The sequence below is a fragment of the Canis lupus genome, chromosome 36, assembly GCF_011100685.1.
Source record: "Canis lupus familiaris isolate Mischka breed German Shepherd chromosome 36, alternate assembly UU_Cfam_GSD_1.0, whole genome shotgun sequence".
NCBI lineage: Eukaryota > Metazoa > Chordata > Mammalia > Carnivora > Canidae > Canis > Canis lupus.
The window spans coordinates 28,003,460-28,147,638 of NC_049257.1; the positions used below are offsets into that span (position 1 = coordinate 28,003,460).

General features: G+C 35.1%; 3 long non-coding RNA genes and 1 other non-coding gene across 8 annotated transcripts; 3 read left to right on the forward strand and 1 right to left on the reverse strand.

Annotated features, from left to right (window-relative positions):
- Nucleotides 1-1,464: 1,464 nt before the first annotated feature.
- On the forward strand, nt 1,465-23,212 carry LOC111094309. 2 transcript variants are annotated; one of them, XR_005384520.1, is made up of 4 exons: nt 1,465-1,562; nt 8,977-9,264; nt 11,275-11,617; nt 14,024-14,254. It is a non-coding gene; the product is annotated as an uncharacterized LOC111094309 (long non-coding RNA). The 2 variants fall into 2 exon arrangements; XR_005384519.1 differs by lacking the exons at nt 11,275-11,617; nt 14,024-14,254 and adding an exon at nt 23,085-23,212.
- Nucleotides 23,213-33,461: 10,249 nt separating this feature from the next.
- Nucleotides 33,462-33,568, forward strand: LOC119867878. The gene has a single exon (XR_005384927.1). It is a non-coding gene; the product is annotated as a U6 spliceosomal RNA (small nuclear RNA).
- Nucleotides 33,569-42,761: 9,193 nt separating this feature from the next.
- LOC111094292 lies at nt 42,762-45,227 on the reverse strand. Of its 2 annotated transcripts, none has more exons than XR_005384868.1 (4): nt 45,038-45,227; nt 44,858-44,933; nt 43,085-43,236; nt 42,762-42,975 (listed from the first exon to the last, which is right to left on the reverse strand). It is a non-coding gene; the product is annotated as an uncharacterized LOC111094292 (long non-coding RNA). The 2 variants fall into 2 exon arrangements; XR_005384869.1 differs by having other exon boundaries at nt 43,085-43,285.
- Nucleotides 45,054-95,250, forward strand: LOC111094291. 3 transcript variants are annotated; one of them, XR_005384867.1, is made up of 5 exons: nt 45,054-45,386; nt 57,034-57,155; nt 66,209-66,388; nt 79,886-80,117; nt 80,876-81,252. It is a non-coding gene; the product is annotated as an uncharacterized LOC111094291 (long non-coding RNA). The 3 variants fall into 3 exon arrangements; XR_005384866.1 differs by lacking the exons at nt 57,034-57,155; nt 80,876-81,252 and adding an exon at nt 95,127-95,250; XR_005384865.1 differs by lacking the exon at nt 57,034-57,155.
- The last annotated feature ends 48,929 nt before the right edge of the window (nt 95,251-144,179 follow it).

Sequence of the window (144,179 nt, forward strand, 5' to 3'; positions counted from 1 at the left end):
TTACAGGTATGTACAAAGAGCTGTGAAAGAGGCTAAAGAGCTAACCAACTGCCTCAAGGGTGAGGGTTCTGATCATGTGTACTTGTTTATTCTTGAAGGATAGATAAATGGTAATCAAATATTAGGGAAAGATAATCCATACATGGTAATTTACACATTCTAAGTTGCTGAGATACGAAATGCCATACGAATATGGCATGTACTAAGGAACTATAGTCATATGCATTTGCTAAAAGATAAAGCACAACTACAGGGTAAATAAAGATGACGCACAGAGGTAGGAATGGTTTAGCTAAGGCAGAAAATTATAATTTTGGAGAAGCGTTAGTATCCCTACCAAATATTTAAGCAATTACCTGTGTGCCATGGTCAGAATTATAGTTAGATCTTTGATGGTAGTATAGTGGAGCATTGGTTTTAAGGTGGTCAAGGAGGGAGACCAGTTAGGAGAGGTTATTATTTTTTTCTGAAGTATAGAGTGGAATGGAATGGCATAGCATGGCATGAATGGAAAGCCCTCGTTTTGGATTCTGCACCCTGTTCTGAAGTGTGGAGGGGAGTTTCTTCTGTACCACCAAGCAAGCAATGCCCTGGATGTCAGCTAGGTATCCTATAATTCAATTCTGACACTATTTACCAGGAGATAGCACATATTCCACAGACTGAGGGCTCAACGACAAGACAGATTTCCACTTCAGATGCCAACCTCAAGCCAGGTTGTGACCTGTGCTTCTGACTAACTAGCTATAAATCAGAGGTTCCCAATGACCAACCTCCTTACCTGGATTGGATTAATTTTCTAGAATGGCTCACAGAACTCACTAGGTTACCAATTTATTACAAAGGATAGTAAAGGATACAAATCAATGGCCGGATGAAGAGAGAAAATATCTCTCTGAATCCCACCTTTTGGGATTTTATGATGGCTTTATTACATGGGCCAATTAAGTCATTGACCATTGATGATTGATTCAATCTGCAGCCCCTGTGTCCCCTCCCTATCCTGGGGTCAGAGGGTGGTAGCCCCCCAACCTTAGGGGGCTCATTAACACAAAAGTCACCACTTTAACATAACAAAAGATACATTTATAGCTCTCATCACTTAGGAAATTCCAAAGATTTTTGTAGGTTTGTGCTAGAAACGTGGATGAAAACCAAATACATGTTTATTATAAACCACAATAATATAATCCTAATTAAGGGATGTTCAGCAATCAGGCTACTGACAATTTTTGATTGTCATAAATCATGTCAATAATGTCAATAAATGGTGTGAAAAAGGGAAAAATATATCTTCTATTTAAGCACTTCCGGGAATGACCTTTCTAACCTCACAGATAGGGAATATCCTATATAATCTAGAGACAAGAAAATTCTGGATAAAAAAAGTATAGAATGTGGAGGGGGGTAAGGCTTCCAGAATGGTAGAATGAGGAGTTTGTTTAATCATAATCCTATTTCCCCAAAGCAGTGATGGGACTGAATAAAGTTGTCAGAACAACCACTTGAAGATTTAACAAGTGGGGAAGCACTATTTATTCAAGAAAACCCACTAAATCTTGGTGAGAATTAGGAGTCTGTAGCATTTCAGCTAGGGACTGTATTCCATTCCCCCAATGTATAGGGCAAGCCTTAAACAGCAGAGGTCTTGCTGCACTGCCAGATGGGCAAATTTTACTTGGAGTGGAGTGGGGAAAAATATATGCCCAGGGCACTGTCAAAAACAATAGAGATCTCAGTGGCAAATAATTAGAGAAGGCTAATATGGGCTAGCTTGCGGTCATGGTACCAGTTGGGGCAAGCATCACAAAGGCAGACCAACCAGGAATTAACAGATCCAGCGGCAGGGCAGAGACCGCCAGAGGCCTTGCTGAAACCCTACTTATCTCTGGTGGTGTGGAAGACTATGCACAGGCATAAGGCTAAGCTTGCTCCGGAAACATCAGAAACACCCCCGGTGAATTATTCATACCTGGTTGAACACAGAAAGTAAAAAACAGGGCCGAATGGCAAATTCCTTAAACTTAAATAAAAGTAACCATTGGAGAAATAGAGACCGTTAACTAAAAGGCCCTAAATTTCCCTCAGCATGACTGAACACTAGACAGGGTCTCTCCTCCCACTGGCCCCCCACCTCTCTCTCAGCCAGTCCTGAAGATTGGAGAAAGCTTACTCTTCTTCTGGATCAGGCCAATTAATGAACACAGCCTGTGATCCCACCCACTCAAGCCTTAAATATCTTGAGCTCACAGGTGGTAAATCTTCCAATAATTTCTGTAAATCTTATCTGCTGGTCGGCCAGCTATCTCCTATTTACTCCTCCTCTCTCCTTAGCTACTGCTCTATAGGGACTGCATCATCTGGCTCCTCCTCCTTTGGCTTATGGTTGATTTCTTTTTTAAAAAGAATTTTTTAGGGATCCCTGGGTGGCGCAGCGGTTTAGCGCCTGCCTTTGGCCCAGGGCGTGATCCTGGAGACCCGGGATCGAATCCCATATCAGGCTCCCGGTGCATGGAGCCTGCTTCTCCCTCTGCCTGTGTCTCTGCCTCTCTCTCTCTCTCTGTGACTATCATACATAAATAAATAAATATTAAAAAAAAAATTTTAAAAAAAATAAAAAAAAAAAAAGAATTTTTTATTTATTTATTTATTTATTTATTTATTTATTTATTTATGGCAGAGATTCAGAGGAAATGGTGGTGGGGGGAGTCTGAGAGAGAAGTAGACTCCTTGCTAGCAGGGAGCCCACGGTGGGGCTCCATCCCAGGACCCTGGGATCATGACCTGAACTGAAGGGAGTTGTTTAACTGACTGGGCCACCCGGGCGCCATTTGTGGTTGATTTCTTCAATACATAGTAGCCCCAGAATGAGATTGAAAGGAGAGATCAGAATAAAATCAGGATACCTAATCCCATGAATTTCTTCCTGGCTGTTAATGACTGGCCATGTAATTTATAAATGGGTGATCCTCTTTGGTTTCTGATAACCCCTTTCCCTCTAATATCCTCAGTTTTCAAATGTTAACTTGTGGTTCTCATAGACCCTCTCCACCATTTTCGAAATAGCTTCTTTTTTAAAGTTTCCTTGAATTATTCTAGTTTGAGAGTGCCATCTTTCCTATAGAGACAATGACAGATCAAAGTACTGAAAGCAAACTATGATAAAGACCCTGGGGGCGCCTGGTTGGCTCATTCAGTGGAGCACCTGACTGGATCCCAGGGTTGTGAGTTTGAGCCCCATCTCAATGCAGAGATTACTCAAAAATAAGATCTTAAAAATTAATAAAATAAAAAAGAACCTGGAGTACAGCAGGGAGTATAGAGCATGAGGTGGTAGGAAGACATTGAAGATTAGTCTTATAATAGCTTTTCATATTATTTAATAAAATTTAAGAGTACCAAATCTAGAAATATTTTATTTTAGTTATACCCTGAAATCGTGTAGGTGTTATTTTTTTGGTGCCATAAAATGAACTCTGTTAATGTAATTTAATGTATTACAATAAATGAAAGATAAAATGTGATTATTTAAATAAATATCAAAAGTCATTTCATTTAATTAATTTAAGTTCATAAAACAAAATCTCTTCATAAAGTAAGAATGGCATTAAAAATAGCTTCAGTTATGTGGTAATAATAAGTTAGGCTTTTTTAATACTCAGTTAAGTGTAATAGAATATTTTTTGCACTCTTTGTGTTTCTTAATATTTTTCCTAAGTTTAATACTATCAAAATTAAATATTGACTAGGAGTCTGAATTGAGTCAAAGTTACAATCATGACAAAAAAGAAATACACACATATACACACACAAATAAAGTTTTAGCTTTAGTTCACCCCAAATTGAAAGAAGTGCATAAAGTTCACATAAAATTTTATTTAATATCGAATTGAAATCCCTGACTTCATACTTTTCTTAAAATTTGTTAGAAATCATCAAATGGTTAACCACTGTTATGTTTGTAGTAAATTTTCAGTTTGGGGGCAAGAGTGTGGGCGTTTTTGTGTTTCACTATTGTTTATGAATAAAAAAGCACATAACAAATCCATGAATTTGTTTTTATATCATTGTTTACAAAATTACTTTTGATTTACCTAAGCATGAAAATCTATACTTGAAAAATGCAAAGATATGGAATTCAAATATATTTATTGTCATAATCGAGTTATAACTTTTTCACATATCTGTCCTATAAAATACATATCTGTCCCTGTAAATGTGGAGTGTGTATGTGTAGACATATAGATTTATATATATATATCAATATTGCACACTTAGTCACGTAAATAAATAGACACTGTGTTCTTACCATGATTTATAATCTCTTAAACAGTAACTTTGGGTAAGTTCTTCCTACTTTTTCTCTTTAAAAGTTCAAATTTTTAGAAAAGTTTAAAAAATAATATATCACTTGTTAAAATAATTTATAATTATCATTAAAAAACCAGTTTACTACCAAAAGGGAAGAGTCACTTTATTTTGCCTACATTGTTAAAATGAATAAATTATAGCTCCCAACCTCCATTAGCCCTCTACTCTCTCTAAGAGAAAGGAGGCACTTATTGTCCTGCTTGGTTTTTACTTAAATCCAGTGGGATAAAGATCTTTTAATGAGGATTTCAATTCAGAAAAGCTAGGTTAAGCTTGACTCATTTGTAAATCTTTCAAGCATATAATTTGTTTTACATGGCTTGATTAGTGTTTTTGCTAGTCATGATTAATTTGGTTATAATCATGTAATGATATTGAAAAATTGGTTTATTATTTTTTAAGTTTGGCAATTTGAATGAGCTTGTCTATGTTGTTGTGTTAACCATTCAACTTTAAAACCATAGCAATCCTTGGATGTTCAGTTTCTCTTACTGTAAATATATAGATTAATAATTACTTCCTTTATCCTATTTTATTTTTGAGGAAAGTATGAATGTATATAAGGGCTACTTTAACATGCATTATGCTCATATTTTTCACTTACATGTTCATGTGGAATGATATAACTTCCTATGAATCTACTATATTAAGGCATTTTAAATATTTTACAGTAGCAAATGGCTTGATGTCCTGGGCCACATTTCTTCAGTCCACATAATTTAAGCATGGTTTGTATGGTAGACAGACTTTTAAGGTGGGCCACAGTAATATTCACACCCTGTGTAATTCCTTCTGCTTGAGTGTGAGTTGCACCTATTAAAGTTGCACTTCTATTTTTTATTTTATTTTTAAGTAGGTTCCATACCCAGCTAGGAGCCCAATGCAGAACTTGAACTCAAGACCCTGAGATCAAGATCTGAGCTTAACCGTCTAAGCCACCAAAGTGTCCCAAGCAACTCCCTTTTAAATAGAAAACAGCAAAAGTGGTAGGATGTCACTCCTGTGATTAGGTCACAGAAGCCATTGGTTTCCATTATGTTTGGAGACTGTTTTCACTACCTTGTGGACTTGAATGCTTTGATGAAGCAGACTGCCATATTGGAGAAGCTATTATGGCAAAAAAACAAAACAAAACAAGGAAGTCTGTAGCCATCAATCAGAAGGGAGCTGAGAACTTTAGTTAATAACTCACAAGGCATTGAATTCTACCGACAACCATGTGAGTTAGCTGGGAAGTGAATCCTTCTTTGTAAAGACCTTGAGATGACTGACACTTTGGCTGACATCTTGATTACAGCTTCTGAGAGACCCTTGAAGAAGACCCAGATAAGCAGTATCACACTGAAAATTGTTAGAGTAGAAGGTATACCTTCTAGCCGAGAGCCAGCTCACTTCAAAAAAGTCTGTTGGAAAGGGATCCTAATGATAAAAGTGGTCAAAATATTTGTCAACTAAGATATTGAGAAGAATAAAAAAAAAACGTGAGGCTGTTTGTCCAGGGAAACAAAATACTTAAGTTCTATGAAGAGACCAGAATCTTGACCTAGGGGAAAGATTTTAAATAACTTTGTTAGCTGAGATTTTTTAAACATTAGAATGTGTAATATGAACTTGTGTTAGTTATGGAAAGGCTAACATTATCACCGAGCTCTAAAACATACTTAAAAATCATCAACTTTAAGTGGTTTTCTCTGAATTGCTGTTTATAATGATAGTTCAAATTCATATTTATACCCTCCTTTATGATTTTAAGATGCCATAAAATCAGCTTTGTAAGGAAGGAACTGTAAAGGAAGACTCAAAATAAATTATTTCAGCATGTGAAGAGAACAGCCAATTGCCCAATGGACATCTGTTGCCTGTCTTTTCCCAGGTTTTTTTCTGGGAAGATGGCAGTTTACCTATCAATAGCATGCCTAAGCCTTGCTCATGGCAAGCTTTGCCCATGTGACCGAGTTCTGGCCAAAGGCCTATGACAGGAAATGACCCCACATTTCTTTACAATCTCTGGAAGAAAGCTATTACATACTTTTTTTTTCCCCTCATTTCCTACATATTGTGAGGTGTCCTAGAACTGCTTAAAACACAGTGAGGAGCACTACATGCTAAAGGCGGTAGGGCCATGTCTGAATTTCTCTCCTCTGGATTTTATGCAAGCAAAAAATCTTTATTTAAGTCACATTTAAGATCTCTTTGTTACAATTGTGTTGCCTTCATGTAACACTAAATCTAGTATTGGAGGTACTGACATTGGAGGTAAAATCTGCATCTTATAAATCAGACTTCTTACACTGTGATGTAAATATCGAAGTTGGAAATCTGATGACACCTGTTATGCGATGGCACACATGATAAATTTCTTATCTTCAATAGATTGGAAGGCAGATCATATGCTTACAAGAACCTGGACATCTAACAAAAGAGACTAGGACAAGTCAGAGCACATGTTTGTTTATCACAAAGGGGACAGAGAACAAAGAAGAATCTTAGGAAGGAATTAATCAATTTGAGATTAGAGAGGTGGAATGCGGCGGTGCTAACAGGGGCATTCTCTGGGTATGGCCTGCAATCAAAATTGACTGGGGGGGTTGGAGGGGGTGGGCAGCCTGGGTGGCTCAGTGGTTTAGCACCTGCCTTGGGTCCAGGGCATGATCCTGGGGACCTGGGATCAAGTCCCGCATCGGGCTCCCTGCATGGAGCCTGCTTCTCCCTCTGCCTGTGTCTCTACCTCTCTCTCTCTCTCTCTCTCTCTCATGAATAAATAAATAAAATCTCTAAAAAATAATTGACTAGGGGCCCAGTACTTTGGAGATATGCAGGGTTAGAAAAGCCCACTATTTCCAAGTTCCAGACATCAAAAACGTGAGTGCCATTCTAAGTCTTTTTCATGATCTCCTCATTAACTACATTTTGTCTGGGAATTTTTAGCCTATGTTGAAATGTGTAATTTGTGATTCAATGACTCCTTAAAGTTAGGAGGAGGCAAATGTTCATGCCTCAGACAGAGACAAAAAATTACATGGCTTCCATTTTCCTAATCTAATTTCTGAGAAAGAGAAAGGAAACTTAATTGACAGAAACAAGATATCAATTTTATTATTTATGAAAAATTACTTTTAGGGAAAATCCTAATCAAGTGAATGCATTGTTTAACAGTATTTCCACCTGAATTAAAATAAACTTGATCTCCATTTGTGGGAAAAATAAAATAAAAGCTCTCCTCTTCTCTTCCGTGGCTACTTCTGGAACTGCTATTTGGCAATATGAATTTTGCATTCAAATGATATCACCACCAATCAGTGAAGACATAAATTAACTCCAAAGTTATTTTATACTGAAGTCTGTTTCATTTCTTGTCCCAAGTTTGGTTCAAGCATATAAGTAGAATAAAATTCATCATAAGGGTTGGGATGAGATTGAAGGGCATTAGAATACACCAAGTTTTAAAAGCGCTGTCTCCCATTAGGAAGCTCCTAAGGAAATAATAAAGATGAAATAATTCCTTTGAAAGTTAAATTCCAAAATAAAGACCTAGGGGATTCTTGTCAAAAGTAATTATCTTATGTGTTAATCACCCATGGCATAACCAGTTCAAATTCTTTCTCCCCAGTTTTTTATTCTGCTTAGCCACAGCCAGAGAGAAGTCAGGCTGATGACTGACGTAGGTGAGGGCCCTAAAAGAGGATCCTGGCATCATTTCTTTGGTTGTGGTTACTTCAGAACCTAAAAACTTAAGGTAGTCTCTCATGTATGATGGGGCTAAAGGGGTTATATAAGTTAGATTAATAAAATAGTGGCTGAGAACATAGTATATTTTTAAAATTTAAATTTAAATTTTAAAAATACTTAATTCACAAACTTTATTTTGCATACTTGAATGTGAAAATACAGTCAACAGAAAATCTTTGCTATTGAATTTTATCTATTGTATACCTGCACTAAAAATTGAAAACTAATTTTTGCTGAGAGCCTCATTTTTTTTTCCATATCCATGTGTGCTTAGGGAAGAAATGTGCTTATCAAATTTAGTATCAACTGCAGCATCCAACATACTAACAACCCACAAAGCTGATATTCTTGTACCAAAATAGTCACTTGATTTTGCATAAAACTTCTGTAATTTACAGTGACCTGAGCAATGTCACAATTCCATGCAGCATAAGCTTCCTAAGCCTGAGTCGCAATCCATCCTCCACGTTTTATTTCTGTAATTCCATTCACTATTTTTAAAGTATTCATAGCCAGTACATCAGATGCTGTGATTGGCAAGGACTAATAAATAATAATCCTTTTTTTCTTCCCTGAGTCCAAACTATTATTACTGCCTTACAACGATGCACTCGTGCTAGTATCCAAACGGAATGTTGTGTGTTCATACCTGATGAGTCTGGTGATGCATCATCTGTAGTAAATTACACGAGGGCACAAGTGGATGTCCGGAGTGATCTGACCCCAAGCCTAGAGGAATTTAATAAATCAATAATTGGGTTCATGGGGCTGTTGGTGGAAAGAGTTGTCACTGACCCTGGGAATTGTCATCTAACCTGTGTTTTCTTTTGCATGTGCCCATGTTGTTACTGTGGGTTCTGCCTCCAACGCTACCAGATTGCTGCCAAACGAGCTACCTCCATGCTAATGAAGCACCTTGCTGTCTGCTGAGTGCGCATTAAGGAAGAGGGGCATACGTGATTGTAGAGCCCATAACTGGTGAAATACTGGAGGTGGTAAAGAAGACGTGACCACCCTCTGATCTGCAAGCTAGAATTGGATAATCCCTACCCCCCTTGCCAGTTCTCGGAATGTTGGTTTCAACAGAAGCTGCTCCAAGGACACAGCCTTGAGACACAGATATGGTGTGGAAGCTATCTGGACCGGGTATATGACAAAAGCCAGGTAAGGCCTCTAGATAGAAACTTCTAAGATTCCAGGAGGTGGGTACAGAAATCTACTCATTTTCCTGCTGCCCAAGACAAGCTTCTCAAGGCAGTTCCCTTGCATATCAAACCTGCCACCACCCATCTTCCCTCCATGTGTGCGAGGGCCAGTTTCAATAATACCTGGGAAGTTCCCAGAGAGATTGTGAACCAACAGGTGCATATAATGGAACAACATGCAGCCATTGTGAATATTGAAAATCTAATGGCAGAAAGATCCTTATATATGGAGAAAATAAAGCAAGGTGTAAATTATACAGTGTCGCCTTATGTGTAGAAGCATATAGATTTCCATTTCCGTGCTCATCTATTAATTTGTGTGTTGGATTTCATCCATTAACTGCCATAAAGGAAAACATTAAAACATACATACTACCAGTCTCCGTGTGGTAAGATTATAAGTGGTTGTAATTTTATGTTTTCTTCTCTGCATTTTTTTCTAATTGGTACATTTGTCTTTTTTGTTTAAATCAGCAATCAATATATAAGATTAATGATCATATGTAGCAAATCTAGGTATATAGACTTGGTTAGGTGATATCATTTTAAACAGACTCCTTTCACTTTGAGTTTGCTAAATATCACACACCATAGATTTCATTTATCTTCTGAAGCTTTAATTTAAAATAAAGTATTTTGTTGTACACAAAACTTTCAAAAACATGTAGAGAGGAGCACATGCATAGTTGTATCTGCTCTTGTCCCGAAATACTTCAAAGTAGCAAGGTTGCTTTGGGTCATAGATTTTTAGTAGATTGAACATAAAGAACTCTGGGTGCTAAGGCTGTGGGTGATCATGAATGTTCAGAGAAGCCAGCTGTTATGGAAGAATCAGTCGTTTGCACATAGTATGAAATTCCACTGGTCAGTGGAAGAAATGACTGCAGTCAGCCAGTCACCTGAAATGCACAGTGCATAGCACTTAAAACCAGTGGATTTTGCTCCACAGCCATTATCCAATCCAGTGCAGCGTCAATGACTATAAAATTATTATGCAAAAAGGAGAATTAAGGCAACATAAAAATTTCCAGCAATCTGGATCTTCTTAAAAATAAGAGGGCAGCTAGAGTATTATGCTAAGTGTTATGCTAAGAGAAATAAGCCAGTCAGAGAAAGATAAATGCCATATGACTTCACTAATATGTGAAATATAAGAAACAAAACAGATGAACACAGGGGAAAGAAAAAAAAGAGAGGCAAACCATGAAAGAGACTCTTAACTATAGAGAACAAACTGAGGGTTGGTGGAGGGAGGTGAGAAGGGAATGGGTTAAATGGTGGTGAGGATTAAGGAGGGCACTTGTGGTGAGCACTGGGTGTTGAGGGTAAGTGATGAATCACTAAATTCTACTCCTGAAACTAATATGATGCTATATGCTAATTAGAATTTAAATAAAAACTTGAAACACAGAAAAAAAAAAACACACATAACCTAAAAGACCAAAATAGTACTTTTTCCAAAGCCAACTGGCTCCAGTGCAGGTTACAGGATTTTAACAATACTCCTGAGGAGATTAACTACAAGTTTAGCATCAGAAATTCAACAGCAAATCAGCCTCTTCTGACTGCAAACTCATTGACACACAAGGCTGAGCACATCAGGGGAAAAAATTTAAAGTAGAATAATTTTAAATGTGAGATCTTCAAAGTATTTTTCTTCTCTTTTAAACTGAAGTCTTATTTCATTGCGGCCATAAGTATAAGAATAAAGTAATGTCAGCCAGCAAGGTAATTTTCATCACTTAAATATCAAAAAAAGGAAATCAACAGATTTAAAAGGTAATTATATCAGGTGATCCATAAAGGCAGATTCTACAAAGCCACCCCTGATGTTTAATATGGTGTGTTTCACACTTGTATATTAAGTTTACTGACACCTACCGTTTTTGAAGAGTTTTCTATTATCTTAATGGAATACCAAGAGGAAATTTTAATGAAAACTACACCAAGGGAAACTTTTCAATTTCAGGAAGTTTTAACTTGACTTATTGCCAGCTCCTTCCTGGCTCCCTGTAAGCCTTCAACGAGCAGCTTCACAACTTTGGTGGCTGTGGAAACCTGTGGCCACACGGAACCTGGAGGAGACAGGGTGAGTTTGGGGTTCCACACCAGCCCTGCCCCAAGAGAATTAAAAGTTGACTATTATGAACAACCATAGGCCAACCAATCAGACAACTCAGATGAAAAGGACACATTCTTAGAAAGACATAAACTACTGAAAATGACTGAAGAAGAAACAATCTATGTATAGACCTCTACGGGAATGGCCTCAGTACATTTAAATCTTCTCATAAGGAAAAGCCCAAGCCCAGGTAACTACACTGTAAATTATACCAAACATGTAAAGAAAAATTAATCTAATTCCTTAGAAAATCTTCCAAAAAGCAGAGAATACCTCCTAACTCATTCCATGCAGCCAGTATTATCCCGATGCCAAAATCGAGGTCATCTCAATCAGATAATATCATAGGCTAATATCCCTTATAAATAGACATAAAAATCTTTATCAAAATAATAGAAGGGGCTCCTTGGTGGCTCAGTCAGTTAAGTGCTGAAGTGTCTGACTCTCAGTTTTGGTTCAGTTCATGATATTGAGGTCGTGGGACAGAGCCCTGCTTGAGAGTCTCTTCCTCTGCACCTCCCCCTACTCTCTCTCTCTAAATAAATAAAATCCTTTAAAAAATAATAACAAATTGAATGTAAAAAGCACTATGCACCCTGATTGAGTGGCCTTTACCCCAGGTCTAGAAGGTTTGTTCAATAGCTAAAAATAATTCATTTTGATGCAAGATATTAATAGATTAAGGAAAACATAATCATTTTTTTAAAGATTTCATGTATTCTCTTAGAGAGGAGTACAAACATGAATGAGGATGCGTGGGGTAGAGGCAGAGGCAGAGGGAGAAGCAGACTCCCCACTGAACAGGAAGCCAGACACGGGGCCCCATCCCAGGACCCAGAGATCATGACCTGAGCTGAAGACAGATGCTTAACTATCTCAGCCACTCAGGTGCCCAAGAATAAAATCTTTTTAATAGAGGCAGAAAAAGTGATACCCAATCAGGATAAAAATACTCAAATACTAGAAATAGGAGGTAACTTTTCGACCTGATGAAAGGCATCTAAGAAACAGATGAGTAGATCAACAAACTATGATAGGGTCAGACAATGGAACAGTATTTGGTAATAAAAAGGAATGGAGGGTTCATACGTGGCTACACCATGAGTGAACCTTCAAAATATTATGCTAAGTAAAATAAGTGAGTCCCAATTTAGCACATATTATATGATTTCATTATATGAAATTTCCAGAATAGGAAAATCTTTAGAGACAGAAAGTGGATTAATGGTTGACAGGAACTGAGGGAAAGGGCCTAAGGGGTTTCTTTAGGGAATGAATAAAATATTCTAAAATTAGATAGTGGCAAGAGTTCCTTAACTATGTGAATATCTTAAAGTGACTAATGTACACTTTAATAGGACAAATTGTATAGCATGCAGATTAAATTTAATAAAGCTGTTATTTTTTGAAAGAAGAAAAAAGGACAATTAGAATTTACACATTGAAAAGTTATTTAAAAAGTTGTGGTGCTAGATTAGAATCCTTTGGAGTGTAAATACAGGGAAATCATGTCAATAAATTTAATATGATGTTATCTTAAGTGTATCACAATGAAAAATGTTACATACAATTAATAAAACATCAATTTTACTTATAATTAATAGAAATTATTTTGTCTGTGGGAATCTTTGATTAACTCAGTGGGGAATGACAGATAGAATGACTGGGTCAGTTCCCCAAATTTCCCACTCTCCATTTCACAGATAGTAACTCAGGAGATCTTCTGGGGAATTTTACAACTTTAGCACGTGATATACCTGACATTGTTTACCTTTGACTAACTCCAGATCATATTTGCAAAATTGTTATGAATTTCTGGGAAATTCATAGGTCTTTACCTTGACACACAACCTACCTTTTGTGCTTTTTTCAAGTTAAACTTAGACCACAGATTTGAGTCAGAATAATGTGGATAAGGAATCTAATTAAAAACTTAATTCCAAGACAGTGAGAAGAATCTGTAGACTTGGTTTAATGGCACACAGCTACAAATACTAATGTTGTCGACGAGTGTAGCACAAGGAGTACTTTTTCTGGCAGTTAGGTCCCTGGGAGATCTGGGTTCAAATCCTAGCTCTGCAATTCATTTACTCTCCTGAGTCCGTCAACAGCAAGTGCTCTTGCTCTCCTGCAGTCCATCAGGCTATAAAACGAGGGGAATTAACTACATAATTACTAAGCCTACTTCTGGCACTAAATTTTTATTTTCCACATCTTCAATTTGGAATTTTTGTTGGTATTGTGTTCAATACCACTGAACTCCAAACACATCCATCAAAAAAAAAAAAAAAAATGATGTTATCTAAAAAACCTCCCAGAGCACATTTGAATAAGAAATCTGATTACTTTTGAAATTAAATAAAAAATAGTACTTCACCATATTCACTTAAGAAGGAAACTAAATGTTTGTAACCAGGCCAATTTAAGACAAGGCTGGAAGATGTGTATCAATGCATAGATTTTGTAAATGCATTCTAATATTTATACTTTAAACGTGTTTGTGTGCTATATTAATCATTTTAGAGGTTATAGTCTCTTTCTAATGCATGTATACTGTATTTCTTATTTAGATTTTTGTGCAATTTCTTCATTTCAGCTTTCTTCCATGGCAAATGACTCAAGAACATTTAAGTATATTTTTATGTGGATTACACAAATTTATAAACCTCTTCAATAGAGCCAGAGCTAACTTCAGGAGGATATAATGTAAATAGTAGGTAGGAGGACTACTTAAATGAAAGACTATACGCATATTTAGTAAAAAATTTCAAGACTTCATAGAAATGTAAATTTAAATTGTTTCACCATGGCTGTGAATAGAAGAGAATTAGACAGTTTACTCCTGCCAAATTAGATATATAACAGCTTTGTAAATTGGAAATAAAACAGCTTTGAAAGAAAGAGAAGAGCATAAAGTGTCCTTGATACTAAATATGGATCATGCAAAATACGAAAAATCTCCAGTGTAAACAATATAATTAGAACAATAAATTTTAATTCTGTATGCCAGTTATTTAGTTGAGGATGAAACAATCCCCGATTCACACTTTGCATATCTGTGTCTTTGAAATTCCACTGTTATATACCCCCTGGACAATGTTGCTGTGGCTGTGAAGGGTATTTCCAGCTCTTCACTTTGTTGCATTAATGGTGAAGAAAAATCACACTTGTCAAACTTTTGTTAAAATAAGTTATAACCAATTTCTGACAATGCAAGTGAGCTCAAAGCATCCATAAAAACAGCTTTTGGAAAAATAGCCAGCAGCAACATAACCCATGGGATCACCCTGTTATAACACAATACAAGTCAGATAATGGTGCTTCAGAATTTAATTAAGTCTGAAGGATTAAGTAATGTAAAGAATTGATTTAAAACTATTTTTATGGTAAAAAGAAAAGGATTAGAACAAGACACTAGTCAGCAACCGATTTCCAATGCAGATTTAAAGTAATAATGATGGTAGGGACAAGGTTTGACAATGGTTAGTGAAAATGTAGCTTGTAGTTAAAGTTAAATGCTAATCATGATAAGACTTTGTTTTTGCTGTTTCTAAAACCCCTTCAGTTTTTTTTTTTTTCTAAAGCTGTGCTTTTACAGCACCAAAAATTATTTGCATGTCAGAATTCAATCTAGACATTATTCTACATACAAATCAACATTTTCAGTAGTTAATAAAAGGTATGAGTCATAGCTTTTAACATCTGTGTTCCGACATAATTGTTATTTATGAGTACTACTGAAATACAAAAAAAGAAATTCAGCCAAAAACCAAAATTTGAAATTTTTATGCCTTGAACAAGATTTGATTTAAATTGAGGTATAATTCTTTTCTGTTTATTGAATCAAGTTTTTAATGATGTTTTTCATTTTTACTTTTGTTTTTATCTTTGTTTTTAATTAATTTGAAAGTATTCATCAAATAACTGAACACTATTTAAATATACCATTTATATTAAGTTCACTGTGTGCTAAAATCTAAATAAACAAATTTTCTTCCATAATGAATATCAACATTTATTAATTAAGAGACATTTCGGTAAAAAAGAATGAAATGCATGAAATGTAGAATATTTTATTTTCTAGTATAATACAAAATATATCAAAATATCATTGACTTATGATTCTTAATTATTATTTTTGTAATAACAGTTTTGTTTTAAACTGGCCCTTATTATATGATCATACACAAGATGGTAGAGAAAGTCTCCTTCAAGGTGACTGTGAAAGATAACTAGAATTGGGAACAGATCAGTTAAATATATATTTTATATCTTTTTTTCCTATAAATACATCAATTTCCTAATAATTTTGGCAAGGCGAACAGAAAGAAACTACATCATGAACCATTTTTATTATATCACATCAGGGATGCCTCACTATCCAAAAGTGATGAGTGCTGATCATTAAAGCCACATGTAATCTGAAATGTTTTATAAACTTTGTAGATATAACTTGTTTGAATATCAATTTAATCCTAGTTTATATCTAGAATTTTCATTTTTTTAATGTAAAGCAGAAATTATCCAGATAGCATAAGAAGTACTTTTTGTTTTCTGAACATAAGCCTAGGCTTAGCATCAATAGTTAAATATATCAAACAATTGAAACATCTTCACATTTTTTCTCTATTCTGAATAAATAATGATGGTTGGCATAACAAACTATGCCAAGATAATGTTTATAGAGCAAATGATCTTGTTTAGATGTTAAACAAATAACCAATGAAAAACATAAATATCAGTCTTGTCTATATGTTCAAGTGGATTGAATTGAGTGTTTGGAAAGCAACTTTTGTTTATTTTGTGAAGTTATTGGTCTTTGGTAATAAATAACTAGTGAATTCAAGACAAAGAGCTTTTCTTACATTATCCAATAAGAACAAACTATTCAGTTTTTATCTTATAACAGAAGTTAATATTTTGTGTGTTTTGCTCCTCAGGTTTCTATAAGCAATCTGTTTTTAATAAGCAATTTTAAATTTAATTTACCCAAAGGAAATTTAAACAAGTGAACCCAAAGAACAAGCAAATTTCAGATTTGTCTTCTTTAAGATGTATCAATATCTAGTGAATTCTTAAGTTTAAAAAAAAAGATTAGAAGTTGAACTGTTTTCTTTATCATATATGTGTGTGTACATAATATACAAAGAAAACTTAAAATTCACAAAAAGCACAAAATCCAATTAAAAATGGGCAAAGGTGTGAGAAGATCCTTCATCAAAGAGGTTACATAGATGGTAAAAAAACATATGAAATTTTGCTCAACATCATGTGTCATTAAAGAATTACAAATTAAAACAAGATACCACTATACGCCGATTAGAATGGATGCAAATTAAAGCAAAACGAACAAAACAAAAACAAAAACCGATAATATCAGCTGCCAGCAAGGATACTCTCATTGATCGCCGGTGGGATTGAAAAATGACACAGGATAGTTTGACTTCTAAACACAGAAGATAGTTTGAAACCCAACATACTCTTACCATATCCTCCAGCAGTTACACATGCTTGGTATTTACTCAACTCAGGTCAAAACTTACATTTGCAGAGAAATCTTTATGTACAATCCCCCCCCCAAAATGGAAGCATCCACTATGTCCTTTAATAGGTCAATGGGTAAGCACCGTGTTACATTTGTACATTGGAATACTCTTCAGGATTAAGAAGAAACAAGGTCTCAAGCCATGGAAAGACATGGACAAACCTTAAATTCATATTGTTGGTGAAAGAAGCCAGTCTGAAAAAGCTACATAGCCTGTGATTTCAATTATATGACATTCTGGAAAAGGCAACACTTTTTTTTTTTTCTTTTACATTTGTTTTTATTTAAGTTCGATTTGCCAACATAGAGTATAACATTCAGTGCTCATCCCTTTAAAGACAATAACCAAAAAAACAAACAAACAAACAAAAAACAAAAAAAAACAAAAAACAAACAAACAAAAAAAAGACAATAACCAAATCAGTGGTTCCCAAGTGCTCAGCGATAGAGAAGAGGTGAAGAAAGAGATTTTTTTGGAGGGGGCGTAAGACTACTCCGTACAACACTGAAATTATGGATACATAACACTGCATTTATCAACACACGGTGGGATGCATAGTGCAAACTGTAAAGCCTAACCTGTGTAAAAAAAAAAATTATATATATATCTCAGAAGGTCAGAGTATCTCAGGATGGAATGCAAGTTGTGGCAACAGAATTAAAACATATTTCAAGTATATGAAGCAACTTTACCGAAGATAGTGAGGGTGTAAAGTATTAGCCTGAGAAACTTTGGAGATAAGTGGCAATAAAGGCAAAAGCAACTGAACATAAACCCTGCACCCTAACTGACAATGTGTCCCCTTAACCCATCTTCCCAGAAGAGTAGAGGCTAAAATTCTGAAATCACTGTGTCTGTACAATGGAATTAAACTATTAACTAAACGGGAGCAAGTGTTAGCAGACAAGTCTGTCACTGCTGGAACAGGGAGCTTATGAATAAGCAAGGAGAACCTACAACAATTCATGTGAACATGGATCAGAACTGGAGTCATCAGTATGCACTCGTGTGTAATTTAATATAGATACAGGTGGTTACAAATAGAGATATTTATAGACATTTTCAGATTAGAGTAAGTTTACAATCATACTCTCTTTGGGAAAAAAAATGGCTACGCCTGGGACTAGAACAGGAAACACACAAGATGAGCCTGGAAAACTTGAAATGCCAGAAAATAAGACGGTGTTCACAAAAATAAGTCAGTAAATAAGGAAAGAAAGGGAGAAAGAAAGATCATATCAAAGTGATATAGGAACCCTGAAAATCTCCCCAATGACCAAATAGGGGGAACAATTTGAACCACAACACTTCCGTAGGATCGGGTTATATCTCAATGCACAAGATAAATGTCCATGACTCTGTACTGATATAAATCAACGATAGCATAATAAACAAATGAGGGAGGAAAATGAGTCTCCTGTGCAGAAGAATCCCAAATATTTTTTTGATACTCTGCACTTGGAGAAGGTAAATCATAACTCCCTGCTTTTTAAGTGTGGGGCTGCAGATAGGGGCTTTCTTCCCCAAAGTACAGGATGGGAAGGAGAAATAAGAAGAGTAACTTCATAGTAAAGAAACCTGACAAAGACTGTCTTAAACCAGGTGATTTAAGTTAACATCACAGTGATAAGTCAGATCGATAGAATATAGACCTAAATAGGATGTGATAAAATGCGCTGTACAACTATAGTCTTTCTCCCCAAATACCCGGGTCTAATCATGAGAAAAACATCATAGAAATCCCAATTGAGAGACGTTCCATAAAACATCTGACTAGGAAAGCTCAAAACTGTCAAGGTCATCAAAAGCAAGGAAAGTCTGAAAAACTCTCACAATATAAAAGAGTGAGAAGGCAAGACTGCTGAACGTACTGTGGTGCTTTAAATGGGATCTGAGAACAGAAAAAAAATAAATTCGAAGAAAGAACTGAGGAAATTACAATAAAGTATGAGCTGTTGTTAATAATAATGACTCATTAATTGTGGAAAATGTACCTTATTTATGTAAGTTATTGATAATCGGGAAACTGAATCTGGACCGTACGGAAAATCTTTATTCTACACATCCAGAATGATCCTAAAGTTTAAAACGTTTAAGTTTCCATATTATAACTGCTTTCCAAACACTATCGTGTGGCTGGTGGTTCTGTTATTATTCTGTAATCAGTTTGTACTATTCTTATTTGTCTCAAAATTCTGGCTCTTGCTGCTGGTATGCTCCGTTGTGTACATCACATAAGGTGCCACAACATGGGGACGGCGGAAAGAGTTTCTTAGCAACTGTACAAGTCTCATTCCACGACCCCGATCCCTCCAAAATGGAAAATCAGATGTAGGATCTGCAGAGGAGTGAGCAGAGTATTCTAATGAGCACACTTTTCTTTAGAAAGCAAGGGCAGATAGCAGGGAAATGAGTAATCCAAAAAACTTTAATTTCATAAAGAGATAAACTTTATTATTTTATTTATGGACAGAGTGCTTTTTTTTTTTTTTTTTGATCCCATACCAATTTTGAAAATCAGAATTTACCTCAGGTTTGGTTATAGTTCTTTTTCACAGCCTTATAAATTCTACTTCTCACCACCAACACCTACTTTTTTTTCTTTTTTTCCTGTACTTTGGTTGCTGTAGTTGGAGATGTGGGTTTAAAGGATGGGCAGAGGCAAGCAGGCTGTTTATTATCTTTTAATGATAATCTTAAAGCTGGCTGTTTATGAGATTCTTGACAATGAGTTTCTTTGGGGCTGTCCTGGCAAGAAGCATTCCTCCTTAAGTCCTGGCTGATTTTGTGTACAGCTTTTTTTTCTTTTTTTTTTTTATCCTTTTTTGATTTCCAATCATGTGTTATCTGTTTGCTGTTTTCCAGAGTTTCCTTAGATGTTTTCTTCTATCAGTGGCATATTTTCTTATTTTATTTTTTGGTACTGTCGTATTATTATTATTTTTTTTAATTTTCTGTCTCCATTCAAATAGAATTCTTAGAGGGAAGTCAGGTATACATGATAGTTCTGGGCAAGTTTCAAATAAGAAATCTCCATGAGAGTCACTTGTGAAACGGCTTGAAAGACCATTTCCTTCTGTCTATCATGATGTAATCTCTATACAAAGTTTCAGTAACTTTGATTTAGAATGAGTTCTGGCAATCTGATGTCCTGAGAAATGGAATCTGTTTCTAGAACAGATTGGTAGAGCTTGCAACAAAACAAAACAAAAGCAAATATTTTTATCTTGACCTCAGCATTACAACTTGAAATTATGTGACTAGAAGAATAATGCCATCAGTAAATGTATCTCAATGAAATGCAAGTATGAAGGCCATGGTGCTGTTTTATTTCTTGAGACAGTTGGGTTACCTTTCTCCAGTTACTTGTGATCTAGCAAAGCTTGAATATGCAGAGAAACTTTTCACAAAGCTGAAAACTTTTGGGTAAAAATGAGGTAGGAATGCCCACTCATGATGATTTCAACAAATATGCATATTTGTAATATCAAGGGGGAGAATCAGGTCAAAAAACATCCTCTTTTCTGGCATTTGTTAGTCTATTTTATTTTATTTTTCCTGTAAAATGCTCAATGGAAAAAAATCAAGTTTATAGGTCACTCACTAAACTGTTCCATGCTGACATTTAGGTAAGCTACCTTCTCTGAAGAATGTGCACAACAGACTTTAAAGGGAGAGAAGTATTTTATTACTTATCAAGGATTACTTTAAATTATTTTCATTCTAATATTTCTTAATTATGTAGAAATCTATAACTATGATGACTCTACTTAGTATTAACACATGAAATAATAAACCAAAAAATCAGATTAATACAAATATGACTGAGGATGTTTTGCAGCTATAATTACATTTCTTTGTACAGTATATAAGGCACTGAGGCCTACAGTCCAAATTCTTTTGAATTTTCTCTATGTATACTACTTGCTACTGAATGATGATTTCAGTTTTCCACTACTTTTCTTTACTCAAAGCATTTCAGAATCAAAATGTTGGTTTAGGAAAGCATGTCTTCTTTTTGACTCTAAATAAAAAAGAACACACCGACACACATTGCTTTGTAGCACTTGATTTAAATTGTTCATATGAAAAAATAAAAAGAAAAAAATAAATTGCTCATATGAACGATTCAGAAAAATGTTCATGTGAATTTTTTGTATAATTATCTAAACTAAAACTACATATTTCACACCCCCACATATATTCAGATATTGTATGTACATATATATCATATATGTTTTTTCAAATCTATATTTTCCAAATATAACCTGTGAATCTTGGCAAAACTTTTCACTTCTTCTCTAAATCTTTGGAGAATTGAAAAAATGGGTAATCCAAGACACCTTCCCACTGCCATATCCTGTGTAATTAGCAAAGCATAACATTTTAGAATTTTTCTGAAACAGAAAGAGAATCCTTATTAGCAGTTAAATCTGTGGGCATGTAGCAAAAAGAATCATGAAATAACAATCTGTAAAACACACTTATGAAGACTGTAGAGGTCACTATCATAGTTTCATATGTTGATAACTGAAATATGGTTCACACTGAAAAGAAACCATCAGAATTACTTCTTTTGCTGTAAAGATGTCAGCTATCACATTAGAATTGTCAAAGACCATTCATTCTATCTTTAGCTGAATGTTATCAATTAAATGTGCCTCACCAGCATAAGATCTTGATTGGTTTGCGTTTCAGAAGTGTACTGGGACGGCATTAATTTTATGTCATCCAGAGCTATCTATAGTGATAGAATTAGGGGCAATTTCATTTTCTTAATGAGATTCCTCCTAAGAGAGTTGGACTGAATGAGAGACATGGTAGGAGATTTAACATGGTTACATTAAGGGAAAAAAAAAATCCTGGGGGAAATATTATTCCCTCCAAGGTGGAAAATAAAAAAATAAACAGCAACATTTAACTTACAAACTATTTCTTCTCTGAAATTAATGCCTAAAATATTAAAGGATGGGCCTCCAATCTAGGGCACTTTGGTATAAGGATTATTTTGAGCTAAAGGCATTTGAAGAACAGCAGGTACAAGAATGGCATGCTGACCGCCCCTTTTCTTCTGGAAAGTAGGAGATAAAACTCCCTATTTCAGGAGGGAAGAGTTGTTCTTACCACCAGAGAGGGGGAGTAGAGACCAAAAGAGCCATACTAACAGGTCTTGTTAAAATTGCTTTTATTTTCCTTTGTTCTCTCCATACGTGTTAGTAACTTTAACAGTTGCCAGTCTTTGTTCAACCAAGTGGAAAGGTTAGGCAAAGCCACTTCTATGGGTCATTGTGTTTTTACGGGAGGGTGGGGGGGGGGTGGGGGGGTGTCCATATACATGTAAAAATCTGTATGCTTTTTTTTCCCCTTTTAATGGATCGTTTGTTCATTTAATGGATCTTTTGTCTCAGGCCCAGCCACGGACCCTAAGAGGGCAGAGGTAGAGCTTTGCCTCTGCTACAACATTAAGAGGATTTTAAAGAATAGGTCAATTTAAATGATGGGGCTGATTTTCCTTTCATTATTGGGCACGGCACCTGAGCTGAGATGACCCTTACACATTTTTATTTCATATTAACCAATATAGTGACTGGCTTAAAACTATTTATATGTGTTCGCGTATTGTACATATTGCTTAAATCCACATTATCTGTTAACATTTTATTTGTACTGGTCGAGCTTTGAACTCTTGGTGTCATTTGAAAATTGCAGTAAAACACAGTGATAGCAATAAATCACAGGATACTCAAAAACATAACGAAAATATTAGGCCAAAGCTATCAAAACACTTCTTATTTATTTGTGACCAAATGGACTTAGGGGATTTTTCATGTTGACTTTTAAAAACAATTTAGTACCTTGAATTTTATATATATAATTACATTAGAGATGATAGACGACTGGTAAGTAGATAGGTAGGTAGATATTAAATAAAATCATAAGTACTTCAATGATTACAAGTCATGCTGAAGTTTCCAACCAAAGAGGAGTGATTTTTCTTCTAATTCTCTTGAATTTTTTCCACAATCTTTGCAGTATTATTTTCTTCTTTTTAGTGATTATAGAATTGTTCTTAGCCATTTTATTATAAATTGTTTTTTCCTTCTGCTCTAGCTTTCCTGCTTTTCAGAGATGATACCATCCATTCCGTTGGCTTCAATGATGTCCTCACCAGGTTTCTCTTCTGAACTTCCGTCCTGACTCTCTACACAGTCAATTCCACCAGCGTGTTTCACAGGAACCTCAAATTTATTTTATTTTATTTTTTGGAACCTCATATTTAAATGGAAAACGATTGACTTTTAACTTCCCTTCCAATCTTGATCATTCTCCTAGTGTATAGTATCAATGAGATAATCCACTGCACCAGCCAGAAACCAGGGTGCTGTGCACACAGTCCTCTTCTCCTTCATGGGTGGTCCCACAAATCTAATCCATCGTCAAGCCCCACAGTGTTTACCTTTTAAATCTTTTTCAAATTCCCCTACCTCTCTCCTACACTGACATTGGTGCTACAGTGAAGCCACTGGGGGAAATTTTACATTGCAGCAGCTTCTAATTAGCTTAACAGCCTCTAGTCTTTCTTCCCTGGAATTTGTGTGTGTGTGTGTGTGTGTGTGTGTGTGAATAGAGAAAACATTTTGCAAAATTTTGACCTTATCAGAAGCTTAAAATCTTTTAGTAACATTTACTTAGATTAGTATCTAAACTCTTGAACTTAGTTTACAAGTCTCTACTCCTGCTTCCTCTTCTGTTGACTTCTTCCCACTGCCTCTGAACTTCATTCTATAGTCCATGACAGGACTTTAATCACTCTTATCCCAAGCATTCGTCCATCTATTTCTTGTTCCCTGAAATATGGCCTCTCTTTTCCCTACTCCAAATTCATTTGGCCAACTTGTACTTACTCTCTGCCCTTAATCTAATCCTCACTTCATCCAGGAGGAACTCCTAGATCCCTAAATTCTAGAGCAGTGTTCCCCCTACAGCCTTGAAGTGTTACAGGACTATGCTGTGCAAACATTATTCTCATTTCTGAAATGAGAAGATTGCCCCAGAGCAGGTTAATAACATTGTAAAGCAAAAAATCAGAGATAGGTTTTAAGCCCAATGTATTAATCTAAAGTCTCCTTACTTTAAATATACTGGCTCACTATAATACAGGTATGTACAAAATAGGATCCATCCACAGAGCTAAATTACGACTTGCATTTAATTTTTTCCCTTTAAAAAATCTTATTTTATTTAAACTCAAGTAATTAACATGTAGTATAATATTATTAGTTTCAGAGGTAGAGGTCAGGGATTCATCAGTTGCATATAAACACCCATTGCTTATTATATCTGGTGTCCTCCTTAATGACCGTCATCCAGTTACCCCTTACCCTCATCCACTTCCCCTTTGCAACCCTCAGTTTGTTTCCTATAGTTAGTTAAGTCTCTTATGGTTTGCCTCCCTCTCTGATTTGGTCTTATTTTATTTTTCCTTCCCTTTCCCTACGACCCTCTGTTTTGTTTCTTAAATTCCACATATGCATGAGATCATATGATAATGATCTTTCTCTAATTGACTTATTTCTCTAAACATAATACCTTGCAGTTCAATCCACATCATTTCAAATGGTAAAATTTCATTTTTTTTGATGGTGGAGTAATATTCCATTTTATATATATCTACCACACTTCTTTATCCATTCATCTGTCAGTGAACATGTGTTCTTCCAATCCATGAGCATGGGACGTTTTCCATTTCTCTGTCATAATTGCTTTCACAAGTGTTCTGTAGTTTTCAGGGCACATATCCTTTATTTCTTTGCTTGGGTTTATTCCTAGGCCTCTTACAATTTTTGGTGCAATTGTAAATGAGATTGATTCCTATATTTCTCTTTCTTCTGTCTCATTGTCAATGTATAGAAATGCAACTGTTTTCTGTGCATTGATTTTATGTTCTGCCACTTTGCTAAATTCCTTTATGAGTTCTAGCAATTTGGGGTGGAGTCCTTTGTGTTTTCCATGTAGAGTATCATGTCATCTACAAAGAGTGAGATTTATCAAAAAGGAAGAGAAAGGACCCAAATAAATAAAATCATGAACAAAAGAGGAGAAATCACAACCAATACCAAGGAAATACAAACGATTTTAAAACTGTATTACAAGCAATTATATGCCAACAAATTAGGCAATCTAGAAGAAATGGATGCATTCCTAGACACGTGTAAACTACCAAAACTGAAATAGGAAGAAATAGAAAACCTGAACAGACCCATAACCAGAAAAGAAATTGAAGTAGTAATCAAAAATCTCCCAACAAACAAGAATCCAAGACTAGATGGCTTCCCAGGGGAATTCTAACAAAACAGTAAAAGAGTTAATATCCAATTCCTCTGAAGGTTTTTCAAAAAATAGAAATGGAAGGAAAACTTCCAAACTCATTCAATGAGGCCAGCATACCTTTGTCCCCAAAACAAACAAAGACCACACCAAAAGGAAGAATTAGAGACCAATATCCGTGATGAACATGGATGCCAAAATTCTCACCAACATACTAGCCAACAGGATCCAACAGTACATTAAAAGGATTATTCTCCATTACTAAGAAGAACTTATTCTTGGGCTGCAAGGCTGGTTCAACATCAATCAATGCAAATCAATCAATGTGATAAACGACATTAATAAAAGAAAGGACAAGAACCACATGATCTTCTCAACTGATGCAGAAAAAGCGATTGACAAAACACATCATTCTTTCTTGGTTAAAAGTTTCCTCAGTGTAGGGATAGAGGGAACATACCTTAATATCATTAAAAGCCATATATGAAGAGGCCACACTGAATACCCTTCTCAATGGGGAAAAATTGAGAACTTTCCCCCTAAGAGCAGGAAGACAACTTGCATTTAATTTAATTTTCAAGAAGACAAATGTAAGAAACTCATTGGGGTATTTATGAAAATATAGGTGATGGTCATCTAGAATAAATTAAGCATTTCTGAAGAAAAAAAAAAACTTAAATTGACATGTGTTAAAATTCATTTCACTCACAAATATATTTAGCATTATTATCCCTGCCCATCTACCTGTCTATCTATCTATCCATCTATCTATCTATCTATCTATCTATCTATCCATCTATCCATCTATCATCATCATCATCTACCTCAGCTACTATCCTGCAAAACAATGGCAAAATCCAAAAACACATATCAAATTCTCAAAAATAGTCTAGACTTAGTAAACTCTACTATCATGACACATAACATTAAAATACCAGCAACATAGACTGACCAATGTCACATATCAACTAAAGGTTACCATGGATCAACTGTGGGTCTTCTTGTGTCTTTTATCTAAAATCTAGGAACTCCTAATTTCCATGTTTTATTTTTAGTCCTGAAGAAAAATAGTAAAAAAAAAAATTAATTAATTAATTAATTTAAAAAAATAAATAAATAAATAAATAAAGAAAAATAGTAAGAGAACTGGTGGAAACACACAATGACTCCTCAAACATCTCTTCAGAGGTGGTCTATGTTATATCTGCTCTCAGGCATGGATAGATCCAATGTCATTGGGATGGAACTTCACATCACACAGCAGTGGGTTGGATTTGCCTAATCCCACTTATTTTTGCACTATTAATTGAGTAGAGGAAATATTAGTGAAAATGTTATAGAGTATGCAGCAGATAGATACATGCTGTATTGCACTTCATTACAATATGGAACCTTAAAGATGATTCTATAGGGGAATTTTATTTCATTTTCTATATGCTTGTATTACTGTTACTTCCTCAAGTTTTCTTTCTTTCTTTTTTTTTTTTTTCAGTTTGTCAGTGAGAATTATTTTTACAGCAAGTTTCTATCCATTATCTCCTTGATGATTTATCTTCAGACTCCTTGGAGGCTCTGCTCTCTTCGACTTTTTTTTTTTTTTTCCCCTGAAGTCCTGGAAAAAAAGGAACTGAAACTTTCATATATTTCCTATTTTTATGCCCCCTTTCCAAGGAAAGACTCTTTTTTCTTAATAGAGGATCCATTTGCTTCTGATCAGATTTTAATTTTTCCCTAATCATTTTACTTTGATGTTAGGAAGTACTGATGAAATAAGCCAATTGATTCTATTTCAGAGTTGTCTCCACTTAAAAGTACATGGCATGAGTGTGCATGGGGGAGGTAGTTCCCCAGGAGAAATTGCCAATTTGTTTCTTAAGAAAGAGAATAAATAAAAATAGAGAAATACTATCAATCATAAATCACTAGTTTTTCCCTTTGGCAATATTATTTGTTAATATAACATTACATTTCATAAAAAAAAAAACAGGAATGTGGATGAGAAATAAGATAGATAATAGATAGATAGATAGATAGATAGATAGATAGATAGATAGATGATAGGTAGATAGATGATAGATAGATGATAATAGTTGATAGACACTTAGAGGTGTACCACAGAAATGTGTATAAATAAGATCTAATGATGTAATCATTGTTTCCTTATATGTGTAAGAAATCAAAGTGGAGAGAATTAATGGAAAAATTTCAAATTTGAATTTTTATTCTTAAAATATTAGTTATGTTCAGTTTTGTTGAAATATGTTTCAAATAATCACATATTGGCTTGTATATGTAATTTCAATTAGAAATCAGATTGTATATTATAAATATAAATATATTAGTTATTGTTTACATTGTCTTTAAGAATCGTCAGCACTAAAAAAAAATAAAAAAATAAAAATAAAAAAAAAAAAAGAATCGTCAGCACTAAGAACACCAATAATTTGTGGATGTAATCCTCACATTACTTATTGCCATTGTTACATTTATAATGAATAACTCATAAAATCTTCTCAGAAGTCTCAAAACATATATCCAATAGGTTAATAGTTTATGATTCAGTGAGTTTTTTAAAGATTTTATTTATTTATTCATGAGACACAGAGAGAGAGAGAGGCAAAGTCACAGGCAGAGGGAGAAGCAGGCTCCTCACAGGGAGCCAGATGAGGGACTTGATGCCAGGACCCTGGGATCACGACCTGAGCTGAAGGCAGATGTTCAACCATTGAACCACCCAGGTGCCCCTGATTCAGTGTTTTAAGTATTTCCTTCAAGCACATAATAATCTTTATTGATCTTGTTTGGATTTTTAAATTATTTTTAATATATTATTTTACACAATCTCTCATCTTAGTTAAAGACTCTTTGAAACTAATGTTACAAACCCATATGTCTTCTGACTGCGCATGACTACAATGGTAACATCTTCATTCTAATAACATTAAGGCATTGCCAAAAGATGAATAATTCTTTTCCTATGACGCTAGCAAAAGTGAAGCAATTTCTGCATGTGCTCTTACAATTACTATACATGCATATTCAGCCATTTGCCTAATCAAATATTATTTATTGCCTACCATATGCCAAGCTCTATTTTATCACTGGAGATATGGTAATGTAGAAAGCAGATAATGTCCTTGCCATTTTAGATCTTATCTTCTAGCAGAAGGATTCAACAAAATATGTAAATAAAATCAAATACATCAACACACTAACTTCAGAGTAAATAAGTGCTATGAAGGAATTTAATAATGTAACAGAGTGACTTGGTGGGTGAAATTCTATGGAATGTGGCCAGAGAAGGCCTCTCCAAATATATTATATGTAAGCCCAAAAATACAAGGTCATAAGAAAGCTCAAACTTACTCAGTGGCTAACTAATTGAAATCGTGCAGCTCATAAAAAGTTGTTCATATTTTTCTCTACTTGCTACCTTTTTTTTTCCCCAGAGAAGTAACAAAATAAAGTTTTATATAGTCATTCTTAAAACCATGTGAAGATCTAATTGCAGAAGTACAGAAAGAACAGCAGGAAAAAAAAAAAAAAAAAAAGAACAGCAGAGAATCCAGTTAGGTGGCTATTGCAGTAATCCATGTGACAAGGACCAAGAAAGTGGCAGTGGGAATGGAAAAAAAGATAGGTTTTATTTTTCGATAGAACTGAAAGGATTTGTGTTTGGAGTGGATGTGACAGTGTAGTGAAAGAGAGGAATCAAGACCTCATAAGTTTTTGCTTCAGCATCTGTATCAATGGTAGAGTCATTTGTTGAGATAAAAAGAATTTGGGAGAAGCAGGTCTGAGGGAAGGCAATCAAGTTTTAGATACAATGCCTGTTAATATAAAAAAAAATACCATAGGAGATCTTAAGAAAGTGGTTAGAAAAGCTGTTTTGTGACATATAGTGGAAGGCCTATATGCAGGTACATATCTTGAGGACACACAAATCTAGATGAATCTAAAAACTTTAGGGGAAGGCAGGGCTCAAAATATGTTTTGGGAAATCCCAACATTTAGATTTAGTTAGAAGATAGAGGGTCCAGCAAAAAGGATGAAGTGAGTAAAAAATTAAAAAAGAAAAAAATACTCTCATGTCAGCATATTATGTCAAAAAAGAAATGTATTTTTAGAAAGATAAAGTTCTAAAAAAAGGAAAATGATGCTAAGAATAAGAACTATGCCAAGAGAAAAATACAGGATGGATGAAGTGAGTGCTATGAAAAAAATACTCTCATGTCAGCATATTATGTCAAAAAAGAAATGTATTTTTAGAAAGATAAAGTTCTAAAAAAAAAAAAAAAAAGGAAAATGATGCTAAGAATAGGAACTATGCCAAGAGAAAAATACAGGATTTCACATTATGGAAGCTGTTGAATCTGATAAGGTCAGTGCCATTGAAGCGGTTGATGGGGAAGTCTATTGAGGCCAGATTAATACCAAAGAAGAGTTGAGGAATAGGCAACAGGAGTTTCATCAGCCCTTCAAAACATGTAACTTGTGGAAAATTAGTTTTATAAATGGAGAAGTGATAGTTGTACTTGCAGGAGAAGGAAATTATTAAAGATTCAGTCATAAAAATAAAATAATTTCAAGAGTGAAGTTCTTGAGGAAGTAAGGGCAGATTTGAGCCAAAGCATGAGTGTGGGTTTGGAGTTGTATGTTTGGCCCATTATAGAAGCAGAAAAGTTCATCCACGGTGGCATCAGAGAAAGATTATACTAGTAAGTAGGGAAGAAGTTTTGTTGATTTGGCCTGATGTAACAGAGGGAGTGTCTGCATGATGGCTTCCATTTCATTAAAAGACTTAATGTATTAAAGCTCGTAGAATAGTGTCTGGTCCCGAGTAAGTATGAGTGTTAGCTACTAATATCCCCCCGCCCCATGTATAAAGGATCTTATTAGGTGACCTTGGCCTTTCTTGGTACTTTACTCATTCTGCCCCAAATAAGTAGAAAACCATATGTTATTGATAGATCTTGAAATAATAACACTGAAAATGTATAGTGTGGTCTCATTGAAGTTTCCTCCTGGCAGTAACCTCTTTGAGGTGAACAAATGCCTTTGCTCCTCCTTGCCATGACATTAATGTATTTGGGTGAAATCTTCAAAGCTGAGATCTGACCTGGTCCATTGCTTCTCTACAGTGGAGTTTATTATGAGTAGATCTACTTACCTATAAACATAAGCCATGTCTTTCAATTTAGACTTCTTTCGTTAACAAAAATGATAATGTATTTTCTATCTATGACCCCCTTGTCTTTTGGTCACTTGGTCTAGAACAAAAGCAAGGAACAAAGGAGGTATTTAACTGGTCTCATTAGAGACTACTGCTATCTTCCTAGAGATTACTGGTTGTGTAAAATTGGGCACATAATTAATATATCTTTAAATCAATTTCCACATCAATTAAATATGGATAATAAGAGAGCTGATCTCGTGGGGTAGTTTTGAACATTTACGATAATGATTAAAAGTATGCTTGCAGGTTAGTCATGCTTTACAATGTGAACTCTTTGTTTCAATATGTCTATATCAATAATAGTAGTTAACTGAGTGAAACCAAAGATCAAGGGTAGACAAACAATAGCACAGGAAATCAGGAAATGATTGGAAAAAGAAGAAAGGAGTATATTTAGAAAGAGGAAGAGAGTACATATTTAGAAAATCTCCATTAGTATATGGGATTCTTAGGTCAACTGAGAGAAAATTCTTGAAATGGTATGTTGAAAATCAAAAGCTATTGTCTACTTCATTTCCCAAGCCATTTACTGGGAAAGTGACAAGTTAAACGGGGAAGGACTGTAAGTAGATGTTCAATCCAAATTGACAACTTGATACCATGAAAACGACAAGATTGTCTGCTGGAATCCAAATTCGATTCTATTGTGTCACTTTTTTAAGTTTAGCGCTAAATATTCACCAATGTAAACATTCATCCAACAGTATTATTGATAGACATTATTGATTTGTTTGCTAAGGGATAAAGATTTAATTACGATAATGCCTTGGATCGTGAGAGGGTGATCACCAAACCTACATGAAGTGAAATTGTTTTGGTTTTGAGGTCTGTCTTCTACTCCTACATCTCTTAAAAAAAAAAAAAAAATCAAAACAAAACAAAACAAAAAACAGAAGTTGAGATGAGAAGATAGTATTTCAGGCAAGGGGAAAATCATGCAAAGATATGGAGATAAGTGAAAAGTATTTAGGAAATAGAATCTAACCTATGTAGCTGTGTCAACAGGTAAAAATAAGCAAACAAGCTGGAGATTTATTGTCCACAGAAAGTTTGAATCTTATTTTTAAGATGATGGAAACCAGCCGAAAAATGTTAAATAAGGGAGTAAGGGAGTAGTATGAAAGGATACGTTCTTTAGAAATATATAGATATATATATTTTAACAAAAAATATATATAATGTCATAATATATATAATATATATAATACATATAATATATAGATATATATTTTAACAAAAATATATAACATCATTATATATAATATATAATATAAATGTAATGTATTATATATATGTTATATATAATATAAATCTATATATAATATAAATGTATATATATATAACATATATATTATGACATTATATATACATAAGTATATTTTGTCAGAATAGAATGAAGGCCTGAAAAAACTCATCATTTGTACCATAAACCCGCTGAGACCTGAATGGAGCCCGACCGTGGTAGGTCGTCTTATTCTGTGCTCCAGCCCTAGTCCTCCTGTGACTTTCAGTGACTCCCTGGAGGTAAGCTCTAGTTCCCTGGCCCGCTGGCTGGCCTGGCCAAGTGATTCGCACCCAAGAGCTGTGAGTGAAGAACCAGAATGACAGGTCCAGGGAAATGCTCTAAGAGTCCACAGTCATGTCTTCATTTCACTGACTCATTTCCTTCTGCAGTAATTACAGCATGTCCCAGAGAAGGGGTGCTCCTTCAGCCCGGGGGGCAGATGGTGAGCATGCATGCGCTGACCTGTGGCGGGCTACCAGCAATGGCTGTCCTCTACCATGAGAGGAAAGGGAATGTTTCCTGCTGAAGGCCACGGGGATTTTGAGTTTCTTGTTAGGTCCATAGTATACTAAGTTATACTTAGAACCGAATAGGTAAGAGTGAAGAAAGGGTAGACTCATGAGCAGGATGATGAAAGTAAGGAATGGCCAAGAAAAATCAAAGGTGATTTTCCTGAGTGGATAACTGGTCACTATCAAAATGCAGGCATTGGGCTCCTTTTATCCTCAAAACCAATGCTAGCAAGTGACCCTTGTTTTCCCTTTGACAGATAAAGTAACTTATACCCTCAAAGTCTGTCCCAGATCAGATCAGAGGTTAGTAGGGAAACCAGGATGGTAACATCATGCTCCATTATTAATGGGGAAGGAGGAAGAAGTTTGTGGATCACTATGAGTGATGAAGATAGGAATTTCTCAGTTGTGAGAGGCAGACCTCACCATAAACATAATCAATTGATCCGTGTCTCTGATATTTTCAAAGACTTAATCAGATGACAGTCACTGCCAGAACCAGTATCTCTGTCGCTGTTTCTCCTTCTACATATCTTGGATCTGATTTATTTGCATAGCTTAATTCCCAAACACTTCCCATAACGGGTGACAATACGGCTGCCTATAATTTGGAGGCAGTGATCACAGAGGAAGAAAAGCCAAATTAAAAAAAAAAAAAAAAAAAAAAAGCCTATCGAAAAGGATGTTATTGGGTCTCTTTGGGCCAGGTGTCTGTCTCCAGGACTAATTACCACGGTCTGAGCAATGACTGACTAGGTCTATGACTTGAGGTGTGCAAGATAATGAGACAGAAGGTCCCTCGAGAACTAGTTAAAGTTCTTAAAGGTTATTATGAAGAGTAAGCAGGGGCTAAGTGTGATAAAATATGAAAGATGTCACTGCATACGGTAGCTTCTTACAAATTTATTTTGAGCCTTACATGGTATATCCAGTGGCAGGGGAGATACATTGTTGGAACTCAGAAGAAAGCTCTGCAGTGAAGTTACTGAGCTTTAAATAACTGACAGATAGATGTTAATTCAGGTCTTAGGTTTCTGTTCTATTTCTATGATGTTTTCAGTGAATTTTACATTCATTTATTTTTCCGACTTTTATCTAAGTATCCTTCATAATTTAAAAATTGATTTGAATAGCTTCGGCAACACATATACTAGAATTGGAACGGTGTAGAGGAGATTAGCCTGGCCCCTGTGCAAGGAGGACATGCACAAATTAATTTATTATTTATTTTATTTTTATTTATTTATTTATTTGCACAAATTAATTTAAATGATCATTTATTAATACATTATAAACTCATATGCATGTGCACACACACACAAAGCATGCTTGCCTTGATGGAAGCATATTATTTAAATGATTCCTTTTTAAAAATTTTTACCACATTGTATTTCTTAAAGTATCAAGCCATATCTTCACAATGACACAGCAGGATCAGCCTCATCTGTGTAACCAGAGATGTGAAGAAAGAATGAAATAATTTCAAGCAATCACATTTAGACTGATTGTATCTAGATCTTTGCTCAACTGCTCTTTTAAGCGACTATAAAGAGAAAACTCAAGAACAACCACCTACCTATTATGGAATTGAGACATTTAATATTCATTATTTTTAAAAAAAAGATCTTAAAAACTCACGTTTTACACCCAAACAATTTGACAAGTATTCATTCTTACACCAAGGTCTGGTACAGTAAATGGTTTTTGTCTTTGGAACCTAAACGGCAAGAGTTCCTTGGTATAAGCGTATGCTGTTTTAAAGGACAGTGATAGGGAGGCCTGGGTGGCTCAGTGGGTTAAGCGTCTGCCTTCAGCCCAGGTCATGGTCCCAAGGTCCTGGGGTCGAGTCCCTGCTCAGTGGGGAGTCGGCTTCTCCCTTTCCCTCTGCTGCTCCCCCTGCTTGCACTCTCTCTCTGTCAAATAAATAAAAAAAAACTTTAAAGGAAAGTTACATAGTCTTGAAACATTCAAACACAACTAGGATTAAGACAAACTAAGTTTATTAAATCAGGTCGGTGAATGGCAAATAGAAAGAATAGGATAGTGTAAATGCACTAAACAAAATAAGTGTTCTAGAAAAGACTTCTTAAAAGACAAAATATAGTACCGGTCAAGTTAGCCACTATTCTAAACAGTCTGGATTAATGCTAGTGAAAAATTCATTTTCCAAGTATCCTGTGAAAAATAAGAATATAAATATTAATTCCAAGTTGATGTAAGACTTTTTTTTTTTCCAAAAGCCCTTTCAACACAAAACTTCCCATTCAGTGTAGCAAAGCATAAATGTGCAAAGCTGTGGCTTCTCTACTGACGATAAATGTTCCCTTTATCCCTGCACTTATATATCTAGGTTTTTTTACATTTATATTTTTCTTTTGATTTACATTTGTTTCTAGCTGTTGCCCTGGGCCATTCTGTATATGACAATCAATTTAAAACAACTAAAAAGAGAGAAATGATAAAAACATCAACATAAACAACCATATTCTTTTATATTGAGGCCCATGGCTGTTATTTACAGACTCTTCAGTAACAAGTACCATAAGCATTTACAAAACCAATGATTTTTATAGGGTAGAGTTTTTATTACTATTTTCCTTGCGAGTTTGTGAGAATTACACTGTTCTAACTGAAATTTTTCCTTGTTGTTGCATTTGCCTTTTTTGGTTTCTTTTGCTGTTAAAGATTCAAGGAGAGACTGAAGAAAGCATTTGAGATAGCTACAATATTCACCAGTAAGAAAACTTCAAATAAAAGGATTGCTTTATAAAACTCAGTGGTATGGTGTTCAATTAAAAAACTGAAATACTTTGAAAAAAAAATAAAGCACTTTGTAATATGGTATCCCATCGTGGAGAAAAATAAGCAGCTTAGAATGAGTTCTTTCCGTACTGAGATGTAAGCAGGCTAACAAATGTTAAGTGTGGAAAATAAATATTGAAATGTCATTGTTCAAACTAATGTATTTCACATACACCATCGCCAGCAATTTTTATGATTTATGTTTAAGGAATTTGAAGTTTTTTTCTTTACCTTCAGAATCTTCTTTATCATTTTCTGGTGAATTACATGCTATGCTATTTCTACCAGAATTCTTATAACTGAGACAATAGCAAAACCTCCTTTTTTGTAAATATCACTAACCTCCCTTTTCACTAGTTATAATTCAAATTCGAGCAGAATATTATATCATGATGATAATGAGGTTGTTAAAACAAATTTGATGCCGATTGTATTATAAACCGATGATGTTTTATAACGCTATCAAGAAAAGCTGCAGTAAATAACACAAGCATTGAAAACTATTCAGAAACAATAATTACCAGTTTGGTGCATTACAACTCATTGATAAAGAAATCTATCTATGCTTCGGCTCTATTTGACGTTGACATACTCTAATATTTTCCCCTTCAAATATATATGTAGATAGAGAATAAAAGTTGAATCAGTATATCCAACAGTACAGTTTTGATTGCCAAACTGATTTATTGGTCCAAGAAAATTGATGTGACTGCAAATGTGATATCTCCCAGGAGAGGACTCATGCCAGAAAATAAGGACTTAGGTCCTATGAGTAAATCAGTCATTTAGCAATACAGTTGTGGAAAGAGCATGTAAATCTTTTAAAAATATTTTTAAAGAACACAAAATTATAAACCCTTAGCCACAAAGAACATCATATTGGGACTGCCAAAGATGAAGAACGAAAAGGAAAGATGCCTTCTCTTATTTCCCTGACGCCGCACAAGCTGGATACCACGATGCTACTGTCATCAATGAGCAGTGATAGCGCTATAGAGACAGACCAATGGGAGCCTTAATTATTTATCAAGAGATAGCAGTGGAGTTTCTATTCCTGAGGGAAGAATATAATAACAAGAGGGCAAGAGAGAGGGAAAAGAGGAAGAGGGTGGAGGAAGGGAGGAAGAAGAGAGAGAGGAGGAAGGCAAGCATAATCTTCTAGAAAAGAGTAGCCCTGGGTCTTATAATATGTTGGCAAATTGAATTTAATAAAATAATTAATTAATAAGTAAAAAGACTAGTGGTGTTATTATAAAGGGGCTGTTGCACCTGTCCTGTGGAACAGCACCTATGGGGAGAGCCACGTGCTGGGTGGGACACAACGAAAGAGCAGAAGCCCTCAGTAGTGCATTAGAGTTAGAGGGAAGCAGCAGAAATGCTCAATAGAAAATACATTTTTACATGGGAGCCTGAGTTCACCCGAGCATTCCTAGATTTGATTTGATTTTCTTTTGGCTGTGATGGGTGATGGTGGACGTTGTAGAGGCTGTATATTTTACATACATGTTTGGGCTAAAGACAGAGAACTTCAAGTTAGTGGAATACTCATTCCCAGGGTATGCATAGGAGATAAAGTTTGTGAGAAGCATTCACCATATCTAGTTCCTAAAGATGAACAACATTGGTTTTCTATCACTGAATATGGAATTGGGGCCCAATAAAGTAAGAGAATCCCTAAATAGTAGATCACCATAATCTATTTGTAAAAGCTCCAAAATGATTATCTTAAGAAGCAGTCACGATTACTGTTTCAGCTTAACTGATCGCACTAATAGTTTGCCTACAGGCAGCTGTCAGCAGAGACTCAAAATAGCATTTTTTCTAATGTGCAATGGACAAAGTGCATCTATAAAACTGTGGTCACGATAGTTTCTTGAACTATTCCATTTCCATATTTATATATATGACCCAGAAGGCCTCATTTGCAAAGATTGCCATATTTTCAACATGGAAAGTATATATAAGATTTTCACAAGATACCTTGAAAGCCTTCCAAGTTGTTTCTGGGGAAAAAAAAAAGTGCTCCAAATTATAAATTCTTCTCTCATGTATTTCAAGTTAAAATTACGCAAAATATATGTTAAAAAAAAAAAAACATATGGTGGGTAAAATGAGTTTCTCTCACAACTAAGAGAAACTGCTTTGCTTCATTCTCAAGGCATCAGTGAGACTCTAAGATAAATACAAGCAAATGCATGTCTTTTCTCCACTCTGCTGCTCTAAGTGCCTCGCCCGGTAACTTCCATGAAGTCAAGTTTACCTAAATGTGAGGACAGTTATTGCTGTCATTGATTTTATAGATATAGATATGATATAGATTGATATCAATAGGCACCTTTTAGAAACTTCTGTACTCTTCTTGAAACTATATTAGTTCCACAAATCTGAGCTTTACTATAAAGGGGAATTTGGGTGTGAATTTGATTGAGTGCATTTCCAAGCATTCTATAAAGACCTTATACCATAAGTAAGAATCAGGAAATGTCATCAAATATAATTCAGGAATGATATTGGAGGAAGGGAAAGAAAAAAGAAAAAACATAAATAAGACAAAGGCCAGAGAGTTGTGGCCTATGAATTATATATAACCAAACTGATTTTGTTTAAAAAGGCCATACTAAATAGAATATTCTAAAATACTAAGGACGGAGACTTGAACTACTAATGATTGTAATGCCACGGGTCTCTGTTACAGGTTTTAACTTCTCTTCACAAGCCATTCATCTATAATTTGGTTGATAGAGCAAATGCTACATTGTTAGAGAAAGAAATGATAAAAAATAACCCTATGATGGTGGTTTATGTTGCAATCAATAATTCCCAAGGAGCTCCCCAATGAATCCTAAAGAATCTAGAGCTAACCCAAGAGAATAGGGATCACTTATCTCCAGAGTCATCGTAAATCAAACTATGTGGGCCAAGCCACTCATTTAATTGGAATTATGCCTTTTAATTGGAATCCTGCTAAAAAGTGTACTTTGGGGAGATTTAGCATCTTAAAGATACGCAGTCTTTATATTCACGACCAAAAATGTTCTGGTTTCAGTGACTACTATTTATTTGAGCTCATATATTTTTATATACTTTGAATATATATTTTTGGACGTAGCATATTTAATGTAATTTAAAACATGTTATACGCTTCAGTTAGCATGCCTAGCATATTTGACACTTAACACAAAGTCGTTTTTTTTAGCAGTACCTTTCATGTTAGAGAAATGGGTAATAGATTTAGGAGTTTGCTATCTTACATTTATTACATGTTTTTCACATTTAAAGAAAAATATTTCAAATGAGGATAGAATTTATGACGTTAAATCTAAATTTGAAGTTTTAAAATATGGGAGAGATAAATTTGAGGAATCATTTAAGAATCCTTTTCCAAAAACCTAGTAAAGACACTATAAGCACTTGAGTTACCTATTTAATTGACAATATGCATCTGTTTTTCATAGGCATCTTTTGCCTTAAACCTCCTTAGACAACTATAAATTAGATTTTTATGCAAACTTTGCTTTTAAGTATTCTGGTTCGGAATTACCAATCAATTTCCCCACTCAGTTCTATCATCTAATAGTTACCGAGTGGACACTTAACTTGAGGAACTGGAGCTGTCATTGGTTTCTTTACCTGAGTGGGAATAATTGAGTTGATAGACACATGTTGAAACAAAAGAGAATTTTCCTAAGTAGATTTGTCTTAAAAAAGTCCTGGGGAAGGAAATGTATCAGGCCAAATTCTGTGAAAAAGATATACATAGTTCCCAGTGTCACTCACAGGTTTGTCACGGGATGAGGCAGTTACGGGTCCAGAGGAAAGGAATAGTGTTACTGTACTAACCATAGAGGGCACGACAAGGTGGGGACGGCATCGAAGGAGATGACCAAAATGGCAGACATAGGCCGAGAAGCCTGTTTATACCTGACCAAACTAAGTCTCTGGCTAGAAACAAAACGTATTTATGAATTTTCAAGTCACCTGCATTTATTTCAAAGGAATGCTTCTGGGAATATCTGTAGTCTTTTCTTTAAAGGCTATCTTTCAAAATTCTTCAGTCATTTAAAAATATTTTCAGAAGTTCTCACTTCCCAAAGAATACATGCCTATGACTTGGGATGACGGTGAAGCCAAAGGAGAAAGACCACTTGTTTTCCTGCACTGCCAATTCAACTCCAAGATTATTATGTAAGCATGATTTAAAACAATCTAACCAGTAACTTATTTAAAATATTTTATAGACTTTTAATTGCTTTATAACATAAACATAAAACGGTTGAAACGGTTTCAGCATAAATTTTCTTTACGACCACAAAGTAAACACAACAGTATATCACTAATAGACTTCATAAATAGAATAATATCAGAAAACCACTTTATTCCTCTATCCCAACCTTCCTTCCCAAAGGCAACTGATATTCCTACTTATAAAATCATTGCTTAGTTTTGCCTGCTTTAAAGCTTTCTATATATAGATTGAAGAACTACGTATAATTTTGTGCCTATCATTCCACAATCAACATTTTGAGTTTTTATCCACTAGGTAGCAGTCCTTTTTTTTTTTTTTTTTTTTTTAATTATACTGTAGAGTTCCATTGTGGAAATAACCCACATCATTCTACTGTTGGTGGATCTAGTTTTCTTGAAAATTTTGGTTGCTTGTAAGTTTCTTTTTTTTTTTTTTTTTTTTGCTATTAGGTAGGTATGTAATAGGTAGGTAGGTAGATAGATGATAGATAGATAGATAGATAGATAGATAGATAGATAGATAGATATAGATAGATGATAGAGGTAGAGATTTAGGAATATTTTGGATACATGCCTAAGACTGAAATCTCTGGATCATAGGTTATATATATTTCCTTTTAATAGATACCACCAAAATGTTTTCCAAAATGGATATACTAATTTATATTCCACTTGCAGTGGCTGAGAATTTGAGCTACTTCGAATCTTTGCTAACACTTTGTATTATTGATTTTAAAACATTTACCCATTTATGTGGAAATAAAAGGATCATATTGTGGTTTTAATTTGCAACTCTATGGTGAATAGTGTTTGAACATATTTCCTTATTTCTGGACATTATGATACACTCTTTTTTGATGTGCCTATTAAAATCGGTTTACACATTTGTCTTTCATATGCTGCATTTTTTACTATTAATGTTCAGAAGTTCTTAATAAATTCTAGATGTAAGCTTTTTATCAGTACTTTGTTAAATATCTTCCCCCAATTTATGACTTTATTTTTCACTCTCTAAATGGTATGCAATATTTCCTAATCTTGGTATAATTTAATTCAACAATCTTTTCCTTTCTTGTTTGTGAGTTTTGTGCCTTGCTTGCAAAAAGAAAAAATATGTTCTTACCCTGAGGTTATGGAGACATATTCTTATTTTTTTTCTCCCTGAAAGCTTTACTATTTTATCTTTTCAATTCACCATCATCATTCATTTATTTTACTTAATTTTGTGTATGCCACAAGGTTAGGGACAGTTGTAGATAACCAATAGTTTGACCAAAGCTTTTGTCCCTATTATGTTTCACTGTCATTTTTCTGGCACATTAAGTGACCTTATATGTGTAGAACTATTTCCAGATTTCCGTTATGTTTTATGGATTTCCTTGTCTATCTTTGAACGAATCTACACAGGTTTATAGCAAAGCACTTTCAGTTCATCTTTATATCTGGTAGCATATATCCTCCAAGTTTATTTTAAAATGTTCCTTTGGATATTTCCTCCTTTGCTTTTCTGCATTTTGTACCAATGCTTTTAGGGAGCTCCTGACAGGCTGGAGCCTCTTCGGGTTCTAGAGAGGCTTCTAGATTTGTAGAGAAGATGGTGGCAGTTGGAACAACCCAGTTTTGGAACCATCAGAACCGTGTGGACTCTTGATGAAGCTACAGGCCAGGAAGCAGGTCAAGTCATCGCAGACTTGGGCGTGAAATGTGGAGCGATACCTAAACAAATCTCTAGTAGAGTCTCAGGGATTCTGTACCTGATAATGAAGAAGATATAAGAAGAAGATAATCTTACTTCTTCCCCAAGAAGCGAGATGCGAGTCTCATTAATTTTTAAAGATTGGAGTTAGTACTTGAAAATCTAGTGTCGTCCTCTGTGCTGTGGTTCCCATGTGGGATCACACAATAAAATACTTGAATTCAAATTAAATAAATCCTCCTTAAGAAAAACTTTGGGGGACATTGGGCAAATTTTAGCACAGATGTAAACATTTCATGAACGGTGTAAAGTATGATGATGGTATGTTGATTATTTTATTTTAAATAAAGCTTTATGTGTTAGAGATGCATTCTGAAGTATTTATGGTCAAATGGTTGTTTTGGGGTGTTGCTTTGCAATACTCCAGTGAATGGCAAGCACAAAAACAAATATATAGGGAAAAGATACATGAAAGAAAATTGACAAAAATACTGATATTTTGAGGTTGGGTAATAGGTATCTGGGCATTCATTGTGCCATTCTTTTTACTTTGGTGTATTTTTGAAAATTTCCATAACAGAATAAAAATACATGCACATGCTATTCCATTTGAAAGAAGAATATTTATGGTAATGAACACAGAAAATCCTTAGATTTACCCCTTAAATATAAACATATAAAAAAACCTTTTTAGATGTGTGAGAGTCATCTATATGGACTGCTGAGTTTTCCAGCAATAGGAAAATCTGTTAGCAGGTACAGCTATTGGGCACCTGGGTGGCTCAGTCAGTTAGGCACCCACTCGGTTTCTGCTCAAGTCATGATCTCAGGGTCCTGGGGTCAAAACCCTCAATAAACTCCCCAGAGAGCCCTGTATCAGGCTCCACGTGGAGTGTGCTTATCCCTCTCCCTCCCCTTCTACCTCTTCCCCTCTGTCCCTCCCCCATCAAGTGTGCTCTCTCTCTCTCTCTCTTTCTTCCTCTCTTTCTCTAAAATACATAAATTTAAAAATCTTAAAAAAATGTGTAACTGCTAACCAATTACCACCCACTATAAAAAGAAACACAATCTCCAAAACACCTAAAACTGAAGTTATTCTATTAGCAACCCTAGGCAAATAGACTTATGGAAGGTCATAAAACACATACTTAAAAAAAGATTTTTATTAAAACAAATACATTTGAAATATTTTTGTTTAAATTTTTTCTTTCTGTTGTAACTCATACATGGTATATTAAAATTTGAAATATTTAATGTGTATTCTGATGTTGTTATCATAGGAAAACTCTCTCAAAATCATTTCTTATCCCTTAGAATTACTTCTCAGTTATTTATTTCATGATAAGTTGATGATGATGATGATGGTGATGATGATGATGATGATGATGATTGCAATGCACCCCTGGCTTAATTTGTTGAAGATGAAAACACTTCATACTTATTTTCTTTTTTTAAGCATAGAAGTGATTTTATTCTATTTCCTTTTTTATTATAGTATTAGTGATAATTTCTTGAGTCTAAAGAGGAAACATGTTCCCTCATAAATAATTTGCAATCATGAAAGTTGGGTTTGAGGGTGGATTGGGTACTAATATCTTACTGCTCTGCTCTCTTCACTTCTGAAGTTTAGAAATACAGTGTAAACATAGGGGACACACACACAAAAAAAGGAAAGAAGTGCTGCTTTATTAATGGCTGGGTAGCCCTCTAATAGATTTTGATGGAATTCATAGCTCAGTCCAAAATGCATAACCGGAACCAGAGGTTTGCGATTAAATTGGCCAACTCTGTAGAACAGGCTGTGACTTGAAGAAACCACAAATTCTCACTTAGAGTTGCTAGGAGAGAGTGATAGGCTGTCTGAACCTTCCTCAGAGTGTGGCAGGTCTTGCACGTGTCTGTCGCAGGAGGAAGTACAATCAAGCATATTCCAGACACATAGAAAGTAGCATGAAAGGCTAGAGCATGGACCTATACCTTTAAGACACAGTTAACCCAGCCACTTACTGAAATGTGCAGCTGATGAAATGACTTAGCTCCAAAAACGCTGTATTCGCTTCCTAGTTGATAACTGCACTTGAATCCACCTCTCAATTTCTTCCCTCAGGATATAGATAGACAGGTGGATATGAAAGCGCTGCAAATGACGAGCATCCAGCCTCCGTGGTAATAAAATTCATAAATCATTGACATTAGTTTAGTCTTTCACTGATTAAAAAAAAAAAAAATCTGGTGACTCCATGCTTAGTTCAGCCCAGTAACTCCACACTAAAATATATGCGTCTCGAGGATGGATCTGTTTTCCTTACCCATTTTATCCCAGCACCTAACATGGTAATCATCATTGAGTAAATGCTCGATAAAGATGTGTTCAAGGAGTATTAAATAACACATTGCTAATAATCTTAATTTCCTGACTACCTAATAAGAAATACACCATCAGTCTAATATCCAGATGGATATAGATACAGATCACAATTCTATGAATTATATGTTTTGGCGGCATCTGTAAGATTGTAAAATTCAGATTAACCTCTTGAAAATGACCCCCAAATCATGAAATTAAAAAGGGTTAGGTATAGATTGAAACCAAGAACTCTGAATCCTGTATCTTTTCTCTCCTCTTTCTGTTATCCTCTAAAACCTAAATTCTTTCCTTTTCAAGGAAATGCATGGGGCTGTATTTATGCCAAAATTAGTAGAAAATTGAGCATCCATATCCAAAATAGTATCTCACAATATTGTCGGCGCTTGATTCTATGTTGAGGCACTGGCTTCTTAACTGTGTTCAAAATTTAAAATGTGTGAGTTCTCTGGATCTGCCAAAAGATGCGTGTCACCAAACCACCCAGAATCTCCTGTAAATAATCAAGTTATCATCAAGCTATGTTGATGGCCACAGGTACACACCTATCGCTGACACTGCCAACCTAAGGACAGGCTTCTAAAAATGATGTATTTCATTGCTTTCGGAACTGTTTCGGCTCCCTTGGTGCCAAAGCTTACCGAGAGCTGCTAGATCCTGACATCCATCCTATTGCGTCTTTCTAAAATATACACTCCAACCTATCCGTCTTTTTCCCTTTAGGAGATCTCTATGCTTCTCTTTATAAACGAGTGTAGTTTCAAACATTAAAATTGGAAGTTTCTTTTTAAAGCATTTTGTTTATCTTTTCTAAAATGCTAATAATGGAGCAGTTGTTCCTTGTAGCTTGATACGTCCTTATCATTGATGCTACGGTATCTTTTTTTCTATTAAAAAATAAAGACATTTAAACCTCCTACCTTACAGGCTACTTTTATTAGATTTGCAGCTCAACCATTACCTTATCTTTTCTTGCTTTTTACTTCATTAAGCTGTTGGATCACTTTAACCTTTCTGTCATTATTAACTCTAAAGTCACTGACATTATAAATGAACCATAGTTTGTTATTATTATCACTTTTTACATTGACCTCATTTAAATATCACAGTCCTGAGTGTTTTAACACGTATGAAGTCTCACAAGTCATATATAATTTTGTAAAGATATTTTGGGTATCTTGATTAAAATCGAGAGCATTCTAAAGCCTTTGTTCTCATTATGTGTTTCAGCAGATGCCCTTTAATAAAAGTATTCTTTTTGGGGGTGTTCTGAAGAAGTTACCCAAGACCATGTAGATTCAAGGGTCCTAAGATGTGTTGGCCTTCCATATCAAAGGCTTGAAGTGATTTGTAAGTCTTCAGATTTGGATGAAAACTGATTTAGCTTCCAATATTCTTCAGGTGTTCCAACATACCTCATTCACGTGTAAATGCCTTGCCTTGGTGTCAGAGCCCCTGAACTGGATACGTCCACATATTTTTAGCGGTGACCTAAGGCAGAATAAGACAAGAGGGGCTGTGAATCAGAAAACAGTGCTGTACTGTGGATGACGTGGAGGGGATGCTCAGTTTCCATCTGTGACGGTCACAGTCACCTGCAGTTAACCTGCCTGTGCCACAGGTGACTGCGAGCCTTGTTGAAAAACACATGTTGGTGATAACGCCTTCTTACTTCCCGGCCCATGTTGGGCATTATAATGTGCAACGCAACCGTTAGGCAGGGTCCAACTAGCCTAAGTAGCTATTTGTAACAAGGCCAAGAATTTAAAGCCAACTTCAGCAATTCTCGAGAGATGCTTAATTACTCACAGGTGATGTTGCTAGGCAACCACTTCACCTTCTGATTCTGCTGCTTCACCTAAGTGTGGTCCTCAGTTTGCTTTATCGTTACTGAATGTTAAAAGACGTGGAGAAGTACAGTCGAAACGATCTATTTAAAACCAGGTGAGAATAGAAAGTTAGGGAAATTCTCATTGTAGACCGTGTCTATAATTCGTATTCTTAATGCAGGACTTGGTGCAGGTAGATTTTTCGTTGAAGAAAGAGTGGGGGGGGGGGGGGTGGTCAGAGCTCACATTCTAGACAACAGCTTTGGATGAATAGAAAAAAATGAACTACCCTTTGCATTATGGTGCATCATTTAAAGGTCCGGAAATGGATAGATACCATTGGCGGCGGCAGCAGCAGCAGCAGCAGCAACAGCAGCAAGCACATCTACAAATTGAAATGTATGTTTACCAAAAATCACGATCCATTTTGATTCACAGCCTGTTTATACCTATTGCATTTTGTGTCAAAATTACATAATAGGGTAAAATGTACTTGAGAATATAAAGGCAAAAAAAAAAACCTGTTATTTTTTCCTATGGAAAAAATATGATTTATGATATATCATGACAAAAAAAAATCCAAGAAGGAAATGTGTCCTTTTTCATGTTTAATTTTATTTATATCTCAGCATTCCTCATAACCTTTGACCACAGTTTTTGATTTTACCTAGAAACAAATACCCCGAGAACTAACCACTGTGAACTACAGCTCTAGAAATGCTGAACCACAAATGTCTTTTGTATGCATCACAGGGTTCATGCACCTCACCATGGATCACACACGCAGCCTGTAAATGAGAATATGTTATTGAAGTGATGATTTGAAAAGGGCCATACACTCTTCAGAACCCTCTTTACAAAATGAGAATCTCAAAACATCCAAGAGTTCTTTGAGTAAGTCCACACACTGAACAAGTAGAGCCTGGAGAACATATTTTCTTAAAGCCTAATTTAAAGTAGCGGCTCTTCTACTCCTCAGTTTTTTGGTTTAATATCATGTGATCTCACTCCCACATGGAATTTAAGAAGCAAAGCAAAACGAGCAAGGGGAAAAGAGAGAGAGAGAGGCAAACCAAGAATCAGACTCAAATGTAGAGAACAAATGGATGGTTACCAGAGGGGAGGTGTGTGAGGCGATGCAACAGGTGATGGGGATTAAGGAGGGCCCTTGTGATGAGCACTGGGCACTGTATGGAAGTGTTGCGTCACTGTATTGTACACCTGGAACTAGTGTTACACTGTATGTTCATTATTTGGAATTTAAATAAAAACTAGAATAAAAAGGAAAGGAAAGAAAAAAATGGTAAAATGGTAAAGTCTCCCCAAAAAAAGGTAAAAATAGTGGTAAAAATAGAGAGGGGCACCTGGGTGGAACAGTCAACTAAGCACTGGACTCTTGGTTTGGGCTCGGTCATGATCTTAGGGTCTTGAGGTCCAGCCCTGAGTTGGGCTCCATCTCAGCATGGAGTCTGCTTGAGATTCCCTTTCTCTCTCCCTCTGCCCTTCCCACTTGTGCTCGCTCTCTCTCTCTCCCAAATAAATAAATAAATCCTAAAAAACCCCAAAAGAATAGAGAAGATACATACACCTTGTATTAGTATTATAAAGGTTAAATCTGGGAAGAATTTATTATAAACAGGGTGAAGATGAGGGTTTTTTCTTCAATAATTCAAGACGCCTTGGATAGGATTTAGGACGTTAGTAAATGCAGATGAGTCTTTACTGTATAAAGCAATAAGACAAGTATGTGGAGCAGTGTGTTCAGACAGGGACCCACCATGTTCATCAATCTTTCCACCCTTGCATGCATGCAAATGTAATTAATAAATGTAACGTGCGCCAGAATAAAGCCTTGCCTCTCACACTATAAATATTACATTATCAGTATTCAGCAAAGATAATATAAATATGCCTACTCTTATGTCAGCCAGATCCAGGTTGATGTAAAGCACTTGCCCGAATAAGCATCCTCTTGAACATAACTACAGCTGCTGTCACATAATTCATATTCTTAATGCGAGACTTGGCGCAGGTAGATTTTTCGTTGAAGGAAGAGGGGGGTCAGGGCTTACATTCTAGACAACAGCTCTTTGATGAATAGTGTAAAATGAACTACCCTTTGCATTACGGTGCATAAAAAATAAATTTATTAAAAAAATTTCAAAAAAAGAAAAGTCCAGATATGGGTAGGTACCATCATTGGCGTATATCACATTGCAGGTATCTTTTAATTGATTTGGCAACAAGGCCAAATAGTAGGGGAAGGTACTTAATATGCACATTTCAGATTAAAGTGGGTTTTATGGATGCACGTGTGTATGTACGAGGGTGCCTGCGTGCGCATACATACACGCGTGCACATCCACACATATTTACATGAGGGACACCTTTGGCTTCACAGTTGAGGTCAGGGTTTGGGTAGAAATGTCACAAACACGATTCTCGGTGGTTTTACCCTAAGCCCCCAGCACTGCTGGACTTAATGAACATTAACACAGGAAAAGCAATGTATATTAAAAACAAAAACAAAGACAAAACAAAACAAAACAAAAACAAAACAAAAAATCCCACCAAGGTACAAGAAGCCGGGAAAGGTCGATGGACCTCAGAGCGTCAAGAACAGAAGAGGTGACCTGAGCATAAAGCATTTTAGAGGTTTTGGCAGAATGAGGCCACAGATCTAAGTGTTAGTTTTCCATCCCTTGTGTCCATGATTTATTTGCTCTACCGGTGTCCTTCTCTTTTGATCTTCCAAGCAGGTAATTTATTCTCTCCTCTTCTATTTCTTCTCATTTCTCATAGGTGCTGATTATTTCACTCTTGGTTTCTATGGTTCCGTAACTTCTGTTGCCACACGGTGGTATCCTCTAAGCTCATGCGAGTTTTCAGGTTCCACGTCTGCTCATGCCCCATTAACTTTGTATTTCTCAGTTCATCTTCCTGTGTTCTTTTTTGCCTTTTTTCGTATTTGTTTAAAAATTTTAATATATACATATAGCAATCCATTTTCAGTCATATAGAGTTTATACTTATTGTCAATAACTCCTTCCCATCTGTGATTTGACTTTTCAAACCTTACACAGATTTTTTTAATATAACTTCTTAATTTTATTGAATTAAAATTATAAATCTTTCCTTTTGTGATCAGTTTCTTTCTTAAGATATGTTTTTCCATCTCTAGCTCATGAAGATATTGTCCCATATTACATATTTAAGTATTTTACTTTTAAAATGTGAAAGTTAGGTATTTAATTTACATGAAATTAATTTTTTTATGTTTCTATAAGGGAGTCTAGTTCCCTTTCTTTTGCTTGTTGATTACTAAAGTCTAAAGCAACAAGTTTGATCCGATTTTTATGTTCTTAGTTTTTATTCTATCAATTACTGTATATTATTAAAATGTTAAAATCCCTCTTGATGTTGATGGGTGCATCTATTTTTATTTGTATTTTTTTTAAAGAAAACAAATTAATTAACTCAACAGCCAAGAAATCTGAGTTGATCAAGCTTTTATGCACAGCTGGATTCAAAGACTCTATTAAAAACATTAACTCTTGATCTTCCTGCATCTCTCACGTCTGCTTTACCCTATTTCACCTTCTTTCTCAGATGATGCTACTTAGTGGTTTCTAAGAGCTACTCCCTCTTTCTAAAGGTTCCAGTAGGTATCTGAGGTTCAGGCTTATTGGCCCAAATAGGATCACGTGCCCATTTCTGGTCAAAGCTAGAAAGCAAGAGCAACTGACTGACTTAGGAGGGGCCATGTTCCCATCTCGGGAACTGACTGAGTTGAACCTTCCTCAAAGTAAAAGGGAAAAAAATGTGTCAGCAGGATTCACTTCTAACATCATAAACCATAGGTGTGTGTATGTGTATGTGTGTGTGTGTGTGTGTGTGTGTGTTTTCTTTTGAAAGAAAGTGCATGCAGAGGGGCAGAGGGAGAGGGAGAGAGAGAGAATCTTAAGCAGGCTCCATGCATAGAGCCCATAGAGCCTATAGAGCCCATAGAGCTCTATGCATTGAGCCCCAGGGCTCAATCTCACCACCTTAAGGTCATGTCCTGAGTTGAAATTAAGAGTCTGACCCTTAACCACCTGAGCCATCCAGATGCTCCCATAAGCCATGTTTTTAATAAACTTGATATAAATTGAATCATATAGTACGAACACTTTGTGTCTATTATGTGAATTGTATTGACAGTGTTGTAAGTAGTAGTAGTTCACTTATTATCCCTTCTATCATATTACACCGTGTGAGTATATGACACATAATCCATTCTAATGTTGAAAGACATTTATCTAGTTTTAAATTGGGGGCAATTCAGAATAATGTACCTATGAACATCCTTGCACATATCTTTGGGAAGTTTGTGTGTAGATGAGTGCATGTGTTTTTTTTCTGTTGCGTGTCCTCCTCACATTAGTAATGCTGGGTTATAAGGTGTGCATATGTTCAGCTTTATTAAATGTTCCTTTTTTAAAAAAAATTCATTTATTTATCCATGAGAGACGCAGAGAGAGGCAGGGACACAGGCAGAGGGAGAAGGAGGCTCCATGCAGGGAGCCGGACGTGGGACTCGATCCTGGGTTTCCAGGATCACGCCCTGGCTGAAGGTGGCGCTAAACCGCTGAGCCACCCGGGCTGCCCTAAATATTCCTAAACAATATCCCAACAGTGGGAGTTCTTCAAATCCTTGCCAACTCACTCATCTTTCTTTTGCGTTATGGTTTTAAACTGCATTTTCCTGATGTTTGGTAAACATCATTCATATGCTTAATGGTATTTGAATATCTTCTTTTATCTAGCACCTGCTAAAGTGTTTTCCTATTTTTCTGTTGGGTTGGGTTGTCTTTTTTTTTTTCTCACTGATTTGTAAAAGTTCTGTTTGAAATTGTCACTCATCTCACTAACACCATGTTTATTTCATTTTTACTCTTTATTCTCTCTTTTATGTTGGGCAGTTTCTATGGCGTGTTTCCAAATTCAGTAATCTTTCTTTTGCAATAACAAATCTGCCACTAATCCTATGAAGTAAATTTTTCATCTCCTACAGTTCAATCTTCCTTCCTAAATCTTTGATTTAGATCTTTCTATATCATCTATGTTTCCACTTACTTTTTGAACATATGGAATAGAGTTATAATAACTGCGTTCATGGTTTTCTCTGTAAATTCTAACATCTGTGTCAGTTTGGGGGGTGGTTCAAGATTGATTGATATTTATCCTAATTATGAGTCACATTTTCCCGCTTCTTCGTGTGCTGGATAATTTTTTTTATTGGATGCCAGACATTGTGAGGTTTACCTCATTTGGCCCAGATATTTTTGTATTCCTATAAATATCTATATCTCTGTTCTTGTCCACAGTTAACTTGTTACTTATAAATAGTTTAATCACATCGGGTAGTATTTTTTCCTTTCTTTTCCTCTTAGTGCGGCCTAAGTCTAAGGCCAATCCTTCCCCACTCCTCCAGTAAGAACCTCTGGCTACCATACTCAACTCAGTGATCCAAGAATCCTGAATATCTCTGGTTTGTTGGGACAGGAACTATCTCTGGCCCTGTGTGAGTATTTGGTACTATTACAACTAATTCTTCTGTGGGGCCTTTTTTCTCCAGCTTCAATTAATTTCCGGTCATATGTGTGCTTATAAGAACTCAGCTGAAAACTCCAAGAACCTTCAAATTGCTCTGGTGCTCTTCTCTCTACTCTGAAACTCCGTCCTGTGAATCTACTCATCTTGGTCCTTCTGTTTCATCAGCTTAACTCAGGAGTTCGCTGGACTCCATCAGAGTTACCCTCTCCTGTACTTTCCTAGAAATGACGTCAAAGCTGTATGCTCAAACAACTGTAGCGTTCACATAACTTTCGTGTTTGCTTCTGGTCCTTCAGGATTACTTTCCTTAGTTGTCTGTTATGGAGTGAATGGTGTCTGCCCCCCCCCCCCCAAAGAAAGATGTGGGAGTCCTAACCCCTAGGACCTGTGAATGTGACCTTATTTGACAATAGTGTCACTGCAAATGATTAAGTTAAGATGAGGTCATTGAGAGCGATCCTAATCCAATATGACCGGGATCCATATTAAAAGAAGATATTTGGGCCTAGACAGACATGTACAGAGGGAAGACATGAAGACACAGTGAGAATTCCATCTTTAGGCCAAGGAATAGCTGATGCTATGAAAAGGAGAAAGAGAGGCAACATGTCTTTCCCTCAAAGCCCTCGAAAGAAACCCCTCGATGACATCTTGATCTTTCCACTGTTCAAACTTTCATTTTGTTATTTTTTTTAAAGATTTGATTTGATTTATTTATTTATTTATTTATTTATTTATTTATTTATTTATTTATTTATGAGAGACACACAATTGATCTACTCCTTACTTGCCTTTAGGCTTCTTTATTGTGGGGCTAGAGTAGCCTTTACCTTAGAATATGTTCTTTATTTTTAAGGCACGGCCTGCCTCTCAGCAGAAGTCCTATGGTATCAATGACAGTGCTCTATTCTGGTGATTTGTAACTCCAAATTCTCTCAGTCTTATAAAACCAGCAGAATCTTTGTTTACATACAGATTTTTTCTGCCTGGCCCTGCAGATTCTCTCATGCACATACACAGTTTAGTATTTGATCAAAGATTCTCCTTGACTTCTTGCATATTTCTCTGGCTTCTTCTCTACCTGGCAACCTGCCCACTGTTGACTTGCCTCACGAGTTAAACTCCTTTTAGGCTGTTATGTCTTCCCCCTCACCTACCAAGGCCACTTCTTTATATTTGAGTTCAAATACTCTGTGCTATAGTTTGGAGAATGCCTTTACAAAGAACATGTGTGTGAATATGGAACCTACTTCATGTGCACATCTTTCTTCAGGGATCACAGCTCTATTTTGCCAATTGTCTAACTTCAAAAAAATGATTGCTTTACATAATTTGTCAACTTCTCAATTGTTTATAATGAGGATAATTGGATAATTCCAATATCTAACATTTTTTTGTGCCCCAAAGAGAGAAATACCATTTATAACTTTAAGATAAAAGTCTTCCTTGAGAATTACAATTTTAAAATATCTCAAAACTAAAGCGAAATTCCTCATTTCCAATTTCTGTTGTAAGTATAGCTGTAACTATACGTTTAATCTGTGAAATGAGTATCTTTTTAGATCCTGGGCTTTTTGACTGTAAAGCAGAAGGATTTGTAATTTTGAGTTATTAAAAGTGTGATAGCTAACTCTCTCTCCAGCCTTTAATACATCTTGGATTTTATGCATTAATTAATATATACATTTCAATCATACAATAAATGTTTTTTGGAATATACTGTGTGCATAAATTGTTTTTTTTAAGATTTTATTTTATTTATTCATGAGAGACACAGAGAGAGAGGCAGACACAGAGGCAGAGGGAGAAGCAGGCTCCCCGCAGGGAGCCCATTGTGGGGCTCAATCCAGGACTCCAGGTCACACCCTGAGCTGGAGGCAGATGCTCAACCACTGAGCCACCCAGGTGCCCTGTGTACATAAATTGTATCATGTACCAGGAATTCAATAAAAAAAAATCGATATTCTTTTTCCTTGTATAGCTTATATTTCATCAAAAGAAAGACAATAATTGAACAGATATTTATGGAGAGAATTATGAAAGTACATGATACTAGTATATAATTTTAAATACTATTTTAAGTTAAAATATGGTCAATCTTTTATTTATTTTCCCTCATGCTTAGCACAATATTAGATAATATAGTAGTATTTTTACATTATTTGCCTTGACTAGATTGATTTCACATCTGTCCACTTGCTTTCTGCCACAAAGGGTTTAGGTATATTTATGGACAATTGCCTTCAGGGAATATGTGAGAATTTTTGTATTTTGAAGGTTTGGGGTTGATTCATAAGTAATTTTCTTAATAAATATTAGTTATTTTCACATATATTATAAATTGAAATTTCTGTAAAGCAGATGAGACTTTTGGGGAATATATTCTACTATGCTTCAAATTTCTTCCATCCCATTAATCTTAGAAAAGAAGATAAAATGGAGTTCCATTTATCCTGCTACCATTTCACCTACATTTCCTTTTGCTACCTTGCTCCCATAGGAGGTTAATCTTCCCCAATCTCAATCTTCTTTCATAGAAAGTAGAATACAAATGATAGATAAATAGAATAAGAAATTAAGTATTTTTTGTTTATCATCATCATCACACTATCATCATCATCTAGTTTATTTTATGTCATCTAGTACACATTCAGATTTTACCCATTTTTCCTTTTTCACACTTTACCATGACAAGAACAGTAAAGACTATTAATTATACATATACATTAGGTTACATTTACTGATGAATTATGACGTTCTAAGAGAACTTTTCTAAGAATTTTCTTTATATATATTCTGTAATTTCATCTTCTGAGCTCTCACATGTATATAAAGTAACTGAGATAGGAAGATATTAATTAACCTGCCAAGGACACAGAGGTAATGAGAAGTGAAACTAGGATGTGAAACCAGGCAGTATGATCCAGGAAACACTTTTATCTACTTTCATTTTCTGCATTAATTTTTTAACACATGACCACTCCTAAGTATTTAGAAGTGCTTGATGTTGGTTTACTGTTGTCATGCCATCTTATATAGACCTATTCTTGAGGATATAAGTAGCTATGGAGTTATAGTAGTGTTTATTCTGTGTTTAACACCAGAATATGAAATATTTGTCATTTAGGTAGAAGATGAGGAAAATGAATCTGGGAAATATTTTTTTAAACCACTGTATGTCTCATTCAAAATTGTTAATTAAAAAAAAAAAGTTTACTACAGTTTGCTAACCCAGTGTCTAATTTTTTACTAGGGGAAAAGTATTCATAAAGGTAGAAAATACAATAAAATCACACACATATAAGAAATTATGGGCCTTATGATACAAGTTGTTACCAAATAAAGCTGAATAAACAAGCACAACTGAGTATATTTCTCTCCCACTCTCAATTTTATGGAAAGAAAAAAAAACATGAAAAGAATCCATTGGTGACTTCAGTTGGTGTTATAGCTATCTAGTGTATAACCATCTTCTATTTTCCCCAAATACTTAAATTTTACCTTAATAGAGTATTCTTCCTTTTCCCTACTCATTCTACATTATACCCCATTTCAGTAGGAACCTGAAATATGCTATCTTTTCCAATACCTACCTAAATAATTACTGTATTAATTTTTATTATTTTTCCAAAATCATTCTCAAATCATTAGATAGAACCCTCCTCACATTTTTTAAGCTTCAAAAAAAAAACCAATTAGTAATATTGCATGTTTATGTATTAATTAATATCATGTTTATTTGCAAAGGTATATTGATATAGTTTTAAAATTCAATCCATATTAAAGTCATGAATATGTAAGTTAAATATTCGGTAATAAAATAAATATGTTTACCCTGTTTATATTATAACATTGGTCCATTCAAGAGAACACTAAACAATCGTCACTATTACTATGACCCGGATTTCTCTTACCTATCAGCCAAAACGTTGCAATCATATTTATCCTTGAAGTTGTAAGAATGGCACAAAAGTCAGCAATCTATTTTTAAAACTTTCAGTTAAAAGTTGTTTTCCTTCTGTGATGCCAAGCCACTCACTGTTTTGACTATTTTTTTAATGAAAAATGATTACATCTTTCTATACAGTTACTTATGCACATAGCTGCATCTTCTAGTAGACACTGCTTGATATGAATGTATTTTATGTATATTGGTATAAAAATTATGCACAGGGTCTAAAAATTCTGAATGAAAGTCATTGAATATCATTCAGCATTGAGGTAAGATATATGTTACAGCTCTAAATTATATATAGATATGATTTCCTTAGAAAATAGGTCAGAAAGAGTTTATGGAACTTTTCCATGAAGCCAGTATTCAAAATAAATCACTCACAGTAGCTACAAAGTAGATCACAAAAAAACATGATTTTAGAAGATGAAAAGTGAGACAGGCAAGACTTTCAAAACATATGTAATACAAGTTTGGGGATAGGGAGAATGAATATATATATTTATATTATTTTAAATGCATACATTTAAAATAATATATATATTTCAAGGTATTTATATACTTATAAAATATATTCAGTATAATGCATTTAATATAATTTAATAAGTTATTGAATTATAAATTTACTTTAAATAATAAATCTGATAAATTTATATATTTTTAATATTTAAATAAATATTTAATATTTTTGTTTATTAGGTAATAGTGTGATTTTCTTCTCTTAGGTTTTCACTGCCAAATAAAAAAAAAATAATAAAACCAACAGACAAAATAGGCATACTTTTTTCCTTCAGTCATTTTTATTGTTGATATGTTTAATTGATATTTAATAAATAAAATGATGCCATTAGACATTTTTAAATTTAGCAAAATAATACATTCCATGTGTTTTGTACATATAAATTCACCATAGATTCCTCAATGATTTGTAGTAATATGTTGAAGAAAACAATTGATATATATATAACAATTTTTAAAAATTATTTTAGGTTAATAAAAATACTATAAATCATAGAAAATTCTGTTTTAAAAATAGCTAAAAAAATATGCAAAATCTGAAAATATTACCGATAAAATTTAACATCTATCTTTTGTCCTTTTATCCAGATAAAGAATTAGAAGTCTTAGGTCTGCCCTTCATTATCTATATTATCATCCTGTTCCTCATATCTTAATCTTAAAATAATAACATAAATAAATAAAAATTTAAAATATAGAGATAAATAAAAGGTAAAAACTCCCTCTCTTCCTAACTGCCTAATATGGATTTTAACAAAATACAGCATCTGAGAGTGACTTACTCTATGAATAAAATGTACACATAAATTTTAATTTTTTTTATGATTTTATTTATTTATTTATTCATGATAGACACAGAGAGAGAGAAAGACAGAGACACAGGCAGAGGGAGAAGCAGGCTCCATGTAGGGAGTCTGACGTGGGACTCAATCCCCGGACTTCAGCATCATGCCCTGGGCCGAAGGCAGGTGATAAACCACTGAGCCACCCAGGGATCCCCCAAATTTTATTTTTTTTTAAAGATTTTATTTATATATTTATTTGAGACAGAGATAGATTGTGAGTGAAAGAGAGAGAGAGAGCAGGAGGAGGGGCAGTGAGAGAGAGAGAGAAGCAAGCTCCCTGTAGGGCCTCCATCCTTGGTTCTGGGGTCATGACCTGAGCCCAAGACTTAACCAATTGAGCCACCAACGGGTCCTAAATCTCCATTTTTTACTGTATTAAATGAAGATATATACATAAAACCACTCTTTATTTGTTGCCCTTGTTCATTGTTCCAATTTTTCTTCCATACTTTTTCTACTTTTTATTGTCTTAATGGACTATTTTATGATTCTAGTTTGTCTCCTTTTTTAGAATATCTCTCATATTTATTTATTAAACCTTTTTAGTGTTTGCCTTAGCATTTATAACCTACAGTTATATGGGTGATGCAAGATCTTATAATGACAAAATACTCCTAATTCTTCCTTCCTGTCACCAAGATCATTGCTGTCATTCATTTTACTTACCTAAGTGTACATACGTATTTGAATACATTGATATTATCATATCATAAACACATTATTTATCTGTTAGATCAGCTAAAAAAAGAAAAGTAAGTTTTCCTTTCACCCTCACGTAATCCTTTTCTGATACTCTTCCTTTCTTTACATAGATTCAACTTTCTGACCTATAGCATCTGTCTTCTTTCTAGGAATTCCTTACAAAAGGCAGAATTACTGGTATCAAATTCCTTCAATTTCTATTTTCTGAGAAAGTCTTCATTTTTTCCTCACTTATGAAGGGTAAATCTACAGAGATGCAGAATTTCAGGTGGTGAGTATTTTTTTTCCTCTCTCGGTTCTTTAAAACCTTCATTTCATTCTCTTGCTTACATGATTTCTAAAGAGAAGTCAAAAATAATTCCTATCTTTGGTCATCAGTGGTAGATGTTTTTCTTCCATGTTAAAGATATTCTTCTTTGTCTTTAATTTTATGAAGTGCAAATATGACATATCTAGGTATAATTGTGTGTGCGTGTGTGCATGTGCATTTATTTATCTAGCTTAGTGTTCTTTGAGCGTTCTTGGATTTGAGGTTTGGTGTCTGACATTAATTTGGAGGAATTCACTGTCATTGTTTTATTTATTTATTTTTTAAGATTTTATTTATTTGAGAGAGAGTACAGAGAGAGCGAGTGAGAGAGAGAGAACATAAGTGAGGAGAGGAGCATAGGGAGAGGGAGAAGCAGACTCCTTTCTGAGCAGGGGGCCAGAGAAGGGGCTCCATCCCAGGACCCCAGGATCATGACCTGAGCCAAAGGCAGATGCTTAACCAACTGAGCCACCTGGATGCGCCATGTCATTACTGTTTTAAATATTGTTTCTGTTCCTTTCTCTCTTTCCCCCTTTCAGTATCCCCACTACATATATGTCACACTTTTTAAAAAGTTATTTTTTAATTTTATATTTTTATTTATATTAGGCCATTATACAATCTTCAAAGTTAACACCAGACACTTTTTGTTGTTGTCTCATAGTTCTTGAATATTCTGTATTTTCAGTCTTTTTTTTTTTTTTCTTTCTTTTTTCTGTTCAGGTTTGGAAGTTTCTATTGTTATATGCTCAATTCAGGGTTTCCTTCCTCAGCCACATTCAGTTTACTAATGATCCATCAAGGACATTTTTCAATTATGTTTCAGTGTTTTTGATCTCCAGTATTTTTCAAGTCTTTTCTTAGGATTTTTATCTCTCTGCTTGCATGTTGTATGCTTTTTTTCAATTAAAGCCCTTAACATATTATTCATTGTTTTTTTTTTGTTTGTTTTAATTCTTGGTCTGATCATTCCAACATCCCTATGATATTCAATTTCATTGGTTTTGGTACTTTAGTCTCTTTATACTGTGTTTCTTGCTTTTTCATCTGCCCTGGCATATGCTTGCTGAAAAGTAGACACAATGTACTGAATAAGAGGAATTGTAAATAGGCCTTTAGTTATGTAGTTGTAAAGTGTGGGGTGAAGGACTCATTCTCCAGTGGTAAGATTAAGACTCAATCTTTTGGCGAACCTGTGCCCCATGATTTAGTTTTTGATGAGGACTCTCTTCATGGCATGTGGATGCCCACCTGGTCCTTACATGCTTGCAGACACAGGCCTCTCTGGAATATATATATATATATATATTTTATTTTTAATAAGTACTCTAATATATATATATATTAGAATATATATATATATATTCTATATATATATAGAATATATATATATATATTTTTTTAATAAGTACTCTAATCCTATAAGATGATGATATCACCATTATGACTTGTTTTAACCTTAATTACATTTTTTGAGGCCTCATTTCCAATTATAGCCACACTGGGGATTAGGGCCTCAACTATGAATTGTGGGGACACACAAATATTCAGTCATAACATAAGGAATCCACAAATCTAATGGGGCACCCATAATATCAAACACAAATATCACAGCCTCCATCTCTTCCAGACATGTTAGTCCTTGTTCTTTTCATAAAATTAGTAGACTATGTAGCTCTATTTCTACATCTTAGCAAGAAATATCTAGTTTCATAAAATTCTGTCCAAAATTAATGGCATATATTTACCCTAACTTAAAGTGACTTAGATAAATCTTTGGAATTTCAGGCAAAATTTTGTCCTGTAGGAAAAAAAAAATATTTTGGGAAGATTTGTCTTTAAGCCACACTGGTAAGGAGCTTATTCCTCCTCTGTATGGGCCTAGAAAAAGATACATATAAATTACTCCAACTATTATTTTGGTTCTGTCTTGTTTTTTTGTACAACACAGTGTTTACATCTTACCAAGAGATAGTTAAAATACTAGTATCATAATAATGCAATCACAAAACAGAAAAAAATGACCAGAATAAAACTGAAAGAGCTATAGCCCTAATGATTTTTAAATATATTTTTGAGGCCAATTTTACTTTGTTTTTATTTGTACTTGTATGCTAAATATGTGGAATTAGTTATGCACTACATCAAATTTTATAGATTTCCTTTATACAACTTCACTATGATATAATTACCAGTAGCAGAGTAAGGACTATAGAAGTATAACAAAGGGAAGGATTTCATAAGGTAACAAATTTCTTCCAAGACTCTGTAAATTAATTATGATTTCTCATGTACCATTTATTTTTCATTTTTGGGGGTATACAATACTGATAAAGTATTTTATGTCTGTAAATAAATGTTTTTTGTATCCCTCTAGGTTTATATTGATCCACGCTAGTGACAAATTACAATTGTTACTATGACCTGGCTAAATTTCATTGCATTTACATTTGATTTACATAAACCCACAAAAGTTCAGCATTGAGTAGACAATTCAAAATTAGTTAAACATAATATTGATTAATATATATTTTATTACCCAAAATTTAAAAAAAAAAAGAATTCTTTCTAGGAAGATAAAGTGAATGGTAATCTATTTAAAGCTTATGACTCATGTATACTATATTCTGTTCTTTTAAAGATTTGATTTATTTATTCATAGAAACGGTGGGGGGGTTGCGCAGAAGCACAGGCAGGGGGAGAAGCAGGCTCCATGCAAGGAGCCTGACGTGGGACTCCATCCAGGGTCCCCAGGATCACACCCCAGGCTCCAGGTGGTGCTAAACTACTGTGCCACCGGGGCTGCCTTGTCTACTATATTCTTGACAAATATATAACATTTCTGTATTCAATATTTAGCAAAGTCCTTAGATGATTCCAATGCACCTAACTGTTGCAACCACTGGCATTTCATCTCAATTATTCCTATTGAAAATTCTGTAGCTTTTTGAAGAAAATAAATACTGGTAACAGACCATAATAAATTTAGCTTTTAAAAGATTAAAATTCAATGGTTAAGATCTTGATGTAAAAATCGTTTATTTAATGTTTTTTTTCTTTCTCTCTACTTTTAAAAAAATTTGTTTATACCAAAGCAAAACTAATACATTATTGTGAACTATATTATCAAAGAACAATTTGGCCATCTGGTTTTCTAGCAGATGGTAAATATTTAATAAGGGAATGCCCCATACAGTCTCTAGTTATTAAATATAAGCCATTAAATTTTTTCAACATCCTCCCTGCTTATTCTCAGTGTTAGTGTCTAGGCAGTGTGCTGTGACACAGACAAAAAAAATTTAATACTATTATTTGGATGTAAAAATCAGAAAGATATATTCCAGAGTCAGATAATTTCATTAGCTAAACAAGATGTAAAAATGCACAGTGACTTGACTTGGGAATTAGATTATTTTTCTTTGTATGTCAAAAACTTGTTCAAATATGACCCATTAGTTAAAATGAACATGGCTAAATTCCAAATTATCTTTTTTTCTCTTCTGTCAGCTAATCTGGAACATGCTGACAATGGAGTGACCCATTTTTAGAATGCTCTATCCTTCTGAATAATAATAAATCATGGTGAGATTTTTCTTAAGGAATAAAAAAGATGTATTTCAGCACTTAAATCTCCACTTAAGACACCATGGTTTTCTTTACTTTTAAGCTCCATTCTAATAAGGAATTGATAAATGCTGATGAAACAAGATGATCACACTTTGGACAGTGCTGGATCACCAGAAATAAGACTTTTCCCAAGCACAAACATCCATGGAGGACACAAATTTCTATCATTTAATGTTATTAAAATGTCCTTAACTACCAAGAGCACTGTAGGTGTGATGAACAATGACCAGTAAAAACAATGATAGGCTAACAACTTGGTTATTTCAAGTATATTGAGCAAAAATATTAGAGGAACGTGAGGGGATCAAGTTAGGAGTAGGCTTCACCAGTGACCAGCCTTGGCTTCTTTGTGAAACAGTGCATGTGAATATTTCCTTAGGTAGAAAATGACAAAGTAAAACAAGATGACGTTTATTTCATTTATTCAAAAAGTCTTTTTTATTTGCTCTATTTTTATTGAAATATATTCGACGTATAACATTGTGCAAGTTTAAGTTATACAATCTGTTGATATGATGCATTTGTATATTATGATTGCCATTATAGCCATAGTCAGCACCCCTATCATGTCACATAATTTTTATTTATTTGTTCAACAAGTGTTTTTTAATTGGTTGTGTCTGTCAGGAAGACCTTTCATTTTTATAGTACAAGTTTCTCTAGGAAAATGCTATAAAATTTCTTCATCATGGCCAAAAAATAAGATTTTTTTTTTCTTTTTGCTTGAGAAACAGTAATATGCTTTATGTTAATATACCTTATAGGGCTTCTTACCTAGGAAAATGTACCTTAAAATGCTTCTTTAAAATTCTTTTAATGCGTCTAAGTCAAAGTTATATTCCATGGAAATGTGGAGTTTTTTTTTCAGCACAATATGTGCAAATTCTAATTTTCTTGAACAGGACAGACCTGGAAACTGTCTTATCCCATCTTTTCCATTCTCACCTTGTAACCTGGCACTTCTGGGCATGTATACACCATCCCCATTACTTGAATATAGTAAATAGTACTCAAGAAAACATGCATCCATTGAAAGTGTTTACTTTTTATATAATTATAATTTATTCTAAGTAATTATATTTAATAATAGAGAAATAATATTTTATCACTTTCATTACTATTTCAGAAGTGCCATTTCAAAAGAATTAAATTTCCCTTTGAAAGTACAGATTGCCTTGACTTATGATGGGATTGTGTTCCAACAAATCCATTATGAGTTGAAAATATCCTAAATTCAAAATACTTTTAATACACCTCACCTGCCAAACATCACCTACCTTAAAAGTACTCAGAAACTTACCTGAGACTACAGTTGGACAAAATCTTCTAACAGAAAGCCTACTTTATTTTAAAATGTTGAGTAATATCACATAATATATGGAATACTCTACTGAGAGTGAAAAATAGACTGGTTGTAGGGGAGCGAAATGGTTGTTAGTGTATTGTTTACACAGGTTGACCATATGGCTAACTAGGAATCCCTGAGCTAATGCTGCCCAAAATCACTAGAGGGTAGCCTACCAAATCAGCGGCCTGGAAAAAGAAAAATTCAAAACACAAAGTACAGTTTCTACTGAATGCATACTGCCTTTACACCCTATAAAGTCGAAAAATTGTATGTTGAACCCTCATCAGGAACCATACTCATTTTAACTCTTATAATGGTGTGTTATTTACATATCACATACTGATGAATGGAACTAAATTTTTTAGGCCTTAGGAATTGACATTTAAAACCTACATTTATCATGTTTTCATAAGCTTTATTTACAAGAGGTAGCAAATGAAGTTCAGAGTCAAAGTGCCTTTGAAAAGGTGGGAGTTTTAGAAGAGTTAACTCTTTAGAGAAGACCATTCTTTTTCCATATCCCTTCATTAAAAACGAAGTCTCCAATATCCTAAATTTTCCACATCACAACAAGTTAATTTACAATTTTCTTTTTCTACCTTCACTCTTTTATGTTATGTAGTATATGATGAAGAAGTAATATGTGAATAAGTAAAATATAACTCTCTTTGAATAATTCATTGATTCCAAACTCTAGATCCTCATTTCATTAAGATATTGAACTTTAAAACTTTCTTATTCTTTTTTTTTAAGATTTTATTTATTTATTCATGAGAGACACATAGAGAGAGAGAGAGAGAGGCAGAGACACAGGCAGAGGGAGAAGCAGGCTCCATGCAGGGAGCCCGACGTGGGACTCGATCCCGCGACTCCAGGATCATGCCCTGAGCTGAAGGCAGATGCTCAACCTGCTGAGCCACCCAGGCCTCCCTAAAACTTTCTTGTTCTGTTGAATTTTATTTTAAAAACAACAGATTTAATTGGTCATTTTCAATATTTACAATAAACTGGAAAGAGATGAACTTACAAATAAAATTGATATTAAGCTGGTCTAACAATTATGATAGCATCCCAATGTCAGTAGGACTGAGTATGATTTGGAGAGTACTTGTGGCAAAAATAAAAGGAACATCTTTGAGTGCCTGGTATTTGAATTTGTTTCCTAGGATCACCCCTTTTCTACCTTTTGTAAATAAAAACAAATGAAGAAGCACCTGAGTTGCTCAGTTGGTTAAGTGTCTGCCTTTGGCTCAGCTGTGACTCTGGGTCCTGGGATGGAGCCCTGCATTTGGCTCCCTGCCCAGTGGGGTGTCTGCTTCTCCCTCTCTCTCTCTCTCTGCTATGTCCCCCCCACTTGATCTCTCTCAAATATATAAATAAAATCGTTAAAAAACTAAACAAGGGATCCCTGGGTGGCGAAGCGGTTTAGCGCCTGCCTTTGGCCCAGGTCGCGATCCTGGAGACCCGGGATCGAATCCCACGTCGGGCTCCCAGGGCATGGAGCCTGCTTCTCCCTCTGCCTGTGTCTCTGCCTCTCTCTCTCTCTCTCTCTCTCTCTGTGACTATCATAAAAATAAAAAATAATAATAATAAACAAAAATGAAGATCCTAGTCTATCATATGATTGGTTACTTAGATATGTAACATCCATAGTTCATCTTCCATATCCATTTTATTTGTATCCTGAAGAAAAATCTCATCAATTTTAATTTATTTGAGGTACCCCGTGTTGGCATCACTCTCTAACATTTATACATTTAAATGAGATAAAAACAATGTTTTGTCAATTTATTTAAAATATTATATTTATCCAAATGATACTTTTAATAAGACAAGATGTTTAAGTTTAAAATATGTCCATGTATGAAACATCTTGAATTTATGTCAAAATTGGTGACATTGACCTCAGAGAGTATTTATGCAGATCTAATAAATTTAACTACTTTGAGACGATAACATAAGAGTTTGGCACTTGATATGCTCAAATTCAAGGCACAGTTGTTATTTTTCTAAGATCTATAAATAAGAATGAACAGGCAATTTGCCAGAACATCGTGTAAAGTAGCAGTAAGTTTCAGGCTGTTGAAACCCTGTCTTTCTTGAAGCAGCAGTGGGCCTGGTTTCAGTACATTCAAAGATGAGCACTGGAAATGACAAAAAAAGCAGAAATGGTGTAAGAAATATAAAGCAAAACGTGGGGGACTTTATCATTTTTCTGGTTTAAAACAATATTAAAAAGCAGTATTTTCAAATTCTATGTACTTTGTTAATTGTATTAATAGAAAATGGACTGAAAATATGCTAAAAACCAAAGAGTAACAGTAATTTTTTTAAATTTCTATTTGGTTTATTTAACCTTAGAGTAAAAGAGACAGGTTGTCATCTAAACAAGTATCAGAAAAATGACAAAACAGCATATTTCTCACAATCATACATTAGAAGAAGACCAGAGAATTTATCTGTTTCATATAATTTTAGTCTTCATCTATATGTATGATTTTTACCCTAGAGTGTTTAAGGTATTATATAGAATAATTAGAAGTGGCGAAGTGAACCCACTGATGAATGAAAAGCTATTAAAAAGGAATGTCTTGAGTTGTAAGTGAAGGGGAAAGAAGTAAAAAAGTAAGAAAAGGGAAAACTAAAAGAAAAAATAAAAAGCTGTGTAAAAAAAAATTCATTTTGCAGAAATTTTACAAACTGAAAGCGGAAAAACTGGAAATTTGATTAGGACTAGAAAGAAATTTTAGAGGGAAAAAAAAAGAGCCATTACAAAAGAATGCTGCTTAATGGTAAGGATTTCAAGCTTAAGGAGGGACATGACATAGAACCAATGAATTAAACTGTTCATTTTAGTATAGACTTCATTAAATATGTTCTGCATACAACTGTAATTGGCAAACTAGGAAATTAGAATTGACATAAAGAGCTAATACTACAGATATGAAAAGGAGGAGGGTGAGCCTGGGTGGCTCAGTCAGGTAAGTATCTGACCCTTGATTTCAGCTCAGGTCGTGATCTCAGGGTTGGGAGATTGAGTCCCGAGTTGGGCTCCGCGCTTGGTGTGGAGCCTGCTTCTAAGATCCTCTCTGTCCCTCCCACACCCCTCAACTCTCTCTCTCTCCCTCTCTCAAAAAAAAAAAAAAAAAGAGAGAGACAATCTTTTCATTTATGAACAAATAAAAATATAAAAATAAATGCCATAGATATAGATGCATTTGTAGTTTTTTTTTTTTTCAAACTGTTTAAACATGGATTATAGTTTCTTAGGAAAATGTGCTTTTGCGGTTCTCCCCTAAAAAGATCCCAACAAGATTTCCGTAGGTAATTCAAGTATTAATATAAGATTTTGAGACACTGTTATAGAGTCTGCAGACTGAGTTTCAAAGCAGCTGCTGCTTCCCACTGTACAGGTGTGTCGGGGCTTCCTTTGACTCATCATGGTAGATACATGGGAGCTTTTTATAAACAGTCTTGGGTCGGACCAATTATCTGATCATGGGCTTAATGTGAAACAACTCTAGATCAATGGTTTTGTTAAATCAGTAGATGTGCCCAGACATGAAAGAATAATTCCTAAGGCAACTCATCAAGACTCAGGAAGACCGGGCATATCCATCGACTTCATGTGGACTCATTAATTGGTGCTGTCTTCAATGTCAGCAAGTACTCAGTTATGACTTGGACTAGATGGTCATATTGAAGCTGGTGAACATATGACCCAATATTGTATCTAAAAAAATAATGAATAAGTATTTTCATTGACGGGTGAAGAAGAAATACTTTTAAAACGCAGGGGAGGAAAAGGGGGGAAATAAATATTTTCACTATTCATTATGTGAGCATGAGAAAGCTCCTTTGGCCCATTGAAATGATCAAATGCACTCGCTAGCAGGTAAATATTAAACCTCAAAGTACCAGCCAAATTGTTATTTTTCATACATAAAATGTATTTCTTCAGTTTACAAGCACAAGCACTAACTATAAATAAATATATCAAGGTTAATACATATTCTGGAACAATTTAATTTTATGGTAGATACCAAATAAGGAGGCCTGGGGTACCAGAAAGACGCAGCTGAGGAATACTCTGCTGAAACCTCCAGGTCAGTTCCTGCTGTCAAGTACAGACGCACTTCGCTCTGTGGCCCTTCGCTTTACTGCACTTCACAGATACTGTTTTTAGAAATTAAAGGTCTGCGGCAGTCCTGCATGAAAAGTAAGTCTATTGGCACCATTTTTCCAACAGCATTTGCTCGCTTCACGTCCTTGTGTCACATCTTGGTAATTCTCACATTATTTCAAACATTTCCTTCATTAGTCCATTCATTTTTTATAAAACATATACATATTTATTTATTTTAAAGATCTTATTTATTTATTCATGAGAGACAGAGAGAGAGGCAGAGACACAGGCAGGAGGACAAACAGGCTCCCTGTGGGGAGCCCAATGTGGGACTCGATCCCGGGACCCCGGGGTCACGACCTGAGCTGAAGGCAGGCGCCAAACCGCCGAGCCACCCAGGCTGCCCTAATATTACATTTGTTTGGGTGATCTTTGCTCAGTGTTGGTGACTCACTGAAAGCTCAGACGATGGTTAACATTTTTTAGCAATAAGGAATTTTTAAACCACATACATTTTAGACACGATGCTCTAGCCCACTCCATAGGCCCCATCATATAGGCACTGGGAAACCAAAATAATAGGTTTGACTCTCTGTACTATAATATTCACTTCATCTGGCACCGAACCTGTAGTATCTCTGAGGTGTGCCTGTGGCGTATCATTTATGGTTTAGGAATTTTATTCGCTGCTTTTTTTTCAAGTGTGTTTTGTTACATTTCGTTGTTTCTGATGCTTGAAAAGATCTTAAAGTTTATCTTTATTTTTTTTAATAATTTAAATTGCTTTATGATATATGCCTTATAGCTTCAAATCTGGAATTTTTGTAGGCTTTTATTTTATTATTTCTTTCATTGTAAGCTTTTGATTCTGTTTGTTCCTACATAGACACTTTTTTTTTTTTTTTTTTTTTTTTTTTTACACCTTGTTTTTTACACATCATTTACACCTTGTCTGCTAAGGTGTGTATCATCTGCATACCATTCATTATTGTTGAAAATCTTGGCCTAGGATGAAAGTTGTTTTTCTTCCTTTCTCCCTCTCTCTTTCCTCTTTCCTTCCTTTCTTCCTTTTCTTCCTTTCTTCCTTTTCTTTTCTTTCTTTCTTTCTTTCTTTCTTTCTTTCTTTCTTTCTTTCTTTCTTTCTTTCTTTCTTTCTTTCTTTCTTTCTTTCTTTCTTTCTTTCTTTCTTTCTTTCTTTCTTTCTTTCTTTCTTTCTTTCTTTCTTTCTTTCTTTCTTTCTTTCTTTCTTTTTCTTCAATTTCCCTATTAGAGGATATTTCCTCTTGCCTTAAACATTACTTGGGGCACTACTATGGTACCATATACCATTAAATTCATAGCTTTAGGTTCTCACAGCCCCAGATGATCTGAGTCTCAAATATGCTTTATCCTTGTTCTTTGCCCCCATTATCCACTCAGTATCAAGACAAGTCTTCTTTAAAATCCCCTGGAAGATATTATTTTACAATAATGCCAGGGCTGTGGCAATTTGGTGTCCCAGATGAATGTAAGGGCATCTCCTCTTAAGTTCCCCAGCTTATTCAGACCCTGTTGGCCCTTGATTTCTTTCTTAGCACCACATAAATCCACCAAAGACCAAACCAAATTTATTTGGATCATCAAACACTCAGAACATGTGTGGGTTCAGTCACCTGGTACCCAAGGTAGCAATCAGAGTTCATTTTTTTTCCCTTAGAGAATTTCATCAGCTTTATACTATGATGTCAGCTCTTTGACATTTTTAAGGTGAACTTATAAATATACTTTGCCCAGCATTTTTAGTAATTTCTGAAGATGGAAGTACAATGTATAGACCTTTCTTCAATGTTTACGTATCTAATAAGGTATTTTCCCTTCTCAGTGTAGGAGCCATAAACACTTTCTACTGCATAATGAATAACTGAACACTGTGTCTGACATCGGTAAAATTAAATAAGCTTGTACCACATTAGACAACAACATATTTTTAATCTTTATTTCACATCTTAAACATGAAGACTTTCTAGAAAAGTTTCTCCTCATACACACTTTTTTTGGGGGTGGGCTTTCATTAGTATGTGCACTTGGCTCTATATTTGTTTCTATCATTTGTGCAGAGATGGGTGTTAAAAGGTCCTAATCACTCTCTAGCAATATCACTCTCTTTATCCATAGCTACTCATTGGTGGCTGAAAGATGTACAGATTTTATTTTTACCCAAAGTTCTACAATTTAGAACATAACTCTCTGATTCAATTTTTCACTACTCTATTATCCAAACAGTATAGATATGACTGGTTAAACTCCTACTTCTGTTTATTTATTTTTTGATATTTTTCTCTCAAAATCTGATGACGTATTTCTGTTGATATAGTCACCCACTGGTAGAAGCCAAATTAAATGTCACTTGCTGTATGAACTTTGCCCTGATGAATCAACTCTGAGTGATTTGACATTCCTCTGAAGTCAGACTTTTACTTACATATTTTAATATCTAGTGTTTTTTCTTCAAGTATTTCTTTCATTCCCTATGCTGCATAAGCTCATGAAGTAGGAATATGATCGTATCTACCTTTTTTTGTCACAGTCGCTAAAACATTTTTCACATATATTAACATGTACATATATATGCCAACACACATATACATATGTATTGCCTAGAATAAGGAGTTTTTGTTTGGTGCATTTTTAAAAATTAGTAATATCCATTAATTTTTAGGGGACACGCACTTTGTACTTTTGTGTCATAATTTTGTTTGACCCATGTGGTATATAAGGAGTTGCCCATATGATCTCAAAAAGACCAAAAAAATCCCATTATTCTATCCTCAAGATCATAACAGACAATTTCAATGCAATATGTATCCATCCAAGCATAAGTAAGTTTTTAGAAAGATTCTAATATAACATCTTAGTTTAGTTAACTTATGTAAAGACTAAGTAATTCAATTTAATTACTAGTGAAAACATTTCCAAAATTGGGCCCTGTGGATACTTAAAAAATCACAATGTTTTCTTGGTGGAAGAAAATAGTTAACAAAATATTGCATGGAATTTCGTTCAGTCTCAGGGACACCTTGATCAAATCATCCTCAAAACACCAATACAGAATTTCTAGGCATGTATGGTATTAGAGACAAATACCAAGCTGAGGCGATCAAACAGTTTTGTTGAAATTATTTCTTAAGTCCTGATTAACGGGTAATGGTATGATACAATACAACTTGGGAAATGGAATCTCTTTACCTATCCTTGATCTGAAGGGACTACAGAGCTGACATCTTGCCTAAATGGAGGTTGTATGTTCACATCCAAATTCTCTTCAATTCGTCCTCATGGTCTTCTGGGATCACCACATCCCAGGTGTGGAGGGACTCAAGGATATTTGGTTTTGGTGATGCATTTTTTGATGCCTACCATATACCCCTTTGAGGGGCTAAGTAAATTTAATGTTGAGAAAAGTCTATCAAGTCTCATGAAGTTTGCTTATTAATCTGAATCTAAGATCATTGTACTGTTTGAGCAGTTTAATAATAGTGTTTCATTAGATATGTGTGAGCAATATTGGGTTTAAATGTGTTAATTTTTTTTTTTTTTTTTTTTTTTTTTTTACTGTAGACTCTTCAGAGGCTTTAACTGTACTATAGAGAGGGGGAAATATAGTGTGTCATACTACTCCCTGTTATTTGACACAATGCATTTTATGCAGCTCTTTGTAGGGATTGCACAGTCAGAAATCTTTCCCTAGGCTATGTAAGACCTGGGTATTATCACTTTGGTAGTTAATTTAATTATTTGTAAATTAATATTTGGCAGCTAACTAAATTATAGGAGAAAAAGCATAATATGTAAATTTTCTAAAATAGTTATCTACAACAAATGGCTAAAAACTTAAGAAATACATATAAAAAGCATGCCTATAATACATCACCATAATTTGAAAGGAAATTCTATTTGTACAATTGTTAAATGATTTTTTTGTCATAGTCTAACCGATATACTGGAGAAGCAAGACTCACGAGATACAATCAGGTATCAACCTAATATCTACTCATTTTGTTGAAAGCACTCTAGCTCAGGTGCTATGATTCCCCCATTCCATCTATTTTTCTCTCTATCTCTCTGTCTATCATCTATTTCTTTTTAATTTTTAAAGAATACCAGTTAGTTGATACACTATAACGTTAGTTTCAGGTGTACAATATACTTATTTAATGCTTCCATATAACCTGATGCTCATCACAAGTGCCCTCCTTTAATCTTCATCTTGTATTTTACCCATCCCCTACTCCCTTGACACTAGTTACCATCAGTTGGTTTTCTATCATTTCTTGCTTTGTCTCTCTGTTGGTTTTCTTTCCCCTCTTTGCTCATTTGTTTTATTGCCTAAATTCTACATAGGAGTGAAATCTTATGCTATTTGTTTTTCTCTGATTGACTTAACTCACTTAGCATAATACTCTCTAGCTCCATCCATGTCATTGCAAATGGCAAGATTATATTTTCTTTTTATGGCTGAGTAATACTCCATTGTGTGTGTGTGTGTGTGTGTGTGTGTATCATATTTTCTTTATCCATTTATCAGTCGATGGGCACTTGGGTTCTTTCCATAATTTGGCTATTCTAGATAATGCTGCTGTAAACTTCGATGTGTGTGGATCCCTTTAAATTAGTATTTTTGTATTCTTTGAGTAAATACCTAGTAGTTCAATTGCTGGATTCCAGGATAGCTTTATTTTTAACTTTTCGAGAAATCCCCATATTGTTTTCCACACTGGCTGCACCAGTTTGCATTCCCACCAAAAGTACTCGAGGGTTCCTTTTTCTCTACATCCTCACCAACACTTGTTGTTTCCTCTGTTTTTGATTTTAGCCATTCTGATAGGTGTGAGGTGCTATCTCATTAGAGTTTTGGTTTGTATTTGCCTGATGATCAGTGATGTTGAGCATCTTTTCATGTGTCTGTTGGCCATTTGTATGTCTTCTTTGGTAAAATGTCTATTCATGTCTTCTGCCCATTTTTAAATTAGATTATTCATTTTTGGGTGTTGAGTTTCATAAGTTCTTCATTGATTTTGATTTTATCAGATATGTCATTTGCAAATATCTTTTCCCATTCAGTAGGTTGCCTTTTAGTAGTTTAGTTGATTGTTTCCTTCATTGTGCAATAACTTTTTATCTTGATGAATAGCAACATGCAAGAGAATAAAACTAGACCAATTTCTTACATCAAACATAAATATAAATTCAAAATAGATTAAAGACCTAAAAGTGAGACTTGAAATCATAAAAATCCTAGAGAACCCAGGCAGAAACCTCTTTGACACTGGCTGCAGAAATTTCTTTCTAGGTCTATCTCTTGAGGCAAGGAAAACAAAAGAAAGGAAATTTTGAAAGGAGTGACTATCTGAGTCTATATGGTTTGATTATAAGTAATGGGAAATTAGTTAAAATCAATTAACCAAATTATAACCGGTTAAAGGTAGATTTAATTCTACTTAATCATGTGGACTTAAGTAATAAATGCTCATTCCTTCTTAGCTAAGAATGATCATACATGGTTTTAAAGGTTGAGATCCAGAGTCTTCAGTCTTCCACCTTTCTATCTCATCATTTCACTTGCAGTTTGTTCCACATACTTTGACTTGCCACCTTGGCTCAACAGACTGCTTTGTCAAATGTTTCACAAATTTATAGCTTTTCTGGGTTTCTCAAACATGTGTGTGTGTGTGTGTGTGTGTTATTTCCTTTTACTTTATGAACCAGGCCATTTCATGGAATCTATTTCATGAAAACATTCAAAGTTGAAATTAATTTGATATTTTTCTTTTTTTCAGAAGCATAAAGATGAATTCAGAAACTGCCCTGAATCCCCTTCACTTCTACACTTCTACTCATACATGGATTCATTTATTTATATTATTACAATCTGCAAAAAGCCAATCATCCATAAAATTGCAAAATGTGCTTAAATAACTTTTTTTTAATTCTATAGAATACTCAAATCAAATAAAGATTGAGTAGACTCCACTGTGCTCCTGAAATATCATGTAAAACTTTAAAGAAAGGAGGCTGAAATGTGGCAATTGTCATGAAACTATCACTGATGATTTCCCTTGCTCTTAATCTCACTTATTAAATTATTTATTTCTGATACTATGTTTTTCATTTCTAGACTTTCCACTTTTCCTTTTCTATGGTTTCCATATATCTACTAAAATATCACTTGCCAAAGCATGTTGTCTACTTTTTGCCCTAGGCATTTTATCAGTTATGTTCAGATCATTGTCCAATAAGTCTTAACCACTTCAGAGTCTTCTTCTATTAGTATTTTGCATCTCTTGACCACAGTTTTTGTTTCCTTGCTTTTTTATATGTCTCTTTATCTATAAATCCACACCAGGTATCTCATACAGAAGAGCAATGAAAGATGAAGCAATGCTATTTTTCTACACAAGTCCCTTTTGCTGTTAGGTCATTAGAGTGGAAATCATGTCAGCCTGATCTTTGGTTCATCTGGGTCAGGTCTTCATTACAACTTTATTTTGATTCAGTTTATCACTGGCTGTAAACTTTTTTAGAGCAAAGTCAGGATTTTTTCATGGGTTCTAAGGGTAAGAGAGGCTTCCCTCCCCCCCTCCCCCATCATAGCTCATCTGTTTGGCAGATTGAATCTTTGGGAAGTTCTCTTATTTTTCACTCTTATCTTAATTCTCTATGTGGTAATATGCTCAATAATATCCAGATTGTCTCGAAAGGTTGTCTCTTAGCTTTCTTGCCTACTAAGGCATTTTGTTGGTGAGATATCAAATTTCCTGCCTCAAACTTCAGTAAGTGGAAATTTAGAGTGACTTTTATAGCTCTGCATTCCCCTGCTCCCAGTATTTGAAGAGACTTTGCCTCCCAGACCTTTTTCAATCTCCCTCCCTCCCTCTCATTAGTATAATTAAATAACATTGGGTCCTAAACTCTCTGATGAGTTTATAAAAATAGCTATGATTTGAAGTTTACATGGCCTTTGGATGGGTTTTCCCCTTTATGGAATGTGTCTTTTATTGTCTGGCAGCTTCAGCATTTACTACTTATTTTCCTTTTCAGCAATTCGACTATATTATGTGTAAGAGGTTCTTTCTTTTATTTACCCATTCTCTGAGCTTAGTGAGTTTTCTGCATCGTTGGATTTATGTCTTTTGAAAAAAACCTTGGACTGTGCCTTTCAAATATTTTCTCTGTCTCATTCTTTCTCTCCTTTTCTTCTCAGAATAAACTCATATCCATGTTAGGATTGTTGCCATTGTTTCTCAAGCTATAAGTATTTTTCTAAGATTTTTTTTCTCTTTGTGTTATGACTTGGATTGTTTATATTGACCTCTCTTCAAATACATTATTTTATTCTTTTGCTGTGCTTAAGTTTTGGTTAAGCCCATAGGTGAATTCATTTTGGTTATTGTATTTTTTTCAGTTCTCTTATTTAAATTGAGTACAATTGAAGCTTTTATTTCACTGCTGATTCCCTCATGTTCTTAAATTTTGTCCATATTTTCCTCTAGAACTCCTAACACTTATCAAAGCTATTTTAAAGAACTTATATGCTATTTCCAAACCCTCTGTAAAGGCTGATCCCTTTGTAGATTTATTTCTACTGACCTGCATGTTCTTTTGATTGTGGGTCACATGTTTTTTGTTGTTGTTGTTGTTTATTTGTTTTGCTTTTTCATATGCCTGTTAATTTTTTGAAGTTATATTTCTACAATTGTGTGGGGTGGGGAAAAGAAAGGACTAAAGATAGTAATATCTGCTACCAGAAGAATGTATAGCCACTCCTTTCATCACTCCATCTATGCTTGAATGGAGTACTGAGTTAGTCTTATTATAGTTGAGCTGGATGGAGCCTTGGTAGAACGGGGTATAGAAAAGTTCCTTACAATTATTTCACCACTAGCTCCAAATATATTGAGGAAGATTAAGACTTTCTGTTCTTTTTATTAAGACTTTCTGTTCTAACTAATTATTCTCTCAAGAACTCTTCAAGCATTTATAACCCATCTTTTAGAATTTTTAACCATTCTATACATTAAAGCTCAGTAGCCAGGTATTCATGCCACTTAGAAGTTTTCTTTACTCTATAGCCCAACAACACTCCCATGTCTCCATACCATACTGCTGACCTGACCCAGAACTTGATTGTTTACTTCTTTATATTCAGTGTTAGCCCCATGCACTTTGGGGACATAAAAATTAGAACTATAAAATTTCTAGAATGAAGCTTACAAGACAAATATAGCAGAACATTTTGAGATCTTGAATAGGCATGACATAAACATTGAGAAATATGTGTTATAAATTAAACTCAATCAAAATAAATGCACCTGTTCATTGAACAACATATTTAGCAAAATTACAATTAAATCTCAAACTGTAGGGAAATATTATGTTATATTGGTTATATTAATATATAAACATTTTGATATGTATGTATGTCAAAAGTAGAGTAAACTTAAGCATTCACAATAAGAAAAAATTTCAGTCAAATTTGGCAAAATATTTGAAATGGTATTTTACAAAAGAAGATAAGTGAATGACCAATTACTAAGTAAAAACATACTCAACATAATAAAGCATCAGAAAGTACAAATTAAAAAACTTAATATCTCATGAAATATCTCTCCACACTTACTTGACTAGCAAAAAACAAAACAAAACAAAACAGAAAACAAACAAACAAACAAAAAACCACAGTGCTAAGTTTTGGCCACAGTGTGGAATAACCACAACACTCAGACATTGCTGATGGAAATGTAAAATGATACTACCATTTGGAAAATAATTTGAATTTCTTATACAGTTAAACACAAACATGTGGATAAGACTGAACTATTCAAGTCATAGGCATTTGCCCAATGAAATTACATCTATACACAAAAAAAATCCACGTACTCTAAATATTTCTTGAACTTTTTTACTCTTGTACATACAACATTCTACTTTGAAAATATTTTCCCAGTGAACTGTTTCTGAAATGTTAATTCTTCATGGGCATAGCAAGTATCTCTTCCTTCTTAAGTAATCCCAGTTTTAATAAGCTAAAATGTCAGCTATTTCCTGTGATCCCATGACACTTGAGATATATCCAAGAATGTTGCTATTATTTTACTAATAAGAGGCTCTGAAACCATGGATAGGGCTTATATGGAAGAACATGTGGTTTTGTGGTTAGATGGAGATTTATCCATTTGAGGAGACCTCTTCAAATGCCAATATCTCAAGGCCCTTTTAGGCATTCAAAAGATATTCTTTCAGATGACTACCTTAAAAAATTAGACTCTTTTTGTTAACAAAGTGGATGAGAGGTTTCACTGGAAAAATAGAACCCATTCATGTTTTATTTTCAGATTCATACATGTTCTTATTTCTCACTACTAAGTATGAAACTATACTCAAATCATCATTAGATATTAGCTTATATAGCATTAACTATAACCTCAACTCCAAAACACATAGAAACAAACATAAAAACAATAAATAAACCAACAAAGAAAAAAATGGGATAAGAAGATTTTTTAAAAAACCAGAAACACTGTAAACAGTAAAGGAAAACTTCTCCAATCAAATATGGATAGCTTTTGTATGTCAGTAATACTCTAGTCAAGTAGTTTTAAAAATAAAGATGAAGAAATTAAAAAAAAGAAAATAACACCCCATATTTCCAAAATTAAAATAAATAGCAAAATACTTAGGGTAGTAAGAGACTGTATTGCATTCATGAAATAAAAGAAGTGGGTGTTTTAAAGAATTAATTTAAAGGCTCTAAAAAAGTAGATAGGAAACCCTCAAGAAACACTCATTAGTTTTGGTCAGTAGAAATCATGGCAACAAAAGTAATTTTTAGACAAAGTATAAGAAAATTACAGAATCAAAAAAAAAGAAAAAAAAAAGAAAATTACAGAATCAATTCTGGAGACATTAGATAAGGAAACTGAAAACAAAGGAAAATATTAAAGAAATAATAAAATGAAACTTTGAAGAACTGAAAGATATTAAAATTTAAAGAAGCCCACTAAGATCTCAGCATTGTGACTGGACAAAATCTCTCACCAAGATGACACAACCTGGAATTTCAAGTCAAAAATAAAAAAGTCCAACGATATTCTGTGTGTGGGTATTGGGTGGCATGCTCTCATATAAGACGAATAAGAATCAGAGTAGCAACAGATATTTCAAAATCAATTATGAATGCTAGAAGACAATGTTCTTTTTAAATTTCTGAGAACACATTAGTCCAGAATTATTCCAGAATTCAGTACTCAACTGGATTATCCATTATTTTTGATAACAGAATAAAAACACTTCCAGACAAAAAGGCAACGGAAATTATGTTTCCCATGTTTTCTTTGGGAAGCCCATACAAAAGGTACTCTTGCATCAAGAACATCAACATCCCCATGAGCACCATCACCAATAACAACAACCAAAGTGCAGAAGAAGAGAACAGAAACCAGGAAATTCTGCAGCCATCCTAAACATCCTCAAAAAGCTACTAGACTTGGAGGAACAAAAATGTTTTCAAAGAAAAGCAGTTATAAAACAGGAAAGGGGTTTTGAAAAAAAGATAAAGCTATGTGGTTAACAACACATGCAAGTAAGAAAATTTAATAGAAATCTGTGTACAACACTGTACTGATAGATAATACTGTATTGTACACTTAAAAATCTTTTAAGAGGGTAGACCTCATGCTAAGTGTTCTTAGAAACAACAAGGTGAAATTTAAAAAAAAAAAAAAGGGGGGGATGGTAAACAATAGCAATATGGAATTTTTACCATTGGACAATGTTTGGCATGACATTGACTAATAAATTCAAAGTCAAAACGATATAATTATTAATTGGAAATTTGTGGTAAAGCTATTGATAAAGATATTGTGATAGACTTTAACTTCTGGTCCTTGGCTTGGTAATTGAGACTCAAACTGAGGCTGAGACTAAGAATAGAGTAGTTTCAAGTAACAATTGTTATAGGTCCAGTTACCACCTCCAGGATTTAGTCGGAATAAATTAATCCAATAACAAGAAACTTCAACACAGCTGTTCATCTTTGAAAACATAAGGCTCAGGGGAAAGTAGATTCTATATTCTGGAATTATTCATCAAGGAAGAAGTGCAGCTGTGTTTTGTATCCTCCTCTCCAAGAAGAGGGAGTGGGTTTCTTCTCCCCAAAACTAAGGAGTACAGCGATGGTGTAAAGATATTCAATCCTATTTGTCACAAAAGGAAATGAATAGGTGATATCTAAAATTGAGAAAATATTGTGAAGTATACTAAAACTGGTAGGAGACCTAATTGCAGAAAACATGTGTTTGCCTGCTGTTGGGACTACAGGATTGAAGGTTAGGACTGGTGGGAGGCAGCAGGTCAGTATTCTTGTTTTTCATTTATATCATTCAATAATATTTACCTATATAGAGAGAGTAATGCAACAAAAATGTGTATGTATGTGTATGTGTATGTGTATGTGTATGTGTGTGTGTGTGTGTGTGTTTAAAAGGGATGTATTTATGGAAGATACTAAGGAAAAAAAAAATGAGCCACTGACTGATGAAGCAGGGCCTTAAAAGGAAGTCCATCCTTGAGAACAATTTTCTAAAGTAGGGTGACATAAGTGAGCTTTAAAAACTACAACTTCTAGGGCAGCCCGGGTGGCTCAGCAGTTTAGTGCCTGCCTTCAGCCCAGGGCCTGATCCTGGAGACCTGGGATCGAGTTCCACTCGGGCTCCCTGCATGGAGCCTGCTTCTCCCTCTGCCTGTGTCTCTGCCTCTATCTCTTTCTCTGTGTGTCTCTCATTAATAAATAAAAATAAAATCTTTAAACAAACAAAAAAACTACAACTTCTAATCCCGAGCTGTGTAATTACAGAAAACAGACTTGCTTGATACATCCACATTTGATCTGACTATAGAGGAATGTTTCTGGATACTAAGATCATAAAACACAGTAAAATACAAAATATCACATTTTCTCATTAAAAAATCAAGAATATACTCATGCGCTGTATTTGCACAAGGAAAAATATGTATCCAAATTCAATATTTAGTTTTGAAATAATTTTATATCCACAGAATTTAAAAAACGCAGTCAACTAGAATATTTGAGAAAAGACCACAGGGAACATTCTGTGGATATGAAAGACCTAAACATTCAATTGTCAACATTAGTCAACCAAGAAAGAAAAAGATGAACATAACATTCCTAAATTGTTGTCTCAGCTTCCATTAATCCAATAATACATGGATGAATTGTTTCCGCTACTAAAATTCAGTTTCTGATTGGTACTTTGTCTTTTTTTCATCATTCTAAGCAATGCCAATTTAAATTATGTGATAGTGGCAATGTAAGTACCTGATGTGTCTAAATGATGAAACACCAATCCTTGCCAAAAATGATGAAGCCGCACAGGCTCAGTATCAGTTATGAAAGCTCCTTTAGTTCCTAGGCTACAAACAGTCTTTTCTTAGCTAAAAAAAATAGCACCAGTTAAGTACAAGATCATTTATAGACTTGAAACCTTCTCATAATGATTTTAAAAATGATTATGTACAGCCTGAAAATATAAAAGATGTGATCCTCATTGTCATCCTAAAATACTTCTATTTTTCTTTTACCTTAGGGTTTTTATATTCTTGCATAATGGTGTTTATGAATATTTAGAATCTCTAAAAGAACTGACAATTGCACTACCTGCAAAAATATTATACATGATACTCATAGAAGAACAAACATGTTTTATCACTGAATATTTGATGATATCAAACAGCAAACCATCATCTGATGAAGTACATATATATCAAGATAGAGTACTTTGGCTCATACGTAGCACACACAGACACTAGATTTAAATGCTTTGTCACTACCACAGATAAGATTTGGTTTCAATCGTGACACTTTGAAGTCATACTTTTAGTTCAGTTTCAATATTTCAAGCTAATATGGAATTACGTGTTTTGTTATGGTAAAATTATAAGTTAATATCTTGAAAAAGGGATAGGAGGCATTAATTGCTATTAACCCGACCTGGTATTAGGCAAATTAACATGGCCTGGAGGTATAACAAAGTATTATTTACATAAATGTATATAGTTCTTTCTTTAAGGTATGTGTTGTTTAGAGAAAGCTGTGGCTTATGTAAGCTATTTTCTATATGTATAAACCTTTAAAATCTTTATCTTTAAGGCTGGAATAAAAGTGTGTCTTACTATCTATTTATATTCCACATGTGTCAGTGAAAATACAATACAAATGTTTCAATATAGATAGTATTAACATACGGAGAAAATCAATGCTGCATTTTCTGCCAAGATTTAATGTAAAAAAACAAAATCCTATAACATTACCTAAAACACTTACCAGTTGCACATGTATCAGAGCCTCCAGCATTACATTACAGTATACAGATTTAGCTGGTCTTTAAAAACTAAGGCTTTTTGTGCCCATGTTTCCAGCTATAAAAAATGATACATTTGTTATTTGAAAAACAATATATGAAAAAATATATATATAACTGAGGAATTTCCAGTTTGGGGTAAGATGAACTAAGCACACTCCTTTATCTCCCACAGAACACGACGGTAACCTTGACAATGCTCGGCCCAGCTGTTTGAGAACTCCGAAATGTGGACAGCAACAGGCAGATTGAACTACAGCACCGTTAATCCAGGTGCTTGAAGACTGGGGGCCAGTTGGCCATCTTTGTGTCCCTCGGCGCCTCCTGGCCTGAGCTGAACTCGGCTGGGAACCCAGACCGGGCACAGTAAGGCAGAACCAGCAACAACGACAAACAAAGCAGTTCAGGTAAAGCTGTTCAGTTCTAGCCTGAGAAGTAAAAAGTGAATTATAAAGTTCACAGAGAGGAAATAACACTTTTTTCCCTCTTTTCTCTCTCTCTCGCACACACTACAGATGGTAGGTAGCCCTGGAGAGGCAGGGGGGTGGTGGTGGCAGCAGGTGCAATGCTGGTGGCCTGCAGGAGCCTGAGTCTAGGCCATGAGACTGCCCCCCTCCCTCCTCTCTCTCCTCCCTTGGGAGCTACAGATTCACAGGGTGGGGTTGAAGCCCAACTGTCTACTGTCTCTGTTTCTGTATCCTACCACCTCTTGGTCCTGGATGGTTCAATAGCAAAAGTAGTTGCTTTCTGTCTTTTACAAGGCAGTGGGGACAAGGGACACAAAGGAAAAAGAGATGAATGCTGGGGAGATTTTAGAGAGAAAGGCTGGACAATCAACCCCATAAAGTAGGGTCTTACTTACCACCTGTGGCTTCCACAGGGAAGCATCTAATCCTAATTAGCATGTAAAAGGCTTTAAGAATGGAAAGAACAGACCTCTGCCCAAGTCCTTTGCCAAACCCTGTGGGGCATCCATGGCCCAGAACTGGATAGCACCTCCAAAGATTTGAAAACCGGACAGGTGTTGGGAGCCCAGTGCAGAGAATGCAGGCTAATCCTTGCAGCTTGGAACAGAATCTGGTGGGTTTCATACTTAAAACATAACTTTTGGCATTTCTCATAGAATTTATTTTATTATTTTATTTTTTTAATTTTCTTTTCATAGAATTTAAACAAGACCCTCAGACATCACATTCAAAATCTCCAAGATTGTCCAAATTTACTCAAAATTACTCCAAAAATTCCTCAGAAATCAAAATTCCTTACAATCAATCCAGAATTACCCAGGGTACAACCAACCATGATGTTTATTTCATCTAGCTTGGAAAAAAAAAAAAAGCAAAAGATGACCGACAGAGATGTTGGAAGAAGCAGCAATAAAAATTGTGGTCAAACACTTTTGAAACAAGTGTTAAAATGTCAAGTACAGAGAATCTATATGATATAAAGAAGAAACAAATAGTAACTCTGGAACTGAAAAACTCACTGAACAAATTCAGTACCAGATTGGAGATGAGAAAAGTTGGTGAACTTCAAGATAGATCAATGGCATTTATTCCTTTTGAACATCTGGGAGACAAAGGGGGGGGGTGGGAATGAAAGAAAATAATGACTAGAGCTTCAGGGTCCTATGGGACAACAACAAAAGGTCAAAACTTTGGAGTTCCATAAGAAAATAATAAAGGACATGAAGCTAAAAATATATTTGAAGAAGTAATGGATTGAGAATCTTACGCTTGATAAAAGTATTCATACAGATTCATGAAGCTGAATGAATCCCAAACAGAATAAACACAAAGGAATGTATGTTCAGATATAGCATAATCAACATTGCTGAGAACTAAAAGCAAATAAAAATACAGAAAGCAGCCAGAGAAAAATGGCTCATTAACTGCAAGGGAACAATACTTTGAATGACTACAGATTTCTCAACGCAAAGCATGGTGGCCAGAAGAAGGGGCACCGCATTTTCTTAAATTGGGAACGAAAAGACTTGTCAAGCCAGAATTCTATATTGAGTAAAAATATTCTTCAGGGTAATGGTGGAATAAAGATATTTTCAGATAACGGAAAGCTAAAAATAGCCTGCAAAATGCTCTGAAATGATTGTTAAAAGAAATTCTTCAGGCAGTAGAAAAATGATACTGGAAGGAATCTTGGAAAGTCAGGAATAAAGTAGAATATAAACTGTAAATATATGGAATAAAGTAGAATATAAACTGTAAATATACAATAAATATAACAGATACTACTTCTCTCAAGTTTTTAACATTTGTGTAAAGTCAAAAACAAATACAACAGAGCCTCATGGGAGTTTCAATATATTTAGAGCCAAAATGGACTACGGCAGCCAAAGGAGGACCGTAAATGGAACTGTATGGTGACAGATTCCTATATTCCAGTTGAAGTGATAATGTACTGATTCTAAACAAACTGTACGAAGTTATGAATGTATTTGCCATCCCTGGAAGAAAAGTAAAGGGAAAAAATCTTTAGTAGGTAAATAGACAAATAAATCAGGGAACGACCGTATACTAGAATACCAGTCATCGGTACATGCAACAATTTGGATGCAGGTTGATATAGGATAGGTGCCATGATGTGGGTGCATCTCCTAGGTACTCTGATGAGTGAAATAAACCATTTTCAGGAGTTTACATACTATATGTATCAATGGCATTCTGGAAAACAAAGACAAAAACAAAACAAAACAAAAAACTGTAGTCAGAATAACAGATTAGTGGTTTCCAGAAGTCAGAGGGTAGTGTAACCATAAAGAGAGAGCCTCAGGGAGGTTTTTGAGGTCACCAAATTTTCTCTATCAGTATTATGTTCCTGACTGCATGAAATCATGTGTTAAAATTCATAACATTTGACAACAAAAGAAGTCCATTTTGCTGCATCATAATTTCAACAATGAACCAAAACAAAACCTTTTTTATTTTATTTTTTAAGATCCTATTTATTTGAGAGAGAGAAAGAGCATGAATGGGGGAGTAAGCGCAGAGGGAGAAGCAGACTCTCCACAGAGCAGGGAACCCAACTCAGATCATGACCTGAACCAAGGGCAGATGCTAACCCACTGAGCCACCCTAGGCCCCAAAACAAAACCTTTCTAAAAGCATATTGAGGATGTGGGTGATTATTGACTTTTCAAGTTGCCTTATCTTCCATTTTAGTTATCAAAAATACATTAGCTTTTTAATCAACCATTTGCTGAGTCATTTCAAAATAAAAATCAATCACATTAAATCAATCAAAATAAAAATCAATTACATTTTTTGATAAAAAAAGACTTTTCCTTTTAACTACTAAAATAATTGAATGTGTAATTTCAACTCCTCTTTGTTGATCACATGTATTTTCCCTTTTGACATTATTCTAAGAATAACAAGAACTCTGGATAAAATAAAAATGTCATTTCTAATATCTCTTATTCTACACTAAAAAAGTCTATACCCATTGACCAAATTTGTTTATGTGCATGTAAAAAATATTGCAATTCAATCCATTTTGTCTCTAAACAAATGGATCATATTAATGTATAATCTGATGTTATTACAGGAAACTTGAATTTTAATGAGCCCTATTTGATTTGGATGAGTCAAGACAGGCATAACACAATTGAGTCAATTAGCAAGAATTTTGCAATCAATGTTGATTAAGAAAATGGGATGATGGTATGTGCATAATTTGGAGGCATTCCCTGGCTTGAACATTAATATAATGGGATAAACACTGGCACTTTAAAGATCGCACATTGCTCTGAAATGAAACGATGCATATTTTTGATACATGTAAATATTAATCTATATACTTTTTATTATACATGACTGGATATCCATTCAAAGTAGACCTAAGAAAGAAGAATAAATTGTTCTGCTTTCATGTTCCAGTAAAACATAACCATTAAATCTGCTATAGCTAAACATGTAATGAAATAAATCTCGGATACGGCACATAATTATTGTGATTAGATTTTTGTCCTATATGTCACACATGGAATTGTATTTTTGCTTTGGAGTTTTGGTAGTTTTTTTTAATGCAATTTGCACATTATATATGAATGCTGTTGTCACTACAGATATTTTTCTTGTGCAGAAACCAATGTACTTATCCGAAAAAATGTGTTTACAGATAAAATGTATATACATGTTTTCTATTTGCAGAGAAAATGTGTGCATAGGTTCACTCTTTGTTCTTCACAGCATCAACAGTTTTTCTCTTTGATATGTTTACCTTTACTTTACAGGTTGTTTGGGGGGTAATTATATTTTGCCTTCATTAGTGTGCTTTTAAATTATGTTAGCCCATTATCCTATGTCATTTATATTTTTTTGTTAATGATTTTGGGACATTATGTGATTTCATTTGAATGCTGTATGGTATGTAAATTGTCTTTATTTTTTATTTTATTTTATTTTATTTTATTTTATTTTATTTTATTTTAGTGAATTGTCTTTAATAATAAAGCCTTCAAAGTAAAACCATGGTGTTTAAAATTAAACCTCATGCCATATAAAACAGCTAAATTTATATTAATTCATATTAAACAAAGATTTAATAATTTAAAATATTTCAGGGTTATGATACTGAGCCAATGATTTAAAAATTAAATACATAAAACAAAAATATAGATCAGAATAATAAGCTTATTTTGAGGGGATAATGAAGTTCTATTACATAAACTTTGTATCTGCCAAATATCAAATCAGTTCTTGAGTAATTGTTCTTGATCTGATTCCATTTTTATATGTAATTTAGAGTTCATCAACCAAAGTAACTGAAAATCCTATTCACATATTCTTTCTACTTATTATTTGAAATCATATTTGCTTCCACAAATATTATGCAGCATTCTGAACACAATTTTGAATGTCATTGTGTGCATTCTCCACATTAACTTCCAGATATGCCAGTATTATCTTTCTCATGTAAAACTGAAATGTTATTATATTTTCTCTGACTTTCTATATAGTGATAATTTTCCTTTTCATGTATTTGTCCGTTAATGAAAAATTATAGTTCATCTTATGCTACATTTAAATAATTATTTTTGGAAAAGAATTCAATCAAGAGTTAAATGCACCTTTAGTATCTTTCTTCTTCTTCTTTTTTTTTTTTCTGAGGACTCTTAGAAAATATTCCTTATATTATTGTTTTTATGAATTTTCTGTAAAACTATGATTTGTATAAAGTTACTAAGAGCTTTTAATAGGACACTTGTTTATCTCTATGATAGGCAGTGGGTTTATTTTAGGAAAGAAGAAAACATTATTTCTGATATAGAATGGAACAGAGTCTCTATGTAATTTGCAACATGCTGAATATTACAAAAAGCGAAGCACAGTGTTACTATGGAAATACACAGGAAATTCGACATAAGAATTCACTGAAGACCACCCCAAAGAATATCTTTTATCTTACTGATGGGATACAGCTAGGTCTCATTTACATATCCACACAATCTAAGTCCTAAATCTGACAATCCTTATATTTTAACTGATTCAGAGCTTTTTTTTAACGTGATTGCTGATATGTTTGGATTAAAATATGTCATTCTGATTTTCAATGTGTTTCATTTGCTCTTTCCTTCTTTTATCCTTTTTTCTACCTTCCCTGGATTTAAGAGTATGTTTGGTTGTTCGGTTTTATCTCCACAGTTATTCATATCTTTTAAAAAATTTCGAAGTTTCTCTAGTTTTATTATATATAAGCTTAAATAATCTGAGTTTCCCTTCAAAGAATATTATACCACTTCACATATAGTATGAAGACCTTATAACCATAATTTTCAATTCCTTCCTCCTATACCTTGGCATATATTTTACCTATACATTCACTGTAAAGACACAATAATTATTCTTGTTTTGTTTTAATCATTCAATTATCTTTTGAAGAAATTAAGCACCGTGATGATTTCATCATCATTTATCCCATTTCAAATGTTCTCTAGCTCTTTGTTTTGACCTAGTTTTGTGTGGCCTACATTATCTTCCTTCCACCTGAAGAACTTCTTTCAACATTTCTTAAAGGGTATGTCTGCTGACAATTTCCTCAGTTTATATTCATCTGAGCAAGTTTATATTTCTGTTGGAATTTTAAAGGATATTTTTATAGAATATTCTTCAAAATTCAGATTGATATTTTTCTTTTTCAACATTTTAACAATTTTATTCCTTCCTATTTTCTTGCTAATGTGGTTTCTCCAGAGAAATTTGATGACCTCTTCTCTTTGTTCTTTTGTATTTAAGGAGTCTTTTTCTCTGGTTACTTTACCCCCATCTCTGGTTACTTTCAATATTTTCTCTGCTTCTCTGTTTTTGAGAAGTTTAAATATGATAGATATGTTTGTTTTTGTTATTTATCTTGCCTTTTGCTTTCCAAGTTTTTTGAATATGTGGTTCTATATCTGTCATTAATTTTGAAGAAAAAATTGCCATTATTTCTCCAAATATTTCTTGTGTTCCATCTTCTCTTTCTTCTTCTGTAATACTGATATTATACATATATCTATACATATATGTTTTATATATATATATATATATGACATTGTCCTATATCTCTTGTATGCTGTGTTCTTTTCTTCTTTCTTTCTTTCTTTCTTTCTTTCTTTCTTTCTTTCTTTCTTTCTTTCTTTCTTTTTTTTCATTTCAGTTTGGACTATGTCCATAAACCTACCTTCACATTTTTTGATTCATTTTCCTCAACTCTTTCAAGTCTATTAATGGGTCTGTTGAAGGATTCTTCATTTCCATCATTGTGCTTTGATTTTTCGCATTCTGTTTTCTTATTCCTTGTCATTTATATCTCACTGCTGAATATTTGTTTGGTTGTCTAACTTTTGCATTAGAGCCTTTAATTTGTAATACTTATCTAAAATTCCTTTAAAAGTCTGATTGTTTCAATAGCTCTGTCAAATCTGTTTCTGGCCATGGATGATTATTTTGTCTTCAGAAATATTTATTCTTACCTTCTCATGTACCTCATACATTTTTTATTCAAACCAGAAATGGTGTAAAAGATAGATGATGTACCGATGAATAAGTTTAAGCTTCTAAATGAGCACACCTTGGGACACCTGGGTGGCTCAGTGGTTGAGCATCTCCCTTCAGCCCAGGACATGATCCCAGAGTCTTAGGATAGAGTCCCACAGTGGGCTCTTTGCATGGAGCCTGCTTCTCCTCTCTCTACCTGTGTCTCTGCCTCTCTCTTGGCCTCTCTCTGTGTTTATTCTCATGAATAAACACATAAAACCTTAAAAAAAAAAAAGAAAAAGAAAATGAGCACATCTTTCCTTCTACTAAGTCTTTTGTGTGAGATTTTATATTCACCTAGTCAGGAATTTGACGTGGTATGATCGTTTTATTATAATTGTTATTCTCAATGTTCCAAAAGATTCAAATTCCTAAGGGATTCTTGTGATTAGAGTATGGGCTATTTGAAATTTCTGCTATATCATTTGTTTAGTTATTTTCACTCTTGACTTTAGATATTCCCTTGAATTTTGTCCCCAGGGAGAACTTGTCTCTTGCAGCTCTGCCAGTTGTATTGCACTGTTACTTTTACTCAGTGCTCTTTTGAGAAATGGTGTATGTGCAAGGAGGGTGGGGTAAGGGGTGAGCAGAGTGGTCTCTAGTGAGAACTCCAATTCTAATTAGGCAATCTAAAACCAAGTATCACTGGTACGGCTCATAAAAATTTCCTCCCCTCATCTGGAGGCAATATTGGGCCTATCATATGTTACTATTCTTGATCCAAAAGCAGAGGTTTTTATTTTGTTGTGTGTGTTATGTTTGTATGTTTTGTTTGTTTATTTTATTTACCTGTTCTCCTCTCTCAGCTATACTGTTTTTCTGTTTGTCATAAATCCATAAAGATTGTTGCCTTTTCCTCTGTAGGTTAATTGTATTTATAGAGGATCTGGATGGCTCAGTGGATTAAGCATCTAATCTTGATTTCAGCTCAGGATCCTGGGATTGAGCCCCATGTGGAGCTTGAGTTCATCTGGAAGTCTGCTTGAGGAGTCTCTCTGCCCTTCTCCCCCCACTCACCCATGCACAAGCACAGGCATGTGCGTGCTCTCTCTTTTCCAAATAAACAAACAAACAAACAAACAAACTCATTAGCGAGGAGAGGTGAGATGGGTCTAGTTAGTTTTGCAGTGGTTGTTGCTCCCCTCATGCAGTCATCCTCATGATGGAAGCTTTCCCTTGATTCTTCCTGAGACTGAATGGTTAGTAAAATATCTATGGGAAAAGCCTGAGAGATGTTGCAAATTCCCCATCCTCTGTCTGTGGCTTCCAGCAATATTCATACTGTCACCCTGGCTTATATCTGACCTTTGGGAATTTGGTAAAAATGACTAGTTCTTTCTACTGATTAATATGACATAAGTGACATCTATTTCAGGTAAGCACATGTTTGGGAAGTGTTTCTACTTGCAAGAAGCCATCTCTCTCCTGATTTTGAATTAGATGTTGGATTTATGATATCAGGTCACTGGTTGGGTCAAGAAATGTTATTAAATGTGTTTGCCCAACTTTTTTTCTGGTTGTGAGAGTGAGAGCAATGTTCTTTTTAGTTATCTACATCTTTAAGCTAAAATGAAGTGTTTATGTTGTGAGAGTTCTATTTCCTAATATAATTATATCTAATTGGAGATCACCTTAAAAAGAAAAGTTTTTAAAGTGATAAAAAGACCATAAAAATTGTTCGATAACCTATATCAATAATTACATTAGATTGAGGGGTTACCCACTTTCCACTCATATTACATATACAACTTTTCAACCCAATTCCCAATCTATTGTCCTTAGTGGGTATTGTGTACAATAGACTGCAAGTCTCCATTTATCAGAAAATACATAATATGCTTTAATAATTATAATGAATAAGGAAATATTTCAGCTACCCACATTTGCTTATTTCACATATTCTGTCTTAGAAAAATGTGTTTTATACAGGGATTTTATATCTTCTGTGGATTACACTTTATTGATCTTGAAAACTTTTAATCAATTTATATTTCATTTTGAAAAAGTCAACAAATTAACCATAATCTACTGCTAGATTGTTTTTTATTGAAATTCATGTAATTTATTAAAGTAGCAAGTATCATATTGACCTTTTTAGAAGTATAATTGAGAGATGGCAAATTACTTAAAGCTCTTATTAGATTAAATGTGATACCATATAAAAATATGTAATAAATTAAGATTATTTATTTTTTATTTTACTTAGTATGTTTCCATACTTAAAATAAATCATCAGTGTTTCAAATAGGTTGGAAAATTTCAATTGTTCTTGATTATACATAAACAATCCCAGGAGAATTTTATTTTATACTACGATACTCATTTATTTATAATTATCATACTTAATTAAGTTAATAATTTAAATTATTATTAAAATATCATATGATATTACAATATCATTATTTAAATATCATAATTTAACATGGAGATATAAAGGAATTTAGTATCAATGAGGTGATGGGAAATAAATTTAATTAAATGTTTAATAATTATTTCCAGCAGCCAACAGAGATAGAAAATTTGAATATATTGATTACAGACAAGGAGATGAGTCAGTAATCAAAAAACTCTCAATGAACAAAATCCAGGACCAGATGGCTTCACAGACAAATTCTATCAAACATTTAAAGAAGAGTTAACACCTATTCTTCTCAAACTATTCCAAAAAATAGAAGAGGAAGAAAAACTTCCAAATTCATTCTATGAGGCCAGCATTACCTTGATACCTAAAACCGGATGAAGGTACCACAAAAAAAGAGAACTGCAGGCCAATATCTTTGATGAACATAGGTGCAAAAATCCTCAACAAAATATTAGCAAACAGAATCCAGCAACACATGTAAGAAAATAATTCACCATGATCAAGTAGGATTTATGCTGGGTATACAAAGGTGGCTCAATATTCACAAATCAAATCATGTGATACATCACAACAGTAAGAGAAAGGATAAAAAACCATATGGTCATTTCAACAGATGCAGGAAAAGCATTTGACAAAGTACATCATCCATTCATGATAGAAGCCCTCAAGAAAGTAGGTTTAGAGGGAACATATCTCAACATAATAAAGGCCATATATCAAAAGCCCACAGTGAACATCATACTCAATGAATAAAAACTAAGCACTTTCCTGCTAAAGTCAGGTACAAGATAAGGATGTCCACTTTCACCCCTTTTATTCAACATAATACTGGAAGTCCTAGCCACAGCAATCAGACCTTGAAAGAAATAAAAGAAATTGGTAAGAAAAGTAAACTTTCCCTATTTGCAAATGATATGGTAATATATATAGACAACTAAATACCCCACCAAAACACTACTAGAACTGATAAAAGAGTCAGTAAGGTTACAGGATACAAAATCAATGTAGAGAAATTCATTGCATTTCTATACACTAATTATGAAGCAGCAGAAAGAGAAATTAAGAAAATAATACCATTTACAATTACACCAAAAATAATAAGATACCTAGGAACGAACCTAACCAAAGAAGTGAAAGACCTGCACTCTGAAAACTAAAACACTGATAAAAGAAATTGAAGGGAACAAAAAGAAATGGAAAGACATGCCACATTCATGGATTGAAAGAACAAATATTGTTAAAATGCCCATACTACCCATAGCAATCTACACATTTAATGCGATCCTTATCTAAATATCAATAGCACATTTCAAAGAACCAGAACTAACAATCCTAGGATTTATACAGAACCACAAAAGATCCCTAATAGCCAAAGCAATTTTGAAAAAGAAACATAAACCTGAAGGCACCACAATTCCAGACTTCAAGTTATATTACAAAGCTATAGTGATCAAAAAAGCATAGTACTGGCACAAAAACAGACACAGAAATCAATGGAACAGAATAGTAAAGGCAGAAAGGAACCCAACTATTATGATCAATTAATCTTTGACAAAGCAGGAAAGAATATCCAAAGGGAAAAAGATAGTCTCTTCAACAAATGATGTTGGGAAAAATGGAAGCAAATGAAAAAAAAAAAAAGAAAGAAAGAAAAGAAACTGACTACACCATACACAAAAATAAACTCAAAATGAATTAAAGACCTAAATATGAGACATGAAACAAATCCTAGAGGAGAACAGACAGTAATCTCTTTGACATCAGCTGTAGCAACTTCTTTCTAGGCAATTGAAACAAAAGCAAACATAAACTATTGGGACTACATCAAAATAAAAAACTTCTTCACAACAAAGGAAACAATGACCAAAACTAAAAGGCAACTTACTGAGTGGGAGAACATAATCACAAATGATATCTCTGATAAAAAGTTAGTATCCAAAATATCTAAAGAACTTATAAAACTGAACATCCAAAAAACAAATAATCCAATTAATATATGGGCAGGAAAAATTAACAGACATTTCTTCAAAGAAGACATCCAGATGGCCAACAGACACAAGAAACGATGCTCAGCATCATTCACCATCAGGGAAATGTGAATCAAAAACACAATGAAATATCACCTCAAACCTGTCAGAATGGCTAAAATCAAAAACATAAGAAATAAGTATTGGTGAGGATATGGAGAAAAAGGAACCCTCTTGTATTGTTGGTAGGGATACACACTGGAAACTTATGCAGCCATTCTGGAAAAACAGTATGGAATTTCCTCAAAAAGTTAAAAATAGAACTACACTATAACTCTAAAATCACAATACTGGGAATTTATCCCAAAACGCAAAAATACTAATAAAGGGCTACATACACTCATATGTTTAAAGCAGTATTATTTACAATAGCTCAAGTGTCTACAAAAGATGTCACACACACACACGCACACACACACACACACTCAGAGGAATATTATGCAGCCATAAAAGATGAAATCTTGCTATTTGTAACAATATCAATAGAGCTAGAGAGTATATTAAGTGAAATAAGTCAGAGAAAGACAAATACCAAAGGATTTCACTCATATATGGAATTTAAGAAACAAAATTAAAGGAGCAAAGGGAAAAAACTATAGAAAAGCCAAGGAACAGACTCCTAAAAATACTTATTTATTTATTTATTTATTTATTTATTTATTTATTTACTTATTTATTTATTTGAGAGAGAGAGAAAAAGAGAGCAGGGGGAGGGGGAGGGGTAGAGGGTTAGGGAAAAGCAGACTCCCTGCTGAGTAGGGAGCCTGACCTGGGGATCAATCCCAGGACCTGAGCCAAAGGCAGGCACATAACCTACTGAGATACTCAGGTGTGTCTCAGACTCTTAATCATATGGAACGCATACGGTTACTGGAGCGCGGGTTGGTTGGGGGGAATGGATGAAATATGTGATGCGGATGAAGGAGTGCACTTGTCCTGATGAGAACTGGGTGATGTATGGAATTTTGAACCATTATATTGTAACCTCAAACTAATGTAACACTGTATGTGAACTATACTGGAATTAAAAAAAAAAATTGGTGTCATATTAGGAAAAAAACAATCATTATTAGTAAAACTAATAGTCATAATGCTCGTGTTCCTTCCATTTGACAGAAAGGCATCAGGTGGTTAATTGTGTGGATTCTAAACCCTAAGTGGATGAGTTCAAATTTCATAGGTAGCTCAATAGTTGCCCAAACTTGAGCAAATTTCCTATAAAAATATCCTGTGTCTCAGTTTATCTTTCAAATTAGGATAATGATAGTATCTACTTGCAGGTTTGTGGGAATGATTAATAATTTAATCCATATCAAGTATTTACAGAAGTCTTGAATAGATGCCATTGTATGGTTGCATCGTCTCGTTTTCTCGACTCTTGAGTATGTTTGATACACTATGTAAAAGTGTTCAGCATCAAGAACAAGGGCTGGTTAACATTCAAAATTAAGTGGTAGCTCAATTCTTAGGAAGTCAAAGTTAGTTTTTCAAGGCGGCAATGAGTGAAATGACTGGTCCTGAATATCACTACCCTTTATACTTTTCTTGCTTCTGTAGCTACTGTCAGCGTCCTTTCCACTGCCAGAGGTGTGGCTTTGCCCTATTACTTTCCAAGATTCAGAAGCTATGATCTCTCCCTCTAACCCCTGCAATGTAAATTAAGTAGGCGGTTTTTAGTTTATGAAAGAGCTACTTTCTATGCCCATTCCTGTATCACTTTACGAATTTCCTAAGTATGCCTCCCCATAAGAAATGCAAGTAATTATTTTGGCCCTTAGTACTTTGTCTCTATGGCATCAGATCACTCTGAGCACTCATTTAATATATATTTATTGATTTAAGAAAAGTTCACTGAGCAATCACAATGCATCAAGAGCTGAGGAACATGTTGATTATGGGGAGAAACTTTTGATGAAAGAAAAAGGAAGGGTGCATAACATATGGATTTTAACTTTGTTTTTTTTTTTTAATCTTTTTTTTAATTTATTTATGATAGTCACACAGAGAGAGAGAGACAGAGAGGCAGAGACACAGGCAGAGGGAGAAGCAGGCCCCATGCACCGGGAGCCTGATGTGGGATTCGATCCCGGGTCTCCAGGATCGCGCCCTGGGCTAAAGGCAGGTGCTAAACCGCTGCGCCACCCAGGGATCCCGGATTTTAACTTTGTTGAAGCAGTGGAGACTTTATTTTTTAAAAAGATTTTATTTCTTTATTTATTCATGAGAGACAGGGAGAGAACCAGAGACACAGGCAGAGGGAGAAGCAGGCTCCCTGTGGGGAGCCCGATGCAGGACATGACCTGAGCCAAAGGCAGATGCATCAACCACTGAGCCACCCAGGCTTCCCAACTTTATTTTATTTTTTAAAAATATTTATTTATTTTTAGAGAGAGAGAGAAAGAGAGCATGGTGGGGATATTCAGAGGGAGAGGGAAAGAATCTTGAGCAGACTGCCATTACCCCATGGGGGCCCCAATCTCACTGCCCTGACATGACCTGAGCCAAAAATCAAGAGTTGATGCTTAACCAACTGAGCTACTAGGTTCCCTTCAGATTTTATTTTAAAATGGAGAAAAGTAAAAAAAAAGTAAAAAAAAATAGAGAAAAGTACAGAAAAACATACTAAACTCAAATACATGAATAAATGCTAATGGCAAATATTTAGTCTATTTTCTTCTTCTTCAGTATTTTTAAATATAACAACTCAATTACCAACACATTAGAACTTTCCTAGACCCAAGAAATAGCTATATATATTTCTATATTATTTTCAATGCTTACAATTTTATATGTAACTTAAATTATTTATCAACTAAAGCTTTTTTTACCTTTATGTTTTTGACACCTATCTTGATTGATAGCCAGCCTTTGTTGATCTACGAGCTTTGATATCTGCACCAATTTCTAAAGCTTCTATCCTGACTTCTTGAGATCTTACAGTCAGCATCCATTTTGCTCTTCTCCAACTTGAACCCAATCTCTGTGTTGTGGATTTTATTTGTTTGTCCATTAATTCTTCTCAGCTATGGCTTTTAAATTTAAAGACTGCATACTTATTAGTTCAATATATTTGATTTGCATGTGGAAGAGGGATTCTTCTTACTATAATCATTCTATCTTACTGCTTAAAATTGGGCATCATTTGAAAATATTTATTGTGGCACCTTCAGGTATATTGAATACAAAATGCATGTTTTTTTAACATGAGAGGTGAAAATGGTATCTGTGATCATGTAAATTGTCTACATATATTATCTTCTGCAAAGAAATCAATTTCATGTGTCTGAAAAATAAATACTGTATTAGCAGGAAAATCTCAATAAGGGAAATCAGAGGTGTTCTTAGGAAAAAGTGATGACCTAAATTCTGGAAATGAAATAAATAAGGTTTTCTTACATGTGTACATATCATACACCAAAATGGAATGTTACCTTTCTTTGTAATTTATACATAGCAGAAAATGTTAGCCTCTCAAATGGAATACTCAGAGTTAAAAAGCATGAGGGCTTCAACTAATAAAAAAAATGTTAGATTCAATGATAAAAGTTTTAGCATTTTTATCAAAATACATTAAAAACAATTGTAAAGCATTGGCAACATGATATTCACATCTTTTGGAAATTCCAACTATGTAAGATAAAACAAGGCTGATTTTGTAATTCCAGAAATGTCTGTTATATAATTGATTCATAACGTAGAATGGTGATGCAGCTTATATTTTGCATTTGAAATGAGGTAAGCTGATATCTGGCCTCCCATATTTTTAAGTTGGGCTGTATACAAGCATATTGAGTCATTACATTATACATGCATACTTTAATTATAAAATTTAAGTATGTATTCCCCATGAAATATCTATTAATAAGGACAAGAAAGGGAAACTGTAGTATCTATCAGCAACTTATAATTTTGCCAGCACTAAAAAGAGGATAAATTTTGTTGCAGCTCACCTAATTGTCATTTTATTTCACATTTTTTATTAATATGAAGGTTAAATAATGTCTCTCCTTCCTGGGATCCCTGGGTGGCGCAGCGGTTTGGCACCTGCCTTTGGCCCAGGATGCGATCCTGGAGACCCGGGATCGAATCCCACGTCGGGCTCCCGGTGCATGGAGCCTGCTTCTCCCTCTGCCTCATTCTCTCTTTCTCTCTGTGACTATCACAAATAAATAAAAATTAAAAAAAAAAATGTCTCTCCTTCCTTATCTCCTTTTTTTAGAAATTCAATGTACTTTCAATTTGATTCATGTGATTATAGAGGGATGTTATTTTCTCTTTGACTATATTCTACAGATAGAAGCATTGCTTGTGAACTTAGTAATCTAGCTATAGAATAAATCGTATAGTTATAAAATTTAATTATCAGTCAGATGAACTAAGTAAATACCAAGTTGTTAAGTCTGTTTCTCGTTTTGAAACGGTTCTCAAATGTGTCAAACAGGAATTTATTTTAATAGATATTAACCACAAATTCTACACAATTGTATTGTGAATACACCAAAATATCATGCAATTTGTATAAATATAAACAACCACACAACTGAAATAAGAGCTCATTTCACGGCTAGTTACCTTTTCTTTATTGTAGCTTTTAATATCTCTATATCATTATATCATTGTGTTCTTTTTATTTATATACTTTAAAATTAAGTGTGTATAGGAGATGTACAAAATGATAATTTGATATACGTATAGCGAAGTGACGATTACAGTCAAGCTAATTAACATATCTACTGAGGTCCCATTTTTTGTGTATGATGAATGCGCCTGAAATCTATTTCTTAGAATATTTCTAGTGTTTATTACAGTATTACTATCATTAGTTAATGATAATGTTAATGACTCATATTACCAATTATGCTTTAAAATAATAACCAGACCACTGTAATTTTGGTAAAGAAAAGAGAAAGGTAAAAATAAAACAAAAACACGGGTCTCTATTTCAGTACAAATTGTATTATTTCAACCACTCTGTAAACACTATGGCAATATATTTTCTAAGAATTGCTACTAGATGTTTACTAATTATTAGCATAGAAAATGGCTATAATTTTTCAAGTTGTAATTAGTTATGGTGACTGATTCAGATCAAGCACTGGGCCGTCAGCTGTCTTAGATTATGAATGCAAGACATTACTTGCTCTCTTCCAGTCAAGGCAATTCATTAGTTATGCTGTTTGAGAGCAGCTGTACCCTTTGAGATGTGATTTATTCAGATTCCCTCACTATTACTGCAGAAGCATGGGGAGATAAGTGATTTGATGAGGCTACGTATTTACTGTCAAATGCCATTATGTTTTGAATGTGCAGTAGCAGTGATAGGAAGTTTGTGTTTTTAAAGCAAAGGATTAAGTCAAATGAAGAAAAGCACACAAAATCTAAACGTGAAAAATTGTATCTCCTATACTGAGGCGTGCAATTTTCAAAGGACGTAATAGAAAACACCACACTTTCACTTTGCCATTTCTGTTTATATATTAATTGTGTAGAATAGATACATTATGTAAAACGTAAGGATAGAAAACACAACTTGTTGAAAATATGAATTGTCAGCTCTCTGTTCACTGAAAATAATTATAATTGCCCCATAGCCATTGCTATAATCAATTTATGCACACAGAGTGCTCAAAAATAACAAATAAAAGAGAATTTGCCTTGAACTATGTATCTAGACAACTTGATTTTAAAATGCCTTCCTGCAGTTGTGTGGTGTAGGGTAAATAAACAACCCAATGTTTCCTTACAGCGTTTCTCCAACATCCATCTATAAGGTACAGAACAAAAATATCATCAGAAAGCTTGGATATATTCTAGCGGCTAGAAACCTTGAGAGAAAGCATTTAAATGTCTCCTCATTGCAACCCTTTCTTATCATTCTGGATTTCTAAGAATGTGCATAAATATACAAATAAACACAAATAGAACTTTCTAGTTGAAAAGAGCTTCTGATGCCACGTTCTACTTTCCCTTGTTTCAGCCTCTGCCCCCCTGAGGCCCTCCCAAGTCCATGGACTAAGTTTCTGTTCATCCTCGTGCTTGACAGCACTGACGTTACCCTGTGTACACAGAAAGCCACTTCCATGTGGCTTTTCACGAAGCCGTGTGGTCCACGAAACAGCCAGGGCTTGAACACTGGTTCTCTGACTGTGTGCCCAGTGCTAACGGGATTCGATCAGGGTCCTTCATGGGGGAAATAAGAAAATGGTCCAAAGACTGAATTTCCCAAACCTCTTAATAAGGCATGCAACCTGAGGGTTGGGGCACGGCTGTCACTGTATGAAACAGCAGATCTATATGGAATATTTACAGTAGTCAGCTTGCCCCATAAGCACCACATTTATGCACAAATGGGTTCCTTACCCCAGGTTAGACTTTTATTTTTTATTTTCCTTTTTCCAATAAAATAGCCATCTGTCTCTTTCAAGTGATCTAGAGATTAACAAGCAAATGATGGTGCCTGGAGGGTGGAAGAAACAGGAAGACACACACACACACACACACACACACACACACACGCACAGGCTTAGGTTGGGGTTTAGAGTTTGGTAAACCACAACTATAATCACTGAAATGAAAAAAAAAAATCTCAAGCAGACTTTAGAAACATTTATCACAGATTCTTCTAAGCTCAAAATGCTGAGCTAAGAGCTCTGAGTGCAGCATAGTCCTCAAGGTATAATTTCTGGAGGAGAAAACATACATAAATATTTACAATACAGTAAATTAGAAACATACAAGTTGATAAGAGATACAAAAAAAAAAAAAAAAGGTAATTAATTCAGCCTGAGGTTAGCCAGAGTATTTGAACTAGGCCTTGAAGGAGGAATAAACATTCAATGAAGAGAATCAGGGTGGGGAGACCACGAAATGGTCCCTGCAATAGGACACTTAAAAAATCTGTATTTTTAGAAGTAATAATCATGATAATAGCTGACATTTAACCCCTCGATCCGTGCCAGGCACATATATAACTTACATTTGTCTTTATTTTTGAAAGTCTGTTAACATGTTGTGTATTGATAACCCATAACAGTTTTCTTAACTCATTTAACATCTCAACAATCCTGGGTTTGGGGTATTGCATCTTGTTATATGCGAGGAAACTGACCCAGAGGGGAATTAAGTGATTTTTTTTCAGGATCCACACACCAAAGCAAATGGCAGAGCCTTTGTTCACATCTTGTTAATCTTAGTTTAAAGCTAAGTTTGTTTTATTTTTTTGAAAAAAGATTTTATTTATTTATTCATGAGAGACACACAGAGAGAGGCAGAGACACAGGCAGAGGGAGAAGCAGGCTCCATGCAGGGAGCCTGACGCAGGACTTGATCCTGGGATCCCGGGGTCACGACCTTAGCTGAAGACAGACGGTCAACCACTGAGCCACCCAGGGGTCCCCAAAAATAAGTTTTAAGAGCATATGACCCTGCTTCCTTTAGGGGAATACATAAAACCATGACTGTTACCAAACATATTCATCTATACTTCTCATCATTAAATAGAGTTAACATTAAAACCTGAAATAAGGATCCCTGAGCCATCATCAACATGCATACCTATTTACAAATAGGAGTTCAAGTATTTAAAATAAACCTCATGAAAAGAATGGAGTAAAATATGTGACAGTTAAATTGCTTTTTCAGTTGTTGTTAACTTAAAATAGATTTACAAATAGAAGGAATATTGTGAAAACTTCATGATAATCACAAAGTAAAAACCTACGATACACACACAAGTGTGAAAGAGAAAAGAATCCAAGCATGCCCCTATAAAAATCAGCAATTCACCAAGTAACACACCCAGAAGGAAAAGACAGAAACAAGAGAACTATAAAAGATAAAAAACCCACAAGATTGTGGTATATGTGCCAGTGCCTATCAAAGAATCAATGGTGGCTGCCAAGGGCAGGTGGGGAGGACGGAATAGAGATGTAGGTCGAAGAGTCCACGCTTTCACTTATAAGATGAATAAATCCCACAGATCTCGTGTACAGCATGATGAATAGAGCTAATAACATGGGATCATGTACTTGAAAGTTGCTGAGAGTAAATCCTAAAGGTTCTCACCACACACACAAAAATACATAAAGAGTTAATTGTGTGACGTGAACGATGTTTTAATTATCTTGATCTTGGTAATAATTTCACAATGTATATATATATTGACTCATCACATTATAGACTTTGAATTCATACAATTATATTTCTCAATAAAGTTGAGGGGGGGAGAAAAAAAAAACCTAAACTGCTCTTATATTCAAATTGCAACATTTTGTAATTCTTCTCACATAAAATTAGAGAATCTTTAATCATCACTCAGATAAAATTAGTAAACTTATTTAAAGTTTTCAAGGAAACTAGTAGAAAATGAAGTATCATTATACAAAAAAAAAAAAACACTTTTTTTTTGCAGCAGATAGCTTCAGGAAAAACTAACTTCCTCTCCATTGAAACATCTTACATATAAAGAAAGTAAACTTGAATATTAGCAGTAATAACTCATAGAAAGCAACTCAATGTCTTTAGTGACAGGCAATCAAATGTTCCCATCTGTAGACTAGATATTAACGCTACATAAGAATATTAATTATATGTTATTCAATTTAGGAATGCTGGTAAATGACAGCTTAAATTGGTGATTCTTTCATGATGGCTCTACATTCTAGAAGAGAAAAAGATGATATAATAAAATGAGAGAAATGTTTTTTCTCACCATTTGTCCACTGAACTACGAACAGAGCATAGGAACAATTCTCAGGTCAACACAAAAGTCATCAAAGAGGGGCCCCAGGGTGGCTCAGTAGGTTAAGCATCAAATTTTTTATTTCAGCTCAGGTCATGATCTCGGGGTCCTAGGATGGAACCTCCCTTGGGGCTGCAAGCTCAGCTGCGGGTCTGCAGGAGGGTCTCTCCCTCTCCCTCTGCTCCTGCCCCTGCTCCTGCTCACACTCCCTCTACCTCAAATAAATAAATCTTTTAAAAATATTTATTATAAGAGATCCTTTGTTGGATTATGTGTAGGAGATATTTTCTTCTGATTGTACCTGGCATCCTTACCTCTCTTCTTGACATATTTGAACAAATGGAAGTTGTTAATCTCAGTTAAATTCAGTTTTGTGTGTGTGTGTGTGTGTGTGTGTGTGTGTGTGTGGTTTTTGCGTCCTATGTAAAAAACCTTTGTCTATTAAGATGAAGGCATTTGCCTCGCCTGGATTCCAGGCACTATATGGTTTTGTATTCATATTTAGATGCATGACTTATTTGGAATAAATTTTCAGATAAAGAGTAAATTAAAGGGGAATACTTACACTTTTTTCAAAAAAAAAAAAAGCATAGTCAATCATTACAACACATTTTTTTTGGAAAAGAAATTCTTTTTCACACAGTACCAAAGTGGGATTTTGTGATAAATCAAGTGACTGAATACATGTGGTCTCTTATGGGCCATCTATTTTGTTATTTAAATGTATTTTTCTTAAAAAAAAAATAAGAAAGAAAGAAAGAAAAAAATCTATTTTCCTATTCTTATGGTAATCCCATTTTTTAAAAAGATCTGAACATACCATGTGATATTAGTTTTAAGTGTACAAGGCAGTGACTAAACTTGTATACGTTACTCAGTGCTCAACGCACTAAACCCCTTCACCTATTTCACGCATCCTCCCTCCCGACTCCTCTCGGGCAACCACCAATTGAGTCTTTATATTTAAGAGTCTGTTTTTTACTTGTCTCTTTTTATCCCCTTGTTTTGTTTCTTAAATTTCACATATAAATGAAAAAATATGGTATATGTCTTTCTCTGACTTATTCCACCTAATATATCCTCTAGATCCATCTGTGCTGCTGCAGATGACAAGATTTCATCTTTTTATGGTAATATGCCGTTGTGTATACATACCACATCTTTATCCATTTGTCTATGGATGAAATTTAAGAAGTAAAGTAAATAAAAAATAAAAGGCTGAATATATCTTTAGAGGCATATTAAGTGACAGCAAACAATGCAGAAAATCACAGACACTACCTTATCTCTGTGTCTACTCTTAGTCTTATTTTATTTATTCTACTTATTCTAAAAGCCTTTTTATCTTTTATTTTAGCTCCTTTCCTTATAGTTCATCCAATAGAATCTGCCATTTAAAATGTTTATGCCGATATTTATTGAATACTCAATAAATGATGGAAATTATTCTAAGTGATTTAAATGTATTAAAGTCTCAGAAAATTTCCAATTGCTATTATTATCTTTTTTTTCAAAGTGGGAAATTGAGGCATTAGAAAACTTACATAGTTTAGCCAAGGTTATGTATCTGGTAAGAAGTTGAGCTGGATTTGACTCCACGAGCCACAAATCATTAATTATACACACATTACACATTACATATATGAATGCATAGATAGAAGATGAGAGAGAGATTGAAAGAGAGCCAAACACAACCACGTTTGTGATTATAAAATGCTTTTGAGCTGAACTAAAAGTTCAATACTATCAAAGCCAAATTTGCTTTACAAGATACCCAGACTAGCTCTTTGAAGTAACCACTATGGAAAAGTAGACAAGACAATTCCTGCTTGCCCCACTGCTTCCATGTTCAATTATCTCACCTGAAAAATTTTTAATCGAAAAAAAAAAAAAAGAAAAAGAAAAGAAAAGAAAACCAAAAACCAAACCAAAACAAAAAAATGGAAGCTTGACCTCTTTTGGGTTTTACAGCACTGAAATACTTCACAAAATGAATTAGATCAGGGGAAACCATTGTTATAGGAAATCACTGATGAATGGATTTTATACTAAGATGATTGGTTTGTCTGACTTTTCTCTCAAGATGATTCATGGGTTGGCTGCTCACATTAGGCATCTTAGAGCAGAGAGAAGTGTCAAAAGCAGAAATGATGGACACTTGGCAAACAGTTTAAATTTGCTTTTGGTTTCGCACTGAAATTTTTTTTGATAGCAAGTTTAAAAAAATGGATGCAGTTGTTTCTTTACAGTATTTGTCAATGTGTCTAGAGGTCTCCGAATAGACTGACTGACCAATATTCAGGTTCTACCACAATAACAAACTCATATCTAATCTGTAAAGCCTGTCATTCAAAAAACTAAGAAAACAGCTTTGTTTAAATCAGGTTGTTTTATTGTTCCAGTGAGCAAGGAATCAACTAGCTAAGTAGTATTTTGAAATATGAAAACCATAAAGAGAAGTGGTAAGCTGACATAAATCTAAACTATCATAATATGTATTTTACAAAATGTTATTTGGCAGAAATATATTAAAATGTTGATTATTTAAAAAATTTAATGATAGCTGATTTTCACTAGAGATAATGAGAATTGACATTTTAGAAATTAACATTTTCTTCATAAGGACAATCTTTGTAAATTGCTATACGCTAATTGAACAAGTCATTAATAGATCTATTTAAAGATTCTATTATAAGTCAGCAGATGATATTGTTATTACATAATTAGGAAGATACTACTATGTGATGTTAACTTTTAATCTAATGAGATGTCCATGCCACTTATATGATTATACTGATATATTAAATCTAAACTACAGTTTTTTAAGAGCTACAAACCAAAAATATACTTGTATAATTCTTAGATAACTAATTTGCTTCATGCTAGATATTCAAATATTTTTTAAAACACTGGACAGATTCTGAATATATCACTGAGGCATTTGTTGTCACTATAACAGGCTTGGGTATAGCAGTATTAGATATCATTGTGTATGTGGGAAGTTGTTATGTGTACTAATTTTGTATTTCGTTTATTAAGTACTAATTGAATGGTGTGCCCATTAATGTATTAAAGTTAACAATCTTGTTTACTCCAGATCTAAGTAACAAATAAATGTTTGTAACCCAGATATTTATGCTTTGTATTTTTTCTAAAGGCTATCATACTTCAAATAGAAATAGAAATGTTTAAATAAAAGTTTGTCTATAATTATATAACCTGATGATGGAAGGAATCAAATAAATGTATAAATAATTATCCTTGGTAGCTGATTTCTAGCTTTAAATCAGGCCATATAATTTATTTATTAATATTTTATAAATTTAATAAACATTTATAAAAAATAAAAAAATCCATCATAATTTTGAATATATATAAATATTTTAAAAAATATTAACATATGGACTTTACTGAAATAAAAATAAGCCACTGTGAATAAACAGACATATTCTAGTATGAAATGCTGTTCAATGATAGAAAACTTGTTAATATGACTCTATCACAACCGTAGTTTAAATAATACAAAAAAATACAATACAACCTGAAAAATTGACTCCAAAAACATTCCACATCAATTATTCATTATTTTTTTTACAGAAACTTACATGTATTTATTCAGAGTATAAAGTCTATTTTAACAAATAATCCTCAAATATCAGTTGCTTAAGACAAAAAGGATTATTTCTTCTTCAAAATGTTCAATGGAGTTGGGGTTAGGGGTGCAGTAGGACCAAGTAAGAACTCTCTCCACAAAGCTTGGAGGAATCAATCTTCTTTTCAGTAGGTTCTCTCCAGTCCTCAACTGGATTTTCTACATTCAAGCGACATTCAGGGAAGGGAGGAGAAAATGTTTAAATACACATCTGGTTATAATCACCTAAGCTCCAGGCCATATACAGAACTGTGCTTATGTGACAGGTAGTTACACAACCCCATCTAATGCAAGGGGCCTGGGCAGTGTCGTCTAGCAGTTCACCAAAGCAACAAGAATGTGGATATTTATGAACAGTTTAGTTACTTTCTGCTGCACCAGAATTATAGGATGATGATTTTGATATAGTTAGAAGTATATAAATCATTAGCATATATCTCATACTAGAGACATTCCCAGTAAGACAAAAATGAAAAAACAAAGTTTATTATCGCAGTGGCTATTCAATCTTTTTTAAAAAAAGGAAAAATTTTAGCAACTGAGAGGAAAAAATAGCAATAAAATTATCATTATTTATTCATGTAAGATTATTTGGAAATTGCCAGGAAAACATCTAGAAACTAATAGAAGTAATTTTTTAAAGAAAATAAATTAATCAATTAAAAATATGTATTTACAAGCAATAGTTCTCCTATGAACTTAGTCCTTTAAAAATCTACCTCAAAAGAGATATAAAAAAGAAAAAATATAAAAAAGTTCAAAGTTACTCTTTGAACTTAACAAAGATATATTTTTTTAAAGATTTTATTTATATATTCATGAGAAACACAGAGAAAGAGGCAGAGACATAGGTAGAGGGAGACATAGTGCTTCCCCTGCTGGGACCTGATGTGGGACTCGATCCCAGGACCCCAAGATCACACCCTGAGTTGAAGGCAGAAGCCCAACCACTAAGTCACTTGGGTGTCCAATAAAAATACATTAAATAAGTGGAAAATATGTCTTATTTCTGGATTGGAAGTCTCATTTGTGTGATAAGATCAACAATTTTTTGTAAATGTTTTACATACATAAATCAAATCCAAAAACAATGAAATCATGTAGGTGAGATGATGGGAATCTAACAATATAAGTGTAAAAATGATCTGGAAACAAATTAAGTAAATGTGAGATAGAACAGTCATGATGCAATATTTACTCTGCAAATGTAAAGCTAGTGGGAAAAATTATACTAAATATTTATGTCATCTTATGGAACAGAATTTCTCAAAATGTTAAAAGAAGAAATCACAAACAAAATATGGAATCGTAACTATTTTTTGTTATTTTATTATCTATAAAATGTGCACATATATAATATTGTCATTTAAAAAACAATACTAGGGGTGCCTGGGTGGCTCAGTGGTTGAATGTCTGCCTTCAGCTCAGGATGTGACTCCAGGGTTCTGGGATCGAGTCCCACGTCGGGATCCCTGCATGGAGCCTGCTTCTCCCTCTGCCTGTGTCCCTGCCTCTCTCTGTGTGTCTCTCATGAATAAATAAATAAAATCTTAAAAAAAAATAAAAACCAAAATAGCTAAACATTTGGAATTTTATTGAAATATATTCATATCTCTCAATATATTTATACATACATGTTTTACAAACTGAAAAGAAAATATGAAGACAATTAGAATTAGACAACAGATAGTTATGCCTTTTAGCTATTCATACATTTGTCATGGAAGAAAATGATTTTCATTTTTGAGAGATCTAAATGTAATCTATTTCTATTGATTACTAAAATCCTTGTTTTCTCTCTATTCTTATATTTGTGATAATTTACGATACTTGAAAGTAGCATTTTAAGAGAAAGCATCAAATTGTATTGATTGTGTAATATAGTTCTAACTTACCCAGTTTTAGAGATTTAGAACACAATCAATTTTTCTTGTTCAATATTTTTTTAAAGTGTTCGAAAGACACCCTCCATGTGTCACGTAATTTTTCAAAACCTTTAATGTTGGCCATGATTGCAACAGGGTTATTTTGGGTTGCTCAAGCTCAGCATTTTCATACTCTCTTCCTCTCTCTTTTAGACAACACACGTAATTTGGGTTTTAAATACCACAGGGAGAAAATTATGAAAACTAGAACGAACTAATATATACAGAAATGCATTGTTAATTTTATCTACAAACAGGCCACTCCATCTGTTCAAACATAATGCTCAAAACCAAGGAATATGTTCCAAACCAAAGAGCATGATATTTGACAGATGGAGAGGTCTGTAAGCCTGTCTGGAGCATGGAATACTATAGAGTTTGTAGCAGGGTCCAATTTTCCACACTAAATGAAATCTAATCGAAATTTCTCCCCAATAAACATCAAAATCAGCACCAATTTTACCAATTGCTATGCACCATAGACCAACTCATCTTATCTATTTTCTTTCTCATACACGAGAAACCCGTAGCTACTTTCTGAGTTAATTTTTAATTTTCATGGTTGTTCTCCTACATAAATAAGTACAAATGCCAAACATATTTCATATAAAAGTCACTAATGAGTCAAACACAGGATGACTTACTCTATAGCATAAAAATATCATGTGAGTGCTATTTTTAGAAAAACTAATCATCTAAGGATCCTATCATAGTATAGAAGATTTGGAAAAAGCTATGTTAGGACTTTGATCAGTTTCTTCAATTTACATCAGTAAACAACAAAACAAGAAGCCAGGATATTTAATTGTCTTCCCTAAAAGCATGCAGCTGGTAAGAGGCTAAATAAGATTTCTCTGTTCTCATCCAGACTTTTGTTCTAAAATCCAGCATTCCGATGTGTACCAAAGAACATGGGAGAGTACCTCATTGCTGTTAACATTTCAGGGTAATAAATCAGAAAAAATAAAAAACTTTGCAGAAAATGTCATTGCTAGGAACTGTGAATTCCACATCTACTTATATAAATTAATCATAGGCTTATCAAATTGAGTGTGAGAGCATACTGTGAGAAATGCATAAATAAAATATATTGATATACGGTTGAACCTTGAACAACATGGAGGTTAGGGGCACCAACCTGTCACACAGTCGAAAATCCACATAGAGCTTTTGGCTTTCTCAAAACTTAAATATGAATCGTCCAGTGTTGACAGGAAGCCTTACTGATAATATAAAGTGTTGATTAACACATATTTTAATGTTAAATGTATTTTATGCTGTATTCTTAAAGTAAGCTAGGAAAAAGGGAAATAATATTAAGAAAATCATAAGGAAAATACATTTACAGCACTAATCAGTAAAAAAAAAATGTATAAATGGACTTACACAGTTCAAACACATGGTGTTTAAGAGTCAACTGCACATTTATGAGTGTCACATATTTTAAGTACCTGAAACTAGAACAGAGTTCAATATCTAACCTCAAAACTTTTTAAAATTCAGAACTATTTATGACTTTGCGTCTCAGGAAACATAGCATCATTTAAACCACACTTCTAGCTGTGCTCAGTTCCAAACCTGGGTAGGTTTGACTATGCCCTGTCACCTGTGGTGGTCCTTTGAGCAGGCAAGAATATTTTATAACAATCTCAGAAGGCATTCGGGTTTAACAAGAATTTCCACTGGGAAACTCTAAAAGGAGCTCACTTCTTTCTTCTTCAGAGGTACTATAATTACCTAAGAACTTGAAAGGGAGCAGAATTTGCCACCCGAAAATATGCCTGTTTGTCCTTAAGATCATCTTTAGCTGGTTATTTTTTTAAAACTGCCGACACAGAAAAAAAAAAAAAAAAAAAAAAAACAAAAAAAAAAACTAAAGACCAGTAGAAGTTATCCTTCTGTTAGAGAAAACTACATTCATAATGGAATGGTCTATTCATCAGGGTCTCCATCTTTGAACCAGGAAGATGAAGAAGCTAAATGTCTAGTAATTTATCAACGGAGAAAGCATGGACTTCAATCCGCACAACCATACCTTCGTTTCCTTTTCTTTGCCTGATAATCTCCCATAACTGGCTCTCCCACTCTCAACATTTTCTTTCATCTTTAATCTAGAAGTGGTGTTTAAGATGGTGGTTTGGGCCATTTTGAGGAGTTTCTTATTTTTCCCAGGGATCTTCCAGGAAGATACCCAAGAAAGGCATCTACAGAGGGACACATGTTATTAGACTGTTGTTTTTCTCCTGTTAATCTGTCTTTTATTACAAGTGGGTTTCAGGCAAGAACATAGAAGGGTAGAGAGAAAGTTATTTCCTCTCCTGCGAAACTGCCTGTTCTGAAAATATTTCCTTTCCCTCCTCTGAAAGAAATTGAATATTCAAGTAACTTGGCCATAAATTTAAAGCCTGAAGTACTTGTTCTTCATTTTTGGGGGTATAAAAGCTTTTATAATATTATGCAAAATTCAGGTAAAATCAGTATTTTATAGACATGCTTGAACTGTCCCATCTACTTTTTCTCCAGTCACGAAATAAATTATTCTAGATTTTCTCATCAGATATTCCACCACTTAGTGGCTATATTATTATTTTGATAGGCATTTATTTGGCCATGTCATTCCCACATAAAATGCTCTGAATATTCTATCTTTCAAATCTACATGGTTCTATTAAATGCTATTTTGTGTCAACATGACCTGCCTAATGTCATACTCTCGAATTTTGATTCTGAGCTTAATTCTCAATTATATGAATTTTTACTGGAGCTGTAACTGTCTACGCCAATAAAAATTAATTAAGAGGGTGTTTTTTAGTGTCCGAGTAGCTCATCATATACTTCTTTAAATATCAATATAAATCCTTCTTCTCTTTTTAGCTCCTTGAATATTAATATGTTTTCACATCCTTTATTCACACATTCTTACATTTTCCTTCTAATTCTTAACCTAGCATGTATCTGGCAATTGCTATTGCAAGGTTGTGTATTGAATTTCAACTTTAACCTTGAGTATGAGAAAATAAAGCAGACTCAGAAAGAGACGGTAAACTTCCTTGGCCAGGAAAAAAAGTCTTATTTTCATCCACATCACCAAGTTGTCCCTATGCTGACCTCTCCCCCAGAATTTCAGAGTCATAAAAACAGGTTTCTAACTCATCCACTTGCAAATCTACCAGACATCTCAGTCTGAAGGTTAGGTTTAGGTGGTATAGTGTAGCAGGCATTTGAGAAATAGGAGAAAATAGTAACTTCAAGCACAATGAAATGGAGTGGGTATTGCTAAGGTCAATAGAAGCTCTAATAAAAGAAAAGGAGAAGTGGAGAAACATTAACAAGCCATTGAAAATTAAGTATGAAAGCCAGGGTGGTGTCCCGGGAAGGGGAAAAAAAAAAAAAAAAGCAGAAGTTCTCATCTCTTAATCTGGGAGGTGCTGAGAAGGCTACATTGAGAAAACTCAGCTACTAATATGAGTCACAACCACCATTCCAGATGTTTTAGTCTTACTACAAGAGATCCTGTCTATATGAAAGAGCTAGAAATATGCTTTTATAAGGAATAGGCATGTATTACAGGCATATGGGTTTTCTTTTCCTGTCTGTAAGGAAGCATCAGCGTCCTCACCACATGGCTTATAAAATGTCACAGGATCCAACATAACATTATGTGAGATCATGGGATCCCTTTTAAAGGAGAAGAAATACAAAAGTGCGCTCATGAGTTTTAGGTCCACTGATGGTGTCACACATTTCACTGACAAGGAGCTGCTAGCCAGAAAGAAAAATCTTACCGTCTGCTGAAGGCGTAGCTGGAGCCCCAGCTTGGAGATACTTTAAAAAGACAGCACAGATAAGCCTCTATCTACTGTATATAAAGTATGTATCTTGAATCAGAGATTTTTATAAGGAACTACATCCCCACGCATCTTCATTCGACTTCCCATCACTTCCAGTGACCTTCTTGGGGGATGTGCGCTTTCCCATCACTATATCTCTGTGTTCCATAGCATCAGAGGCCACAGTCATCAAAGGCACAGCACACCTTCCAGCAGACACAGTAAGAAGCATAGGGACCTACAGCCTATGTGTGTTGCTGGGGCACCTTGGGCTCCTTATATGTGGGGATGACCAAAAGATTAAAAAAATAATCATCATCACTATCTTGGTTACTAGTAATTTTTTTTAAGTTTTACAGGAATAAATTTTATTTTATTTTATTTTATTTTATTTTATTTTATTTTATTTTATATTTTATTTTATTATTTATTTTATTTTATTTTATTTATTTTATTTTATTTTTATTTTAATTTATTTTATTTTATTTTATTTTATTATTTTTTTTTATTGGAGTTCGATTTGCCAACATATAACACCCAGTGCTCATCCCATTCGGTGCCCCCTGCAGTGCCCGTCACCCAGTCACCCCATCACCCCCCACCCACCTCCCCTTCCACTACCCCTTGTAAGTTTCCCAGAGTTAGGAGCCTATCATGTCTGTTAGTGACTGAACCCATCAGAAAGTGCAAGGGCTGCTTCCATCACGGAGACAAAGAGCAATATGTTTTGAACCCAGGCGATCTGCTCCATTGTCTCTTGGAACTTACTCCCTCGAGAAGTTGTGAGCGTCAATGAACAAATACTGCATCCCTGGCCTTTGCAGAGCACATCGACTGGGGACTCAGCTCACCCCAGGATAAGGGTCTGGAGGTGGTAGCTGAGAGTGAAGGGGACCTAGAACAAATAGAAGAAGACAGAGAGAGTGAATGTCAGTTATGTCTCCAAGACCAGTTGTAGTGGTGGCAGTTACTGCGCTTCCCAGTCATCCTCTTCTAAGTTTCCCCCAGGAACAGAGGTCCACCAGCATCCTGGGAGAGTGCCAAGGAGCTTCTCTACAAATGTATATAAAGAAGTTGAAATCCAGGAGGCACAAGGGCTGGCAGTGATGGACATGGAGTCTGACCCCCCAGAGCCGCTCTCTAGGAAGCAATGGTCTCTCCAGCTGGGCATCCTGTGAGCAGAAAGGTCCCTAGGATTGCCTCAGCTCCAGTGATTCAGGAAGGTGGGGCTCATAAAAGTCTTGCCATTTTAGCCAAGCAGGAAAGCTCTAGACTGTATTCAGCTCCAGATGCCTGGTCAGCAGCTTCTCCCCCTGTGCCACCTTGCTTTTTAAGTCTCCCTTTTATACTTGTTGATCCCAAGAGCTCACCCCAGGAAACATCTCACGTGCCATAATCTCTCAGAATCTACCTTTTGAGCTAACTCAGTCTGAAACTCTGTCTTAATCCTAGCAGTGAGGCAGATTGGCAGTTATCTCCATCCCAGGGATGCAGGAATTATAGTCTAACAGAAAAACAGTACCGCTCTCAGGTTTCCTTGTTTCTGGGTACATCCTTTTTTGCATGCCTAACATTAGAATTGATTCATCACACTTTTGCCAGCTATGTCTGTTAGGAGGTCTTAGCCTTGCTCTGTTTTCAATATTTAACTTGGCTTAGCATTCTGACTACTTAATTTAGCTCTTTCTAGCCTAACAGGGTGTTTGTTTCTTTTTTGTCAATACTAAGCCTAAGAGAGACAGATAGAAATAGGATAATAATATCTACAGGGAATCCTCAACCTCAACAACAGTTTGGGAACCTCTGTAATCTGATTGGATGCCCCCACACACACAAATTTTGACAGTAATTCGATTAAGAAAAAAAATTCTCCCTTAAACATTGAATTTCGACAACCATTTTTATACATCTGAAACTAAGTGTGGATACCTCTTGGAGAGAAGGGAACTATGTTGAGATTCTTTTTTTTTTTTTTTTTTTGAGATGTTCTTAACATTATCATTTCTGATTCATTTGGGGATGGGTAAAAACTCAAGCCCTGTCCACGCTCAGTTTATAATTTAGAGCTCGGTTTAGATTTGCTGAAAACCTAGAGGTATAATATAACTGTTTTATTAAGAATTCAATTTAATGTGTCCTGAATGTACCAATGTTGCTATGGTTACTCTATTTTCTTTTTTAAACAGTGTGTACCTAGTTACTAATCCAATATCAACTTTTCTACTCTGTTTTAAGTATCTGATCTAGGGTTTGCTTAACTGGATTATCTACGTAGTGGATTGATTCTAAGCCTGAAAGTTTTTACCTCAAAATTTTATATTTTATATTTATTTCCAACATATGCTTGAAATCCTTATCAATAATGCCTTCTATATCTATTTAACAAGCTTATAAAGGTAAAAAAAGGACAAAATTTTTAAAAATACTTTGAAACTGTACATTGTTTTAAATAGGACAGTAATATTTGAGTTATACAAAAAATAAAAATATATAATAATTTTTTAAAAAATAATATTTGAATGCTACCATATAATTATTGATCAATATGGAAAGTTATATCTTAAATAACTTACTTATTCTTCACTAACCTATACTGAGGTTTTTTTGAAATAGAATTGATTCTGCATAAACACATATGTACTTATGAGGGTTCTCCAGAGAAATGGTATTAATAAGATGTATGTATTAGACATATACTATATCAATAGGATGTGTATTTCAATAAGTATACAAATACATACATCCTGTTGGCTCTATTTATCTATTATTTATCTGTCTGTCTGTCTGTCTATCTATTGAAAAGTAGATTTATTTTAAGGAATTGGTTTTCATGATTGAGGCAAACAAGTCCAAAATCTGCAGAATGGGCAAGCAGGCTGAAGATATAGAGGAGTTGACACTGAAGCATGAGTGTGAAGGCAGTCTGCTCGTAGAATTTCCTCTTCCTCTAGAAAGTCAGTGTTGTCTTTTTTTTTTCTGTCTTTTTCTAAAGGCCTTCAACTGATTGAACGAGGCCCACCCACATGTGGCAATTACTCTTGACTTTACTAATTTTGGTCAAAGGATGTTAATCTTAAAAAATATTAATATTCGTGGCTACCTCCAGACAAGAGTGGTCAAATATCTAGATCATAAGGCCTAACTAATTTGGCACATAAAAGTAATCAATGATCACACATACATATACCACATACATATTTTGTCTAGGCTTAATTAACATTTTAAATCAGAGAGGAAGTAGAATTTTATTTGTAGACTGTCAGTTTCACTAGCATAGGAAGTATTAATAATGTTGATTTTACAAATGTAAAGGAAAATCAATTTGATATTTTTCTTAAGTTATACATATTTCAACCTAGATGTAAATATATGTCTGACTGTAATCTGACTGCCTTTTTGTACTGTCACTGATGTAATTAGCTAAAACTAAAAGAATCTAAATTCCAGGCTTAGTAATATACAAAAAAAGGGATGTCCGTTATGTAGTTTGGAGCAAAACTGGTCACTCACAATACCACAAACAGCAATAAATATTAAAATTACTTATGGGTATGAAAATAGAGACTTTCCTGAGGTCTTTCTCATAAATTTTGATTTGTTAAGTTTGGAGTAGAGCCCTGAATCTGCGCTAATAAGATTATATTACTGTGCGTTGGTGAGTAAGAATCACTGAAATAGAGCATGCTGTAGAAGGAAAATAAAAAGTAAAAGTAACTTGGCCTTTAGAATTAATAATGATGCAGAAATAAAAACACTCAGGGCTCATTTGGCAAGCTAATAAATCAAAATTTAAAATGACATGGATCCTAAACACGACTGCTAATGTAGGATGGATAGGTGGGCCTCAAGAAATGAAAAGTTATCCAGCCAGACAAGAAGCAAGTATACCTAGAAAGTAGGGTCCACTAGGCAACAAGCTGGTAAATAAAACAGAAAATCCGTGTTCGGGATCCCTGGGTGGCGCAGCGGTTTGGCGCCTGCCTTTGGCCCGGGGCACGATCCTGGAGACCCGGGATCGAATCCCACGTCGGGCTCCCGGTGCATGGAGCCTGCTTCTCCCTCTGCCTGTGTCTCTGCCTCTCTCTCTCTCTGTGACTATCATAAATAAATAAAAGTTAAAAAAAAAATTAAAAAAAAAAAAAAAAAAAAAGAAAATCCGTGTTCAACCAGATTAGCAGTTGGTATTTGTGGATATAGCTGAGACGCATGCATTGTAGGCATATGACGGATTAACAAAATGATTTCAAAAGGAAGCATGAGTCTTGAGGGAAGGGCTTCTGGACTTCAAAAGTCAGGAGGGAAACTGGGGGATGATGAGGGGCAATCGACAGTGTGCTTGACTGAGTCCTTACATGAAGGAATGAAAGGCCCATATCCCCATATCCTGATTTTCCCCCTAATGCCCCATGCTCTATTTCTTTGTTGATATTGCCGTTCGGCTGTTGGTTTATTGAGGTGTAATCTACATAAAGTCAAATTCACCTTTTTAGGAGTTCTGCTCTATGGACTCTGACAAATTGGATTTCATCATCATCATCATTAAGACAATATTCCCGTCACCCCTTAAAGTTCCCTCATCACTTTGTAGCCATTCCCTTACACCACCCACAGCTTTGGTAAACGGTTACCCAGCCATCTGTCCCTGTCTATAGTTTCAGGGTCATTTAAATGGAATCCTCCAGTACATGGTCTTTCCAGATGAGTTGCTTCGCTCAACATAATGTTTCTGAGATTCATTCTTACTGTTGCACTGTTGCACGTGCATTTCTAACTCATCCTCCCATTGAGTTACGTGCCATTAGATGTACAAACGAAAATTCTTAAACCATTCACCTGTTGACGAACATTTTAGTTGTTTCCAGCTTTTGGTGATTTTGAATAAATCTTGGATTAATATTCACGTCCAGGTGTTGTCTGGACATGTCTTCATTTTCTTTGGTAAATATCTAAGAGTAGGAGTGTTAGGCCGCATGGTAAGTCTGTTACCTTAATATGAAATTGCCTTACCCTTTCCTAAAATGGATGTATCATTGAATATATATGAAATTTCCAATGTTCCACATTCCTGCTCACATTCAGTATGATCGACTCTTCTGTTTTAAATAGGCCAGTAGTTAAAAAAATAAATAAATAAATAAATAAATAAATAGGCCAGTAGGTGTATGATAGGGTCTTATTTTTATTTTAATTTACATTTCCCAGTTTGTGGCATTTCTTTTCTTTTTTTTTTTTTTTAATGTTGCATTTCTTTTCATCTCCTTCACAGCGTATTTGAAAGAGTAGAACCTTTTCATTTTAATGACATACAATTCATCGATATTTTATTTTTCATATTGTTGCATCATACATAATAAACCTCTGCCTAACCCAAAGTCACATCTATTTTCCTATGTTTTTCTAGAAATGTTATAGTTTTATATCTATGATCTATGTTGAGCTCCTTTTTATATGTGATGCAATTAAGGGTAGAGATGCCCTTCTTTTGCACACAGTTCCTCTTTTTGCCCTATCTGGTTGCATTCACTAAAAAGACTGTTCCTTTCATTTCGTTTTGGTTTTGAGCATGGTTGGCAGGCCGTGTTACATTCGTTTCAAGGGTACGACATAGGGGTTCAGCTTCTCTATACGTTAAGCTGTCCTCACCACAAATGCAGTTACCATGTCATTGCACAACACTATCACAATATCATTGACCACATTCCCTACACTGTACCTTTTATTTCCGTGAGTTATTCATTTCATAACTGAAAGCCTGTACCTCCCACTCCCCTCTGTCCACTTTGCCTGTCTCCCCCTACCCTTTACAACCCTCAGTTTTTCTCTGTACGTATAGGTTTGCTTTTGCTTTTGTTTGTTTATTCATTTGTTCTATTTTATAGATTCCACAGATGAGTGAAAGCATATGTGGAGTTTGTCTTTCTCAAGGCTGCCTATTTTCAATTTCCTTGATAACTCTATCGAGTATCAAATGGTCTCAGAACAAACAGGATTACCAGAGGGGACGTGGATGGGGGATGGCCTAAATGGTTGATGGTGATAGAGGAGGGCATTTCTGATGAGCATTGGGTGTTGTATGCTAAGTGATGAGTCATTAAATTCTCCTGAAGCTAGTATTACATTCTGTATTGACTAACTAGAATTGAAATAAAAACTTGGAAGAAACAAAAACAAACAAAACAAAACCAACAAATAAACAAAAAAGAAATTATTTTTTTAAAGATTTTCTTTATTTATTCATGAGAGACACACAGAAAGAGAATGGCAGAGACGCAGGCAGAGAAGGAAGCAGGCTCCATATAGGGAGCCCGACGTGGGACTTGATCCCGGGACCCCAGGATCACACCCTGGGCTGAAGGCAGGCACCAAACCACTGAGCCACCCAGGAATCCCCTCTATTCACTCTTAAACTGAGATTAAGATAGAGAATAACATAGATGGGAACAGTTATAAGCAGGAACAAGAAAATTGCAAGCAGAAAAACAACAGAAAATCCAAAAAATCAAAAGCCTGATATTGAAAAAAATTAAATGTATGAAATTCTAGTGACATGGATCAGGGAAAAACGAAGACACAATTTACCGATACAAGAACGAAGGAGGGAGGAATCAAAACAGATGTTATAGACATTAACAGAATTAGAAGGGGTCATGATGAACAATTTTATGCCAGTCGATTTGACATGTTATGTGAGATGGATACTTTCCTTGAAAGAGAAAAACTACCAAAGCTATTTTAAGAAGAAATAGATACTCTGAATTTATATTTTGCCTATTTTCATCATTCAACCATAAACACGTATCTTTCCATAAATTTTGGTCTTATTTAACTTCTTTCACCAAGTATTTTATGGTTTTCATTGTAAAAATCAATCACAAAAATTTGTGACATGTGGATCTTGACCTTTGCCAAATCCATTGCTGCATCTATCAACACGAATCTATATTGTTTTATTTTTTTATATTGTTTTATTATTACTGTCATTTTAGGCTACATTAAGTACATTATATTACATTAGTTATTGGGAGCTGAACAAATCAAACATAATTTCTATTCTGATAGGACAGATAGAGCAAGAAGGATGATAATGATGATGGCAATGCTTTTTCCGATGCCCATGAGGGCTATAGTTTTATTTTCTTGTGAAGTTTGTTTCTGGTTTTGGTATCTGCATAATGCAGGCTTGGCTCTTTTTTTTTTTTTTTTTAAGATTTTATTTATTTATTTATTTGTTCATGAGAGACAGAGAGAGAGAGAGGCAGAGACACAGGCAGAGGGAGAAGCAGGCTCCATGCAGGGAGCCTGACGTGGCACTCGATCCCGGGACTCCAGGATCATGCCCTGGGCTGAAGGTGGCACTAAACCTCTGAGCCACCCGGGCTGCCCAGGCCTGGCTCTTAAGATGAGTTAGCAAATGCCTCCTCCTCTTCTGTTTTCTAGAAACATGTTTGTGGAATTAGCATTATTTATTGTTTGGTAGATTTCTTTAGTGAGACCATCTGAGCTAGGGGCTGAGATTTGTTTGTCTGTTTCTTGGTTTTCCTCTCCCCTCTATGGTAATTTGTTTGAATTCTTAAATTCCACAAATTAGTGGAATTGTATGGTATTTGTCTTTCTCTGACAGACTTATTTCACTTAGCATAATACACTCTAGCTCCATCCATCCATATCATTGCAAGTGGCAAGATTTCATTATTTATGGCTAAGTAATATTCCATTTAAATAAATATATAATATTCCATTTAAATATATGTATATATTTATATATATATACACATATATATATATATCTCACATCTTCTTCATTCATCAGTCAGTGGACAATTGGGCTCTTTTCATAATTTGTTGATAATGCTACTTAAACACTGGGGTGCATGTAGCTATAGGGGGTGATTTTTCTTTTATTTTAGAAATTTCAAGTGTCAAAGAATTTCAGGTGTCAAAGCTTGGATATAGCTTCCAACAAAAATAGATGAATTATGTTCATGTTAATTACATGGGCCAGTTTTTTTTTTTTTTTTTTCTAAATTTTCCCAGACCAATTACTCCAAACACTACAGAAGGTAGGTCTGCCTAGAGCATGCCAGGGATGATGAAATATCTCCACCTATGTATAGGGAACAGGACACCATGCAGCACATTTTATACAAATAAACATTGATTAATTTAATAATTTTCTCAAAGTAACTTGGGTAAAGGCATTTTATGTTGTCAAACTTTGTTATCTTCTCTATATAAAACTAAAATATTTCCTTCCCAGGAGTAGAGGTAGCTATGTCTTAGTCTAGGAAGGATAAACAGGACGTAAAGAACCATAGTCAATAAAAATCCTAACAAACTCAAATGGCTTGAGAACCCGAGCCCTCATAAATGCGGTTCTGCACCCCTTTTAATTCATAGGTGTGTGCTTTCACTGCTTGACAAATCATTAGACTGAACTTAATAGACAGACAGTACACTGTTAGGTACTCAGAGATGGCATTTGAGCCATTTCCATTTTGAACCTAAAGGCATATGTTTTTTTTTTTTTTCAATAAGTCAATAGAAACATAGTTTTACTCTGAGGCAAGAAAAAAATATAGATGTTCCTCTATTGTGAAATTAATTGGCTCACATGGGATAGAACTGATGATTTTGCCATGACTTATATCAAGGAAGCCAGGACCCAGTCTGCTGCATCATATTTCCAGTAAGTGAAATGTAGACTAAAAGATAGCATCTCACTTTGCAATTGCTCATTGAGAGAACTTGCAAAAGAATGCCCATAAATCCATTCTTAAGAAGGAAATGCTGCATGCAGTGGATTTTAAAAACTTGCAATTGTTACCCATTCAGAAACAAGATTCAAGTATATAAAGTAACATTTTTAAAAAGAGATCATATTTGGGAATTCATGTAGGAAATATTGGTATACTTGAAATAGACACTGGGATGGTAGAAGAAGAAAAGAAAAGCGTTTTATTCATTTTTATTGAGATTAAAAACAAGTCATAATAATATGTAACTTGACTTCTGAAATAATATATCAGTACTCTTTCTGAAAACCATTGCAACTAGTTCATTTAGATTTTGCCCTTAAATGTAAAATAAAAATAACATCTTTGCTCTGGAGACATTAAATTATGGAAGCTTGGAATTTGGAGTAGATAATTGTTCTGTCTTGAAAACACATATTATATTAATTCCAAGCATTGTGTATCTCTCACTGAGAGGGTATATATGCACCCCTACTAATTTAAAAACTGAACCTTATAATCAGATCTTATACTTTAATGACAAGACTTAGGCTGATAATTGCATTAGGGGAGAAATTGTGAATAATATTTGAAGAATCATGTTTAATTTTTTTGTTTTTTTAAAGAGAGACAGAGGCAGAGACACAGGCAGAGGGAGAATCAGGCTCCATGCAGGGAGCCCGACACGGGACTCGATCCCAGGACCCCAGCCAAAGGCAGATGCTCAGCCACTTAGCCACCCAGTGCCCCTCTTTTTTTTTTTTTTTTATTTTAATATTTAAAAGTTAAGAATATAAAAATGGCAGGTTTGGATAAGTCTAACTTTACACTTAATCTCTACTGGATATCATTTTATTTGTATTTATATATGTCTAGACATAAAACTACCCTTTGTATTTTCTGATTGTCCACTAATATTAGAATATCATCTTGTTGCATTGCTTGCTATGAATTTTTACTTTTCCTTTAAGAATAAAAACAGAATTTCTATAAAATTGTACATTTTTCAATTAAAGTTGTGTGTACACATACACACACACAAATAACTATTTCTCAAAGTCTCTTAAAATAGGTATACATAGAAAGATTAGTATAAATGCTTAGCTGAATATTTCTGCAAAGCTTGTGTCATAAAGACTTCTGATTTTAGCTCAGTATTTCTCTATTGCTGTCAGACAGGTTTTGTGAATCCTTAATTTTAACATGTAATTGGATGTGTATTTGCCAGCTATAGTAGTTAAATTCCTCCTTATTTAATCTAATGCTTAATTTACTTCATTAGAGCAGTAGAATATTTGGCAAATACATAAAAAATAAATAAGGAAACATGGATCAACAAATCCAGTCTGAAAATAATAACCAATATCATCTTTCAATTTGTTTTTTTATTAACATATACAATTATTATATAACACTACTCTAGCTAAATTTAACTAAAAGAAAATATATAATCACAGAGTTGGTAGACACAAAGCAGGAGCTAGAATGCATTTTGGTGTCAGGGGCGTGCAGCAAGGAGACTGGAAATAGATCTGGACTCATTTTCTCATTCTTCTCTCTTCTTTCATCTTATTGCTAGTATTCTTCTCTCTTGCTCTTCTTATTACCCTTATTTCTATACAGCAGAACACGGCGACTCAGCTATTTTATAATCCATTAGTGTATAGAAATTAAGTGGCTCCATTACCAAGTTCAGAATTCCAAAGATAGAAAATCAGATTAGCACAATCCAGACAAAGTTTCCACAAGAGTTTGAATCCTTTCTGCCACAGTCAGAGGCAGAGGCATTAAATTAGGCAGGTCATTTATGCTTGCCAATCTGCTTTCTGATTAATCAAATAGGAATCATCATCATTCCTCATACAGTGGTTCAGAAGATGATAAATCTCATAAAAAAGAGTATGCTGGTAAAGAATCTAACAAATGACCCAAAGTAGTCGTTTTTTTTTTTTTCCCAAAGAAGCCATACAAATGACCAAGTGGTACATGAAAAGATGTTCAGCATCACTCATCATCAGGGAAATGCAAATCAAAAGCTATAATGAGATATCACCTCACACCTGTTAGAAGTGCGATCATCAAAAAAAAAAAAACAAAACAAAACAAAACATAAGAAATAAAAAGTATTGGTGAGAATGTACAAAAAAGCAAGCATTTGTGTACTATTGGTGGGAATATAAGATGGTTCAGCCACTATGGTAAACAGTGAGGCAGTTCCCCAAATAATTAAAAACAGAAGTACCATCTCATCCAGAATCACCCTCTTAGCATATATCCAAAGGAAATAAAACAATACAGAAAAGATATCTGGAATCCCACGTGTATTGCAGCATAACTCACAATAGGCGAGATATGGGCACAACCTGTGTGTACTTCAACAGATGAATGGATAAGAAGTTGTGATATGTCTATTATGTATAATATTATTCAGTGATGAGATAGAAGGATACCCTGTCATCTGGAACAACGTGGATGGACCACGAGGGCATTGTGTCAAGTGAAATAAATCAGGGACAGAGAAAACAAAAAATGAGGTCACCTATATGTGGAATATCAAAAAAAAATCAAATACATAGAAGCGGAGAGTAAAACAGTGATTATTAGAAGCAGGGACTTAGGAAATTAGATTTTGGTCTAGGTAAAAAAAAAAAAAAGGTAAAAAGCTTCAGTTATGTAGGATGAATAAATCTAGAGATCTAATGTACAGCATCTTAACTAGGATTAATAATACTGCATTGAATATTTGGAAATTGCTGAAAAAGTAGATTTCAAGGGTTCTCATCATATACGCAAGAAGTGGTAACTATGTGAGGAGGTGTTACGATAGCCTATAGTAACACCCTCACCATGTCTATAAAATTATTATATTGTACACCTTACGTGTATACGACTTTTATTTAAAAAAATTTATAAGTAGATTAGTAGTAGCCCAAACCTGGAGGAAATAATGGGTTTTGGGAGTGATCACGAAAAGGTTAAGTGTTGTCTTTGTTCCAAAATTGTGCTGATAGTTGTAGAACTCAATGACTATACAAAGTAATCCATTAAATTGTACATTTTAGATTTCTCTTTTTTAAATTTATGAGAGACCCAGAGAGGGAGGCAGAGACACAGACAGAGGGAGAGGCAGGCTCCCTGTGGGGAGCCCGATGCAGGACTCGATCCCAGGACCCCGGGGGCCACACCCTGAGCCGAAGGCAGACACTCAACCACTGAGCCACCCAGGCACTCTGAATTGTAGATTTTATTTATTTATTTATTTTTCTTTCTTTCTTTCTTTTTTTTTTTTGAATTGTAGATTTTAAATGGTTGAATTGTATGGCATGTAAGTTAGATGTCAATGAAATTGTTACAGAAACAAAGAATCAAGCGTGGTAATCGTGGTATCAATCAGTAAGAGCATCATTTCATGGAATGACTTTTATTGTTTCTTGATTATAGTTTCTTTTGATGAAGTAAACCTTTTTTACACCCGTTGCCCTTAAATACAGAGTACCATGTGCCTTTATAATTGGCCAGAATGTCCTGGTGGTTTCAATCTCTAACTAGCTGGATTTGTAAGACAAATGGTGACACAACTCATCCCTGCTACTGCTAGAGCAAAGCATCCGGTGAGGGGTGAATTGGGACAGTTGCTCAGTGTCTTTTTATGGCAAATCCTGATCCGATGAGTCAGAGGGTGTTCTAGAAAGGCTCAAAGAAATCAACTATCTTTTTTCAGGCTTTCTTCTTCATGATGTGAAATCACAATTTGTTAACCCTGGTTAAGCTTTTCCAAATCCAGCTTTGATTGCTTTAAAATTACTGTCAAATTCCAGCATCATACTTTCTGTCAGGCTCAATTTTCAGGAGTCTTTTGTCTGTGTTTCATTTTGTCTTTCTACATTTCCATTCAGTAAGAAGTCACAAGAAGGAGCATGAAGGGACTGCTATCCAAATTCTATTTCCAAACAAACCATCCGAATGCCTCCTAAAGTCATTATTTCTTTGTTAGTGAGTTGAAAATAAGCCGATATTGATGATTATTAAAATTTAAAACTCTGCCTAAGATATGACACTACCTTAGCTGAATCAGCATGTTTGGATACATTCTAAATTTAACTGGGTTTGTCTATCAGTCATCAAATACACAGCCCCGAATGCCTTATGGAACCAGATTTTTATTTAATGATAACATGTAAAGGAAAAATGATCATCAATATTTAATTTAAAAAGTGACTATTGTTTATGCGGGGAAATGTTGTTTTTATTCATATTTAATAAAGGGATCCAGAAAAAAAAACAAAAACAAAAACACAACAATGCTTGGCCTATGCTTATTTTTAGTCACAGAAAATTCCACAAATTCTGATAATCTTGTTGTTGTGAGGTTGTATTGGATGAAGTGGGTCAAAGGTGCTGAGGAAGACTAAGTGAGCCTCCCAGGAAAGAAGATATTATCTGATCCGTACACATGTCACATTCAGCAACATTCTGTGTGGCTGCTGCTGAGCTTCCATCTGTCAGATCTCAACGGAAAGAACAAAGACCAGAGAGTCTGGTAATTCAAGAAACATCCTTTTACTCGCTGGCAAGAAAAATAAAATTAGGTGGAGCCACTGTCTTCCTGTTGAATGTCATTGATACGTATTTTACTTGGCCACATTCTACACAAAATGCCTTCAACCATCTCACTGTTATTTTCTTAAATTATCTTGTTCCTCTAAACTTCTTCTTGATAACGAATATCTATTTCAAATAGATATGGCAACATGCATTTTGATTGATTTAATATCTATGAGTCTTCAGTAAAATTGCTTTTTGCTCATTAAAATAAAGTTATTATTTGATAGAGAGACAGGGAAGCACAGTATTGGTCCTCCATAGGGCTTCAAGTGAAAAAGAATGGGCTTTTAAGATATGAATTAAATTTAATATTTGCATATCCATCATACGTGAAAAATAAAGCTATTCACTCTGAAAGTGCTATTAGGAAGAATTCAGCAAAATAGATATCTGGGAAATTAAGCTGAAAGAATTTTCTTCAATTCTAAGAAAATTAATGATAATGTGCCACAGGTACTCAAATTCTATATTTTATCCTCTAGTGTCACCTCATCTAACAAGTGGGCCAATAAGTAGTACAGAAATCTTCTGCCTTGAATATTTTTTTTTTACTGACAGCTAAAGTAGCATTGATTTATTCCTATATCTTAGATGAACACTTGAAATGTTTATACAATGCATACTTTATTTTAAGATTGAATATAGAAGAGATGTTTTGACATAAATGGAACTAAAACCATAAAAAATTTTCACATAGAAAATTAATATACCTTTGAGTTATGGCCCATTGTGCTCTAAAAAGTGACTTGCTCAGATTGAATTACTCCTCTAAATATGAGACACCAAGAAGTTAATGTTTTATTCAGTAAGTATGAACAGTTTGCTGTGTCAGACACTAAGCCATATACTAGGACTGCAAAAAAAAAAGTTAATAAATAACATAGATATAGACCTTTTTCCCTCAAAAAGCTCAAATTTAAGTAGAGATAAGAGAAACAAGCATAGATAAATTAACTATAATGAACACATGGGGGGAAGTGGGGGCATGTTACATGACTGTGGGAATGGTATTGGTGGAAAAAAAAGAAGTACCCAGGATGAGAATTTCTAGTCTGGCATCCTGGAAGAGGCAATTCTTTACCTGCATCAGGAACAATGATTATTAGCCAGGTAACGTTGAGAATGAGTTTGGGACAGCAGGAGTATGTGCTTAATATCTACAAGCAACTTGATTGTGCTACAATAAAATGCATGAGGTGGGAGTCATAAGAACTGATTTGTTGCATCTTAGAGAAATCTGTGGAAGTCCTTGTGTCACCTAGCACAAGGTTCAGAATTCATCTAGTGCGTAAGACACAAGAGAGTTTGAAATAAAAATAAAATAAAAGTAATGTGGGAATCAGCAGACTCTGCCTCCCTCCCATGCCCTTAGCCCCTCCTGATATCCAGGAGGTCACCTGTAGTTATAGTCACAGGTCCCGTCGACTAATGGCTTCCTATATCGAGTACCTGCTTCTCTCTGCTGGACACTTTCCTGATTAGAGGACTCTGTTTCGCTTTCCCAAGGGGTAGATGGAAGTGCCAGGAGGTGAGGTCACCATGGGAGTGATCCTCTGCTAGTGAGAGATGGGGATTTGTGAACGAATCCTCCAGATTTCCTAACCCCTAGTAGAGTGATTCTGAGTTGTGATATGCCTCAGGATTCTTTTACAGGGTCCTCAACACTGTTGAGCCCATTTCCCAAAGTGATAAGTTGCTTTTTAATACATACAAGTGTTAAGTTGACTTCCCTCCATCTCCTGTCTCACTTCACTTCATAATGGTACTTCCTGGGGTCACCTCCCACTCAAAGCTTGTTCCTTGTCAGAAAAAGACAGTCAGGTTTATGGTTTAGATAAATCTTTCAAGCAGAGATATGGACAAAGCACATTAGCATGATGGAGCTAGAAACTTAGGAAAGAGTTATTGACTATTATAGTAATTTAAGGAAGAAATGTTGAAGGTTTGGGTGAGATCACTTGCAGGAGGAATGGATGGGTTAGGATAGGTTGGAGAAATGCGTAAGAAAGAACCCCAGTGGGACTTGACGATTGATTGAATGTAGCTATAGAAACTGAATGTGTGTAGTGGAATTAGAAACAGGAGTCAAGGGATCCCTGGGTGGTGCAGCGGTTTGGCGCCTGCCTTTGGCCCAGGGTGCGATCCTGGAGACCCTGGGATCGAATCCCACATCAGGCTCCCGGTGCATGGAGCCTGCTTCTCCCTCTGCCTGTGTCTCTGCCTCTCTCTCTCTCTCTCTCTCTGTGATGATCATAAATAAATAAAAAAAAAATTAAGAAACAGGAGTCAAGGATGACCTTTTGGTTACCAGGTAGATAACTAAATAGAGAAATTATTATTTCAGTTTTGAATAATTTTGTGTTAACCTGTGGGCATAAAGTAGCTGTTTATAGGAGAAAATGGCATATGTGAGCCCGAAACCCACCAGTGTAAAAGGCAGGTATTAGTGGAGTTTGAGACCTTTTAGAGTAAATGGCTTTGTAAGGGGAGAATTTCTGGTGTTTCTTAGGCAGGGGAAGATAAGTCATGAAAAATACATGATCTAAACAGGCCTATGAGAAGAGTCCAAGGGCAGCCCCAGTGGCGCAGCGGTTTAGTGCTGCCTGCAGCCCAGGGCGTGATCTGGAGACCCTGGATCGAGTCCCACGTCAGGCTCTCTGCATGGAGCCTGCTTCTCCCTCTGCCTGTGTCTCTGCCTCTCTCACTCTCTCTCTCTCTCTCTCTCTCTCTGTATCTCTATGAATAAATAAATAAAATCTTAAAAAAAAAAAAAAGAGAAGAGTCCAAGAAAATGCAGTGTCACACTTGAAGAGGGAGTACATATGCTTAGGATGAGGTGTGTAACTGTGATAATGGTCGGGTGATATCCAGGTAGACAGTCACTGAAATATAACTCTTTGTTTTGGTTAATCAGAAATCACTGGGGCCTTAGCCATGGTAGCTTCGGGACCTGAAAGAGAAGTAACTCAGACTCTAACAAATTCAGACTCTAACAAAATGCGGACTGAAGTGCATCAAAGTGGATACAATGACTCTTTAAGACTCTCTCTCTCTCTCTCTTTGTTTTTTTATGGAAGCATAAATAAGAGTATTAGACAATCACCAGAATGCTGTAGAGCCAAGGACTTTTTTCTAAATAAAAATATATTTTCATAAATTTAGGCTTAAAAAAAAAAAGTAGGAAAACAGAGGTGGACACTGTATAACTGAAGGGGTTGATATAAGCAGAGGGGTTAATCTTGAGCAAGAAGAATAAATCGCCATCTAAGACCAGAGGAAACATAGCCAGGAAATATTTGAATCTGGCACAGCAAGTTGAGAGCAGCACCCATGATCACCTCAGTTTTTTACACTGTCTGTTGAGAATGATGGAGGTGGGCTCTAACGTCACGATTGTGAATTTGGAACGTTTATCATGTGACTGTTGACCAAGAACAATAACAGTGAAGGCCCCAGTGAGTTTTGAGACCGATAAAGTTATATCTCTCTAGATAGTTCAGGGATTTTTCTCCAGCTTCCTTAGCTCCATGAATCAGAAAACATATTAAAATTTGGGAAGGATTGATGAACACATGTTAAGGAGAACAGAGTTACAAAATGTGCAGACACTGTCAGGGCTCCACTCGGATCCCTCTCCGATCCGTTTTACCCGTTTTACTACTACGTATTCCTCTTCTGACTTCTGTGTGCTTTTGCTTTCAACAGCCAGCACTGTGACTATTTTGGAAGGCTGCCATCACACGACTGGGGCCATACGCTCCATACATATGCAGAGCTCCCTGGGAGTTTGATTCCAGGCCTTCTCCACACACACCGCCCCCCTCACCATCGCTGTCTTATCTCTTTTTATTCTAATGCTTCTTCCTCAGCTCAAGTCCAGGACCTCTTATTTGGTGTCTTACGGACAATCAACAGAGAAGGGTGGGCATGATTATTGGATTACTTGGTTAATTCAGGATATTTTTTGAGGCAAAAATTGGTGGCTGTTTCATGGCATTCCCTCTCAAGCTGTTTTGGGGAAACTGTGGTGAAGGAACCAGTCTTGGGACAAAGGTTGGGTTATGGGTTATGCATCTGACCACGCCTCTGTGTGAGAATGAGTGGCCTGAAGAAGACTCTTGCATAGTAATGACTGTTTTGGTCAAGGGACTTGTAACAAGAGAAATTAGAAGTCCATAGACAAGGAAGCTGGAGAGGGAGATACGTGACTATACCTAGAGGAGTAGCCACACAAGGTGAGGATCTTTCTAGCACAGAGCATCTAGCAAACAAGGAGTATCCAATAAGCAAATGGTAAGGGTGATGTGCGGTAGATGTCACCAGCCTCTTCCCTTCGACACTCCAGGGGTTGCACGTAGATGGAACAGCCATGGTGGCAGAGACAGGAACTGTGCATAGGCCGAACCACAGGGTCTTTCTCACCAAAGCTGACCTCGCACCACTTGAGGTGCTAAATATCCAGTCTGTCAGCAGTGGACACTAAGGCTCTGCAGCGCCTGTGTTCCATGAACTGTCACAGACGCCAAGCAGCCACCTGAGGTTGAGGCCTAAATACCCATTTCCTGGAAAGGGCAGTAACTCATCTCTATCAGAATTAACATGTATTCTGAACATGGATTTGTCTTGCCTGCTGATGTAGCTTCTACCAATGTCACTATTTGAGGGGGTCACAGTTTGTTTGATTCCTTAAGGTGCTATTCTACATCTACAAGGAACTCACTTTACAATAAAGGAAGTATGGGCAACCCCGGTGGCCCAGTGGTTTAGCACCTGCCTTCAGCCCGGGCTGTGATCCTGGAGACCCAGGATCGAGTCCCACGTTGGGCTCCCGGCATGGAACCTGCTTCTCCCTCTGCCTGTGTCTCTGCCTCTTTCTCTCTCTAGCTGTGTCTCTATGAATAAATAAATAAAATGTTAAAAAAAAAAAAAAGGAAGTATGGGAACAGGGCAACAGGTAAATGACCATGGGATCCACATTGTTTAGGAAAGGCATCCACCTTGGCCTCTCAAAACACACACGCACACAACCACAGCAGTAAGTTTCCTGATTAAATATGCATATATATTTCACTTCGTAATATGCCTTATATACCATCTATTGAGGTTTCCATACAGAATGCAAGAACACTCAGTTAAATTTGGATTTCAGATAAATAGCAAATAATTATTTCAGTGTGAGTATATCCCCAATATTACACAGGGGTACTTATACTTTATTTTTTTTAATCTGAAACCCTACTGTAGTTGAGTATTCTGTATTTTATTTGATAATTCTGGCAACCCGTGTAGTCTCTTACTAGGGAGACAATATCACATAGTATAATTCCAATGATTCATCGGGTCTGTAGCCCAGGGCACAGTGAGGATTTAATTAAATATTAAAATCAATAGGGAATGTCACCACGTTCAGGAAGGCAACACATGGCATATGAGTAGGGCAATAAAGCAAAATAGTTTTTTTTTTTTTTAAATGGTATCAGGTGAAACAATCTGGGGGCATTGTTTGAAGAACAACAAGGAAGCCAACTTTATCTGTCTCAAAGAATATAGCGTAGCAGCATCTACACTTCCTGTGGAGGAAGTTTGGGGTTCATTTATCACTGGGTTTTCTTTGAATGGTTTGATGTCCTAGGCGACTATTAAGCCAGGGATTGCAGAGACCTCAGTGGAAAAAGTTTGGAGGAAGCTGGTGGGGAACTTGAATTAGATAAATAGGCATCTCTCCAAGTAGCATCACGTGAGAATAGAAGTCGGGGGGCTGTACTGTGGACTGTGAGCAATCACAACAGGAACACTAGGCAAGAAGAGATAAACACACTTCAAAACTCCAAGCAGAAGTAGCCAGAGTAGCATCATTGATAATAGTGATAATAGTGAAATCAGAAGAGTTGCTGTCGGAGATGTGGTAAAACTAGGTGGTGTGGCTGTTGCTCTGCTCTCCGGGAGCTACCGACGAGCTCAGGCCGAGCATCCCGGGGTTGCAGCCTCTGTCTGCAAACGCTGAGGCCGGTGCACGGACAATTCCCACGTTTGCAGACGCCGTATCTGTAAGTGCTGTAACCCAGCACCGTTCCAGACTCCGGCTTCATTAATTTGATAGTAAAATCAGTGTAACATATACTAATGTGTTTACAGAATTATTTCCACTACTCACACTGATTAATGAGCCATTAAAAAATATTTTTTTGCTGGTGTAACCTCTTTAGCACTCTCCTTCTCTTGTCCTTTCAATATGCAAATGTGTGTATTTTGGATACTCACTGTATAAACCGTTCCCTGATTCTATGGTGTCCCCATAACCTGGTATAATAAAAACTGGGGAAAAAGTAAGAGAAACTTTGAGAACGTATCATAGCCTTTACATTTCCAGATGAAGTAGAAACGCAAAAACTAATTAACTTACGCAGAGTCCAACAAAGCCACCGGATATTTGGATATCCTAAATGTCACTCACTGAACCCCCAAAATATGCTTCCTTCTCTACCTTTCTGGCTCTGTTCCTCAGCTCCACCTTATACTAGGTTATAAAGTTCATGAATTGACATATGCTCTTGTGACTTAAAACACACTCTCTGCTGCAAGACTCTTGGATTCAAATTCCAATCACACTTAATAGATGCAGAGCATCAAAGAAGTGACTTCAGTCTTCCAGAGGGGAAGAAAAATGTCACACAGATGAAACCCAATAAGCCTCTACAGGTGCACCCGAATTCTAGAGACACTGTAGAAGAAATATTACATCTGACTACACTCCAGAAGGTTTTACGTCTGATCGTTGAAGGATGATGGCTGAGAGCAGGAGTTAGACTACTTGCCTTCCTATGATTCATAAGGTAGGCGTGATTTTCACATGGTATAACGGTTAAGACAATTTTTTTGGACTATTTTGTAAGTTGTAACAATTCATGATATTCAAATGTCATCGTCCATCAGAAAGCTTTGTTAGAATACAACCGGGTACATTCACTTACGCGTTGTCTTCGGCTGCTTTTAGGCTACGTGACAGGGTGGAGGATGTGTTGCAGAACCTGTAGGGCTCCCAGGTCTAAGATGTTTACTGGCTTGGCCTTGACAGAAAAATTTGCCGAATTCTAGTTCAAAGAAACACTATTCAAAGTGTCAGTTTGCAGCAAGTTCAGGAGCTTGTGTCCCCAAGTGAGCTGTGGCATTGCTTCTTATTTAGAAAAGTCTTTGTATTAAAAAAAAAAAAAAAAAAAAAAAAAACAAGGAGGGGAGGGCCACCCGAACCATGTGCTTAGTCATGTAGTAGATTAGTTTTCTGGTTCAGGCTCCGTATCTTGTCCTGGATGGAGAGCTAATGGTTTGAGAAGCCCTCAGTGGTCCACAACATTTGGAACACCACCGTTTGAAGGCTCGCTAGATATGGGAGCGGAAGACTTGCATTCCAGACAGAAGGCATCGTGCATCATCACATTATTTGAAGAATAATTTAAATTCTACTATTTGGGTTTACACGTAAATGATGCGATTGTGTTTAAAATGTAGGAAAGAACTGCAGGATATTGAAAACTTCGGCACAGGTAAATGTCGAAGGTTCATACGAAGCAGGCCCCCAAAGAGGAAAAGTCAATAATATAATAAGCAATATCATGAATCTGTCTGAATGTAGTGTCCTACATGGTGTCAGTCCAAAAAAAAAAAAAAGTTAATTTCAGAGATAAATTGTTTAAAGGGTGGAAAAGCAAACACTACAAACTTCAAAAGTCATATATAGGGCTTTGTATAACCAATTTCTTCAGAGATTTAGCAGTTATCACCCGCAACTTCAGCTTGTTCTAACACGTCCTTCTAAATCATCTCTATGAATTTTTGAAACTCAAAGATTGGCTCAGCTTAATTAGGACACTCAACCTTTAATATTTTGAATCTTATAGCCTCAAAATTTACAGTACCATTAATATCATAAAAACCACCCCTCTTTCATTTATTAGTAGTACTTTTATTATCTTCTTATTTACTGGCAGAGAAAATACAGAATTAAAAAACATTTGATCTTAACTGTATATATTGGTAAAGACAATTTAATGAAATTGAAAAGTCATTGTATCAAAAATGACCATTATCGTTTTTAGGGACCTCTGATTATGAACCCCAAAGACAGCTGCTTATAATGACAACTTTTATATATTTCTTTCAGGTTCTCAAATATTACTTTTGTAAAAAGTCTCCAATAATTGTCTTAGGCTCTCCAAAGAAATCACTTTTCCCTTTCAAATTTTTAAAAGTGCTTTCATTGTTGTTATTTTTTTCTACCTTCTTCCTCCTGTAGATGAAAAACACAAAATTAATTCATCTTCCTAATTTTGTCTTTTTTTTTTAGAGTATGACTCATATTATTATATCCTCAAAAGCAAAGCAGTGCCTGAAATGTATATTTGGCAGATTTTTAGGTAAATTTCATTATATGACCACATGCAACCTCACTGGATCTATGTTACTAGTCTTTAAATATATATTGTATATATATAATATAAATATATAATATATATAAATATAAATATATATATATATTTTTTAATACTCTGTAGCTATAAGATATCCTTAGAATACAAAAGACTTGTCATTAGCAAGACAAACACTCTGTGTCCAGGTTAACAAATGTGTATGTGCTAAATATGGAAGAGCTATCAATGAAATTAAGCTGCTGATCTGTGTGGAAGACTTGGTTTAAAGGGGTTAGAGGACAGGTGAGCCAGGAGGCCCCAAAAAGCTCAAACCATATGATTCCATTTATCTGTGGTTCTAGAACAGAAAAGAACTAATCAAGAAAAAAAAATTTTAAAAAAAATTGCCTCTTGAGAGAATTGACTAGGACTTTGAAGGAACTCTCTGAAGATGTGAACATATACATCAGTAGGAGTACAGTTAGGTGTGTATCTGCATCTGTCAGAACGAAGACAATTTGTGTTCTTAACACCTGTGCATTTCACCGTATGCAAACTTTGCTTAAAAAAATCTTATTGTAAATCAACATTGAATTCAAACTAAAAGGTTTGATTGCCATAATGATATAGGGTAACAATTATTAAGCTAATATCTACAAATCTAGATTTAAACCAATAAGGAAGTATATTGAAGATAGTAAGGTGTCAGGTTTCTCACTGTTGTAAATGACAGTTACAGATCCGGAAAGCAAATGTCTAGACTGCAGCGTATGGTATTGGATCAAAATCAGAGTAGAAGGAATGACAGGCTATTGGTGAAGTACCAATATCATTCTTCACTAAATGAGCCAGCGTGTTTTGGGGGAAGGACTGATTTCAGAGGGGAGGATGGGAGAGAATTCTTAAAGTGAATATCAATGTAGGTCTCAATTAAAAGCTAATATTTATTTTTTTTTTATTTTTAAGGATTTTATTTATTTATTCATGAGAAAGAGAGAAAGGCAGAGATGTAGGCAGAGAGAAAAGCAGGCTCCATGCAGGGAGCCCAATGTGGGACTCGATCCCAGGACTCCAGGATCACGCCCTGGGTCAAAGGCATGTGCTCAACCGCTGAGCCACCCATGCATCCCCAAAAGCTAATATTTAATCTGAGAAGTTAAAGATGAGAGGCATCGGTGATCCATGTATCTAATAAGAATAACACCTGCCAAGGCCACAGGCAGTGGCATTGGGGGAACTTTTTTTTCCTGGACTTCCTCCCTAGGATATGAGGACCTCTGCTATGGGCTCCAGCCCATAGAGCCCAGAGCCCAGTCTGCTATGAGCGGGCCATTTAGTAAGTCTGTTTAAAGAAAAGTGTTAGTGCTTTGGAGACGGGAATTTTAAAGGAATAAAAATAATATGTTGATATTGTTATAGATATGTTGATATCTATATAACACTTACAGCAGGCCAACCACTATTTTTAGCACATTTTATATTAACCAATATTTGATTTTTCAACCACCCCCTCAGGGGCTAGGACTATCCTTATTTATTTATTTATTTATTTATTTATTTATTTATTTATTTATTATCCTCAATTTATAAATGGGAATCTGGAGCACAGATAATTAGCTCGTCATAGTCAAGCAGTAAAGGGTTGGTCTAGGATTACGCTGGTTTAGTAGCGTCTGTATTCCTGACCAATTGACTGTACTGCTTCTCTGCCATCTGAATTTGCTTCACAGTTATTTTTTGTTGCTGTTGATTGGCAATTACAAAAAGAGGTTGCTAGACCACGGTCTTCATTTCTACCCTTATCTGCTTTCTCTCTACAGATTGTCTACTTTCCAATTAACTGCAACACCCATCCAGCACTGGCATGAACCAGCACGGCTGTTATGATCCTGCCATGAGGAACAATTTTCTTTTTAAAGTGTGAGATTACATGGCACGGTTTCTTTTCTTGGCACATAACCCCGTTTCTGTACTACTATGAACATCGAGTCATTCTTTCGAAAATCCGTAAAGAAGAAACTCCTAAATGTAAATACGTACGGAAATTTTTTCTTGTAAAAAATAAAACGACTTTCTAGATGATCTTTCTTGCCCTCAGTACCTATCATAATGATAAGCAAGATGCTATACATTTTCTGTTTATCTTCCTAGCATTGATTTTCAAATTTGTTTTGAAAAATGTGATCTTAAAAAATATATGCTTATTCCAAAAATCCATTTTTATTTTCCCTTTAAAGTTTTAATATGTTGAACACATATATGGTTCATTTTGAGGAGAATGTTCTTTAGATCTTTCCACGAATATACTGTTGCAGCAACATGTCAATGTTAAGAAACTAATTTTTCAGTCTATTTCCCATATGCGGTTTTTTGGGGTGGTTAACTGATCACTTCTCAGCTGTAATTTTGAGCTCCACTGAACTGTTATGGATGTTCCATTTTAAAACAGAACATATGTGAACAGAACTGTTCCTGTTATGCTTGACTGATGCCCCTGATTGTGTTCTAAATTCACAACTCTGCCTCTAGTAATGAACTAATAACTTTGATTATTTAGGTACAGTCAGATCTTCAAATTCAATCCTGCCTGTTTAATTGAAAAGCAACTAAAAATGCATCTGCCACTAAGAAATACAGGGTTGTTTTTTTTCCTCTTCAATTTAGAGAAACCCCATAATTTAGGCTGTATGAAATAGTTGACATTAGCCTAAATTGCATTACACCCAGTCCACACTTAAGTCAATGAACAATCATTTATTGACACAAGAAGGCATTTATTGACACATTTCTCATGAAGTGCTGATATAGTTTGAGCAAACTTGATGATATTTAGGACTAGTTTTAGTGCAATTGGAGGATATCTTAAAAACATAATCCGAAGCCAGATTTATCATCAGTTCCTATTGTGCTTCCAAAAAAAAAAAAAAAACAGAAAAATTTTATATGGAAAAACATGATATTGTGCAAAACAGTAGAAAGGAACTGAATTCTGGCTTTAGTTCAATAACCTATTTGTCAGATCTATTTGGCAATTAAGTCAACCATTTTTATCTTTGGTTACCACATTTATTTAAAAAAAAAAGAATAACATAATAATACTTAAATCACAGACTGTTCAAGGCTTAAATAAAACTATATAAGTGAAAAATATTCCAGGATATGTTGACATATAAATGTTACCTTTTGCTGCTTCATTCTGACCGAGGACTCCTTCCTAAGATAAATTTAGGGCATTGGCACATACCAACCCTCAACAATCCCCTAAGATTGTCTGATGATGAACTATCCCAAAGGCACCTGAATTTTGGTCAGGATCCTAACCTTATTCATTAAACTCCCCCACAAGTAGCTTCTGCTTTCTGTGGTCACATGGGTATTTCTGTTTTTGTTTTGCCACTTTTCCTTAACTGTTACTCAAAGAGGAACCGTTTACCTGTAGTTACATTTGCATGGTTTTGCTTAAATTTTATTATGAGCCTAATTCTTTATATGTTTTAACCCAGAGATGAGCATTTGAAAGAGTCGACTGTGCAGTTTTTGAATCTGTTCCTAATCTTTCTCATATGGATGTACGTTGACGCATAAATTTATCGGATTCTAACAACTCATACGTAGCCTCTTTGTTTTTGACATTACAAGAAATCACTTTCATCTAAGCATCTGCATTACATGTGAATTAGTAGCTCACATTATTCTTATGTTACATGGGTCATTTATTCATGTATTCCTCCCTCTTGTTGCCGTGATATGCCACGAGTATCACATCCCGCCTTGTCTTTTCCATGTAGAGTGAGATAGTCCCTTCCTTGAGGTCCTCGTAAATTCTCTGCCCCTATGTTTACTACCATTCCTCTTTCTCTTTCTTAGCAAATTTCCCCTGTTAGACTTTTCTCTGTTATTTCTACAGCATGCATATCCCCAAAGTAATATGTTCTATTTTTCTTGGACGTTGTGGCCTTTAGGGGAACCTTTGACAATAGTAGGTCTTGGGACGCCTGAGTGGCTCAGTGGTTGAGTGTCTGCCTTGGGCTTAGGGCATGATCCTGGGGTCCCAGGATCGAGTCCCACGTCAGGCTCCCTGCATGGAGCCTGCTTCTCCCTCTGCCTGTGTCTCTGCCTCTCTCTCTCCCTCTGTCTCTGCATCTCTTGTGAATAAATAAATAAAATCTTTAAAAAAGTAGATCTCTACAGTTTATTTAAATCATTGTTTCTAATTTCATAAATGCAATTTTAAGACTAGTTTATCAGTGCAATAAACCCCTATTGCATTCAAAATAGGCCACTCTTTCAACCCTTAGGTCCCTTCTAGAACTTATATGGAACACTCAAATTAGAAACTGAGAAGAGGGTTTCATTACAAAGGATCTTTCAGAAAGGTAACCAGATGGTTTAAGAGAGCTACTCAGGGCTGAGAAAAGCAGAGCTCTTTTCATCCAAGGCCTAAAGGTCTAAGTGGAGAGAATGATTATTAGAATGAGAGTGACTTGTATAGAACAGACCCCCTTGAGAGAATCACTGCACTTGTGTCAAAGGGAATGGCGAGCGCCTGGAAAAGAACCAGGGGAATCAATTCCTGATCTCCTCTCCTCCCTTCCTTTTATTTCTTATCCACATTTCCCATTGGCCCCACTTAACTGGAAGCCAGAAGACACCGGAGATAGTTCTGAAAGCCATCCAAGCCAGCCTCTCACACTAGAGAGCCAGGGTAAGAAGGACAAATAAATGATATCTGTCACAGTCTTTGATACTGCCTCCACCCAGGAGCACCTAGGTGGCTCTGTTGATTAAGCATCTGACTCTAGCTCATATTACAACCTCAGGGTTCAGGGATTGAGCCCTGCATCTGGCTCTGTGCTCAGGCTCTGCACTCAGCAGGGAGTCTGTGTCTCCTCCCCCTGCCCGTGGCCTCTCTCTGTCTCTCAAATAAATGAATAAAACCTTAAAAAACAAGATAGATATTGCTTTCATCCAGTTGTCCCAATGCGCACACCTTCCATCAACCATCACATCAATGGATATATAAGGCATATAAAGATATAAAGACAGTCTCTTGTATACCCACCGAAACCTAAAATATTTGCTATTGTTGGTGGCCTTCATATCATTTATAGGGGAAGGAAGGGGGAAAAAGAACTGATTTAAAAGACAAAGAAAGTTAATGTACAGGTCTTGAGGTTTAAGAGACTCACATCGTAGCTGTCTTTGTTCACTGCCCAGTTTATGTTCCCTTCACCTTCCACTGGCCTCTCAGCTGCACACGGCTTTTGGGCCAAGTCTTAAGGACTTCAGAATCTGAGTCCTTCAACCCAGTCTGGCTATTACGATTTGCTCTTCACCAGTACATTTAAGAAAGATATTAAAAAGAAAAGCATGCTAATTCATCCTCTTAGCTCCAAATGTAGTACTCTTTATTATTCTTGTAGGGCAGCCTCTCCATCGACCACGTGTGATTGGGATTTAGCTTTCAAAACAATTTCGTGACTACCCTCCCCTCAAGCCTATTGGCTCAACCACACGGGGGACACAAGATGGCCCAGTGATACAATCAACCTTGTTCTTTGCATCAGGGAATGCAGATCCATACCTAGATGTCGCCACCTCTAGGAGGACAGAAGTTTGCCCATCCATTGTAGGAGCAAGAGAATAAAATGCATTTCCCATCAGGTAGTCACCTGGGAAATAGATCGGAATAATGTCTAGGAATAGAGACACCAGGAAATAGTATGATATTAGTATTTATTGGGAAGAACAGCCAGATGGGCCAAGATCCAGGGAAAACAGGTGGTTGACACTGTGCCATGACTTTGGCTACTTCATACATGTTCTCTGAGTAAACACTAGGATACCTGAGGAAAAGATTGATCAATATCTCTACCTAAATAGTAAGAATGTTTTTCTTCATAGGTGCCATTCGGTAGACATTCAAGGAGGACACAAACATCTTCATACTCTGCACATTCTGAAAGACCCAACCACATAATCGTGTCACCATTTATTCCTATTTTGTTCTTGCCAAGCACTGAATAGCAAGCTAATCCCTTTGATACTCCCCATCCGTCATTTGAGAACCATACTTCAGGACATAGGATGTAGACAATGAGGTGCATTGCCTGAAGAGCACCCACAGGAAGGGCTTTAGTTTATGAGTCTCTTGAAGGTCACTCTTGGGTGAGGTTATAGCATAAAAGCCATTTGTCTTGACTGGCTATAGCACATACTACAGATACAATATGACTCAACCTGCACTTTTTTCCTTGATTAAATAATTCACCAAAAAAGCATTAGTCAGGGATGGAAGGAGAAGCAATAAAACCATAAGACCACATTTTATAAAGACTTTTAGCAACTTGACCTAGTCTGGAATACATTACTTCCCTCTGATAATGGAATGATTCTGTGCAAATCCAGTTTTATGTTTCAGTGATCTCTGGTCAAGATTTCAGTGTCCACCTGGCTCTAGCAGCAACCCCACAACTACTTTTCAAAGATTTTCAGCAGATAATGCTGAAATATTAAGATTTAAGATTTCTCCGAAAACCTTAATAGTCTTAGTTGAGGTTTCCCAGCTCTGTGAACCTTCCCTAAGATTCTGGGCATCATCTGTGTCGGCAAGAGCCACTTCTCATTCCATTGGTCTACTGGGTTATAGAGTCAAAGTTATAGGAAGGATGGCGCCAGAGCCAGTGAGGCAAAGCCGTATTTTCTCTAGATGGCACTTGAAATGGGCAGCCACAAGCATTGCCAATATGGAGGTTAAAACACATATGGAATATGTTACCTCGGAAACCCAAAGAGGCTACAATGTATTTTTTTTACCCTATTTCATGGCGAAGAGTGTCATGTGCAGTAGTTTGTCTCTCACCTCAAAGGGGATCTCTGCATGCCCCCAACGAGGCCCTCCAACATTCACGAGATGTATCTTGCATTCTCTGGCACGTGTGTGTCTTATCAAGGTGCTCCTACCTTCTGCTCAGCAGTAGGAGTATAATGTCAATAATACAGTAGGTTGACATTGTAGATCTGCAGTATTTCAGGATGACTGATGTCTCTGGAGACAATATTAAGGCAACGTGCAGAAAAGTTCACATAGCTCTGGGCAAGAAAGTAAAAGTTTCCTCTTTTTTTTTTTTTTTGCCCCATTAAAACTAACAACTTCCGAATTTCCATACTGATCCCTGGTCTCTTGAGGTGGAAAGCTCCCCTCTTTGACTGGAATCATCCCTGCAAATAAGCACCACTGCTGCAGGACTGCAACACTATCTGCTTTAATTCCTGATGAGCTAGGTGCCAATGACAACAATGTAATGATTCCTGTGCAAGTATTTTATTGCTCAGGATCATAGTTCTTTTTATTTTTCCCTAAGTGTTCTTTTTTTTTTTTTTTTTTAACTTCAAGTGAGTGCATTTCAAATATACAATTTGGGTTATATCCAAAGTCCTCCAAGTGACTACGACCACTTTAAACTCTTCTCAGCATTGTCCTGCCCTTTGAAAAAATAAATAGAAGGATAATTTAAAAACCAGTGCCAGGAGGGAACAAATTCGCCAGCAGACAGTCCGTCGCAGGATGACTCCATCAAAAGTCAAAGTATCTCTTGTGCCTATCTTTTGATCCTCAAATTTAAGGTCAAGATGCTGCTTCTGCCTGCTAACCGAGAAATCAAGAGAGTCAGTCCCTTGGAAGGTGGAATTTGTGGAGAGAAAATATCTCTATCTTGTTTAAGGTATTTATTTATTTATTTATTTATTTATTTATTTATGAGAGAGAGAGAGAGAAAGAGCTGGGAGAGGAGCAAAAGGAGAGGGACAAGCAGACTCTGGGCTGAGTGTGGAGCCTGGTGTGGCCTTGATCCCACAACCTGGGGATGATGACCTCACCAAAATCCAGAGGTGGCTGCTTGACCAACTGAGCCACTCAGGCACCTCAACAGAGAAAGTATCTTTTTTTTTTTTTTAAGATTTTTAAAAAAAATTTATTCATGAGAGACACAGAGAGAGGCAGAGACACAGGCAGAGGGAGAAGCAGGCTCCCTGCAGGGAGACTGATGTGAGACTGATCCCAGGACCCTCCCTGGGGTCACACCCTGAGCCAAAGGCAAATGCTCAACTGCTGAGCCACCCAGGTGTCCCAAGAAAATATCTTTTAAAAAGCCAACTTCGTATACATAAACAAGACCTAGGAAAGTGTTGATATTTTATTAATGGTACAAGGCAAAATTTGTCCTAAAGAAAGATAATATTAAAAGAGAGCTTTACTCTTCAAATTCACTTGGAAAGACACTTTTCAGACCTATAGCTGCCTTGAGCTTTCTTTAATAAATATGGCAACCCCAACAAACAAACAAACAAACAAAAATGGTTAATGGTCAATTAATGATTTGTCGGTCTTTCATCAAGGAAAATGGGTGCAAACAGATCAGATAAGCAAAGACTTCTGGGCCTTTGAATCTTCCAAAAGAAATAAAAAATATCTTGAATGAGTCAATGAAATATTTGGAGAATGGATTCAGCATTAACTCCTCTGACTATTATGGGCAAGTCTGCCTTTAGTGGTTTTAGACACAAGGCAAGCACGTTACTTCTAAATTACAGTTAGATGTTTGCCACATCAATCTGTGGCAAAAAGAGTTTAAACAAAATCTCAGTGGAAGCTCCAGGATTGTCAAAGCTCACCAACAAGGACCATGAAGAACACGATTTGACCTAGATGAAGTAAAAAATTAGATTTCTTTAGCTTACTGGAGTAAAGGAGAAAGAACTTAGAACTTTAGGAACAATGCACTTAGAAGAACAAGAGGGATCTTTTTAATTTGCAAATGATGTATCTGATAAAGGATTAGTATTCCACTTCTATAAAGAAGTTATAAAAAAAAAAAGAAGAAGAAGAAGAAGTTATCAGGGCAGCCCAGGTGGCTCAGCGGTTTAGCGTCACCTTCAGCCCAGGGCCTGATCCTGGAGACCAGGGATCAGTCTCACCTCAGGCTCCCTGCATGGAGCCTGCTTCTCCCTCTCCTGTGTCTCTGCCTCTCTTTCTGTGTCTCCCATGAGTAAATAAAATCTTTAAAAAAACCAACACCCAAAACCAAACAAATAATCCAATAAAAAATGGGCAGAAGACCATGAACAGACATTTCTCCAAAGAAGACACCCAGATGGCCAATAGACAGATGGAAAGGTACTCAACATCACTCACCATCAGGGAAAATTAAATTAACCCTACAATGTGATATCACCTCATACCTGTCATAATGGCTAAAATCAACAACTCAGGAAACAACAGGTGATGGAGAGAATGTAGAGAAATAGGAGCCCTCGTGCACTGTTGGTGGGAAGGCAAGCTGGTGCAGCCACTGTGGAAAACAGTGTAGAGGTTCCTCAAAAAGTTAAAGACAGAGCTACCCTATGACCCAGCAATCACACTATCAGGTATTTATCCAAATACAAAAATACTAATTCAAAGGGATATATGCAAATTAACAAACAAAGGAGCAAAGAAAAAAAGAGAGAGAGAGAAATCAAGTAACAGACTCTTGATTATGAAGAACAAACTGATGGCACCAGAGGGGAGAGGGATGAAGGAAGGGTGAAATAGGTGATGGGCATTAAGGGGTGACACTTGTCGTGATGAGCAGCAGGTGATGTATGGAAGTGTTGAATCACTATAGTGTACACCTGAAGCTGTGTTAACTGGAATTAAAACTTTAAAAGTTTAAAAAAGAGGAAACTTCTTAAAATATTTAGGTTTCTACAGATGGTTTTTATGAGGAATTTTAAAAATGGGAGCTATTATAGATCGATTGCTATCAAGAACTAGGGACAATCTGACGATTGGCTTTCTCTGCAATATAATATGGCTCCTAATGCCTCACGTATATCCCCACAATTAACCCATGTTTCAGTACATTAGTATATCCCCATGTGTTTTTACAGCAAACCCCCATAACATAAGGGAATATCACCTTATTTTTCTTTATTCACAAAGTAAATGAGCCTCACACTTAAATGAAATCAATATAATTTTCTATTAGGTCTGAAAATAAATGGTCTAAAATCGAAATAAAAGTTCATGATATTACTACTTTCTTTACAAATTATGTTGATGCTACATCATCCTTGGGGCAAAGCTTGATGTAGCAAACCAGTGATAGCCAGCAGTTTGTGAAGTTGTCTCCCTCCAACCATTGGGTTGGCTACTGGAGATTGCTATTTTCCTCCTGAAGCCAAAGACCCACCTGAAGCAGGCATAGAGGTGTAAAAAAAAAAAAAAAAAAAAAAAAAGGCCAAGAATATAATACAGTGGAAAAAATATTTATAGGAGAATCATTCCAAATTATAAGGAAAGGCAAGGAGTATAGGTTTTGTTCTGCCAATATAAATGTGAGTTTCTCAGAGAATATGGATATGAATAATTACATATATATGGCTGTGTAACACTGTAAAAGAAAGTACATTTACATATTAACATAATATAGTCCACTTAAAAAATCAAATTATATATGATATAGCAGTGGATTTTATTTTTAACATGTGGGATTTATGCTGTTAGACTGTTATGACTTTTTTTTTGTTACGACTTTTTTAAAGAACTCACTTAATATATCCCTGCGTCCATGTATTTAAATATTTTATTTGAAGTTAGTGTATTTGTAATAGTCAAAACGTGAAACTGAGAAAATAATCTGGTTAATTATGCCATTACAAGATTCTAATATGCTGCCAATGTTGATTTGAGAGAAAAAATAAAATTATCCACTGCATATGCTCAGCAATAAATTTTGATATTTAAAAGTATGAACAGATTTTAGAGGCACTTTTACTCCAATATACCAACATTAAAACCTAAATACTCACCAAATTGTGTTTCTCCCAAACCAGGACCTATCTAGAGAATACTAAAAATCAACCAAAGCCATGAGGTTTCATTTTACTGATCTCTAAATCAAAGTCAGACATACAAATTTAAATAATTTGTAAATAAAATATGCATAAAAACTTGGAGCCACGAGCCAAGTTTTAATCTGAAGCAACCTGAAATAGGCATGATTACATCCTGAAAGTTTCCTGTAAATAAAATGTGGATGAATATATTACAACCCTAGATAACCATATTTCACTACAGGGTCTTAATAAGGATTTTCAATTGTTGAGCATTAGAAGTTGATGGAATATGTGCACAATAAGGAATATTTACTAACAGAAATAGGAAAGCATTGAAATGATTCTTTTCCTTTTAATACTTAGGTCCAAGCATTTTAAATGAATCTTCTCTAGAAGAAAATAGTTACTTTTTATCATTTCGTTATATGATATTAAACAATATTATAAAATATTAGACACAGGTACCTATAATGATCCACATGTAATCTCTCCCACATAGACTATATCATCTCCATGCTACAAGGATGTTTTTGGCCATCCAAAATATATGGTGTGTCTATGGTTAAGGAGAATGAGATCTATCTTTAGGCTTATATGGCAACATGTGCCTGAATCATAGCATTTGTAGCTACTGGATAGAAAAAATATGTAAATCTGGGACACCTGGGTGGCTCAGGGCATGATCCTGGGGTCCTGGGATCAAGTCCCACATTAGCTTCCCTGCAGGGAGCCTGCTTCTCCGTCTGCCTGTGTCTCTGCCTCTCTCTCTGCGTCTCGCATGAATAAATAAACAAAATCTTTTTTAAAAAAGTAAATCTTTTTTGCTTTATCATGGAAAAATTGTATCATGAAAAAATATAAGCACACATTTGTATAGCAACATACATTTACATACTTACTTGGAAACAAAAATATTTTAACACCCCAAAATACACGAAAGAGTTTCCCAAAGCATCTGCGACCAAGTAGAAACCACAGATAAGAAAGTGAGAAGTAGAAGCCCGTAGAATATTGAGAGGGCCCATGTCTGGCAGATCTCAGCATCGGGAACAAGAGTCAAAAGCAATACGATTACCTTTTATTTGCAACAATGAGATTGGGAACTGAGTTAGAAGAGCTGATAACTAGAGCTTCCCTAGATATTGCCTGGTTCAAGGAAGTGAGCTATATATGTATGAAGAAGTATATCTTTATGCCGTAGAGAAAAAGAGAAGCTTTGGGTGGCAAAAATTAGCTGGCCTGGAAAACTAGATGCTACTTACCTCTACCCACGTGTATCAGAAATCTCCTGCAAATACCATGCACTGAAAACTCCAGTTTATTTAAAATGAATTTAAAAAGAAAGAAAAAGTTGGCATAGGTCAATATAGATTTTTAAGTGAATTTAAAAAGAAAGAAAAAGTTGGCATAGGTCAATATAGATTTTTAAATGAATTTAAAAAGAAAGAAAAAGTTGGCATAGGTCAATATAGATTTTTAAATGAATTTAAAAAGAAAGAAAAAGTTGGCATAGGTCAATATAGATTTTTGAAATAAGTGAGGAAATCAACAGCAGTAATCCACTGATGAAGAAGAAAAATTTATAAGAAAAATATTGCCACAAACTAGGGAGGAAAGAGTTTAAGCATTTTGTCAGGAATTGTGGACATAGCAACGAGAGAAGGCTAACTACTAGACATAAAAATAGCTGCCAACATTTTTCTTTTTTTTTTTTTTTCATAAAGGGGCTTGCAGTTTTAAGGTTGGAGACTTAGAAAGTTTAAAAGAATGTTCATACCCTCAAAACAAGAACCAATCTGAACAAACTGTAAATTAATAATAGTCTTGGTTCTGTTAGAGAAGTAAAGTGTCAGGTCAAACAACTAACATGAAAATATGGAGAGAGAGGTGCTGAAATGGGGGGAAAAAAGAACGTGACCCGACAATTAACCTGGTGGGAAGTGGATAGGAAGAGGGAAGAGGACAGGGGAAGCTCGCTCCTCCATGTACCCGAGAAGACTATTCACCAATCATGTTCAACAACGTGCTTGGTCAAGAGTGAGAACATCAAGCCCATAGACTGTGGACAGAAAGGGATGCACAGCCTCAGGCAGGACTTCTCCCCAGGAGCCTCCCTGGCCATTCACCGAGAGGAACGTTACCCTCCTGGGGTTTGGTGGGGGAAACTGGAAGCCACTTCCCAACTCCGTCAAGAACTATTTCTCTCATCTCTTATACTGAGCAAAACTTTTAGTTTCTTAGGGCGCCTGGGTGGTTCGGTCGGTGAGTGTCTGCCT